The 144,179-nt window shown below is 33.7% G+C and overlaps 4 protein-coding genes, 2 long non-coding RNA genes and 1 pseudogene across 10 annotated transcripts in view; 4 read left to right on the top strand and 3 right to left on the bottom strand.

Moving 5' to 3' along the window:
- The window catches only part of LOC100267869 (protein PAT1 homolog), a 20,082-nt gene extending 13,889 nt beyond the window's left edge, over positions 1-6,193 (top strand). For all 3 annotated transcript variants that reach the window (XM_010646704.3, XM_010646706.3, XM_010646705.3), the window contains exon 5: positions 3,338-6,193. In XM_010646704.3, the coding sequence (XP_010645006.1) occupies positions 3,338-5,481 (2,144 nt within the window). In that variant the 3' untranslated portion in view covers positions 5,482-6,193. The remainder of the gene's footprint in view (positions 1-3,337) is intronic.
- Positions 6,194-80,510: 74,317 nt separating this feature from the next.
- On the bottom strand, positions 80,511-94,120 carry LOC100257623 (uncharacterized). Of its 3 annotated transcripts, none has more exons than XM_010646708.3 (4): positions 93,557-94,117; positions 89,011-89,175; positions 84,587-84,639; positions 80,511-80,830 (listed from the first exon to the last, which is right to left on the bottom strand). In XM_010646708.3, the coding sequence occupies exons 1-3, from the start codon at positions 93,819-93,821 to the stop codon at positions 84,605-84,607; spliced, it is 465 nt and encodes a 154-aa protein (XP_010645010.1). In that variant the 5' UTR covers positions 93,822-94,117; the 3' UTR covers positions 80,511-80,830; positions 84,587-84,604. The 3 variants fall into 3 exon arrangements, with proteins under 3 accessions (XP_010645010.1, XP_002269358.1, XP_059591545.1); XM_002269322.4 differs by lacking the exon at positions 80,511-80,830 and adding an exon at positions 82,314-82,706 and having other exon boundaries at positions 93,557-94,120; XM_059735562.1 differs by lacking the exon at positions 80,511-80,830 and adding an exon at positions 82,314-83,044.
- Positions 94,121-99,871: 5,751 nt separating this feature from the next.
- On the top strand, positions 99,872-100,252 carry LOC132253469 (uncharacterized). Its single transcript, XR_009465322.1, has 2 exons — positions 99,872-99,902; positions 99,988-100,252. It is a non-coding gene; the product is annotated as an uncharacterized LOC132253469 (long non-coding RNA).
- Positions 100,253-101,532: 1,280 nt separating this feature from the next.
- On the bottom strand, positions 101,533-103,629 carry LOC132253368 (uncharacterized). Its single transcript, XM_059735141.1, has one exon. It carries the CDS (start codon positions 103,627-103,629, stop codon positions 101,533-101,535), a length of 2,097 nt encoding a protein of 698 aa, XP_059591124.1.
- An 8,482-nt stretch (positions 103,630-112,111) lies between these two features.
- Positions 112,112-118,149, top strand: LOC100255974 (butanoate--CoA ligase AAE1-like; annotated as a pseudogene).
- Positions 118,150-130,624: 12,475 nt separating this feature from the next.
- LOC100252492 (probable glutathione S-transferase) lies at positions 130,625-131,898 on the bottom strand. Its single transcript, XM_002269669.5, has 2 exons — positions 131,359-131,898; positions 130,625-131,126 (listed from the first exon to the last, which is right to left on the bottom strand). The coding sequence occupies exons 1-2, from the start codon at positions 131,671-131,673 to the stop codon at positions 130,770-130,772; spliced, it is 672 nt and encodes a 223-aa protein (XP_002269705.1). The 5' UTR covers positions 131,674-131,898; the 3' UTR covers positions 130,625-130,769.
- A 7,745-nt stretch (positions 131,899-139,643) lies between these two features.
- Positions 139,644-142,609, top strand: LOC100854119 (uncharacterized). The gene is made up of 2 exons (XR_784745.3): positions 139,644-139,835; positions 142,210-142,609. It is a non-coding gene; the product is annotated as an uncharacterized LOC100854119 (long non-coding RNA).
- Positions 142,610-144,179: the final 1,570 nt, after the last annotated feature.

The following is a 144,179-nucleotide window of genomic DNA, read 5'->3' as shown; positions in this document are numbered from 1 at the left end:
GCATCCTGTTAGGAGTTTTTTTACCTAGCTTGTTGCAAGTGGTAGTGGGCAACTCCAGCTTCTCCTTACAACTGTGGTGGGAAGCTTCGCCAGGTTTTTTGTTTGTGGAGCCTAGAAGAAGAGACTGTGTGCCCAGTGAGCAAGAAGTTGGGGCAGGAGTGGGAGTTTTCTCATGCGCCGATGATGGGAGGGGACTGCAACCCTTGGGTCCTACAGCAGCTGTCGAGTTGCTCTGCTGCAGGTCTAAGGTGGCGGGTGAGGGTGCTGCAGGTTTTGACGCAAAAGCAGCTGCTGTAGGTTTGACTTGTTGCAGGCCAAAGTTGGTACGAGAGGGAACAGTGGACTCTATAGCAGTATCTGTTAAGGGAAAAGGAAGAGAGGAGGGGGGATTTCCTAGGACGTGAAAAGAGGGTTACAGCTGTTATGGGAGGTGGTGGGGTAGTTGGGCCTGATGTCATTGTGAAGGCTGGTGGGGAGGTTCTTGGGTCTTCTTCTTTGGGCCGACAAGGGTTGGGAGAGGCTTGCAGTGTTGAAAATGGGGATGCCTTTGTGTTTTCGGATATAAGAGTGAAGGGTCCACTAAGATTGGGCCTGGCCCAAGTTTGTACTAACAGAATTGTGGGAAGGGCCTCAGAGGAGGTTGGGCCTTTAAGTGGAGCTTTAAAGGTGATGAGGGCTTGTTAGGGCTTGCTCCTTCTGCAGAGAAGGTGCAGGAGGGGTGTGTTCTTTGCGTGCTTGAGAGTAGAAGAGGAGAAAGCTTTGGCGGATCTGTCAGGAGAAGAGGGCAGAGTATAGCCTCTGCCGAGGAGGCACCTAGAGTCGAGCCGCCCTGTGGTCTTGATGTCCTCTTGTGTGAGGGGGGTAGCGAGCCTTTTTCTGTGGATTCGTTAACTTCTTGAGCTGCGATTACAGATGAGGCACTCGTGGCGGAGGCGAATGGGCAATCTGGGCCTTCCCCCCTTTCCTTGGGTCCTCGAAGTCCTCGATGTCAGCCGCTAATGATGGTGCTGCAGGATGACAGCATGCTGGATCTCTCGGGGAAGACTATGAAGGAGCCCTCTGGTATGGAGATGGTTGCTAGGGCCGAGGAGTTGGAGTGTTAAAGGGATGTGGACTTCGGTGCCTTGGAGGGAGAGGATTTTAATAGCCTTCCTAGTGGTTTTGTTGAGTTCAGTAATTGTTTGGGGATGCCAGTTGCGGGCTTTGAGAAGGAAATTTGTGCTATTGTCAGAAAATTGGAGTAAAGAAGAGGTTGTGGGGGTAAGAAAAGGTCTTCTTCCCGTTTCAAGAGGGAAATGCGAAAGTTAAGAGTGCTTGATTAACTACAATAGCTCTCCGTTCACTGCTAGAGGAAAGGGGAGTGGTGCTGGGGATTGAGGAAAGAGGGTGCTTCCAGTTGTAGGGTTTTTCTATTGTTTAGCCTTGTTGTTTGGGTTGTTTCTGCTTTTCTTTCTGTTGGTTAGGGCTGCTTGTTGTTAGGGTGGTGGGTTTTTCTCTTCTTTTCCTTTTTTGGTTTGCTTTTGGGCCCAATTTGTTTACTCCGTGCATACTTTTTAGCACCTTTTTTCAAGTGCTTCAATATATCTTTTCTTATAAAAATAAAGTTGTATATGTATATGTTACGAGTTCGATTGTCTTCATGCTAGCCTTCAAATTGTCCTTTTATCTTTTGTTATGGTCATAGCTACAAATCCTGTGACAACCATTCCATGACTAGATTAGCTCTTGAAGACCTATGTTACATGGAGCAGGTTCAAAATGATGCTATCAAACTCCTGTATCTCAGTATACTTGCTGAAAGAAACATGAGAGCCCCAACTTGTTATCATTAATTATTATGACCACACCCATCAACTTTAATCTTGCTCAGATAATTCATCTTCTGTAGGCTTTTTGGCAATTCATTGAAAAAAGTTTGGTGTTCCAATTAGCTTCCTTATCCCACGTGGCTCTAGATTTTCACCCCCAACTTGCTTCCTTATAATCTGCTAGTGGCTGCATTCCTCAAAGGCCAAGTTTCTAGGCCTTAAGTCCTTAGAGGTCCTTCTCTTTCCCATAGTTTTAAAAGTCTCAAAGCGCACCAAGGCGCAAAGTAGTCCTGGAGCCTGAGGCGCAAGACGTGCTTAAGGCGCAGGCTTTAGTGAAGTGAGGCGTACCTTAATTTACATATATATTTTTATATAATATAATCAAATTTAACAATAATTTATTTGTCCTAAATACATAAATCATCAAATATCATCCACAACTTCAATTTAATCAACAAAAAAAATAAAATAAAGAACTCCAAGCATAAAAACAAATCCAAATCCATATTGCAAATCATAGTTGTGAAAGGCGCACCTAATGGAAGGTACGTGACTATTTTCCCTCTATTTTTCTCCTATTTTTCCTCTTCTTCTTCTTCTTCTTCTTCACTTCTCCATTGCACAACTGAGGCTAGGGCACGATTGGGAGTGGTGTCGAGTTGAAAAATACCAGAAAAGGGGGTTGGAAAGGAAAACAGGGCCAAGACGGTGTCGTTTTGGCCTGTTCCTTTTAAAATTAAAAGGGCCAAAACGACGTCATTTTGGACCCATAAAGTAAAAAAGAAATTAGGGCTCAGCCCCAACCCTCTGCAACCTGACGGACTGAAGGAGAAGGAGGGGTCGGAGGGCGTACTTGGCCGGAGGCGAGTTAGATGACCGCATATCGCCTTGTCGGAGGTGAGCGCCTTGCGGCTTAAGCAGCGCTTTCGTGAAGGGGTGTCGCGCCGCCCCGAGCCTAGGAGCGCCTTTCACAACTATGCTCTTTTCTTTGGATCCCACTGCATAAAGGAACACCCACAAAATTATCACTACCCCTCTAGCGCCTAGTCATAACTTCAAACTGATCCTCCTTTTTCATATGTTCTCAAATCTAAAAGGGGATTCCTGAAGCCTCAGGCAAGCCTAGTAAGTAGTGTTTTAGTGTGATATAAGAATGGGGGTATAAATTGGCTAATTTGCTTATTTACTTGGTTGTTTTGCAAGTGATATATTGTCCACTCATTTTATGGTATTTCCATGGAGATGTTAAATGTGTGCCTGATGGCATTGCATATCTTCTAGTTGGTCTCCCACTCTTCAGAATGGGTTTTCTTGCTGTATGTGAGGTAAAATGTGGGTTAGGGTCCTCAGGGAGATCCTCTGAGTGGGACCTGTCAAATGTATACCACTATATCTGCCTCTATCTTCTGCAATTGTATCATATTGACATTCAGCGAATAATTCTTGGAGCCTGATGATATGCTTCCTTTTTTTTTTTTCCTGGGTGTCATATTGCAACTGATCAAAGTTTCCTGAAATGTTCTTTTCAGGTTCTTCAGCTGCTGAATGGGCACAGGAAGAGGATCTACATTACTGGTTTGATCAACATATGTTTGAGACTGAAAGCCTTCAGGATGGCAAAAGATGGTCATCACAGCCCCATGCTTCTTCTGCCCATCTCTCAGAATTGAAGCCTCTGTACAGAACTTCATCATATCCTGAACAGCAGCAGCCACAGCAGCTCCAGCAGCATCAGCAGCAGCAGCATCACTACTCTAGCGAACCAATTCTAGTGCCAAAATCTTCTTTTACTTCTTATCCTCCCACAGGGGGCAGATCCCTGGAGGGTTCACCAAATCATCATTCACGCCACATCTCTCATCTTTCCGGCGGACCCCAGATTGCATTATCTCCATCAAACCTCCCTCCCTTTTCCAACCCTCAGCTTCAATTGCCCAGCTTGCATCATGGGTCCCAATTTGGTGGAAATTTACCTCAGTTTGCTCCTGGTCTCTCTGTTAATAGCCGACCACCAAGCCAATGGGTCAACCAAACCAACATATTTCCTGGAGATCATCCCAGTATCTTGAACAATTTGTTACAACAACAATTACCTCATCAAAATGGGCTAATGCCTCCACAGTTAATGCTGCAACAGCAGCCACAGCAGCATAGACTGCATCATCCAGTTCAGCCTTCATTTGGTCATTTATCAGGGCTGCAGTCCCAACTATTTAATCCCCATCTTTCCCCAGCTCCACCCATCATGAACAAATATGAAGCAATGCTTGGGATAGGTGATCTGAGGGATCAAAGACCCAAGTCAATGCAAAAAGGTAGACCGAATCATCGGTTTTCTCAACAGGGCTTTGATACTAGCAGTCAGAAGAGTGATGTTGGGTGGCCACAGTTCAGATCCAAGTATATGACAGCTGATGAAATCGAAAGTATCCTTAGAATGCAGCTTGCTGCAACACACAGTAATGATCCATATGTGGATGATTATTACCATCAGGCTTGTCTTGCAAAAAAATCTGCTGGAGCAAGATTGAAGCACCATTTCTGCCCAACTCACCTGAGGGAACTCCCTCCCCGAGCCCGTGCAAACAGTGAGCCACATGCTTTTCTCCAGGTTGATGCTCTTGGAAGGGTTCCATTCTCATCCATCCGCAGACCCCGTCCTCTTCTTGAAGTTGACCCTCCAAATTCATCTGTTGCTGGCAGCACTGAACAGAAAGTTTCTGAGAAGCCTCTGGAACAGGAACCGATGCTTGCAGCAAGAGTCACTATTGAGGATGGTCTTTGTCTTCTCCTTGATGTGGATGACATAGATCGGTTTTTACAATTCAATCAGCTCCAGGATGGTGGGACTCAGTTGAGGCGGAGACGGCAGAACCTGCTGGAAGGGCTCGCAGCATCACTTCAGTTGGTTGACCCACTTGGGAAACCTGGTCACACCGTTGGGCTGGCTCCCAAGGATGATCTTGTGTTCCTACGGTTAGTTTCACTTCCCAAAGGTAGGAAGCTTCTCTCAAAGTATCTCCAGCTACTCTTTCCAGCCGTTGAGCTCATCCGAATAGTCTGCATGGCCATTTTCCGCCATTTAAGGTTTTTATTTGGGGGCCTACCCTCTGATTCTGGAGCGGCTGAAACGACCACTAACCTCTCAAGGGTCGTTTCCTCATGTGTTCGTGGAATGGATCTCGGTGCTCTAAGTGCTTGTTTTGCAGCAGTGGTTTGTTCATCAGAGCAGCCTCCCCTTCGTCCTCTTGGAAGCTCTGCTGGTGATGGAGCTTCTGTAATACTAAAATCTGTGCTTGAACGGGCAACTGAAATTTTAACCGATCCTCATGTTGCTGGCAACTGCAATATGAATAATCGAGCCCTGTGGCAGGCCTCTTTTGACGAATTCTTTGGCCTTCTTACCAAGTACTGCTTGAACAAATATGATAGTATAATGCAGTCATTGCTCATGCAGGCCTCTTCAAACATGACAGCTGTGGGGGCAGATGCAGCTAGAGCCATCAGTAGAGAGATGCCAGTCGAGCTCTTGCGTGCAAGTCTTCCACATACCAATGAGCACCAGAAAAAGCTGTTACTGGATTTTGCACACCGCTCCATGCCTGTAATGGGATTTAATAGTCAGGGTGGCGGCAGTGGCAGTCATGTGAATTCTGAATCTGTTCTGAGTTGATGCAGAATCATGGTGAAATTTGACAGAGCTAGAGAAAAAGGATTTCTTAAAAAGCAAGTGTCAGGAACTAGTGATACTGGTGGATGTGTTGCCTGCATGCTTCCACACTCAATCGAATTAGGAGCAGCCTTGTGCAGTGAAGAAAAGCTTAAAGGGCAAGGGCATGTTGTGATCGGAGTCAGTTTAGAGAGTTAAGATTTTCTTGTTCATTCTGTCTCTTCCCTCAGAACTTTTGAACTGCTTCATGGGGAGAATATCTGTATTATGTTGAAACACCCATCTTTTTTTTTTCTTCGTCCCTTTTCCCTTTTCTTTTTTTCAAATGGGGGAGCTTATTATAATGCTCTGTCATGGAACTCCAGATAAAAAACTGGAGGCTTAGGAGGTGTAGATGTACAGGGTTCATTACAGATTACTTGCCATGTTCCTCCACTATTAGTTTCCAGGACATGGGAAGGATTTTGAGCACGTCCATCTGAAAGTGGTGTATTTGATTTGCTACTCTACTGGAATTGGCCTGGGTTCTGTGAGAACGTCGTTTGCCGTGTTTTTAGACGGTTTGATGGAAGTGTTCTTTCTTTGAACCTTCCTTTCAGTTTTCGTTTTCAGTATCTTGTTCTCTCTTCCATGTATTATCTACTGTAGACAGTCTCTATTTGGTCTCTTTAATGTTCAAATGGTGCATCCGTCCGGGGGGGTTCTTGCTCTGCAACTTCTGAAATTGAATGCTTGAAAACCTCATTGACAGCTTGTAGCTGATCAAGGCTTATACAGGATCATCGCCTGTCACTTCCATTTGATAATAGTTCTAAGGTTGAATATTTGTTGGATTGAATGTATACACTAGTGCTGGAATGTCTGTGATTTTGTAAAACCTTAGGAAATATAATAATCTGCTCTTTTCAATTCATATTTTATTTGAAGAAACTAATCACGTATGAAATGAGATCGTAACTTGTATTAAAAGCTAAGGAGGAGTGGTGTCAAAATCGCTTTGATTTAGTTTAGATGATCAGTTGGACTTGATCCCTTGAGCTGATATGTAATAGAAAAACAAGTTTCCATTAGGCAAACCCCCTTAAATAATTGTCTTATCTTTTCCCCTCTAGCCTGCATCTTGGCTTCGCCACTGCACATGATACAAACTTTCTTTTCTTATTTTGGTAGTGCATATATCCTTTATTTTAATTAGTTGCCTTTTCTTAGTTTTGGTAGTTTTAGTTGGACTACATACAAGGACAAGTATATATCATACATCAACTTCATTAGTGAAAGCCAAAGACCATTTCATAATTTCTTCCTCTTCTTGTATTTGCTTTATGGTATCAGAGCATCTCTAAGCTCTCAGAGGCAGAATTCCTCAAATGGCTGAAACCACACAAAATCAATCTTTCTCTCCCACCTCTTCAAACACTTCCCTTTCTCCTCAAATACGTCCCTTCATTCTCTAGCTCTAAGGATATTCAACATATGTCAAATTCCACTAAATGAATTACTGTGGTCACAGATTTCATGGTCACATGTCCTCCTGGGTGACTTAATGCTCCGAGACTCGGCTTTCTCTTTTAAGAAAAACTTAAAAAATTTCAGTCTAGCATATTTGGCTCAACAATTCAGATCCTGAAAGGTTGACAAACTTCATCAAAATCTTGGAAGGTTGGCAACTATTTTACTAACCCAGGTTGAAAGGTAATTACAGGAGCATTTTCAGGAAAGATAATGCATGAGGGAGAACTTGTCCTAATAGGGTTCAACTAGTCTTTCATGGTTCGGTTTTCATCTTCATAGCCTATGTCATCACCTATATCGTTCCCATGGTGACTTTCATGACCAACAACCTTGTAGTGCAAATGTTATGACCTATGCATATGACCAGCGCCACTAGAATGGTTTTCACCCCTTTGGTTAATCCAAATGCTTTTAAGGAGACTTGGGTATAGATATCAAAAGGCTCATTATCCCAAATATTACTCCACCATCGACCACCCACTCAGGACATTCTCAAGCAGTGATGGCATGTAGTGACAAAAAGAGAAAATTTTCTTTCCCTAGCTAATCTAAAGTCAACCTAAAAAATTGTGGCTTTGTATCTTAGACTCATTGAAGAAGAAAAATTACTCTTCTCACTTATTTCCCTCATTTACTCAACTGGTAGCAAACTTAAGTAGATAAACACTTTCAATTGGAAGTGAACTAGACATGAAAAGAATAACAACCATGCATCAACTAAAAATTTAAATCCAAATACTCCAAACATTGACTGAAAATGAAAACGACTTTTCATTGAATTGGGAAAATAAATTTAAAACATGAAAATTGCATTTTTACATACAAAAGCTAAGTGGCCATCTTAGTCAATAAAATGATTATGCCTTATTGCTCAAGAAAAAAAAATAAAAAATTCTAACTAAACTTCCTTACTTTCTCTTCGCTACTCTCTGCCCCTATGTGTCTTGCTCTCTTCATGCTTATTATTTATAGAAGAAAATGCTAATATGGGAAGGTAATCATCTGATAGTGTGAATGGAATGTCCCTTCACATTGCCAACAATCTTGAACAACTAGACAATGAGGTGACCTTCCATGCTTGTCAGGAGCTATGTATGCCATGATAGTTGGGGCTTCTGCAAAAGCTTTGATTCAACCCCCAAGGAGTTGACAATAGTCCTAGCGAGCTTTGATTGAAGAGGAATGAGAGATGAAGGGTAAGAATAGGAAAAAGTGAGTGAGATTTGGTGAATTAAAGCTCGAATCTCCGCTAAAGAGAAGAAATGGAGAGTGAGAAATGAAAAGAGAGAGGGATTTAGGAAGGTTGTGGGGTTGCTTGGGCTTGAAAAAGCGTGCAAAAACTTAGAATTGCAAAGAAGGGTCTGGTTGCTAGACTCTTATCCTAGTGAACTTAGTGTTTGCTAGGCTAGCCAAGCGTGTAACTTAATGGGTAGCCTATCAGTCATTCTAGTGGACAAGCATTTCTTGCATTTTCTTGGTTGTTTTTGAAGGGAAATCAAGGGGTCATTAGTACATCTTCCTTTTAGTTTATTAACCCTTCCAAAGTGCCTCGTTTCAAACACCTTTTACCCATTTTTTCCTGCGAAACTCATAAAATAGTCAAGTCATCTTTTTATTGATAAAACATGGAAAATGAGATACCCTTATGCATGAAATGTTGTGAGTTTGTATGGTTTACCATGCTAATTAGTGAACAATTTTATGCTTGTCAGTGGGGCCATGGGTCTCAAATCTATGGCTTGCTTTCAAAATTTATACATTCAAAACTAAAAAGATAACATTCTAGCACCAACTATGAAGAAATTTATATTTAAACTTCAATTCATGAAATCCTACAAATACACCAAAATTCCAAAAAAAAAAAGAAAAAAAAAAGGAAAAATCTTTTAGAGATGCAAGAGGCATATATATATATATATATATTAGTTTTAACTTTTAACTCTAATAAAAAAAAAAAAAGATTTCCAAAACACTACATGTGAACAAAAGAATCATAGCATCCTTACATTAGATGTTAGACCAAGATTTGTTTAATATCACCTTTGATAATAAAAAATTAAACATTAAAGACACTAATGATTTTATTGTCTAAGTGTGAAGTCAATTGATTTTGATAGCACAACTTAGCTTACATGCAAAAAAATCAAAAGAAAATTTAACTAAGGTCTTCATGATGATCATAAAGTCTTTTGATATATAGCTTCTCGAGTCTTACATAATTTTTTACTCCTTAAAAGAGACAATTGATTTTGATATATAAAATTATGTGAAATATAAAAGTGTTAATCACTAGCCAAGCATCCTTACACTAATGATTTTACTAGTTGCTAGACACTAATGATTAACACTTAGAAATCATATTTATCACTATCTAGCTATCTTGAATTATAAAAGCGTTATGGATTCAAACTTGTCCATCCTCATTAAAGAGTGCTTGTACTTATGTTATTTCACTTATAAATTCACTCTTTGAGAAAGTTTTCATTATTCGTTTCTACTTGTACTTAGGAGGGTTATCCAGGGAGGAGTTGTGAGATACTTTGTAGTAAATGTGAAGGTCCATTGGAACTTTAAAATCCAAGTATAAAAATGAACATTAAGAGCTTTGGTTGAGGAAGGTCTTAGAGTAGTGAAATACCTTAATCTTGAGATTAAAGTTAGAGAAAAGTGAATATAGGCTGGGTTGTTTTTAACCATTATAAATTGAATTTGTATTTCTCTATCATTTCTCTATTTAGATTTCATTGTCTAAATTAATTATTACTTTATTATTTCTTGAGTTGTCACATTTATTTTATTAAAGTTTGTTAAAATGGATTAACATTCAATTCACCCCTCTCTTTTGGATGTTTACATAGGTTGAATTAGTATAAACCTAACATTAGATAATACAAACCCTTAACAAAAAATAAAATAAAATACAAAAATAAAAAAATCCACTAGTAACCCTATATATTTGCCAACTTGCAAACAAGCCTCATATATTTATCTACTTGGAAACAAAACAATAACCATATACTATTGTTTTGTATAACTAAATTAAATAACTAAGGCACAATTGTGGTTTGGGGTGGTAGAGATGGAGAATTTGTCCAAAATATATTATTATTTTAAAATTGGTGTGAAATGCATAAGATGTATATGTACAAAATTATCCTTTGTGAAACCATGTACTTTGTTCATCTATTATTGATCCCACCACATTTTGCATGATTAGCTGCTAATAAAGGGGGCACATGCTCCAACCCATTTTTGTTTTGTTTTGTTTTTTTTTTTTAAAGAATCGGACAATTTATAATTTATAAAAAATAAAAAATAATAAAAATTCTATCTCTGCTAAATTTTCAAAAGGCTAAAAAAAAATATTTTTAACTCAATTTTTATCTAAATTTATTTTCATTAAATTATTCTCGAGTTATTTCATTTTTTAATTTTCAAAATTTAAAACCTTTTAATTTTAAAATTTAAATAAATACTAAATCTTTTTAATTTAACATACTATTTAATTTTTAATAAAAATTTAGTATTACCTAATTGATGATATTAAAAATTTTGTATTTATTTAAATTATAAGAAATAATATGGTTTAACAAAATATTTTAAATTATAAATAATGACAATCAAACTTTATTATTTATATATATTTTGCCTGAGATTTAAGTGATTGTAAGGTCTTCATCTACCATATGATAAATGATTTTTAAATAAAAGATCACTTTCAACTATCTTATATTTAGGTATTTGAAAAAAAATCAAAATTTATTAGAAAAAAAATATTGAATTCTTTGAAAAATTTTAAAAGTCATTTTTAGAAAAAAAAAAAAAAATACTAAGAGCATGATGAGATTTCCTACTATTATTTTCATTCTTTTGAAAAATTACATTAAATGTTTTTATTTTATAGATTTTTATTATAAAGTGTTAAACTTTTTTTGTCTACCAATGTTTTTCTTTTTTGTGTTTTTTTAATTTGATATGTTATATGCATTTGCAACTAATATTTGAAATTACTTAGTTTTTTCTTTTTTTCTTTTTGGAAATCACGATAATGCTTAGATACAAAGTATTTGTAATTGTTGTATAAGACAATTATGCAGATGACATGAGTTTTGTACAAGACATGCTATTGTAAATATCTTCTTATCCTTTTCTTCTTGGTGTTTGATTAGGTTTCATAATAGACCAATGGAAAATAATATTTGTGCATTTTCAGTAATGCCGCATTCAATTCATTCACATTTCCCTATTTATATATAAGACTAATTATACAAACTAGTTGTATAATTACTAGACTTGGGTGCATTAAGAGTTGCATAAAGGATACAAGTCATGGATTCCTTATAAGTAGATAAATTGTTCACAATTAGCTCAAAGATTTGGCAATTCAACAGAAACTGTAGTGCATCCCCTCATAATTAGATGAATGACTTGTCTTGGTTGTCAGGATGAGTTTTCCATGATGATCTCTAGATCTATAATTAATAATGGTGTTTATTATCATTTTGTTCCACTACAATAGATTTATAAATTCCTAGGGATAGATGCATTCACCTTATGAGATCCAAGGATAGAAAATGGAGAAATCTCAACAAAACAATGTGTGCACATTTGCACCTATGCCATAGTTAATTTATTCACATTTCTTACTTACATTCAAGATATTTGTACCAATTGTATAAGACATTTAGATCGATGGCACAAGACCTATACAAGCCACCTTATTATAAATCCCCTTCTACTCTTTCTGTCACCGAAGTTGCTTGAATTTCATACTAAATCACTAAAAAACATTGTTTTCATACTGGTCCCTATATCACTTTCACTTACATTTACATACTATATACAAGTCATTTTTATTATTTGTACAATGCACTTATATAAGGTATCTTATTGTGAATATCTTTTGATCATTTCCATTTTGGCATTTGATTAGATTTTATATAATGAATCAATGGAGAACAATGTTTACGTATGCATTTGCACCCGTATCACATTCAATTTATTCATATTTCCTACTTACAAGGTATTTGTATTAATTCCATTGTACAATGCACTTTTATAAGATACTTTCTTGTAAATATGCTTGTAGACCTCTTTTGAGGACGACCCGGGAATTGAAAATTTTTCATTTTTGAAGTGGGGGGACCTCTTTCTGGAGGGGGCGAGCTGCATGGATGTGTGGCAACCACCACCAACTTGCCATGGTGGTGGTTGAGAGAGAGACATCTTTGAGAAAGAGATGATGGATGAGATGGGAGCAGTTAAGGTAGAGATGAGGGGAACGAGAGGGGCTTCGGGAGGAAAATTTGAGAGAGCTTGAGAGGGAACCAGTTGAGGGAGCCTTAGAGTAGAAACAAGATTAGTAGGGTGATTTAGGAGCAAGGGAGAGAAGTGACAAGAGGATTTTCGCTGTGGACTTCCAGGTAAGGTCGCCTTGAGCTTGACAGTTTCTCATTTTGCTTAAGATTCTATTTTATTTCCTACTGACCTATGAGCATTGTTCTGTTGTTTACTTTGAACATCAAGAGTTTCTTTGGTTGAACCTGATCGTTTGCGTATATTACTCTGTTTTGGCTCCTTCTCATTTTTTTTTGGCTTTCCCATGCAAATAGCAACATTCATATTCGGGTTTGGGATTGGTGTTTGACAGTCATATTACTGTTCTCAACTTGTCTCACCAGTTCTTAGCCCTTTGATTAAATCATGGCCTTCACTGGTTCATTTTTTTTTTTTTTTTGGGCTTCTTTACCCATGCTCTGTTTTCTTGATTGTCTTCCTCTACTTTTCTGTTAGTATTTTGGATGCATGACATCATATGTACCGTTAGTTGGTGATGTTAGGAAATGGCTCTTAGATGTTGAAGGTAGCTAAGGAAACTATCCACGTACTCATTCTATCTATTCTTGTCTCCAAACACTCCTTTCATCTCCTTCGCCTTGTCCCTATAAATCTTGTCTTCTTCCTCCAGAACTACCAAGCTCAGTGAGTGAGCCATTGAGTTCTTGGTAAATGAACCATCTCGACCATTTCTTGGTATTAAATACTCCATCTCCTTCTCTTGTAAAAAGTTGGCGTTCAAGCCTTGGCCTGCTAGGAAAGTTATAAGGATAAGAGGTCTTGATAAATGAAGAGCCTTCACCACGGAGCTTCACTTGGAGTGACTCACGAAGCCGCCAATGGAGGCGTTGTTGAGGCCTCGCGTCCCTGCGATCCACGTAGTTGCCAAATGGATGGACGCACGATCTCAACCAATATAGATTCCTAGTTCAGTCGTTCCTGCAAAAGGCGTCCGGACGGGGTGTCTGGACACACCCTCCGATGGTTTTGTCAGCCATGGTAAAAGAGATAAATCAGTTGGTCTTTTACCAGGTATATCAAGCTTACCTTCCTCTTTTTGTGAAGGTTCATATATATAGTACCAGAAGCTCTGTTTCCTTCTTTAATGGTAGGGAGATATTTTGGCTTGTCATGATGCCACTAGGTGGTGGCAGGGCCATCATCACCCTACGAGCGGCTGACAGAGATCGTGGGAAGTGACTTGCCGTCACTTCATTCCTGTCCTTTCACTCTGCAGGTGGCAGAACGTGGGCCATGGCAGGCTGTTGTGATGACGTGCAAGACTTGCTTACTTCAGTCAATGATCCGGACAAACATATCCGAATAGTATATGTCGGTCGTCCGGATGCGATGTGGCGGTCGTCCGGATGTTATGTCTGTGAGTGTCGTGTGCCTCTCCTTGAGGGAGTCCGGATAGGAGAAGAGCGTCATGTGTAATTTGGGGAAATCTGGATGGGGGTAATCCGGATGAGAATGCGTGCCACGTGTCATCAGGAAATGTGTGCCACGTGTCATCAGGGGGAGGGGTCCCTACAGGCGTGAGTCAGCATCTTGAGTTGAAGCACCTAGGTTGTGCACACCATCCCGCGATCCTTGGTTCGTTGCTCGGACCCATTTGGGAGTTGGATCACCTCGGTGTTTGAGGAGCCACACCTCAATTTTAGCACCTAGAAGAAGGGTAACTGGGACTATTCCAATCCGGAGCTGATGCATCCATGATGCGAGCCATAGGTTCTTGAAATAAATCACTGGCTATCTTGAGGAACTGGACCTTGTTACATGGGACATCAGTTGTGGCCTCTACATTTTCTGGGAGGTTTGGCATTTGGATCATGGGGTTTAATGAAAGGTTTGAGAGTGACCTGTTATCCATCATTCGTGGAGTCATTGTCTTCCATTGCAACTATAGTTGTATCCAAAATCCAATATGATGTTGATGGTGGGGGCACATATGTAAATTCATGGATATGCATGTTGCAGGATGTTCAAACACCATTTGAAAACCTTTCTCCACCTTGGGCCCACCACTAAGTGTGGTCATTTTGGCACACGTTCCCAATGAACACTTGACTTTCTTGGTTTGTTGATATTTTAATAACTTTTCCAAACTCCATTTTTTCAAATGCCTTTCATAATTCTACTTATAAAATAATATCAAAACTTTTATTTTAAAATAGTCTTTCTTAGATCCAATTCTCAAATAATTTCAAATTTTCCATTTTTGAATAATTTTCTAAAAATTCCATTTTTCACATTTATTTATTTATTTAATTATCATTATTTTCATTATTATTATTATTATTATTATTATATTTATTTACTTATTTTTAAAATTCCATCTTTAAATAATTTTTCAAAATCCCAACTTCCGAATTTAATTTCCCATTTCAAGAATTCTAATATTCACATTCATTTCTTTAATTATTTATTTTTGTTATTATTATTCTATTTATTTATTTATTTTAAAATTCCATCTTTAAACAATTTTTCAAAATCCCGACTTCCGAATTTAATTTCCCATTTCAAAAATTCTAATAATGACGTTCATTTCTTTAACCATTTATTTTCGTTATTATTATTCTATTTATTTATTTTAAAATTCCATCTTTAAACAATTTTTTCAAAATTCCGTCTTCCAAATTTAATTTTTGATTTAAAAAATTCCACTATTCACGTTCGCTCGTTTAAGTATTATTTTCGTTATTATTATTATTATTATTATTCCATTTATTTATTTATTTTGAAATTCTATCTTTAAACAATTCTTCAAAATTCTGACTTCCAAATTTAATTTCCAATCTAAAAAATTCCATTATTCACGTTCATTTATTTAATTATTATTTTCATTATTATTATTATTCTATTTATTTATTTATTTTAAAATTCCATCTTTAAACAATTTTTCAAAATTCTGACTCCGAATTTAATTTCCCGTTTCAAAAATTCTAATATTCACGTTCACTTCTTTAAACATCTATTTTTCATTATTATTATTCTATTTATTTATTTTAAAATTCTATCTTTAAACAATTTTTTCAAAATTCCGTCTTCCAAATTTAATTTTCGATTTAAAAAATTCCACTATTCATGTTCATTCATTTAAGTATTATTTTCATTATTATTATTATTATTCCATTTATTTATTTATTTATTTATTTTGAAATTTTATCTTTAAACAATTCTTCAAAATTCTGACTTCCAAATTTAATTTCCAACCTAAAAAATTCCATTATTCACATTTATTTATTTAATTATTATTTTCATTATTATTATTATTCTATTTATTTATTTATTTTAAAATTCCATCTTTAAACAATTTTTCAAAATTCTGACTCCGAATTTAATTTCCCGTTTCAAAAATTCTAATATTCACGTTCACTTCTTTAATCATATATTTTTTTGTTATTATTATTCTATTTATTTATTCATTTATTTATGTTAAAATTCCATCTTTAAACAATTTTTTCAACATTCCGTATTTCAAATTTAATTTTCGATTTAAAAAATTCCACTATTCACGTTAATTCATTTAAGTATTATTTTCGTTATTATTATTATTATTCCATTTATTTATTTATTTTGAAATTCTATCTTTAAACATTTCTTCAAAATTCTGACTTCCAAATTTAATTTCCAATTTAAAAAATTCCATTATTCACGTTAATTTATTTAATTATTATTATTATTATTATTATTCAATTTATTTATTTATTTTAAAATTTCCAATCTTTAAACAATTTTTCAAAACTCCATCTTTCAAATTTAATTTTCAATCTCAAAAGTTCCACTATTCACATTCATTCATTTAAGTATTATTTTTTGTTATTATTATTATTATTCCATTTATTTATTTTAAAAATTCCATCTTCAAACAATTTTTCAAAATTCCATTTTCCAAATTCAATTTTCAAATTTAAAAAATTCCACTGTTAACGTTCATTCATTTAAGTATTATTTTTGTTATTATTATTATTATTCCATTTATTTATTTATTTTAAATTTCCATCTTTAAAAAATTCTCCAAAATTCTGACTTCCAAATTTAATTTCTAATTTCCAAAATTCAAATTTTCACATTTATTTATTTAATCATTATTAATTTCGTTATTATTTATTTATTTATTTTTAAATATTCCATCTTGAAAATTCCAATTTTTTAAAATTTCATTTTTAAATAATTTCCAAGTTTTCAATTTTCATAATTTAATTTTCAAAACTCCAATTCTCTAATAATTTGCTGATTTTTTTCAAATTTAATTTCCAAAGTTCCAATTCCTTAATTTAATTTTCAAAGCTCTAATTCTCAAATAATTTTAAAAATTCCAATTTCTTTCAAATTTAATTTTCAAAATTCCAATTCTTAAATTTAATTCCTAAGACTCCAATTTTCAAATAAATTTCAAAAATCCAATTTTCTCTCGAATAATTTTAATTTTGTTCCAATGCTCAAATAATCTTCTGTTCCTTTTGATTTTAATAAGTGTGAATGAATTTTTTATAATTCCAAAATAATGGAATTTGTGATATTAATTCATGCAAAACAAATTGGGCTTTGGTGGGGGTCCTACCTATGAGATTTCTCTTCTGATTGTTAATTGCTAAGCCTAATGAATATTGTTTGATTTTTGTTTAGATCTTTGACATGCATGCGATATATTTTGTATTTGTTATTTTGCACTAACTCTATTTTATGATGGTGCATTACTCGCTTGTTGCCAAGGTACGCACCCATTCTTACTCTGACCATTCTCCATGTTTTGTTTTGGCTCCCAATGTATGATCATATTTTGTTATCCACGTTTAATCAATCAATTGCCACACGTGCTTCATCTTATTAGTAGATACCCATTTTTAGGGACTTAGAGGGGTGCTACAGTATTTACCGTACCTTCTCGATAAGTAACCTGACCCCCGAACCTCGACTTGGTTTTTCGCAGACCACCTTTTCAAATTAAGGAGTCACACTTAGGGTTTCTTTCTTATTTTGTTTACCCTTTAAAAATAAAACAAAAATAAGTGGCGACTCCAAGTCATTTTCTTAATAAATAAATCATTTTTCAAATAAAAATCGAGCTCGCCATCGAGTGGAAGCGCATGAGCTGAAATGCGGGGTCTACAAAATGGCGACTCCATTGGGGAAGTATAAGAGAGTCAAGCTTGAACTTAAGATGAAGCAAATGTGACGTTTGATGGGTCGATCAGTGGGTACTCGTCTTTTGATTGCACATTGAGAGTCCCTGAGCTTTCACTTGGGACATTGACATGTTGATCATGTTGGTAGATCGTCTTGATTGGGGATTCTGATATAGGGATTCTTTTTGCGCTTCATTGATATATTTGTTTGAAATATTTGACATGTTGATTGTGATGATTGATTTGTCTTGATTGAGGATTCCGAGATAACTATTTCTTCTGTACTTCGTTGCTATATTTGTTTAGGATATTGGCATGCTGATTACATCAATTGCTTATTTTGCTTTGCTTAGCATAGTGATTCTGATTTTTGCCATGATTGTTTTAACCGCCTTACATGTATGGATTCATTGTTATATACCATTTGATTCGACATTTTGATTCACTTGCTTGTATATTATCTTGATCTTCTTCAAGCATGATGTTTGTATCACTTTTCATCTGATTGTCATAGTTTGTATGTGGACCTGAGTGATATATCCTGTACTTTGCTTGACTGCATGTTGCATGACTGCTCACCTTCTGCGTGATTGCATGTCGCTTGTCCATGTGGGCCGCACATCTATCCCATTACCTCCAACTCTCTTGGTCTCGGTCATTCCCTTCATTCCAGTTCTCACTATTGCAAGTGTGAGGCCTTCTATGTGTTTGTTATTTTGACTGAGCCAGAGATTAGGAGTAGGATCTAAAGATGGGCTGTATCGATGTTTGGGAGCATTTTGGAGGTGACCAACACTTTGATGTTGATTAGAGTCCGATCATTGAAGACCCGTATAGCCCTGAGCTAGGTTTCATGGATATTTGTACGGCCAGTGTGTTTCCTCTTTTTGTTTTAGCTTCCTAGGGTTTTTCGGATGCACCCACACCATTCACTGTGCACTCTAGTTGACCATTGAATGTTGAGAGTTCGAGAGGTTTCACCATAGGAAACCCCATTGGGATGTCGAGGTAATGCATGTGTGGAGGTGATGACCACCTTGTATGGAAGCGCCCCATCTCTTCGGAGGCATGCAGAAGGTTGCGTATCGCTGGAGAGTATGATCGCTTCTGCTAGGGATCTTTTAAAGTCCACCCATATCCATTAGATCCACCTCGACCTTATAGGTTGAGAAGTAGGTCCTTTGATTAGGGCTCCCTCCCTACACGTGGATGCATTTGAGGGCCTTCAGAGCCTCTGTAGTCACAGTTTGGATTCCGATACTTCTTCTTTAGTCTCCGGTTGAGAGTGCACAGAGATCAGTATGAGTTTGAGTATGGTCGGAGAGTTCGTCTTTGCTTGGATATCTTGCTTGTTTCCGTTCAGATCATTATTTCTTCCATGCTTTCCCCGGGCCATATCCTCATTCATTTCTTTATGCTTTACAAGATCAGATCTTTGTTCTTAGCTTGGTTTTACCTTCTTGGATCTGAGTAGAGGAAAGATTGGTTCGGTTTTCAGAGAGATCGGGTATGGATCAGCAGGTCGTTACAGTTGATCAGTTTATGGCCGCTATGGCTTTTATCCAGGAGGCTTTGGCTAGTCTCAGGCAGGAGATTGGCAGCCAGCAGAGCAGACCGCCCGTAGTTCAGGATGTGACACTTCATGATTCGTTGCCACCTCCACCGCCACCACCTGTTCCAACAGTGCCTCAGGCCTCACCTTATGTATTGCATGGACATTTTGAGGTTGCTTCACCTGCAGTCGTTCAGACCACAGTCATTGATGATGCTCATGCACGTATGGATCGTATTGAGCAGCGCATGAGGCAGTTGAGAGTGTCTGATGGATCAACTATTTGGGATGATCTTGAGGGTATGCCGGTGGCTAGTTTGCCAGCTAAGTTCAGGATGCCTGACATAGAGAGATACACGGGCATTGGTTGCCTTCGCATCCACCTCCGACTCTATAGCACGGTGATGAGAGCCCATGGTTTGGACGAGTCCCAGATGATCACTTTATTCCCACTATCTCTAAGTGGGGTAGCCCAGCGATGGTTTGCTTCTTTGGAGTCGTCGAGACGTCGGACATGGAGCGACTTGGCCCAGGAGTTTTTACGACAGTTTTCATTTAACACTATCGTAGATGTATCGAGGAGAGAGCTCGGGGCTTTGAGATAGATGATAGACGAGTCTGTTTCATCATTCATCCCCCGCTGGCGTGGGAAGATTGCTGAGATCATTGACAAGCCTTCAAAGAGGGATCAAATATAGATGGTTCTGAGGAGTTTACAACCTAGGATTGCTAGACATGTAGTCGGGGGTACCATTAACAGATTTTGGTTCTTTGGTTTTGGTTTTGTATGATGTTGAAGACGGTATTTCCAGAGGTTTATGGACAGATTCCTTCCCTAGTGATGTCAAGAGGAAGAAACCATTCAGAGGGTAGAGATCAGTTGATGTGAGTGTTATCGATTCTGCCAATCAGAGGCCTTCTAGGCATCATATGCCAGTTCCACAGCTTCTTGAGACTTATCCTTTTTATGCGCCTCATCAGTACAGGCCGCGGGCACCTCGTCCTACTTATGATCAGACTTACATACCTCGGACACTAGCTTTGCCTTACTATGCTGCCTAGGGTATAGAGAGACCACCTGTTTCATACATGGCCACAGGACAACCATGTTATGCGGCACAGTTCGCCACGAGACCTACATCTTCCCATCCCAAGCCCAGAGCTCAGCAAATCTCTGCTCTCTTTGCTTTGATGACGTAGAGACAGTTTTCACAGTTAGGTATGCCGTTGAGCCAGGCTCTTCGGAAGCTTATAGAGGCCGGGTTATTGACTGCTCTTACTCCTAGGGCACCACCTCAGCCTGTTCCACATCAGTTCAGGACAGATCTGCACTGTGCATACCATCAAGGGCCTGGACATGAGATTGATCGCTGTACCACTTTCAAACATGCCATCCAGGATCTGATCGACCAGGGTTTGGTTCACTTGGGTCAGCCAAGTGTAACCACAAACTCATTACCGGCTCACACTACTCACGCGGTTCCCTCTCCGACCGATAGCATGCACTCCATCGATTTTTTTGAGTTTGATGACCACATCCATATGCTTAGTTGAGATGATTATGAGCCAGAGCCCATAGTGTCAGATAGGATTTGTGAGATGAACGAGGTGACTTTGGGATCTCGGATGCTCGTTCCTTTCAGATTAGTTCCCGAGGCGGCATCAGTACAGACGGCCACTGTCGAGCCACTGACTTTCCCGCATTACAGTGTTTAGATGCCTTTTGTTTTGATTCCAGATGTCGATGAGGTTCAGGCTCCATATGTTGATGATGTTCACATTTCTGATGTACAGTATGTTATCCGCGGGGGTAGACTGGTACGACAACAGCACCCCACAACCGCTAGACCCTTGGAGGGGACGTTCTCCTAGGAGGAGGTTAGGAGAGATGATGTTGACATTTTGAGGTAGTTATAGAGCACTTAGGCTCGCATTTCTATATGAAGTTTTTTGGAATCTTCTAGTACTCACCGAGATGCATTGATTCGAGCCCTGAGCCAGATCAAAGTTGAGACCACTACTACTCTTAAGGGATTGATTCATATGGTGACAGTTGGCAGAGCCACATGCATCGTATTCTCTGATGAAGACTTGCTACCAGAGGGCTCGGGCCACACTTGTCCCCTTTATATATCTGTTGGTTGTTTAGGCCGCCAAGTCCCATATGTCCTTCTGGACAATAGCTCAACTTTGAACGTTTGTCCTCTAGCCACTACCATTGCCATCGGCTATGCACCTTCTGATTTTGGTCCCTCCACTTAGACCGTTCGAGCATACGACAATACACGGAGGGAGGTTATGGGCACCTTGGAGATTGAGCTATTGATAGGTCCGACTATATTCGTCACTTTGTTCCAGGTTTTGAGGATTCCTATATCCTTTAACCTGCTTTTGGGTCGACCTTGGATCTACAGAGCCGGGGCCATTCCTTATTCACTTCATCAAAAGTTGAAGTTTATTCACGATGGCCAGGTCGTCATAGTGCAGTCCATGGGAGACATGTTTATTTCTGTCGAGTTGGTACTTCAGATCAATCACAGTGATGACAACCTACTCTTAACCAGATTCACATTCAACGAGGCAGACCTTGGAGATAGAGGATTTCTGTCAAGACTTTGTGCCATGTCGTTTGATTAGCATAGTAGCACGGTGGTGCTTGACATGATGATGGGCATGTCTTATCTTCCTGGCATGGGTTTGGGGCGGCGTCAGCACGGGCCTAGTGAGTTCATGGCTTTCCCGGATCACGATGTACCATTCGGGCTCAGATTCATTCCCACTGAGGTCGATTATCAATATATGACGCGATTGCGCAAGAAGAGGGTGAGGGCTCAACTGACTCATACGCCGTTTGATTATACTGTTCACCCATACACTTTGAGCTTGATAGATTACTTCGTGAGGGCATCGGAGCCACAGACACCATTGGATGGTATCATTAGGGGACTCAGCACTACTTAGGAGGCCGAGCTTCAATGTCTCGCCCAGTAGTTACGATTGAGTGATGAAGCCCCTGACACTTCGACTTTTGCGTTGACCGCCCCTTTCTCTTCAGATCACCTGAGCTTTATGACGCTTTGTTTCTTGGATGAGATCGATGAGCACGAGATTTTTGCAGAGATCGGAGACATAGTGGACGGAGCCGTGCCACATGACGAGTACGTTAATGAGATGCTTGCGATGAGCTTGAACCAGATCGAGGAAATAGTCTCGCTTGAGCTCACTTCACCATTCGATCTCTTCGGGGTGTCTGTCATTGAGATCGCCGAGGAGATCTAGGCCGTCTCAACTTTGGAAATTGTTGAGGATGTTATAGCTGTTGATGGTTTGTTTGATGGCCCTGTTAGCCTAGTTGAGGGAGCGTCCTACTTTGTGGACCCACTTCTTTCCTTTGATGTTTTGTCGGGATTTGTCTCCCGTCATGACAACGTTTTTGACTCTTCATCTATGGATTTGAGTATCTTTGAGTATTTGTTTGTCTCTCATGTTATTGTTTTATCCACACCATCTTCATCCATATCACAGATTTTTGACATTGATGATGAGATTGCGCAGCATGACTCAGATGATGACTCATCTTCTATTTCCAATTTGAACCCCATTGATCAGAGAGTTTTGCCTACTACAAGCGACATAGAGATTGTTGATTTCGGCACCGCAAACCAGCCTAGGGAGTTGAGGATCGGGTCAGATTTATCTACAGACGAGAATGATAGTCTCATCCAGCTGCTCAGATCGTACTTGGACGTTTTTGCATGGTCCTATGAGGACATGCCAGGCCTTGATCCATCTATCATCCAACATCGTTTGCCACTTTTGCCCCATGCCAGACCGGTTAAGCAGAAGTTGAGACAATTCCACCATCGTTGGAGTTTGCAGGAGATCCAAAAGCAGCTCAGTGTAGGATTTCTATCAGTGGTCGAGTACCCGGAGTGGCTGGCCAATGTCGTCCTTGTTCCCAAAAAGACGGCAAGGTGAGAGTTTGTGTTGATTTCCGAGATCTCAACAAGGCCAGTCCTAAGGATAATTTTCCTCTCCCACATATTGATATGCTAGTTGACAGTACATCAAGTAATTCAATGTTGTCCTTTATTGATGGATTTTCCGGGTACAGTAAGATCTTGATGGCTCCAGATGACATGGAAAAGACGTCTTTCATTACTGAGTGGGGCACTTATTGTTATCGAGTCATGCCATTCGGGTTGAAGAATGCAGGAGCCACTTATCAGAGAGCAGCTACCACTCTTTTCCATGACATGATGCATCGGGATGTTGAGGTTTATGTAGACGATATGATAGTGAAATCCTGAGGTAAATCAGATCACTTAGCAGCTTTAGAGAGGTTCTTTGAGAGGATCATGCAGTTCAGATTGAGATTAAATCCCAATAAGTCACTTTCGGAGTGACTTCTGGGAAGCTCTTGGAATATATGGTCAGTGAGAGAAGCATAGAGGCAGATCCAGATAAGATTAGAGCCATCCTTGACATGCTTGGACCGAGGATAGAGGGAGCATTGTTGCAGATCACTTAGCCTCATTACCAGTTTTCGATGGTAGAGCCATTGATGATGACTTCACAGACGAGGATGTCGCTGCTGTGACTAGTCTATTGGGTTGGCGCATGTACTTTGATGGTGCAGCCAACCATTCTGGATATGAGATAGGCGTTTTGTTGATATCCCCTCATGGTGATCAAATTCCTAGATTTGTTCGTTTGGCATTCTTGGATCGACATCCTGTCACGAACAATATTGTTAAGTATGAGGCCTGTATCTTTAGATTAGAGACGACTCTCAAGCTTGGGATTAGACAGATGGAGGTGTCTGGTGACTCCAATCTGGTATTGAGATAGATTCAGGGGGAGTGGAAGACTAGAGATGCGTAGCTTAGGCCTTACCATGCATACTTGGAGCTACTGGTTGGGAGATTTGATGATTTGAGATATACGCATCTGCTTAGAGCTCATAACCAGTTTTTCGATGCCTTAGCTACTCTAGATTCCATGATTGATATTCCTACTGATGCCAATGTTCCTCCTTTATTGATCGAGTCGAGATCTGTTCTTGCCTACTGTTGTTTGATCGACGATACAGAGTTAGATGATGGTTTGAAATGGTGTCATGACGTATATCACTTTTTGAGATTTGGCGTATATCCTAAGGCTGTCACAACCAAGGATAAGAGAGGATTGAGACAGTTGGCTTCCTGATTCGTGATTTGTGGTAAGACATTGTATAGACGATTAGCTGATGGGATGTTATTATTGTGCTTAGACCGTGCTTTTGCCGATTAAGTGATAAGAGAGGTTCATGCAAGAGTCTGCGGACCACATATGGGAGGGCATATGTTGGCCCAAAGGATCATGAGGACTGGCTATTTCTGGTTGACCATGGAGACGGATTGTTGCTAGTTTGTTCAGAAATGCCCAGAGTGTCAGATACACGGGGACCTCATTCACGTGCCACCTTCTGAGTTACATGCACTGACTTCACCTTGGCCGTTTTTAGTATGGGGCATCGACATCATCGAGAAGATCTCACCGAAATATTCCAGTGGTCATGAGTTCATCTTGGTTGCTATCGATTACTTCACTAAGTGGGTGGAGGTTGCTTTGTATGTGAGATTGACATCATCCAAAGTTGCTAGTTTCATTAGATCACACATTATCTATTGCTATGGAGTCCCTCATGAGCTGATTTCGGATAGAGGGGTACATTTCCAAGTAGAGGTTGACACCTTAGTGCAGCGATATAGCATCTGACATCATAGGTCGTCTGCGGGGCAATAGAGGCCATGAATAAGAATATTAAGATGATCTTGCGAAGGATGGTTGAGACTTCTCAGGATTGGTCAAAGAAGCTCCTATTTGCATTGTGGGCTTATCGGACTTCTTTTTGCACCTCTATAGGAGCCACACCTTACTTCTTGGTGTATGACATGAAGGCAGTGCTACCAGTTGAGATCGAGATGGGTTCACTGAGGGTAGCATTAAAGCAGTAGATTCCCAAGGTAGATTGGGCTCAGGCTCGATTAGATCAGCTCAATCTCCTAGATGAGAGGAGGTTGAGAGTAGTAGACCATGTTCGTGCATATCAGGGAAAGATGGCCCGTGCTTTTAAGAAGCGGGTCAAGCCCCGACCACTACGGATAGGTGACTGTTTTGAAGGTCATCAGAGGATTGATCAGAGATCTTAGAGAGAAGTTCCGACCCAATTGGAGCGGACCTTACTTCATTAGGGAGTTGACCCCAGAGGGCGCTGCATGGTTGATGGATTTAGATGGAAACCAATTCTCAGAGCCGACCAATGTGGATTAGCTAAAGAGGTACTATGTTTGAGACCATGGTCGCAGGATGGGTGGCCATCATTTCGGTTAGCCATATACATTTTCACCCTTTTGATATATAGTTTGTTGCTAGTCCATTGAGCCTCGCATGCGCATTATAGCCTTTCTTTCTTATCGTCTTGCTCACATTTTCACACCGGGATATGGGCCCTTTAGTGTATTCATGCATTGTTTGGGAGTTTCATGAGTCTTGGACCTAGGAGCGCATTCTTCTTCTTATTTTTTTCTATCATGGCATCACTGCATTTCATTACACCTTATCGGTTATGTTATTTATCTTATCTTCTCTATTCTATCTGCTGTTCGTTTTGCACCATTTTTTTTCATCCTGAGTGGTGATCCTCCTTAATTCATTACATGACAGGTAGTCATATCATTTTCACTATCTATCCCACGGACACTGATCCAGAGATCATTAGTTTGAGAAGGTCATCTCGTCAGAGAGAGTTTTTGTTACCTTAGCACTTGAGATGGTGTTTATCCATTATTTACATCATCCTTGGGGTTCATTTGTTCATGTTCAGGGTATGTGCATCTGTATATATGTAAAAAAAAAAAAAAAAATTGATTGAAAAAAAAAGAGAAAAAAAAGAGATGACAATGAAAATGAAAAGAAAAGAAAAATAAGCACATGTGTGTATGTGCATAGTATTCTCGATCATTGAGTGCGTATATTGATATCTGAGGGTCATTTTCATCGAGTATGTTTGTTGTTGAGAGTTTGTATGTGAGCTCTTTGAGATCCTATTTTATTTGTATTCATTTTGTCATATATATTTGAGAGTGAGATGAGTGACATTCTCCTAGGTGTTCCGAGTCATTGTCATTTCCATAATTACATTCATTATTGATGTGGCTTCACTTCATGTTTGATTTGAGTTGATCACCACTTTTCTTCGTATATTTATTGTTCCATTGTCATCTTCGTCATTACTTGTGATTCATCCCATTCGCTTCACCCCCCTTGTTCTTTTCTTACATTGACCTATTCCAGATTTGATATTTCCCTTTCATCGTTCTTGCATATCTCATTATCAGTTTGATTTGCCTCATTGTCTTATTATTGATATTATGTTCGCATTGGGCACCCTCAGGTCCATGGCTCATAGACTTTTCTATACATGTTGCGTTTTATACATGAGGGCATGGGTTTTTGATCATTGGGTATTTGGGCTTAGCTTCTCTTCATTTCTATTACCCTATCACCCTAGCCTACGTTACGTCCCGTGTCTTAAGACCACTCTGAGGCCATGAGATCAGATGTCGTCTTCGACAGCCTCTACTTGGACAGGTGTTTGAGATCTGGTTGATATTTAGATATCGTCATGCTTCTTTTTTTGGGAGTCGCCTCCTTGATGTATAGGTCTGATTCAGCTGTGTTCGGATTACCGGGATCATGCGTTTGATGATAGATGATTCCATATCACTCGATTTTTGACCTATCGTACCTCCGATGCCATACTAGGGCATGTTCCATTTCATTTAGAGATTTATGGGTCCTCATGGACTTGCACAATCATCATCACTTACTGGATGCTCACTGAGACGTTGACATGTTCGTTACCTTATCATGATACCTCGGTGGATCTCCTTTGGATCCATTTAGCCAGATCCTCGTTTTTTGGCATTTGGTTGCCTTCATGCTTCATATTCCGAGATACGTTCCCTAGATGTTTGGATTTGATTTGGATCACAGAGATCACATATTCAGTGATAGATGATTCCATGTCACCTGATTTCCTATTTACCGTACATTCGATGCCATACTAGAGCATATTTCCGTCCTGGATGAGATTTACAAATCTTGATGGAGTTGTATGCTTATCCCCACTTGCTAGATGTACATCGAGACGATGATCTATTCGCTATTTTTACGATGATTCCTCGGTGGAGCCTCTTGGGAGCCACCCAGTTAGGCCCGCACTTCTCGGCACTTAGATGTCATCATGCTTCTCCTTCCGAGAGATACCTCTTGGATCTGTGGGTATGATTCAATTATGGATGTGGATGACTAGGATTGCATGTTTGATGATGGATGACTTGAGGTCACCTGTTTTTTTTCCGACCTATCACACATTTGATGCCATACTGGGGCATATTTCCATTTTCGGTTGAGATTTGTAGATCCCCACTGATTTGCATGATCATCCTCGGTTACGAGATATGTGCCAGGTTGATGATTCGATTTCATTTTGTCCTGATTCTCCATTGGAGCCTTTCTTGAGTCATTTCGTCAAGCTCATACTTTCTGATATAGTCGTGATTCTCGGGTGGAATTACTCCAGGCGCATAGGTTCCCACATTGCCATTTCAGTGGAGTATATGTCAGATCTCTTATGCATCCCCATGGAGTTATTCTTGAGTTATCAAGACAGATCGGGTACATCTAATGCCATACTGAGGCATATTCCCTCATTTAGCTATGGAGATGATCGTTTTCTGGCAGATCTGTTACAATTTTCATCACTCTACCGAGAGATATTGTATTTGCTTTACTGGTCACTATTCCTGTGATTTTCATCGGGATGAGCTTTCAGTGGAGCATGACGTTCAGGTTGTGATTGTCCCATTATACATGACCCTATAGTAGATTGTTTTGATGAGATCGTGGTAGTTACCCTAGCGGATTATTTTCTTGAGGCTCTCTATTGGATTATTCATTTGAGATGATGATGGATTCTCCCAGTAGAGCATTTCGAGTTAGAGGAGTTTGACTTATTGTGACCCTTCATCAGACCTCGTGATTTAGTCGGATGAGTTGTGAGACTATGTTTATAGTCTATTCGATCATTTAGACTCGTTAGCAGAGAATCTTTCCAGATTCATGGAGTCTCTTTTAGACCTTCTCAGAGGATGGAGAGTTGTGGCGGCATGCTACATTGGGTCATATTTCCCCTGTCATCATTTCCTTGCAGTTTGGCGTTCAGAGCCGCCATCCATTCTCAATTATGACGTTCAGAGTCGTCCATTTTCAGCCTAGCGTTCAGAGCCACCATGTCCTCTCGATTGCGACATTCAGAGTCATCTTTCTTAGTTTGACGTTCATAGTTATCAGTTTAGTTTAGCATTCAAAGCCGTTGTTCTCGCTTGGCATTCATAGCTATTGCTTTCAGTTTGGCGTTCAGAGCCACCATCTCTTCGTAGTTTGGCGTTCATAGCCATGGTTCTAGTTCGGCATTCAGGGTCATCATATCATTTTTCATTTGGCATTTAGAGTCACCACCTCTTTTCAGTTTGGTGTTCAGAGCCGTATTTTCATTTTGGCATTTGATGACACCATCTTTCTTTAGTTTGGCATTTAGAGCCGCTAATTTTATTTTAGCATTCATGGTTATTACTTTCAGTTCGACGTTCAGAGCCGCATCTTAGCGTTCAAAGCCGTTCTTTCATTTTGGTGTTCAGTCTGATATCATCATATTTTTTGTTTGGCGTTCAAAGTCGTTGTTTATTTTTCGTTTGGCGTTCAAAGCTGGTATTTCATTTAGTTCAATATTCAGAGCCACATCTTCAGTTTGGCATTCAGAGCCGCATTTTCATTTCGACATTCAGAGCCACATTTTCTTTCAGTCTGACGTTCAGAGCCACGTTTTCATTTCGACGTCCAGAGCCATCACCTTTCCCATTTGGTGTTTAGAGCCGTTGTTCATATTCAATTTGGCGTTCAGAGCCACACCTTTATTTTGGCGTTTAGAGCCATACCTTTAGTTCGGCGTTCAGAGCCGCATAGTCATCTTAGCATTCAAAGCCGAATCTTTAGTTTGGTGTACTGAGTCATTGTTGGTCTTTAGTTCAATATCTAGAGCCATTTTCCATTTGGCGTTCAGAGCCATTGATCATTCTTAGTTTGGCGTTCAGAGCCACTTTTCCATTTCGACATCCAGAGCCATCGCATTTTCAGTTTGGCGTTTAGAGCTGTTGATCATTTTTCATTTGGTGTTCAGAGCCACATGTTCATTCTGACGTTCAGAGTCGTTATTCATTTTCTGTTTGGCGTACGAAGCCGCTTTTTCATCTTAGTGTTCAAAACCGTTGTTTACCTTTAGCTCGACATCTAGATCACCTTTGCTGTTTGGCGTTCAGAGCCATCGTTTATCTTTAGCTTAGGGTTCAGAGCCTTTGTTACTCTTTGGTTTGGTGTTCGGAGTTGCATTTTCATTTTGGCGTTCAGAGCTGTTGTTTGTTTTTGGTTTGGCATTCCTAGTCATCATGTATTTCTTTTGTTTGGCGTTCAGAGCCATATCTTCAGTTTGGCGTTCAAAGCCATACTTTCAGTTTGATGTTCAGAGTTGATGTCTTCTATTTGGCATTTAGAGCAACATTTCAGTTCGATACTCAGGGTCCTCATGTCTATTTTTTCAGTTCGACATCCATATCCATCACTATTTTCCTCTATTTTTGGTGTTTAGTACCATTGGGTGTACTCCTTTAGGCCTTTTGAGTCACATTTTCATCCTTCATTTTGGTGTTCAGAGCCTTTTTTCATACCCATTCATGCATTTTGAGCCACCATCTTTCTTAGTTTCGGTGTTCAGAGCTATTTTTCATACTCATCCAGGCATTCGATACTACCATCTTTCTTTAGTTTAGCGTTTAGAGCCATTGTACATATCCGTTCAGGCACCTTGAGTCACCATATTTCCGTGTTTTGACGTTCAGAGTTATTTCTCCTCAGCTTCATTTAGAGTCACAGTCCTTGACATTCATATTCACTGGCATTACATATCTTGCCTTCATGGGTTTGCATTTATCATCATTTTCACCTTGTTACCCTGTGCTTATCGCCCATTCATCATTGCTCTTCCAGATTTCCTCCTCCCATTGCACATGAGATAGTCCTTTGAGTTCACGACAGGTCTCGGTCATGTTGTTCGGCACCACACACTTAGTGTCCCCATGTCGTTCACATAGGGCAGTCTCCTTTGGGTGCATTCTTTTATGCACTCCTAGGTGGTTCGGTCGTTACTCATATTTGACATTAATCTTCGAGTCACCTGGGGAGGCATCTTAGAAAGAGTTTGGATCCATAGCGCAGCTTTAGAGGTGCTCTGAGAGCTACCCTTCTCTTAAGTTGTTAGAACCCATTTCATTCCTTGGTTTGGGTGAGTTCGTGTTCTACTTGTGCACCTTTAGGGGTCTTTCTTTTTCTTCGTTAAAGTTCACTCCATTCCACTCACTATTCACACTTTCTTTTCACTCTAATGTTCATATTCCTTACACTTGTGAACTTTACCGAAGAGGGGCATATTTATAGACCCCTTTTGAGCACGACCTTGGAATTGAAAATTTTTCATTTTTGAAGTGGGAGGACCTCTTTCTGGAGGGGGCGAGTTGCATGGACGTGTGGCAACCACCACCAACTATCCATGGTGGTGGTTAAGAGAGAGACATCTCTGAGCAAGAGATGACGGATGAGACGAGAGTAGTTAAGGTAGAGATGAGGGGAACGAGAGGGGCTTCGGGAGGAAAATTTGAGAAAGCTTAAGAGGGAACCAGTTGAGGGAGCCTTATAGTAGAAACGAGATTAGTAGGGTGATTTAGGAGCAAAGGAGAGAAGAAATAAGAGGATTTTCGCTGTGGACTTCCAGGTAAGGTCGCCCTGAGCTTGACAGTTTCTCATTTTGCTTAAGATTCTATTTTATTTCCTGCTGACCTATGAGCATTGTTCTATTGTTTACTTTGAACATCAAGAGCTTCTTTGGTTGTTTTGGTTGAACCTGATCGTTTGCGTATATTACTCTATTTTGGATCCTTCTCATTTTTTTTGGCTTTCCCATGCAAATAGCAACATTCAATTTCTTTCAAATTTAATTTCCAAAATTCCAATTCTTAAATTTAATTCCCAAGACTCCAATTTTCAAATAAATTTCAAAAATCTAGTTTTCTCTCGAATAATTTTAATTTCACTCCGGTGCTCAAATAATCTTCTGTTCCTCTTGATTTTAATAAGTGTGAATGGATTTTTCATAATGCCAAAATAATGAAATTTGTGATATTAATTCATGCAAAACAAACTGGGCTTTGGTGGGGGCCCTACATATGAGATTTCTCTTCTGATTGTTAAGCCTAATGAATATTATTTGATTTTTGTTTTGATCTTTGACATGCATGTGATTTATTTTGTATTTGTTATTGCGCACTAACTCTGTTTTATGATGGCGCATTACTCGCTTGCTGCCAAGGTACGTACCCGTTCTCACTCTGACCATTCTCCATGTTTTGTTTTGGCTTCCAATATATGATCATATTTTGTTATCCACGTTTAATCAATCAATTGCCACACGTGCTTCATCTTATTAGTAGAGACCCATTTTTAGGGACTTAAAGGGGTGCTATGACCTTTACTGCACCTTCCCGATAAGTAACCTGACCCCCGAACCCCGACTCTGTTTTTCGCAGACCACCTTTTCCAATTAAGGAGTCACACTTAGGGTTTCTTTCTTATTTTGTTTACCCTTTAAAAATAAAACAAAAATAAGTGGCGACTCCAAGTCATTTTCTTAATAAATAAATCATTTTTCAAATAAAAATCGAGCTCGTCATTGAGTGGAAGCGCATGAGCCAAAATGCAAGGTCCACAATGCTCTACTCATTTCCTTCTTGGCATTTGATTAGATTTCATAATAAACTGATGGGAACCAACGTTTATATATTTGCGCGTACTTATATATCACATTTAATTTATTTACATTTCTTGTTTATGTATAACCTAACATTGTATGCAGAAGAAATACATTTTGGGTATTATAGGACAATAAAAATTGAAAATCGAGTAATTAGCTCTAACATGACTTCTCATTCTTTGTGTGGATTCACCTCAAGCTCTCTTTTTATCCCCATAGTTTGTTTCCCACTTAGTCAAATTGGTAATATTTAGATTATTGCTACCCCTTCAATCATGTTCTCCAATGTTGCTTTTCCTTTTCTATTTGTCCTTGTCTTTTTGAATCCAACTCAATAATGATAATGTCTCTTGAAGGGAAAACATGTTTCCAAACATATGAAGTTAATGGAGCTAATTTTTCCTCTCCACCTACCACTTCATTAATTAATAGCTAATACTAATAAAATAAAGAAGCTAGATTGTTCATCATTGTAAACTTAGGTGGTTATTTTTTTTGGCTTTATTCTAAATAAAATTAAAGAGTAAATAATGCTTAATGGTGTAAAGTATTAAGTTGTTTGTGCTTTTTAAATATTTAATTTCTATTAAGTATCAAGAAGTAAAAAAAGCCAACAAATTCATTTTAATTATGGTGGTTCACTTTTAACATTTAGAAAAAAACCAAATATTTTAACTTTTTCCATTTAGACAATTTTTTTTTTAAGAAATAAGTAATAAGCAAAAAAAAAAAAATAAATAAATAAAGGAAAAAAACAAATTATCTAAAATCTGACAGCAAGTTGTTTTTAACAAAAAGTTTAAAAAATAAACAATACCTTATTGAATAGAGAAGTTGATCATGGTTTTAAAGTAACTGTGCTCTTCTGCTTAGACATTAGTGATTGATACATTATGGGACCAATAAAAGCTTATTAAGGGATTGATGGCTACAATAATCATAATTTCCATAGAATTTTTTTTTTACTAATTTCTAATTTCTAATTTTTAAGAATCTATACAAAGAAGAAAATTCTATTATAGGGCATGTCGATGTGAGGTATTCTATAAGATATAATGAATTTCTAGTCAACCAAATATTATACGGAATGATAACTTTTATTCTTAAATGCAAATGAGAATAAAATATTGTGTCAAATAAGACCTAAATATTTCTTTAATTCATAAAGATGAACTTTTATGATCATATATTATTTATTTCTATTGTTTTGTTTGTTTGTCACCTTTTGATACAACACTAACATTATACCTATTGTACCATCTTCAAATTCAACTAATTCATGTGTCATTATTTCATCAAGTACAATAACTTGATTGATATATAAATCTATTATTTCGATAAAGTTTCAAAATATTTCATTGAATCATGTGAGGAAGAGATTCCACTTGTCTTCTCCAAGAAAAATTTAGATATTTTATTTATGGGGAAAAAAAGAACAAGAGAATGAAAACAAAATGCACAAAACATACAACAATTTATGTGGTTTGGCCTCAAGCATTTATCCACGGGTGAAGACGAAGAAGAACTTCCACTATTGTTGAAGAAAATTACAACCCTTGAGCTCTCAAATCCTAAAGTCTCAATTACACCTAAAAAAGACTTCTTATTTATGTATAAGACTAATTATATAAACTAGTTGTATAATTACTAGACTTAGGTGCATTAGGAGTTGCACAGAGGATGCAAGTTATGAGTACTTTGTAAGTAGATAAGTTGTTCATAGTTAGTTCATGAATTTGATAATTCAATAGAAATTGTAATTCATCACCTCTTAATTTGAGGGGTGACTTGTCTTGGTAATTTGGATGGGTTTCCCATAGTGACCTCTAGATTTATAGTTAATAATGGTTTTTATTGTTATTTTATTCCACTACAATAGATTTATAGATGCTTAGGGATATATGTATGCACCCTATGAGATGCAAGAACAAGGAATAGAGAAATCTAGGGTTCCCAACAAAACAATTTTTACACATTTAACATAGGATTAACACTTACAAATCATATTTATCACTATCTAGCTATCTTGAATTATAAAAGTTATGAATTCAAACTTGTCCATTCTCATTAAAGAGTGTTTGTACTTATGTCATTTCACTTATAAATTCACTCTTTGAGAGAGTTTTCATTGTTCATTTCTATTTGTACTTGAGAGAGTTATTGAGGGAGGAGTAGTTGTGAGATACTCCCTACTAAATGTGAAAGTCCATTGGAACTTTAAAATCCAAGTGTAAAAAAGAATATTAAGAGCTTTGGTTGAAGAAGGTCCTAGAATAGTACTATTGGAATACCTTAATCTTGAGATTAAAGGTAGAGAAAAGTGAATATAGGTCGGGTTGTTTTGAACCATTATAAATTGAATTTGTATCTCTCTATCTTTTCTCTCTTTAGATTTCATTCTCTAAATTACTTATTACTTTATTATTTCTTGAGTTGTCACATTTATTTTATTAAAGTTTGTTAAAATGGATTAACATCCAATTCACCCCTCTCTTTTGGATGTTTACATAAGTTGAAGTAGTATAAACCTAACATTAGATAACACAAATCCTTAACAAAAAATAAAATAAAATAAAATATAAAAAGAAAAAATTCCACTAGTAACCCTATATATTTACCAACCTACAAACAAGCCCCGTATATTTATCAACTTGGAAACAAAAAAATAACCATATACTATCGTTTTGTATAACTAATTTAAATAATTTAGGCACAATTGTGGTTTAGGGGTGGTAGAGATAGAGAATTTGTCCAAAATATATTATTATTGTAAAATTGGTGTGAAATCCACAAGATGTATATGGATAAAAATATCCTTTGTGAAACCATGTACTTTGTTCAACTATTATTGATCCCACCACACTTTGCATGATTAACTCCTAATAAAGGGGGCACATGCTCCAACTCTTTTTTTTTTTTTTAAAAAATGATTAGACAATTTATAATTTATAAAAAGTAATAATATAATAAAAATTCTACCTCTTCTAAATTTTCAAAAGGCTAAAAAATATTTTTAATTAAATGAATAATACTTATATTTAAGTACTAATAATACTTAATACATTATGATTTCAATAAAGCTAAAAAAATATAAAAATATTTCACAAAATCTATTTAATATTCATATTTTTTATTTTATTCTCTTGAATTTTTTATCTTAATTTATTTTTCATTAAATTATTCTTGAGTTATTTCATGTTTTAATTTTTAAAATTTTAAAATTTAATTAAATACTAACTCTTTTAATTTAACATACTATTTAATTTTTAATAAAATTTATTACGTAATTGCTTACATTAAAAAATTTTGTATTTTTTAATTATCAGAAATAATATAGTTTAGTAAAATATTTTAAATTCTAAATAAAAACAATCAAACTCTACTATCTATATATTTTACTTGAGATTTTAGTGATTGTATGGTCTTCATCTACCTTATGATAAATGATTTTTAAATAAAATATCATTTTCAACTATTTTATATTTAGGTATGTGAAAAAATTTCAAAATTTATTAGAAAAATTATTGAATTCTTTGAAAACATTTAAAAAGTCATTTTTTTTACAAAATAATAATAATAATAATAGGAATGAACAAATACTAAGATTGTATATACATCTGATGAGATTTCCTACTATTATTTTCATTCTTTTGAAAAATTACATTAAATGTTTTTTTTAATAATTTTTTATTATAAAGTATTAAACTTTTTTCGTTTACCAATGTTTTTTCTTTTTGTTCTTTTGTGTGTGTGTGTTTTTTAAATTTGATTTGCAACTAATATATGAAATTACTTAATTCATTAAATGAAACATGAATATTATTAACTACTTTTAAAATTTCACAATAATGCTTAAAATTTTTGTAGAGACCATTAGATGCAAAGTATTTGTACTTGTTGTATAAGACAGTTATGCCGATGGTATGAGTTTTATACAAGGCATGCTAATGTGAATATCTTCTGCTCCTTTTCTTTTCGGTGTTTGATTAGGTTTCACAATAGATCAAAGGAAAATAATATTTGTGCACTTTTAATCATGCCACATTTAATTCATTCAAAATTTCCTATTTATGTGTAAGACTAATTATACAAACTAGTTATATAATTATTAAACTTGAGTGCATTAAAAGTTATACAAAAGATACAAGTCAAGAGTTCCTTGTAAGTAGATAAGTTGTTCACAGTCAATTCATAAATTTGACAATTCAGTAGAAATTGCAATTCACCTACCTCCTAATTGGAAGGATGACTTGTCTTAGTCGTTGGGATGAGTTTCCGATAGTGATATCTAGATTTATAGTTAATAATGATTTTTATTATCATTTTGTTATGCTATGATAGATTTATAAATATTTGCTCCTATGTCACATTTAATTTTTTCACATTTCTTACTTATATTCAAAATATTTATACCAATTGTATAAGGCATTTATATCGATGGTACAAGACCTATACAAAGCACCTTATTATAAATCCCCTTATACTCTTTCTGTCATTAAAGTTGCTTGAATTTCACACTAAATTACTAAAAAAAACATTATTTACATACTTGTACTTATATCACTTTTTGTTTACTCATATTTCCATGTTATATACAAGTCATTCGTCCTATGTGCACAATGCACTTATATAAGGTACCTTATTGTGAATATCTCTTGATCATTTCCTTTTTGGTATTTGACTAGATTTTATAATGAATCAATGGAGAACAATGTTTGCGCATTTGCACCCATATTACATTCAACTTATTCACTTTCCTACTTATTTACTAGGCATTTGTATTAATTGTATTGTACAAGGCACTCGTATAAAATACTTTCTTGTAAATATGCTCCCATCATTTCTTTCTTGGCATTTGATTAGATTTCATAATAAATCAATGGAAAATAATGTTTACATATTTGAGTGTACTTATATATCTCATTTAATTTATTTACATTTCTTTTTTATGTATATGTGACATAACATTGTATATAGAGAAAATACATTTTGATATTATAGTAGGACCCATAAAAATTGAAAATTGAGTAATTAGCTCTAACATGACTTCTCATTCTCGGTGTGGATTCAACTCAAGCTCTCTTTTTATCCACACAGGTTGTTTCCCACTTAGTCAAATTGGTAATATTTAGATTATTGCTAACCCTTCAATCATGTTCTCCAATGTTGCTTTTCCTTTTCTCTTTGTCCTTGTCTTTTTGAATCTAACTCAATAATGATAATGTCTATTGAAGGTAAAACATGTTTCCAAACATATGAAGCTAATGGAGCTAATTTTTCCTCTCCAACTACCACTAATAGCTAATGAATTAATAGCTAATAATAATAAAATAAAAAAGCTAGATTGTTGATCATCGTAAATTTAGGTGGTGTTTGTTTTTTTTAATTAATTTTAAATAAAACTTAAAAGTAAATAGTGCTTAATATTAGTAAGCATTAAGTTATTTATTTATTTCTAATATTTTATTACTATTAAGTATCAAGAAGTAAAAAAAAAAAAAAAAACCCAACAAATTCATTTTAATTATGGTGGTTCACTTTTAACATTTAGAAAAAAACAAATATTCTAACCTTTTTTATTTAGACAAAAAATTTTAAAAATAAGTTATGTCAACAAAAAATAGAAAAATAAATTATTTGAAATTTGACAATAAGTTGATTTCAAAAAGAAAAGTTTAAAAAACAAACAATACTTGAGTGAATGAGAGAAAATGGTCATGGTGTTAAAGTAACTCTGCTCTTCAGTTTAAACATTAGTTATTGATAAATCATGAGACCTATAAAAGCTTATTAAGGGATTGATGGCTACTATAATCATAATTTCCATAGATTTTTTTTTTCTTTTTTTAAACTAATTTCTAATTTTTATCTTTTAAAGAATCTATACAAAGAAGAAAATTCTATTACAAGGCATGTTGATATGAGGTATTCTATAAGATATAATGAATTTTTAAGCAATCAAATATTATACCGAATAATAACTTTTATTCTTAAATGTGAATGGGAATAAAATAGTGTTAAATGAGACCTAAACATTTCTTTAAGTCATAAAGATAGACTCTTATGATCATATATTATTTATTTATGTTACTTTGTTTGTTTGTCACCTTTTAATACAATACCAATATTATACCTATTGTACCTTCTTCAAATTCTACTAATTCATATGTCATTATTTCAAGTACATTAACTTGATTGATATGTAAATTTATTAATTCAATAAAGATTCAAGATATTTCATTGAATCATGTGAGAAAGAGATTCCTCTTGTCTTCTCCACACACAAAAAAATAAAAAATAAAAAATGTAGATATTTTATTTGTTGTGAAAAATCAAGATAAATAATAATAGTAGGAAGAAAAAAAAGGAGAATAAAAATAAAATACACAAAGTACACAATGATTTATGTGGTTCACTCTCAAGCCTATATCATAGGTGAAGACAAAAAAGAACTTTCACTATTATTGAAGGATATTACAATCTTTGAGCTATCAAATCCCAAAGTCTCGATTACTCTAAAAAAAGACTTCCAAAATTTTCGTCAAACTCTCTTCCAGTATTTTTTTTTAATTAAAAAAGAAGATTCCATATAAGAAACAAACGTATAATTGTCAGATATATTTTTTTTTTTCCTAAAAAAGGATCTCACAATACGATCTTTCCTTTATAATAATTGAAACTCACCTACATGGATATTTTATATTTAAGAAACTATCAATAACTTTCCAATTGACTCAAAAGTAAAAGTTAGAGACACTTTCCAACATTATTGATCCTTTTCCACCTTTTACTTAAAAAAACATTCATTCATTTCTTTCTTCTTGGTCGACCACCATGACTGAAATGACCTGAAATATCCACACGTCGAAAGGAGGAGGGCCGGTGGTGGGGATTTAGGAAAGTCGGGCCCATGGAGTGCATTCCAACACCCCATACACGAAATTTCATGCTTTAATCCCATAATCTTCTCTAATTTTCTCTAATCTTCTCTTTGAATATTGGAGAATTCCCTTGTCACACTATAATACTGGGCATCAAATCATGAAGGCGGAACAGCAACCAATCCTGTGCACAGAAAATGTTTGTTTTTCTGTTGCCACATTGCATCCAGGTCTTCTCAATGCCCACTCTGATGTATGACCACATTATCTTTACTTGGTTTTTCTATATGGATGTCGGCCTATATAAAAACGGTGTGTGATGTATTAGCTTTCATAAAGGACGTGGCATTGGGACACTTGAAAAAGGTATTCACCACTAGATACATCCCCCATAGCTAAAAGGAAGCAAAAAGGAATAAAGAAGCAGATTTATTATCAATGTCCTCAAAAGAGACAGTTCCCACCCCCACCCCCACCCTCATCCCCAGCTGCTTGCCATCTTGCATTTGTGTAGGGTAGTCTATTAGCTAGCTAAAGTCCTCCCATAATTACGCACATCACTAAACTTTGAACTGGATTGTTTTTGGAACTTTAATAGGAGGTTACTGTATATGTTTATAATCCAAGTCTCTTCTTGCCTGCTTTAATACTGCATTTAACAATGATTTTATAAAATATTTTTAATATTTCTAATATTGAGAATAATAAAAAATTTCAAGTTTTAAAAAGGTAAAAAAGATAACACTTAGATGATGTTTGTTTTTTAACTTAATTTTAAATAGAGCCTTAATTCTTAATAGTGTTAAATAATGGATTGTTTGTTTTTACAGTATTTTATTTCTATTAAGTATTAGAAAGTAAAGAAAAATTAATATGTTATTTTTTCTATTTAAAAAAAATTATATATTTTAATTTTTTTTTAATTAATAAAAATTTTATAATAAGTCATGAAAAACTAAAAAAATAAAGAACCTAAACTCTGAAAATAAATTACTTTTAATAAAAAGTCAAAAAAATAAATACCACCTCAATCTTTTTATAAATTACTATCAAACATACTCTAGACCCTATTTATAACTGATTAATTACATCTAAATTTGCTTCAAATTTCTCCTTCAAGGTTGGTTGGAATTTGTGTCTCCTCAATCTTTTTTTTTTTTCCTCTTTTAAGTTGTGGAATCTCTGATATAATAAAGAATAGGGTGTCTAATCTTTAGCGGATAATGGTGAAGAAAGTAAGTGTGAGACAAAGATAAGACCTGTACATAGAGTTTCCAGAGATAAAGATGGGTCTGTACGAAAAGTTTTTGCATAGAAAAGTATGTCATCCAATGTCGTCATCTCATGTCATCATCTGTCACATAACAACTATACATCAAAATCCTTTACCAAAACTAAAATCAATTATTTCAATTAGTGGCCTTTGAACCGAAAATAAAATGAATTTTATTTTGATTTATTTTATTATTATTTTTTATTTCATTATTTGAAATGTATTTATTTTCATTTATCCTGGAAATATTAATGAGATACAGAGATGGATTGGATTTCTTAAGCTACGTATAGGTTTGTGGTTGATTTTATGTTTCAAGAAATTTTAAGATTTAAAAAGGTTAAAACAGTACTTTTTAAAATCATTATCAAACATATTTTTAGAATTATTGATTGTTCTCTTATTGTTTATTTGATAAAAACAAAATGACTTTCATTATTTCACCGATGCTTGTCATGTTATAACTTAGATTAACACTTCATACACACTAGGAACAATTATTAAAGTCTTTATTCTTAAGTATCTAACAATGTTGCTTTCGGGGAAAATTGATTACTATGGAATGACATTGGGATGAGTGTGTAAAGCTAAAAATGGTTAGGAAAAATTATAAGTCTCTGGATAAGTTAAGACCCCAAGATGGGTGCAATGTATAGGATGGGTTAAGCCCCACTATATACCTTCGAATGATTAAACCCTGAAATAAGTGTGAATGAGTGTGAATGAGCTTGACATTAAACCATATAAAGAGGATTAACTTGACCTTACTGACAATTGTCGGTTTATAAATGAGATGACTAAGTCTTTTATTATAATAAGTAGCACCAAAGCTTTGGTTGAAGATTTCTAGAAGAGTAAAAGAACATAGCACACATGATGATGACAAAAAAATATTTAGTTGAAGGTGAAATCAACTGTTCTCTTGTCGAGATGTGATACAAAAATATGTATTAAGGAAAGAAGATTGAATTAATTAGATTTGATTCAAGGTGGAAATTAATTTGTAAAGAATATTATATAAAATATTTTCTATATTCATATGACATTTTAATATTAAAGTTCCTTATAAAATAAGAAAATTGTTAAGAATATCTATACAAATATTTTAGGCTATGAGATTAAAAAGTCATGAAATAAAGATGAATTTGTGAATATCATAGGTAATGAATAGAGATGTAAAAAAGAATGGGAGATATCGAGGGTTCATGGTTGAGGGCATCGATACAAGGAATAAACTCTTAGGGGTTCATGGTTGAGGGCATAGATACAAGGAGTAAGCAAATATGAGATATTTTGGGATCGAATACTTGTATATGGTTTATGTCATTTGTAATACTCTTTATAGTATAGTAGAATAATCTCTCTCATCTATAAATGTAGGTATGATTGATTAAACCACATTAAAACCTTATATACTCTTATGTGTTGTTGATTTTATCTTTATATTCTTGCATTAACATGCATGTTCATATTAAAGTTTTTATTGACCTAACAATTGATATTAAAACAAAGTCATGAGTTCGAGTTATAGGAGCCCTATGTTGGAGGGAGATTATTAAGTATGCAACAATGTTACTCAGGAAAAATGCCCTTAGGATAAGTGTGCAAGGTCAAGGATGGTTAAGTATTGGTATAAGCATCGGGAAGAGTTAGGGCCTAGAGATGAGTGTGTTGTGTGGGATAAGTTAAGTCCCACTATATACCTCTAAATGGATAATCCCCAATATGAGTGTGACATTGAACCATATTCACCTCACTATAACCAATTGGTTTTGAGATGAAATGGTTGGTTAAGTTCTATATCCTAATATTTGTGAACTATAATTATCTCTCTTTAATTTAAAATATATTATACATAGCACATAATATATGCTCATTATTATTATTATTATTATTATTATTTTGGGTAGCTTGATCTAAACTCGGTAATTAACTAAAAGAAAAAACAATGGAATTTTCTCCATGTGCCCCACAAGTATGAAGTAGTTTTCACCTTTTCAAAAGACTTGAAAGAGAATCAATTTAGATTATTTTTCTCAATTTTGCAGACAACTGATTAAGAGGCAAAAAAATTGTCTTGAAGATGCATGCCAAACAAACATCATCTATAATGACATCCATCACCAAGCAGACAAGAATGAAATAACTTTACTTTTCCCTCTATTTCCAGGAGAAAAAGAGAGAAGAGAGAGACCCTCTCTCTAGTTTTGGGTCAAATGATCAGTGTAGGGCTTGAAACCATTGCCCTTAAAAGCCAACAGGGGTTGGTTGCTTCCTTCCAAGTGAAGGCCTCCTGCTCTCCTCAATCTCCATAGTTGCTTTGTAAGTACGTACAACACTGCTTAATAGCCTCTTTCTCCCTTGATATTTACTTCTCCTTTAATTAGTGTTGCTGCATATGAAATCTCCTTTGTCTCATGTTACATCTTAAAATACACCTAATAGACGTTGTTCTTGACTTCATTTGGTGATGAATATAATAAATTAATCTTCCGGGATTCACTTAGAATTGATCTTAAAATTAATGGGATATGCATTTTTTGCTTGCATGCATGCATGCTTATCTCTCTCTCTCTCTCTCTCTCTCTCTCTCTCTCCCTCTCCCTCTCCCTCTCCCTCTTCCTCTCTTTCTATACATATATATATATATACATATATATATATATATATATATATATATATATCATGAAAAACATAATCTATATAATTGCATGTGTAGTATGTTCATGATCTTGCACTAAGCTGATAAACCAATTTTCTTTATGTATATATGCATGAATTCAGCAGTGAAGGATCACAACATGGTTGCAGTCATGCATGGTCTTAAGTTTTTTCTAGATTGTTGAAATTTTTTTTTATCCAAGCTGCATTATGCTTGTAGGATGTGACTTTAAGAATCTTTCTTATCATTATCATAAGTAAGAAACAAGATACTTTCAACTTCCAAGTTCATTTAGCAGCCCTTGTTTATATATGTACATATATATGCAGGAAGTGATGTTAGATTATATATACTACTTCTTGTCGAAAATTGCCTTCATAAATAAAAAACTTGATGAGAGGTCTACTTTTGGTCGTTCTGCAGTAGGAAATCCATTTTCAATAGAAGCACTTTTCACTACGGTGGTGGTACTTGTATTTGATGCCATAATGAATTTTGATTTCACCGTTCAACAGAAATCAAATTTTGAGCCAGAGGTAATCATTCTCACCAACATGAATTTTTTTTTTTTTTTTTTTAGTTTTATATATATATTAACTCAAAAGATAAGTTTGACAAACTTACGATAAAAAATAGTTTGTGATAATTTATTTTGAAAACAAACTATTTTTGAGAACATATTTGAGCTATTTTCAATCTTTTTTTTTTGTCTAATCTTTTAAGCAATAATTGAAAAATAGAGAACATCTTTCAAACTTTTGTATTCTATATAAATGTGTGGTACATCCATTAATACATAAAGTTTTGTTGCTTAAAATAATTGAGAAGTGTTGTCAAAAATTACTTTTAGAGAATTGTTTTTGAAAAGGTTCCAAACAAGCCTTTATATTCTCTTGGTTTAATTTACTTGAAAATACTAAGATGCCAAATCGGTACCAAACAAATTCCTCATCAGGACCGTTGAAAGTGTGCAATAAAATCTAAATCGTTGGATAAAGATCCAAACAAATGAAATTAAGATATAAGAGTATAAACAAATATAATAAGATACAAACAAATGAGACTTGATGGTGTATATCTGGTGACCACACAATTGGTAATGAATTTAATTTTTTTTTTTTTCGCATGGGATGGGAGAATAGAAGCTAGGAGGAATTCATAAATTTATTGAAACTATGATGGAAAATCAAAATAAAGTAAAAAATATTTAGAAGCTTATGAATTTTTTAAAAAAAAAACCATTATTTTTTATGTAGAAAGAAAAGAAAAGAAAAAAGGAGAAATAAAATGGGAAAAGAATGTGAAATCTATATTTTATTCTTCTAAACTTTTTCTTTCCTACCGTTTACTTTATTTTTTTTTCTCATAATTTCTATCAAAATTTTCAAGACCCAAAAGGACCTTAAAGTATACTTTGGTTAGTTGCAGAATAAAGAGATTGGAGAATGTGAGGTCAATAAAGACAATGAAGGAGAAGAACATAAAGTAGAAATACATGATTTGGAAAAGACCCTTGGCGAACCATCACCAACAACCGGAGTTTTGGATATCCGCAATAATCCAAACCTGTCATTTGCAACCTTGAGCTTGAGGGACCTTCCAGCAAATGTAGCAGTAGAGGTTTGATTTTTATTTTTTTATTTTTTATCTTAATCTTTTTCTCTTGATGTGGCTCTCTCTATCAAAACACAAAAACTATTGGAAGTTTTTTTTATTTTATAGAAAAAGTATATTTTTGCATAAATCAAGGACCACCAACTATAAATGGGGAGTTGAAGTAGGCATCATTGTCATTTTATTGACCTTGAATACTTCTATTATAGCTGAGTATTTTTAGTAGATATTATCTGCTCCGAACCCATTATTTGTAAAGATATCATCTGTTCTAAACCCATTATTTGTAAAGATATCATCTGTTCTAAACCCATTATCAGTAAAGAATTTAAAATACATCTACACATTTTAGAAGAGTCACATCTAACTCAAACAACTCTAAGAGTACGTTTAACAGTGATTTTGAGAATTTTAGCATTTATAATACTTAAAAAATAAAAGTTTTTAAGTGTTAGAAAAATTAAAAATATTTATTAAAATTATTGCTAAACATACTCTAAAATTATGAAATCTGACATTTAAAAACAACCTACTTTTTGCGTAATGTACTACCTATATGGCTACGGTTACTTTTATGAAGCATAATTACAAGGCAATTCAAGTACAATGCATCATTTCATAGTGTTCTTGAAATTTGACTTTCAAGCCTCCAAAAAGTTAAGTAATTTAATGTAATAATGTGTAGGAGCACTATGTCAACTATTGAAATGTACAAGGATTTAATTAAAAAAAAGGGAAAAAACTGAAGTAGTTTGGTCATGGCCACATTGTATATTATTAGAATTTATAACTCGAATTCTTTTTTGTTCAACTCAAAAAGCTCGTGGTGCAACATATATGGTGTAATTATAATTTTGAGATTTTTTTTTGGGCGTTTATACCTGCTTTGTTGATTACTTTTGAATATATATATATATATATATATATATATATGTTGATGTATAGTTTTAGAATTATGATAATTATGTTTCTGTTTTAATTGTTCATAACTCTCTGATTTTGTACCAATATTTTGATATAATGAATTTTCTTCTCTTTTATCCATAGTTTTTCATGTTTAGGGTTTTCACATAAGTTTGTGTGTTCATATTATTAATTTTTATTATCTATTCTGGTTATTGTGTTACATATATGGAATATACTAAACATGCCTTCTCTGATAATCGGTTACATTCCATTGACTTAGAAACTATGACTCTATCATCGTGTTAAAGACCAATTGATCCAAAATTTTAAACTATTAAGTAATGAGTCAATAAAATATATCAAGTCAACCATGGTTAAAATCCAAAGTGAAAAGAAGTTCAGCCCTAACTTTTTTAGTGCATACAAATATACCGGTAAAATTAAAAATACTATACCTCTAGCTCTCTTCCTATACTATACCTAAATGGAAGATAGGAAGATGGGGAGTGACAGGATATGCATGCCTAAAGCATTTCATCAAACACAAGATAGGGAGTGATTGTCTTCAATAACGTGTTGATTGAATTTGTAAAGTGACTTCCCTATTAGATGGTTAAATGAAAATTGTACGTTTGTAGGTCAGAAGTCAGATCTCTAGCACTCAAATTATGACTGAGCAGGAGGGAACAGAAGCAGTGCATCAAAAATTAGAGTTTCAAACTCAAGATGCAGACTTAAAGATTGCAATAAAAATTGCATGCTTGGTGATCTCAGTATCTACGACGGCAATCGTTACCTTCTTGGCCGAATTTCCAAAGCAGCAAACAGCAACCATTACAAGAAGACTTCTCTTTAAAGCTGGCATACTTCTAATGTGTGCATCCTTTTTCATGGCTTTAGTCCTGTTGATAGTGTCATTGGTCCGCCTTAATTTCTCTTGCTTGATTCTAATTGCGAGAGGGATCATGTGGTTATCTGCAGGACTAATGACATTATCCATAGTTTTGTTGCTCATATCTTACTTCCAAGCAACATGATTGGTAGTGCTTTACCAGTACTCCCATATATAGCTAAATGAATATTATGTGGAAAGTGATCATCAGCTTTTCCTTTAGTGTAAGTATTGAGTAATGTCCTTTTCAACTTGTATTGCAGAGGCAAAACCAAAGTAGGTTTTGGCTTTTAATCTATTCGCTATTTATAGTTAAACCCTTTTATTGTCTTTCTATGCTCTTATCATATATTCTCTTTGGGGAGCTTTAAGCCTATTTGATAATTTTTTTTTTAAATAGTTTTAAAAAAAACAATTTTCAAAAAGTTTTTGAAAATTGTTCTTTAATGTTTTATACAATAAAAGTATATTGGTAATCTGAAATGTTTTTAACTTGTTTTTAATATTTTTAAATATGTCTTAAAAATAAGTTTTATGTCTAGTACTTTATTTTTAATTATTCTACATGTTTATATAATAATTTTTTAAAATAGCCCTAAAAAAATAAATAAAAACAACTAAAAGATATTGTCTAAAAATACTATATTTTATGTTCTTAAAAACAAAAAACAAAAAACAGTTTTATAGTTATCAAACATGTTTTCCCATTTTTTTTTGTCTAAATAAAAAAACTATTCTTGAAAAACAATTACCAAACAAGCTCTTAACTTCCATAGGTGAGCAATAGTCAATAGAAAAAAAAAAAACTAAAATAAGAAGTTATTGTTGTTTCTGAATTGTTAATTTTATCCTTGAGACTCTTTTTACATTCAAATGCCATGCATTTTTAGTCAACACATTTAGCAAGCTCTCCCAAATAAAATTGACATCAATAAAGTAGGCATGGTGAGAACTTGAAACACCATCTTAAAATTTTTATTATCATCTAAGGATAGTGAAAGAAAACAAAAAGAGCATATAGAGGAAAAACAAAAACAGTTGTAGGGGCAATACTACTACTTCTTTCCATTGTATTTAATCTATATTGAAAATTGTAAAAGTTAAATCCTAATATAAAAAATAAAGTCAGAATAGGTGTTTTTCCACGACTCAATCCATCACCAAATAAGCTTGGTTCAATTATGACTTGTGCATTGCCACACTTAAACTAAGCTTTGCAAACTTGATCATGCTCATTGTCTTCTTTGGTTTGAGGTGAGTGTTAAAATAACTATGGACTCACATATGGAGCATAGTTTATGTTTAAGCTATTCACATATACATATTTCGTTTTCTGTTTGTTTTAAAGTATGGGCCACCTCATGTGTAGAGCCTGATACCATATGTGTATCAGATGATGAGCCTAAGACACATATGACTCAATATTTAAAGGGAATGGTCCCTAAGGCATATAGGGTATATAAGGTTGGTGTCTATTCATTTTTTCAATAATCTTTTGAATAGAACAGAATGTGCTCTCTCCCGCTCCCATCGCCAGAGAGAATACAAAGATGGTGGTTTCCTCTCTACAGCCTTAGAAGATCCATACCTTGTTCAAAACTGAAAATCAAAATGGACTCAAGTTCGTTCATTTCTATAAAGATGTTTGGCATAAGTTCTTCATATGATTCAACATGCGATCCCAGTCTGTCATTGGATTTACAATGGAGTCCCCATCAATTGGTATTAGAGCCGACATGTTTAATCATTGTGAAATTGCCACATTTTAATTCTTAATGCATATTTCTTTGTAAAATACATTGCAACCCATTCCGTCAAAGCCCTTGATAGGCATGCAACTTCGCTCCTGTCATGGTGGCCCTCCTTGCAATGGCATTTTGGTGGACGATTGCAGATCGGAGAAGACGACTCTGATCCTTGGCGTTGTTGTCGGCGTCTCCGAACATTGGATCCCTACGACGCCGCCTAGAGGAGGGCTATGAGCGCTGTTGTAGTGCCGTTTCAGGCGAGCAAGACGTCGTAATGGCGTCGTTTCCAAACAATGGTGCAGTTCAGACGCCATTATGGCATCATTCCCAGTCAGGCGATGCCATCCAAGAGCCATTTTGGTGCGGCTGTTGCAGGCATTCCAAATCGGTGGAGTCCTCCGTTCAAGCGCCGGTCAGAAACGCCATTTTCAGGTGTTGTTGTAGGCCTCCTTGCAACGCTGCTCTCAGCGTTGTTGGGAATTGGAGTTGAAGACGTCGTTTTGGCGTCATCCCCAATCTTTGACGTCGTTTGCCAACGTCGCGCCGCTGCCAATGTCGTGCCACTGCCGGCGTCGTTTGAGGATTGTTCTGGCACCGTTGATGACGCGGCTACAGGGGACCTTAGGTCGTTTGGGGCTGGACTGGATAATAATATATATCAATAGTTCAAATCCTTGTAGGTGGGATTGACAATGAGGCCTTTAAATACATTACTCATCATGTCTAGGTTTATGATAGAGCTCAGAATGTGATAATATGGGCATGTTTGTATGGGTTTGTTTACGTAAAATAAAATAATATATATATATATATATATGTATGTATGTATATATACATGGGTTTATGCATCTAAAACAATGCCCTCTCTAAGCTATTGATAATAAAGGACTGGTGGTGGTTTGACAAATAAATAAATAAATAAAGGTCTTAATGAGATTGACATGTAATCCCTCCTTTATTAAGGCATTCCAAGCATGAATTATATTAACATCATCTCATTGGAAAATTTATTTACGTTTATTTATCTAAACTGATCTATGCTATGGGAAGATAGACATTTGTTATGGGTTTCTCATTCAGCTTTGGTGAGAAACATTAGGATTTGAGTTATGGATTCAGTTTTAGAGAGAAAAACTCAACTGAAACCATAATTCAGGTTATTCGCATAGAGTTTAAATAATGGATTTATCATTTTCTTGCTATATTTGTGTTTAATATTTTAAAATAAATGAATTATGTATATTTGTTGCCAAAGTCACTTATATTATATAATTTATTTATTTTATAATATGTAAACATGTTATTATTATATAAAAATAATCGGCCCAAAGGAAGATTATTTTAATATAATAATAAATAAAGTAGTCATATATGTGACATATAAAGTTTATCTTGTATGTTGTATGTCAATCTAAAGATAGGCATATTGCTTTGGTTTTATTGTCAATATTTATGAATTAACTTTGAAAATGATACCAATTACGAGTTGATATTTTTTTGTCCAAAGATTGAATATTAATGTTTGTGCTAGGTATCTTGTAATAGGCCCACATGTATATACATATATATGTTAAATTTTTATTTATTCATGTATGTATGATATTTTTGTGATTGATTGTGAGCTTTATTGTTATGAATTCAACATCTTCTATATCTGCAAATGTTAATAATATTTCTGTGCTTAATGGCACAAACTTAAAGAAATGGAAGGAACAAGTTATAATTGTGCTCGGGTGCATGGATTTGGACTATGCATTAAGAGAGGATCACCCTTCAGACCTTACTAGTGCCAGCACTGCTAAGCAAAGGTCTACTATGGAAAAATGGGAGCGATCCAATCGCATGAGTCTAATGATAATAAAACACTCAATTCCAGAAGCTATAAGGGGTGCAATACCTGAGGAGACCCGATCCAAGACATTCTTAGACCAGATAGCAAACCGATTCACTGCAAACGAAAAGGTTGAGACAAACACTATTCTTAGTAAGCTTGTCTCCATGCGGTACAAAGGGAAAGAGAATATAAGGGAGTACATAATGGAAATGTCCAATCTTGTGACTAGATTCAAGGCACTAAAGTTAGAGTTGTCAGAAGACATACTTGTGCACTTGGTTTTGATCTCTCTGCTTACACAATTTAGTCCATTCAAGATTAGTTACAACACACAAAAGGAAAAATGGACTTTGAATGAGCTTATTGCTCAATGTGTACAAGAGGAAGAGAGATTGAAACAAGAAAAATTGGAAAGTGCTCACTTGGCTTCCATATCTCAGGGATTTGGTACCAGCAAGAAAAGAAATAGGAACAATAAAGGAAAACAAACTGCAGTTTCTGGGACATCAAAGCAAAAGGTGCTGAAGAAACAAGATAAAGAGATCACTTGTTTCTTTTGCAAGAAGGTTGGTCATATAAAGAAGACATGTACCAAATACGCTGCTGGCGTGAAAAGCAAGGTACACTTCTCAATTTTGTTTGTTTATAAATTAATTTAGCTATAGTGCCTACTGACACTTGGTGGATAGATACGGGTGCAACTACTCACATAAGTGTCATGATGCAAGGTTGCCTAAGGAGTCGAATGCCAACTGATGGTGAAAGATACATCTATGTGGGAAATGGCAACAAAGTTGCAGTCAAGGCTATTGGTCTTTTTAGATTATAGTTAGGCTCTGGATGTACTTTGGATTTGGAAGAGACTTTTTTAGTACTGTTGTTTAGACGGAATTTAATTTTTGTTTCATGTCTGGACAAATGTGGATATTATTGTTCATTTAGAAATGGAATGGTTAGTCTTTATCTAAATTCAAATGTTATTGGTATAGGTAGTCTAACAGACAAATTATACAAATTGAACATAAAGGCCTCTAATGGAAATGAAACCTTGTATTCAAGTAATTATGGCATTAAGCGAAAATTAACAAATGAGAATTCATTAATGTTATGGCATAGGAGTTTGGGTCATATTTCAAATCAACGTATTTAAAGGCTTGTGTCAAAAGGAATTCTTGATCCACTTGATTTCTCAGACTTTCAAGTTTGTATAGAGTGTATTAAGGGTAAACAGACAAATATGAGGAAAAAGGATGCCAATAGGTGCGGTGACATCTTGGAATTGATACATACGGACATTTGTGGTCCATTTCTTATCCCTTCTTGGAATGGACTACAATATTTTATCACTTTCATTGACGATTACTCACGCTATGGCTATCTTTATTTGATTCATGAGAAGTCTCAGTCATTGGATGTGTTTAAGAATTTTAAAGATGAAGTTGAGAACCAACTAAGCAAGAAAATAAAGGCCGTCAAATCTGACCGTGGAAGTGAATATTGTGGTAGATATGATGGATCTGGTGAACAACGTCCAGGACGATTTGCCAAATAATTGATGGAGTGTGGTATCATTCCTCAGTACACCATGTCGGGGACTCCAAGCCAAAATGGAGTAGCAGAGAAGCAAAACCGTACTCTTAAGGATATGGTAAAAAGTATGATCAATCATTCCACCTTACCACTTTGGGGCGAAGTTGTCAAAACTGCAGTTTATATTTTGAATAGAGTCTCAAGCAAAGCAGTAGCCAAAATCCCATATGAGTTATGGACTAGCAAGAAACCTAGTATTAGGCACTTGCATGTCTAGGGTTGTTCAACTGAGGCTAGGCCTTACAAGCCAAATGAAAAGAAATTGGACTCCAGAACAGTGAACTGCTACTTTGTAGGGTATTCTGAAGGTCGAGAGGTTTCAAGTTTTATGACCCCTCAACTAGATCCTTCTTTGAAACGGGCAATGCTAAGTTTATTAAGGATGTTGAGTTAAGTGGGAGAAAGCCATTAAGAAAGGTGGTCTTTGAAGAGGAATTTGTTGGTGTTCCTATTATTACAACTGAACATGGTCATATTATGTTTGATGACACTATCTAGAATGTACAACCAATAACAGAGATTGTAGACACACCTGAGATTCCTCCTACTCAAGTTATGGAACCAGTTCAAGTTCATGAAGACGCAACTCAACAACCTTAAGAACCTCAAGTACAAGTGCCACTGAGAAGATCCATTAAAGAAAGGAGAAGTACAATTTCATATGATTATGTTGTATATCTCAAAGAACATGAGTTTGACATGGGTCTGGAAAACATCCAATTTCAGTTAGTCAAGTCAAACAAAGTTCTGACTTTGAAAAGTGGATAGAAGTCATGAAGGATGAGATGAAATCAATGAACGATAATGGTGTTTGGGACCTAGTAGAGTTGCCTGAAGGCGTAAAATGGATTGGTTGTAAATGGATTTTTTAGACCAAGCGGGATTCAAAAGGCAATATTATTAGGTATAAGGCACGCCTAGTGGCAAAAGGTTTCACTCAAAAGGAAGACATTGATTATAAGAAAACCTTTTCATCGATTTCGTCAAAGGACTCCTTTAGAATCATCATGGCACTTGTGACTCATTATAATTTAGAGTTGCATCAAATGGACGTTAAAACTGCGTTTCTTAATGGTAACATTGATGAGACAATATACATAGTGCAACAGGAGAACTTTGAGTCTAATGATTTAAAGCAACTTGTATGCAAATTAAAAAGGTCCATATATGATTTAAAGTAGGCATCCCAACAATGGTATCGAAAGTTTGATCAGGTGATTACTTCATTTGGTTTTAAGGAGAACACCGTTGATCAATGCATATATCTCAAGTTCAGTGGGAGCAAATTCATTATCTTGATGCTATATGTAGATGATATTCTACTTGCTAGTAGTGATGTAGAACTCTTGCATGAAACCAAACGATTTATATCCAGTAAATTTGGCATGAAGGATCTTGGTAATGCATATTTTGTGCTGGGTATACAAATCTATAGGGATCGTTCAAGAGGTATACTTGGGCTATCACAAAACTCCTACATCGATAAGGTGTTGAATAGATTTGGCATGAGCAATTGTGCACCGAGAGACACGCCTATGGCAAAAGGCGATAAATTTAGTTTGCACCAATGTTCGAAAAATGAACTTGAGAAGAAGGATATGGAAAGGTTTCCCTATGCCTCAGTAGTAGGAAGTCTCATGTATGCACAAGTTTGTACGCGTCTAGATATTGATTACATTGTTGGAATGTTAGGCGGATATTTGAGTAACCCAGGTATGGATCATTGGAAAAAGGCAAAACGGGTTATGCGGTATTTACAAAAAAAAACTAAAGATTATATGCTCACATATCGTAGATCCACTCATTTAGAGATCGTGGGATATTCGGACTCCAATTTCACGGGATGTCTTGACAGCACGAGATCCACTTCAGGCTACATCTCTATGTTGGCTGGAGGAGCAATTTCATGGAAAAGTGTTAAACAAACACTTATTGCTTCTTCCACCATGGAGGTAGAATTCATAGCCTGCTACGAGGGATCAAACCATGGGATATGACTGCAGAATTTTATCACTCAGTTGTGAATTGTTGATGGGATTGAGAAAGCATTGAGAATCAATTGTGATAATAAGGCTGTAAAATTGTATTCTAAGAACAACTGAAGTTCGTCAAAGTCCAAATACATTAACATCAAGTTCTTGGTTATGAAAGAAAGAGTTCAAAGTCTTTAAGTATTAATTGAACACATAAGCACAAACTCCATAATTGCGGATTTGCTCACTAAGGGTTTGCCACCCAAAGTATATCATGAGCATGTCACACATATGAGTGTTGTCCATATTAATGATGTGCTAGAATAGTGGGAGTTTGTATTTAATTTTTGTGTTTGTTTTCTTAAAGTATTGTTATGTTTGTGTTATCTGTACAGACCTTGGTTTTAAAGATTATTGTGTTTGAATACTCTGAATTAAAATGATGACTTTCAAAAGTAGTTTAGCATCAAGTGTTGAAAGTGGAATTTGACTATTTTTAGTCATAAAGTAGGACCAATTGGAAATAAAAGTATTAAAGATCACTTCTATGTAATTTCCATGCTACACATCCATACTTGATCCATGTTGCTAATTTTGTTAATGTTGTGATCATTGATGGGTCTAGTTATAATTATGATTAACAAAGGCCACTTTAATCCTGTGTTAGCATAATTAGTAGACCGGATTGTTTAAGGATATTTAGATAGAATAGCAAAGATGACCTCAATAAAGTACTATCATGAACATTGTTCTGTAATATATGTGGTCCAAGTGGGAGATTGTTAAAATAACTATGGACTCACATATGGAGCATAGTTTATGTTTAAGCTATTCACATATACATATTTCATTTTTTGTTTGTTCTAGAGTATGGGCCACCTCATATGTAGAGCCCGATACCATATGTGTCTCAGATGATGGACCTAAGACACATATGACCTAATATTTAAAGGGAATGGTCCCTAAGGCATAGAGGGTATATAAGGCTGGTGTCTATTCATTTTTTCAATAATCTTTTGAATAGAACAAAACGCGCTCTCTCACACTCCCATCGCTAGAGAGAATACAGAGATGGTGGTTTCCCCTCTACAGCTTTAGAAGATCCATACCTTCTTCAAAACTAAAAATCAAAATTGACTCAGGTTTGTTCATTTCTATAAAGATGTTTGGCATAAGTTCTTCATATGATTCAACATGCGATCCCAGTTTGTCATTGGATTTACAATGGAGTCCCCATCAATGAGTTCTTACAAAAATGTTTACCACTCGATATTGAGAAGAATAAAATCACAATATGTTTAATTGTAAAGTCTAAATCAGTTTTATTGTACTTCGCTCAGGATGCCAGGGGTTGAGCTCTCAATTGAGCTTGTGGGAAAAAATCTCATGTATTTTTTTTCTTTATTTTATGTTCTTATGTGTGCATGATTTAGTTAACACAATTTCCTTGTTTTTCACAACTCATGAATATCATGAAAATTGAAGTATATGCATTTACTTCTTCCATAAGAAACTAGATTCTTAGTGAATATGATTAATATTTATTTACTTTCACAAAATATTTTTGTAGAACATTAATCTTTTTTTAGCATGCCTAAAATTTGAAAGCATTCAATGCGACCACACAAAAGATTTTTGTAGAAACTTTTGTAGTATGTTAAAATTAGAAAACATTCAACACAACCACATGACTTGAGCAGTAGCACACTAGCAACTACAATATGCTAAACATTTTTTGTTGATAGAGTAACTATCTCTTATTTCTTAGATGATTAAGAAAAAATTGCCAAATCACTTTTTGCTTTTCTATGTCACCTACCAATCATTATCTATGTATTCAAATAAATTAAGAAGAAAGTCATCACTTTGTAATCTTTAATGTATTGTAGGATGAACTTGCTACTTGCAAATGAGACATTCGTGAAACTTCATGAATCTACTTATACGCTTAACTTCACACATAAAATCAATTTGTTGTTTGTAGAAGTCAGTTACACATGCTTCAAACAATCTTGATCCTCGGAAAATTTGTAGCATCAACAAGCTCACCTAAACTATTTATGCTCAATTTGATTCATTCTTCAACTAGAATTAGAAATGGCTTTTATATGGTGAAATTGACATTGTTTAAAGGTTCATTATAAGCTGTTTGGAGTGAGTTTTTCCCCTATAGTCCCTACTCTTGTTATATAGTGGTTAAAACTTTTATTGATCAATAGTAATCAAAATAGAATTACAACTAGAACAATGTGAACATAAACTTGTGAACAATAGAAGATGCTCCAATCTCCAAGTCAATGCAAGCTTACTTTAGTTGTTTGCCATTGATAGATTATGTGAGTTACAAAAGCTTCTTAAGGGGCAAATTGTTGTAAGATTATAATTTATAGTGATTTACTTGTTAAAAAACTTTTAAGCAAAGAAGAGATTTCTCTCTTGAAAATGTTAAACAACCAATATTCCTAGATATTTAAGCTTGGATGATGTGGCCTTGATATGCATATATGCTTCTTAACACAATAGAGAGATACCAAATAATTAGAAATTAAGGGAAGGAGATACTAAGTGGGGAAACAAACATGCAATTGCAGAGAAATGGTTTGAACTCAAGCCCTCCCATCAAACCAAGTTCTGATATCATATTGAGGAATCAATTTTCCTAAAAGCTTAAGCTTGCATGATGTGAGCTCAATTTGCATATTATGCTTTTTAACAAAAATATATCGTAAGACATAATAAATTTTAAGCAGTAAAAATCGTGGGAAATAAGAAATACAATAAAAACATCTTACATCTATATACATACATTAAAACACAATAAGAAATACAAACTAGAAGATATACAAAAACACACATGCTAAAAATCCATGCATTCTACCTCACTCAAGCTATTCTAATTTAAAAGAAAAAAGCAAGAAAATTTCTTTATGAAACCTTGAAAAAAGCAATTCACTAGAAATTATAATCGAAGAATGGCCCCTCAATATGCTTTTGCAATGCACATCATCCATGTCATAAGTATTTATGTAAGACATTCTTAGTCCCCAAAATTTCATGGAATCCTATGTCACGCCCCAAGACCCACTCCAAGAGCATGACGGTCATTTCACACTTCAAACCCGAAGGCTTACAGTTTCACCTAGCCCAAACAATTATCTTGTAATAAGAAGTTACCAATTACCAAATACCTGTTCAGAGTAGCGGAACAAAATCTAAAATCCTCAAAACTCAATTTCAAAACTAAAACATCCACTATCCAAAATCCATTGTCCAAATATTTGCAAACTTAAACAATTCAAGTACTAAAACAAATTTCAAAATCTCCAAAACTCAACTTTAAACTAACATAAAATTTAAAGGATCAATATCCAAATATCTTCCAAATACCAAAAGATCCAAATGAACATAACTAACGGTTAAACAAAATCTAACATAAAATCCTAAGTCAAATCCTAATGATGACCATTCCTCAGCCTAGCCATCACTCCTCACCCGAACTAAGGGTACCTAAAAAGTAGTCAACAAATAGGAATGAGCTCACAGCCCAATAAGGAACATTAATACAGTCCATGGATCAAATATTTCAAATTCACTTGCAAAATATGAGATATTGTAATCAATCATTTTCATAAACCTATGAGTTAATTTACTTTTTTTTTTTTTTTGCCAATACATTCAAAATTTCTAACTGTATGCATTTATTTCTAATTCAAACATCTTCATATCAAATTCAGTCAAAACATTCCAATAATTTATTTACTTTGGTCATCAAACATCAAAGGTTGCCTAGTTAGGTGGGACCTTTCAAATGGGTGGGTAGCCTCAAATTGTTCCTTTAAGGTGGGCGGAACCAAACACTACTAGTACTAGTAACCTCTAACCAAAATTCTTAGAGGCTGAGGTTCAAATCAATTACATTCCCTACCAAGAAATGTAAAGGTCAACTATTATATCCCATTGACAATAGTCAAAAGTCAAACGTCAACTATTATATCCCATTGACATGGGCCAAACAAACCAGAGTCAAATATTTATTTCATTTATTCAAATTTACAACATATAATATCTCCATATTTATTTGTCAAAAACAAAATATAAAATTCTAACATACTTTTCATGCAAAACAGGTTTGATCCATGCATAAAATGGAATATAACTCAAAAATTCTCAAATAATGTATATATATATATATATATAAAATTATTTCAAAAAAAAATTTAACAACTGCATTAATTTCCCTTACCTCAAAAGAAGTCCTCAAACACTTTGGAGAGAAAATAATCCTGAAAATCTACTCTTCACCTAACAAAATATAAGAGGAATAACTATTACTATTTATCTATAATTTAACTAATCTATTCCTTATTTAAATAAATTAATAAATTCCCAATTTGTTTCTAATAACACAAAGCCCTGCCATTATTAAATAATACAGTACTCGATACTCAAGTACCCATCAAAGTCTAACAATACGGAGTCCTGCAACTATTAAATATTACATATCCAAGTATCCATTAAAGTCTAATAATAAAGTATGTGAAAATCCACCAACTAGATTTCAATCATGAAATCCTTACAAAAAAAAAAAGTGGATGCACAGTTCCCACACACATGCAACCAATACACATGTGTTTTTTTAAAAATAAAAATAAAAATAAAAACTTAAGATCTCCCAAATTCCAACAATAAATCAAAATCTTAAATTTTCACTATTTGATATTAAAATGAATTTAAAATAATAATAAATGAACCCTAATCTAAATTGAAATCTTCATAGGAATTTTTTTTTTCTAAAAAAAAACTTTAGATCTCCCCAATTCCAATAATAAATCAAAATCTTAAATTTTCACTATTTGATATTAAAACGAATTAAAAATAATAATAAACTAACCTTAATCTAGATTTGGGTTTTCCAAAAAAAATATCTAATGTGCTTAAAAATTAACTAATTAATCTAAAATATTAATTTAGGGGTTAAAATCTTACCTATAGAGATCTGTTCTTCAAACCCTGAAATCTGACCCTAATCTTATGTTCTTAGGAACTCTCTACGAACAGGAACGTGATTTAGAAAAGAACAGGAAGAACAAAATTCTAATTTATACCTAGGGTATTTATTCGTAAAATTACCTTTTTACCCCTTTTCCTTTTTATTAAATTAATTAATTGATTAATTTAATTATTAAATTAATAATTTCCTAAATTACCCCTAAAAATAAAAACTTGGGCGTTACATCCTCCCATCCTTAACAAAAGTTTAGTCCTCTAAACTTGACATACTTGAGTCTTGAAATAATTGAGGATGCTTTTCTCTCATCTTTTCTTCTAACTCCCAAGTGGCCTCTCAGATACTATGATTGCTCCACTGGACCTTTACCAACTTGACAATAGCATGTCGTAAGACCTGATACATCACATTCACAATTTGAACGGGTACCTTCATAGGTCAAGTCCTCGGAAATTTGAATAGGCTCCAACTCCACAATATGAGAGGGATCATAAATATATTTCCTCAAGGTCGAAACATGGAATACATTATGAATCTTAGATAGACTTGGGGGCAAGGCCACTTTATAAGCCAAAGTGCCTACTCTTTCTAATACATCAAATGGTCCCACAAAACGAGGACTGAGTTTCCCTTTTCTTCCAAATCTCATTATAGACTTCATAGGTGAAACTTTCAAGAAAACATGATCACCCACCTCAAACTCCAAATCTTATCTACGATTATCAGCATAACTCTTTTGTCCACTTTGTGTTGCTTTCAATATTTCCTTAATTAAAGAGACCTTTTCAACAATCAACTACACAAGTTCAGGCCCCAAAAGTTTCTTCTCTCCAACATCATCCCAACAAACGGGAGATCGACATCTCCTACCATACAACGCCTCAAAAGGTGTCATCCCAATGTAGCTTGAAAGCTATTATTATAGGCAAACTCCACTAGGGGCAAATAATCATCCCAATTACCTTTTAGGTCCAAAGCATAAGATCTCAACAAATCTTCCAAGACCTGAATTACCCTATCTGATTGACCATCAGTCCGCGGATGAAAAGCAGTACTAAAACTCAACTTAGTACCTAATGCTTTCTATAAACTATGCCAAAATCTGGAAGTGAAACGAGGATCTCTGTCATATACTATAGAAACAGGTACACCATGCATTCTCATAATCTCCTTAATATAAAGAAAAGTCAAACGATCCATAGAAAAATTAACTTCCATAGGCAGAAAATGAGCAGACTTTGTCAATCGATCAACAATCACCCAAATTGCATTATTGCCCCCTAAGGTACTTGGTAACCCAGTCACAAAATCCATGGTAATATGTTCTCATTTCTACTTGAGAATAGAAAGTGGTTGCAAAAACCCCGCTGGTCGTTGATGTTTAGCTTTCACTTGTTGACACACCAAACACTGAACCACAAATTGTGCAATATCTCGCTTCATACCTGACCACCAATAATTCTGTCTCAAATCTTTGTACATCTTTGTCCCTCCTGGATGGATCGCAAGCCTAGAACAATGAGCTTCTTCTAGAAGCTATCTCCTTAAGTCTCCATCATTTGGGACACAAAGTCTAGTCCTAAACCTCAAAATCCCATCATTTGGTAAAACAAAGTCAATATTATTGCCCTTTTTAACCTCTTCCATAAGTTGCACTAAATTCAAATCATTCTTTTGTAGGGCCTTAATTCTCCCAACTAAGTCTGGTTGCACTCTAAAGTTTGCCACAAGAGCTCCCAAGTCCAAAACTTTCATATGGACTTGCAAACTCCTCAAATCTCCCAATAATTGCCTCTGACAACCTTTAATAGCTGCTAAAGAATCAACAGATTTCCTGCTTAAGGCGTCAGCCACAACATTCGCTTTCCTTGGGTGATAATGAATAATGTAGTCATAGTCTTTAAGTAGTTCAATCCACCTCCTCTATCTCATGTTCAACTCCTTTCGGGAAAATAAATACTTCAAGCTCTTATGATCTGTGAATATCTCACAAGTTTTACCAAAAAGAAAGTGTCTCTAGATCTTAAGTGCAAAAACCACTGCAGCTAACTCCAAATAGGATAATTTCGTTCATAAGGCTTCAACTGCCTAGAAGCATAAGCTACAACTTTCCCATGTTGCATAAGAACACAACCCAAACCCTGATAAGAGGCATCACTATACACCACAAACCCTCCTGAACCTGAAGGGATAGTCAAAATAGGAACTGTCACCAATTTGTTCTTTAACTCTTGGAAACTACGTTCACAACCATTAGACCACTCAAACTTAACCCTTTTCTGAGTCAAACTGGTTAGAGGTTGGGCAATCTTAGAGAACCCCTTAACAAACCGCCTATAATAACCAGCTAGTCCCAAGAAACTTCGAATCTTGACCATAGTAGTAGGTCTCCTCCAATTTGACACAGCATCTACCTTTCCAGGATCAACTGAGATGTCATCCTTGGTCACCACATGCCCAAGAAAAGAAACTCTGTCTAACCAAAACTCACACTTCTTGAGTTGAGCATACAATCGCTTATCTCTGAGAGTCTGTAATACAACACTCAAATGGCGCTCATGCTCTTTCCTACTTTTTTAGTACACCAAAATATCATCTATAAAAACTACCACAAACTGATCTAGATAGGGCTTGAATACCCTATTCATTAAGTCCATAAAAGCAGCAGGTGCATTAGTCAAACCAAAAGGCATAACCAAAAACTCATAATGCCCATATCTAGTCCGAAAAGCAGTCTTAGGTACATCTTCACCTCTAACCCTTAACTAATGATAACCAGACCGAAGATGAATCTTAGAGAACACACAAGCACCCTGAAGCTGATCAAACAAATCATCAATCCGAGGAAGGGGATACTTGTTCCTCACCTTCACCTTATTCAACTCTCTATAATCAATGCAGAGTCTCATAGATCCATCCTTTTTCTTTACAAATAAAACAGGAGCTCCCCAAGGTGAAACACTAGGCCTAATGAAGCCCTTATCTAACAAATCCTGGTGTTGAATCTTCAACTCATTAAGCTCCATAGGTGCCATCCTATAAGGGGCCTTAGAGATAGGAGCTATCCCTAGTGCCAAATCCATGGTGAACTCCACCTCCCTCTCTGGTGGCAAGCCAAGTAGATCCTCTAGAAAGACATTAGGATAGTCACTTACAATGGGTATGTCTTCCAACTTTAAATCATTTTCCTCATTCACAACATAAGCTAAAAAGCCTTGACAGCCTTTCCTGAGCAAAGAACTAGCTCGCAAGGCTGAGATCACATGCAGTGGTTTGTCCACATGCTCCCCCTCAAAACTAAAATCAGGCTGACCAGGAATGCTAAAAGTCACTATTTTCCCAAAACAATCAACAAAAGCATGATAAGAAGCTAACCAATCCATCCCCAAAATCACATCAAAATCTTGAAGGTCCAGAAGTACTAAGTCAACTATCATCTTTCTATACCCAATCATCACACAACAATCTCTAATTATTTTATTAACCACAACAGAATCTCCCAAAGGAGTAGCAACAAATAAATCAAAGTCCATATTATCAATCGGCATACCCAACAAACCAACAAAAGATACAGAAACAAAAGAGTGCGTTGATCCAGGATCAATTAAGGCTCTAGCAAATAAGGTGTGGATTCGAAGAGTACCTGTCACTACATCAGACGTACCCTGAGCATCTCTATGAGTCATAGCAAATACCCGCCCTTGAGCCCTAGGCTTCTGCCTATTCTCTTTATTCTCCTCTTTAGGCTTCCTAAATACAAACTTCCTACTCTCTGGACAATCCCGAACCATATGTCCCTGTTTTCCACAACCAAAGCAAGCTCCTATCTCTTTATAGCATGGCCTACCCCTATGCTTCTTGCCACAAGTAGGACAAATCCCATCTAAATTTTGTGTCGCTTTTCCTTTATTCTGATTTCTACTTGGAGCAGACCTTTTCTATACTTGGTTACCATGAGCACCATCATTTCTATTCCTCTTCCTTTGTTGTTCCCTATACTGGTGAAGCTCTTCATTATCCTTCTCTGCAATAAGGGCTCTGTCTACCACTTCTGAATAAACACTAAGATTCAGAATTGATATTTTATTCTTCAGATAAGGCTTTAGTCCATCCTGAAACTTTACTGCTTTTTCCTCCTCTATAGCAATCAACTGTAGGGCAAAACGTGATAGTTCAGTAAACTTAGCCTCATACTGGGCCACAGTCAAATTCCCCTATTCCAAATGGATAAACTCTCCCACATTTTGTCATCAAACACTGTCAGGAAAGTACTTCTTATAAAAAGCCTCCCTAAACTGACTCCAAACAATAGGCCCTTGATCCTCCAAAAGCCTCTTAGTCATGCGCCACCAATGACCTGCCTCTTTGTCTAGCATAAATGCTACATATGAGGCTTTTTGCTCATCAGAACAATTAATGACATCAAAGAATTTCTTTATCTTCATAATCAAGCCTCTGCCTCTATTCAATCTGAAGTACCAGAAAAGTAAGGGGGACCCAACTTCTTAAAGTCGTCAAAGGAGCTACCCCTAATAGACGAGGATTGTCCTTGACCATTATTTCCAGTAGCTTTAGCCTGACACTCAACCAAGCCAGCCAAAGTCCCTAAATATCTATAAAGCCCTTCAGTACTCATAGGGGGCAAAGCCTCAGGTGGAGGAGGTATATCATCATTAACCTGACTGTTTTGGGAAGATGCATGTCTCCTTGGTGGCATGGTGTCCTATAAAGCAACAGGTATAACTAAATTAGTCACTAAGAAGTCAAATAAGCAAATCAGAATTGTAAGGAATAAAAGGAATTAGACTAGATGAAGTTGAAACTTAAACTAATGTGTCACTCATCTATTCCCAAAGGTAAACTAAACAAGTTCCCTTCAAGATCACAACCTAGTGCTCTAATACCACTCTGTCACGCCCCAAGACCCACTCCAAGGGCATGACGATCATTTCACACTTCAAACCCGAAGGCTTACAGTTTCACCTAGCCCAAACAATTATCTTGTAATAAGAAGTTACCAATTACCAAATACTTGTTTAGAGTAGCGGAACAAAATCTAAAATCCTCAAAACTCAATTTCAAAACTAAAACATCCACTATCCAAAATCCATTGTCCAAATATTTGCAAACTTAAACAATTCAAGTACTAAAACAAATTTCAAAATCTCCAAAACTCAACTTTAAACTAACATAAAATTTAAAGGATCAATATCCAAATATATTCCAAATACCAAAAGATCTAAATGAACATAACTAACAGTTAAACAAAATCTAACATAAAATCCTAAGTCAAATCCTAATGATGACCATTCCTCAGCCTAGCCATCACTCCTCACCCGAACTAAGGGTACCTGAAAAGTAGTCAACAAATAGGAATGAACTCACAGCCCAATAAGGAACATTAATGCAGTCCATGGATCAAATATTTCAAATTCACTTGCAAAATAGGAGATATTGTAATCAATCATTTTCATAAACTTGTGAGTTAATTTACTTTTTTTTTTCTTTTTTTTTCCAATACATTCAAAATTTCTAACTGTATGCATTTATTTATGATTCAAACATCTTCATATCAAATTCAGCCAAAACATTCCAATAATTTATTTACTTTGGTCATCAAACATCAAAGGGTGCCTAGTTAGGTGAGACCTTTCAAATGGGTGGCTAGCCTCAAATTGTTCCTTTAAGGTGGACGGAACCAAACACTACTAGTACTAGTAACCTTTAACCGAAACCCCTAGAGGTTGGGGTTCAAATCAATTACATTCCCCACCAAGAAATGTAAAGGTCAACTATTATATCCCATTGACAAAGGCCAAAAATCAAAAGTCAACTATTATATCCCGTTGACAAGGGTCAAACAAACCAGAGTCAAATATTTATTTCATTTATTCAAATTTACAACATATAATATCTCTACATTTATTTGTCAAAAACAAAATATAAAATTCTAACATACTTTTCATGCAAAACAGGTTTGATCCATGCATAAAACAGAATATAACTCAAACGTTCTCAAATAATGTATATATATATAAAAAAAAATTATTTCAAAAAAAATTTAACAACTGCATTAATTTCCCTTACCTCAAAAGAAGTCCTCAAAAACTTTGGAGAGAAAATAATCCTGAAAATCTACTCTTTCACCTAACAAAATATAAGAGGAATAACTATTACTATTTATCTATAATTTAACTAATCTATTCCTTATTTAAATAAATTAATAAATTCCCAATTTGTTTCTAATAACACAAAGTCCTGCCATTATTAAATAATACAGTACTCGGTACTCAAGTATCCATCAAAGTCTAATAATACGGAGTCCTACAACTATTAAATATTACATACCCAAGTATCCATCAAAGTCTAATAATAGAGTATGTGAAAATCCACCAACTAGATTTCAACCATGAAATCCTTACAAAAAAAAATTGGATGCACAGTTCCCACACACATGCAACCAGTGCACACGTGTTTTTTTTTTAAAAAAAAAAAACTTAAAATCTCCCAAATTCCAATAATAAATCAAAATCTTAATTTTTCACTATTTGATATTAAAACAAATTAAAAAATAATAATAAACTAACCCTAATCTAAATCGAAATCTTCACAGGAATCTTTTTTTTTTTTTTTCTAAAAAAAAACTTTAGATCTCCCCAATTCCAACAATAAATCAAAATCTTAAATTTCACTATTTGATATTAAAACGAATTAAAAATAATAATAAACTAACCCTAATCTAAATCGAAATCTTCAGAGGAATCTTTTTTTTTTTTTTTTTCAAAAAAAAAACTTTAGATCTCCCCAATTCCAACAATAAATCAAAATCTTAAATTTTCACTATTTGATATTAAAACGAATTAAAAATAATAATAAATTAACCCTAATCTAGATTTGGGTTTTCCAAAAAAAATATCTAATGTGCTTAAAAATTAACTAATGAATCTAAAATATTAATTTAGGGGTCAGAATCTTACCTATAGAGATCTATTCTTCAAACCTTGAAATCCGACCCCAGTCTTACGTTCTTAGGAACTCTCTATGAACAGGAACGTGATTCAGAAAAGAACAGGAAGAACATAATTCTAATTTATACCTAGGGTATTTATTCGTAAAATTACTTTTTCACCCATTTTCCTTTTTATTAAATTAATTAATTAATTAATTTAATTATTAAATTAATAATTTCCTAAATTACCCCTAAAAATAAAAACTTGGGTGTTACATCCTACGTATCTATAACACTCGCATATGCTTTTCTCTTATGGTGGTCCATCCATAGTCACTTCTTAATGCCAACTCTAATGTATGATCATATACCTTTGCTTGGTTTTTCTGTAGAATTTGGAGGTATAATGTCTGCCTATAAAAAGGGTGTGTGTCATATTAGCATTAGTAGAGGACACAGCATGTGGACAAAGTACTTCCCGTATCAAGAAAATAGAGAGCAAGATATATACATGACCCCATGCGTGCCAAAAGGGTCAGACCAGTGTGAACTCCATCTTGTCTTTGTAGTGCATGTGGACTATGATCTATTGTTTGTATTCCATGTGTCCTCATATATAATCTTAAGTCATGCATAATTCTTTTTATTGAAATATTTCTCAAGTTCCTTTGTTCAAAGTTTATTAAAGTTCCGTAGAATTTTTTTGTAAAAGAATCCACTTTTCCTTTTTAAGTCTAGGATTTTTCTATGGCAAGAATCTAGCTAGTTTTGAATCCGCATGTAATGAGTAAAGATGGGTCATCTCATTTCATCATCTATGACCTAGCCTTGGCGTATATCGCAATTCCTCGACAAAATTAAATATATTTCAATAACAAAATTCAATAGATAGTATTTAGATTATTTGATAATTAATTGTCAAATATAGTGAAAATATGTTTGACAATGATTCTTCGAAGTGTTTCTAACATTTTTATTACTTGAAAATTTTTTTAATATTAGAAAATGTATAAACACTTCTTAAAATCATTGTCAAATGTACTTTTAGATCACTGCATATATTTATAAATCATTGTTTTGTTAATCATACCCTAAACCATATATACAATTAATTGATTACATTCAAATTAGTCTAAAATTCTTTTTTCAAATTAAATTTATTTTATGAATTCTTGTGAAACAATATTATTATTATTATTTATTTCTTCCTTAAAAAAATTGAGTTTAGAATCCTTAGGTTATGGTCATGAAGAAAAGCCTTACGAGGTACTGATAGGTTTGAGTATAGGGATTTCACAGGGGAAAGTAGGCATAAGATGCATCATCTCATGTCATAATTTATGGCATAGCACTTATCATGCACCTGAGGGTATATCAAAACTATTCAACAAAATTAAATATATTTTAATAATAAAATTATTTAAATTGACATAAATACTTGGCTTTATGATAATTTGATAAAAAAAAAAATGCATGTACACGGGACAAAGAAGATAGTTCATTAAAGCTATGTTTGGTTCTTAAGATGTTTGAGGGAAAACACAATTAGAGAAAAAAAAAAAAAGGATTTAAAATTAAGAAATTATTTTTATACATTTACTTTAAACTTATTTCACTTGTTTTAAGAAAAAAGTGACATTCTTAATTATATTCAAAATAAATTGGATTTTGTTTTAATATTTTTTTACCAATTCTTGTTTACTTATTTCATTATTTTAAATGTATTCATCAATAATTTTGTTTATTGGTTCAATAAAAAAATTGTGCAATTGAATCGAAGAATATTAACAAGATATAGAAGATTTAGATTCAGTTTGTATATACTTTTTCAATATCTATTCCATTAAAAATGTGGTATTATTGATTGCTCCTATCCAAGGATGATGTTAGTATCAGTTTTCACGGATGCGCTAATAGTTCAGCAAATTTTTTTTGACAAAAACTGTTAAAATGATTTATAAAAATATTAGTTTTTTTTTTAAAAAAAGTGATATAAAAGCAATAATTATTTAGTATATATATATAAATGATAATGTATTTAGTTTGCATATATTAAAATAAGCTATTATTTTCAAAATAAAATGATTTATATTGTACCATTATTTTCATCATTTCTTGCTAAATGATATTCAAAGAAGTTTTACCTTTCCTTGACTCTTAGTGAAGTATAACTTGTAGTTTAAATGATAAATCACATATGCCATGCTATTAGTATGGGTCCTTTTACACTATTGAATCAATGCCTACCAAAAAATTGTTGGATCAATTATAACATGTCACATGTAAAATTTGAGCTAGTACTTTGTATCTCACTTGCACCTCATTTATTTATTTGTAACTTAATATTTTTCTTTTGTACTTTAATATCATTTATTCGTACTTGGTTCCAATGGTTTATACCTAATCTTATTTGTTTATACTATGATCTTTTATATATTTCTACTTTCATCTTTAGATTTCACCATATACTTTGAATAATTGAGATTGCAAGTTTGTTAGGTATCAAATTTATGCCCTAGCATTTTTCTATTATTTATATTATTTCACCATTTCTTGTCAAACGATACAAACTAAATATAGTTGGTGCTAAAAGAAGCATTACCTAGGGGTGCAACTTGAACAGGTTAACCCAATCCAATACGATGCTTGGGTGGGTTTCGACAACTATTTTCAATACTCAGGTTGGGATTGGGTTGGGTTAGGTTTTTTCAACCCAAACTCAATTTGGGTTAGGCTTGGGCTAAGATTCAAATAACTTGAGCCTAACTTGAACCAGATTTAATGTTACTATAATATTTATAATGCATCTTATCCTATAAAATAATATTTATTTTCTTTTTTATTTTAAAAAATATATCAAATTATATTATATCATATGTTTTTCATTATTTTTTGAAAATATATAAATTTGTGTTTATTCTTTTGTTGTTATCTTAAAATTTTTGACCTATTTGTTATTTAAACTTTCACATAAATACAGTAAAATAATATCATAGATAGATTTTCAATTATACAACCTAACTAGCCCAAGCCTAACCTCATCAACCTGAATCTAATTTGAACAACTTGAACTTAACCCAAGCTTAAAAAAATGAGGTTTGATTGAGCTTGGGTTGAGTACCTTGAGTTAAAGTTCAGATTCGATTGAGTTCGGATTGATTATTTCTTAATTCAGGTTGTGTTCAGGTTAGTCATCAATATAACCAATCCACCCAAGTTACAACCTTAGTGTTACCTTTCTTGAACTTTATATGAACTGTAACTTCCTTGTAGTTTAAATAATAAATCACATATAACATGTAATTATTATTATTATTATTATTATTATTATTATTAGAAAGAAAATTGGAAATTTTCATCAAGTATCTCATAATGGAGTATAATTCACATTTTGGGTCCAACAAACAAATAGATTGGGAAAGCCTTAAACTCTAATTAACATGAGCTTTGATACAACATTGAACTATTAATTTTTCTAAAAATTAACTTATTATGATTTGAACGCATAATAGATATCATGCTCCGACATCCCACATACATGCTTGAAGTAATTATCACCTTTGCAAAATAGCTTAAAGCAACTCTCAAGTTGTCATATGTCATATATTTTATGACATTGCATTCAATGCACTGAGGGTACATAAAAAATACTCAACAAATTAAATGTATTTTAACAACAAAATTAAATTGAGATAAATTTCGCTTTGATAATTTGTAAAATACATATATTTATGTCAAGGAAGATAATACATATGCTTTTAAAGCAACATTCTCATATTCAAAATGAAATGAATTTTACACTGATTTTTTAGCGATTCTTGTTTATTTATTTTGTTATTTTAAATGTAATTATCAATTATTTTGCTTATACTAAAAAATTGTGCATGAACCTCACAAATATTAAGGTTATGTTTGGTTTTTGAAAATTTTGAAAGAAAATACAAGTAAATTAAAGAAAATACAAAGGAAAAATAGAAAAAAATAAAGAATTATTTGCTACTTTAATAAATTATTTTTAATTACTACTTCAAACTCAATTTACTTATATTCACTATACAAATTAAATAACTTTAAAATGCATAAGTTTTTAACTAGTTTTTATTATATTTGAATTTATTTTCTATTTTTTTATGGAATAATTAAATACGAGAAAATCATTTTACTTAACATTTTTTTTCTTTTCTTAATATTTTTCAGGAACCAAACATACCTTAAAAGATCTAGAAGATTTGAATTTCTTAAGCTACTAGGTTTATACATACTTTCAATATATATTCCATTAAAAATGTAATATTATTGATTGTTCATATTCAATTTGCATCTCTCAATCATTTTATCTTTGTTAGACCTATATTGATATCCTCTCTCTCAATTAAGATGGGTTCCCTATATCATGAAATTTCACTCTAAAATTTACGTACCTTTTCATCAAGAGTAGTACCATGAAAATAGTTGGGCTATAAAGTTCAGAACAAAATGATTTGGATTATACCTTTCTATGTTTGCACCGTATGTTATTGTTATGGGTTTGATTATAATACCGAATAAGTATTTATTAAAAAAAAAAAAAAAAAAGATCAATCACAACATGTTACAAATAAAATTTAGATTAATTATTTTGTACTCTGCTTGCATCATGTCCTTTTATTACCTTGGTTTATTTCTTTTGTATTTTGGTCTCATATACTTGTACGTTGCTCTCATATATTTTTACTTTTTATCCAATAATTTAGACTTAATCATATAGTTTCAATGACCAAGATTACAAACTTGATAGAAAGTGAATCAATACCTTAACATTTTCTTTTTGTTGTTATTTTGACTCGATCGATATACCATTATTTTCACAATTTCTTGCCAAATGATACAAACTAAATATAATTGGTGAAGGGGATAGTCTTAGAATTTGTTATCAAGAGAACACAAACAACACGAACCTCATACCGTCTCCAGGGCAAATTCCCGTGTTAACTCTAGCATGATGTACTCGTGTTGAATGCAACATGAGATGGTCGTGTCAATGCTAACATCGGGAAATTTGTTTCTAATAAGGAATCTTTTTTTGTTAAAACAACCTATACAAGGGCAACATGTGTAAAAATTGTGAACTATATATCTTATGGAAACCAAGAGAGAACATCATCTTTTTCACTCCACAACAATTGGTATTGAAACCTTTATTCAACTCTTTGTAAACTATAACTTACTTATAAAGCACATGTAACATGTTGTTGTTATTATAATAATAGAGAAGAAACCTGGGAATTTGCACCAAGTATATCATGTATGTTGTAGTATATATTATAGACATTGTGGACGTAGAATCTAAATAGATGGGGAAGGCCACAATTAAGACTCCAATTAACATGGGCTTTGATACTATTCGATTAATTGTAAACTATATATTAAGATTTTAGCCCATAATATGTAACATGTTCCAACATCGCACATGTATGAAGTACTTGTCACCTTTGCAAAACAGCTGAAAGCGACTCTCAAGTTCAATCGACATATATTGTTAATTTGCAGACAACTAATTCATTCAAAGACAAGTAACAAATTCTATGTCTTGCGTGTGGGCATCAAACAAACACCTTCTATAATGATGATCGGTCAACAAGCAGACAAGGAAAAAGGATAAGCTAGCTTTACTTTTCCCTGGGTTTCCGGGGGAAAAGGAGAGAAGTGGGAGGCGGCCCCCCTCCCTCTTTAATTTTCAATCAAATGAGTGGTGTAGCACTAGATAACCATTATCGTTAAAAGCCAACAGGGCCTGTCCTGGTTGCTTCCGAGTGAAATCCACTTGGTCTCCTTAATCGCCACTGCTACTTTTCTTAACCAAACATGTTTTCAAGAAAAAACCGCTTTTAAAAAATGAAAATAAAAATAAAAATTATTAAGCTTTTTACAAATCAACTGCACTCTAAGTGTTTCAATTATTTTTAATATATTTTGATTTTTCACTATCAAATGAGCATTGATTTGTTTCGTTCTACAAGCTTAAGTTATGGTTTTCTCTAAAAGAAATATAAACTATACATTGGAAGAGTTTTTTGGTTTTCTTAGCAATCTTTTTAACACTTGAAATTTTTTATCATTTACATGTTAGAAAGGTCAAAAACATTTTTCAAAATTATTATCAAATGTATTCTTGATTATTCTTGAAATGTGACATATATTACCTTGCCTCGTGTGCAACCTTCTAGATGTCTCAAGAAGCTTTCTTTTGATTTATGTATCATATTGAACTACTAAATGAATTTAAAATTTTAAGCTATTAAGTAATCACCTAACAATATATGTATATTAAGCCAGTTAATTGAGTTTGTAACAAAAACTATCTTAGCCTTGACTTAGCAAGTGACACACAACCCAAAAAATTTGAGAGAAAATGTAAAGGGAAAAAAAAATAAAGAGGAAAAATTAAATGAAAGAAAAAGTAAAAAAAATAAAAAATAAATTTAATATAAATAAATTATTTTTATATACTATTTCAAACTTATTTCCCTTATTTTAACTTTTCAATATAAAAGTTAAATAATTTGAAAATATAATTTTTAAAATTTTATTTTAATTATATTTTATTTTCTTTCATATTTTCTGTATTATAATTAAATACTAAAAAATTAATTTTTTTAACATTTTTTTCTCCTCTTAATCCTTTCCGTAAACCAAATATAGCCTTAAAGTTTGACTAGGTTTAATTGCCTTTGGAAAACATTGTAATAACTTCAATTACTGTTTCTTGTAGGGAGATAATCTAGTTGATCAGTAACCTATACCAAGGAAATGTAAAAACATTAGGCCTCTAGCTCTCTTCTCATTAAGTTTATTAACTTGGATATGTAATCTATGTTTGATTTTAGAAAAAATTGAAGAAAAATGTTACAAAAGAAAATAGAGAGAGAAATTTAAAGGAAAGAAAAGGTAATGAAAAATAAAAAATAGATTTAATATTAATAAATTATTAATTTAATATGCTAAATTTAAACCCATTTGACCTATTTTAATTCTTCTACATAATTAATGATTAAATAATTTATACAATTTAAATTTAATTTAAATTAACTTTAATTATGTTTTATTTTCATTCATATTTTACATGATAAGACTAAACATGAAAAAAATTATTTTTCTTAATATTTTTTTTTTAAATACCTTTGAAGAACCAAACATAGCCCCATAACAACGGATATTCTGGATACCCACAACAACTGCAATGTTTTCAGAGTTTTTATCAAATACATTATCACTTTCAAGCATGACTATTGCTTTACTCTGTACAATTCTAATGAGAATGAGTAGCAAATTAGTTAATTAATAAAAGATTATTATTATTTTGAAAACTCTACACTTTCTGAAATCAACAAGAAGTAGTACTATATACCACCTTCCCTGCAGTTCAATATGATGTTGCCTTCTCTAAATATATTGTTGAAAATGGGTTGATTTTCTGTATGGTGCAAGGCAGACCACTAGCAGTACTGAAATTATGACCGGGCACAGAATCGCAATTGTGAGAGGCTTCATGTGGGTTTCTGCAGGACTAATGACTTTGTCAACAGTTCTATTGCTTGTATTTTACTTCCAAACCACATAATTATCAATAGTTTCAAGTTTGGTGACACCCCTGCTCTCATAATTTTATGAAATATAATGCAATGACATCTATGGAACAGGTGGGAGTAGGGATTGTATGGAAGAGTTTTGTCTGGCAGGCCAAAAGGTAAGCTTGTTGAAGTCTAAAATTTTTTGCTCCGCGAATGTGTCAACTAGACTAGCAAACACAATCAATAGAAAGGCGGGAATACCTCTCACAAAAAATCTTGGGAAAAATCTTGGGGTAAATATCCTACATGAGAGGGTAAACAAGAAAACTTGTAAAGAGGTAACTGATAAGGGGTGTAGCACAGGTTGGCAGGGTGGAAATTGAAGCTTCTCTCCATGGCAGGGAGGATTACTTTAACGCAATTGAAAGTGCAGGCTATTCCTTTATACACCATGCAAAGCTTGAAGATGCCAATGAATTTTTCTATATATGGTTGTAGTAAAAGGAAGTATTAAATAATGTACTTTTCAACTTAGCTATATTGTTGAAGAAAAATAAAAAATATTCTAGTGGTAAATAAAACCCTTTTGTGATATGTACTATCTTCTTCAAATGTTGTTATTATATACCCTTTTGGAAGAGCTTAACCTTCTAAACTATCACTACAAGAAAATTGACTTTTAGCGACAAAATATTTTGTCACTGAAAGTCTAAATTTCGTCTACAAAAACATTCCCCAACGAAAATTCTTTCGTGCCTTGTTCGTCGCCCTAGACCCGTCGCTAAAAGTTTCGTGACAAAAATCTTATTTCGTCGCCCAAAGTTTTCCTTGATGAAATAAAATTTTGTCACTGAAGGTGTTTTCCAACGAAATATTTCATCGACAAAAGTAAGAATTTTTGTCACGAAAAAAATAAAATTTGTCCCAAAAGTCGTCAATATTTAATGCCGACGAATTTTATTTTTATTGCCAAATATTTTTGGTAACAAATTAATTTCGTCGGTGATAGTCTACCGTCTTTGTTAGTTGTCTTGGCCATGCCCTAGGCCTTCGCCATTCACCCACAGTGCTAGCTCACCCGTCAAACATGTGACCAAGCTCTGATACCACTTGTAGATCGAGGTGCTCCGTACTTCCCAGTGGGTCACTCATCCTAAGATTTCTTTGACTGCAGCACGCTTAACCACAGAGTATTTTATGACAAGGCCCCCATTTGTCCTGAAAACCAATTGGTGATCAGAATTGGGACCTTATATTATTTAAGGTCACTCTCCATAGTCGACATGAATTTGACTTGAACTCAATTATACTCAACCCAAAATCATGAAAGGGTGTTAGATTCAAGTCATATTGACAAGTCATATCAAATTTTGTCACCTCTAAACAAACCTAATGTTGAATGAGAACAAATTAGAGGACTATAGTTTATTAATAGCTAGAATAAATTCAATTCCAGACTTATGGATTAAAGTGATAAATTTGAAATATAAAATAAAAGTATAATTGAAAGACAATGTTAGGAGAATGCCAAAGTGTAATACTCATATTGACATTAATAAAATAATGATCAAAATGAAATTAGGATTCTACATCAATTTTTTTTCTTTCCCTTTCTCATCTATTCCAAACAAAAATATCAAACATAATGAAACACTATAAATATAAATCATATAATAATTTATGATATATTTCAATTATTTTTATAACTACATTTGTTTTAAATATTTGATTAAAAATGCATACAAGTATAAAAACTCCTTTACAAGTTAGTAGCCATAGAAGTTACTATTTTGCGGTATAATTTAAGATTTTATTCTTAATAACTAATCAATTTTGATAAATTAGTAATTAATAATTAGAAATAATAAATATATAATTGATCAATAAAAAATAAAATAACCAATTATTAATAAAGATGTGGTTGAAAACTTTTAAAAAAACTTTATATTTATATAGAATTTCATATGTGCTATATATATCAGACATTTTTTATTTTGTAAATATGAAAATAGAGCTAGGCATATAGTACTTACAATATATTATAGCATATAATATTTAACTTATACTTATTTATTTATTAATAATATATGATATCTTCGTACACATAAATAATATTTGGAATTTTATGTAGGTAGAATGTTTTTATAGATACTAGACAATTTATTTGAGAAAGTTAATTCTGACCAATTATTTAAAAACCAAGTAATAATTAAAAAAAAAATCTATAATTTAAACTAGGTAACTAAATGTTGGTATAAATTTACTTCTTGAGTGGATAAGGTATGATTTTGAATAAATTTACTTATTCATAGCTAACATAAATTTAATACTACATTGGACTTGTATGGATAACTTTTACCTAATATAATAAAAATCATTTAGTAGTATTTATGTATGTGTAGCACCATATAATAATATTGAAATTTAAATAAATTTATATCATAGGATGTAATCTTACATATCTTGGATTATCTATTGTTATTATTTATATATATATATATATATATAAATAACATATTACACTATAAATATTAATTGCTTAAATAATTTACATTTTTGTTATTTCATAACAATACTATTATTACATAATAGAACATTTAAATTTAAATAAATCTACGTTCTAGTATTTAATTTTGTGGATCCTTAATTTTTATTATTATTTATATAAATAAAATATTATAGTATAAATATTAAGTGTCAACAAATATATATTGTATTATTTCATAGTATAAATAATCTACTTATTTATTAATATTCTTTATTAGTATCACAATTTAATAACATTATTTGGTGACAAAATTACTCAATTTGTCAGGAAATAATATAATTACCGACGAAACCATTTTGTAAGCAAAAATAGATAAAAGGTTGTAACTTTTAGTGAGGAAATTATTTTCATCACCAAAAATTATAATTAGTGATAAATATTTTCGTAGGGAAATAGTTTATTTTTGTCACAAAAGTGTTTGCGCCAAAAAAAAAGCGCCAAATTTTCCCGCCACATCTTTTAGTGATAAAAATTTCAAATTCGTTAGGAAAAGTTTGTAGAAAATTGGCATTATTGACAACATCTAAAATTTCATCGGTAAAAGTTACTTTTAGCGACAAAATTAGAATTCGCCCCTAAATTTTTGTCACGAAAAGTACATTTTCTTGTAGTGTATTATGGATTAGTTTTATTGAATTATGCTTAAGTTCTTTATCCAAAGTTTATTTTTGTTATCTTAATGAAAGCTTTTAATGTAAACAATCTTAGTTCAAGAACATAAAGATCAAATAATCTACACAAAGATACACGGGGTTTTAATGTCATTCGGTCAATCATACCTATATCTACGGAAGAGGGAGAATCTCTTCACTATACCATTAAGAATATTATAGAGGACTGAACTAAATATAACTATTAGGTTCTCGAAATATCTCATGTTTCCTCACTCATTGTATCAACATCGTGAACCACGATATCCACATTGTGTAGTCTTTTACAAGCTCATCTTCATCTCATAACATTTTTCCCTCATGGCCTAAAATATTTACAAAGATACTTTTAACAAAAAACTGAATTTTTACCAATTAGGAATTTATGACACTTTCCGACAATTTTATTTGAATTTGTGTAAAAAATTTTGTAAAAAGAATATTATTCTTAAAATATAGGATTTATCCTCTAACAAAGAATTGATGAGTTTACAATCAATAGGAGATGACCATGGAGAAAATAGTTACAAGATAAAGATGAGTTTGTATATGGAGTACAAAGTCATGAGATGAAAGTAGTTTACAATCCATAGGAGATGGCCATGGAGAAAATAGTTGCAAGATAAAGATGAATTTGTATATGGAGTATAAATTCATGAGATGAAAGTAGACATGAGTTGAATCTGAACAAAACTAATATATGTCAATAAGAAAATTAAATTTACAAAATAAATATGCTTATGACAAGAAAGACAAGGTATTTCCAAAGTTCTCACATTCCTAATCCAAAATTTATTCTATTAGAATTTACATAGGAAATCTCTTAAAACAATACCCTTTCTTTCTTCTTTAAAATATAGGATTTTGAATCTAGTTAATAAAGAATTGGGTTTATAATATTCCTTAGGTGATGATCATAAAATAAAGACCTATGAGATAAAGAAGCATCTCTATATAGAGGTTTTGTAGAGGAAATTAAGCATTAGATGCATCATCTCCTATCATCATCTAAGGCATAGTTTTTAACCAAATCACGCACATATACGAACAAAAAATAAGGAAGAACATGAGATTTTTAACATGGTTTCGATAATCAATGTGATCTCTACATCCACGGAGTGCATACCAATACTCAATAATCTATTAATCAAAAGAAAATGAGTACAATGATGAAGCTCTAAAAAAAACCTCTTAATTGTGACCACACTCTCTAAAACAAAAGGTTTAAAATATATAATAGGAGTTAAACTCCTCCGAGCTAACTGGATAGCTTGACCCATGCCATCCCGAATGAAGCACAACAAAACTGATTCAAACTTCACAATCTAATAATAGCACCTAATGCACCAAGTGTAAACGAAACTCCTCAACAAATTAAATATATTTCAATATCAAAATTAGGTGCACAAGGCTTAGTGTTTATGTTTAATGTTAGTTAGTCCCAAACACAAATATATAGAGGTTTTGTAAAGGAAAGAATTGAGATGCATTATTTCATGTTCATCATCTATGATCTACCCCTTGATGCACCAAGTTAGTGTCGATATTGAAAGTTATAAATCTTGTTGTAAACCTATCCAAAGAGGGGTGAATATATAGTTCTTTTTTTTTTTTAATCCAAATTTTTATTTTTAAAATTTTTCTTTAAGAATTAGAGATGAAGTAGAAAAATTAAGCCATATCACATAGATATTATGTGAAAAATTACTCACAAGTTTTCCACTTTATGGATGTCAAAATCATGAGATCTAGAAACCATAATACAAAAATCCACTATCGAAATAAAAGTATATACTTAACAAATGTTATCCTTAAATCTTACACCCCAATATCTATACTAGTCTTCATATCCTCAATGTAATACCATACGCATACCTCAATGCCTTGAGGAGATGCAAATCTCTCTCATAAATACAAGGGAAAGATTCACAAACTATTTGAAAGTATTGAGATAAGAGAAAGGCTAACAACTCTTTTTCCAAAAATTGGCATCAAAAGAAAAAGATTTTTGAGACATAATATTTATAGGGATGAAACCTTAGCGAACTGGAATCCAAAAGTTTCCAAAGACCGCTTTCAAAAAATAGAAAGCATTATAAATTATAATTTATTTATTACTATTATTATATTTTTTTGAACACTTGAGTGCTAGTTATGGGCATTTGAGCGCTCGTTGCCATTGCTTGAGCGAAGCACTTGAGCACTCTCAAGTACTAGTTAAACGCTAGATTCGAGTGTTTGAGCACTCAATCAGATTTTTTTTTTTTCAAAATAAAAATCTTGTGCTCAATTAAAATACCCTGAAGACCTCATTATGTCATAGGTTAGAATTATTAGCCTTTCTAAATCCTCCTATATTTATCAATGTCATTTATAGTGTTAACCCTGAATCTTCAATGGAATATAAGATATAATAAATATAAAAAGTCCTAACTCTGAATAAATGGAATAAAATATGAAATTCTTGTGTGCTCAGTATTGTATGTCAAGTGTAATCAGTTTCAAGAGGTATAAAGATTTTAAATTTATAGAACTCAAGAAATATTAGGTGTCGAACCTTTGGGGAATGAGGTTAGTGGTTAATAGGGTGAAGATAGGATAAAAGAATGAGAAATATGCTAGTTGATAAAAATGATTTCCTAGATTCTGTAATAACAACTAACAAGAAGTCAATATGAAGTTCATCTAAACAAAATCCATTCCCCAAAATCTCTACCTCAGCCAACAAATGGAAGGTTTCCCAAAAAGGGAAAATTCCGTAATTCAACAACCATGTAAAATTACTCTCTTTCCTATAAATTCATCCAAATGGGTTTCAATAAGAGATTTCAAGTACGTAGAATAAGTGTAAGAAAATTAAGGTTTGTTTGATAAATGTTTTCAAAAAACAGTTTTTAGTTCTTAAAAAAACAAAAAAAAAAAACAAATTTGATAATCAAAAAATAGAAAATTGTTATCTATTCTCAAATATAGAAAATATGATGTTTTTTATACAATATTTTTTAGTTATTTTACATTGCTTTTAAGTATTTTCTAAAGGGTGTTTTAAAAAATAATTATACAAATTTGAATAATGATTAAAAATAAAATGTTACATATAAAACTTATTTTTAAAACATTTTTAAAAACATAGAAAATAGGTTAAAAATATTTTAAGCCCTCATATTGACATTTGTTTTACAAAATATCAAAGAACAGTTTTTAAAAATTGTTCTAAAAAATTGTTTTTCTAGAATTGTTTTGAAAATAGTTATTAATCAAGGTCTAGGCTTTTACTCCATTTGATGATATATTTAAAAGGTGCTTCCAACTTAAAAAGTACTTTTGAAAAAAATCAACCTGATAAAATTTAGAAAGCATTTTTATAAAGTAAAGAATTACTTATGGTGTTTCCTGGAGAAACACTTGATAAAAGATTCTCTTACAATTAAGAGTGTGTTTGACAATAATTCTAGGAATTGTTTCTACTACTTGTAATAGTTGAAAAATTTTATACTTAGAAAAATTAAAAACACTTCCTAAAATCACTACCAAACGTACTCTTATTTTTAGAGAAAATACTTCCACTAAAAACACTTGAAAAAACACTATCATCAATGTATATTATTGAAATAAACTCAGCTCTGAAACAATACAAAATACTTATTGGGTTTACACTAATCTGAAATTCAATTAGGTGCATAAACCATATGGCTTAATGGGCTGCCTATTCTCCCAAATTTTCCTCAACTTCCTGTCTATTTGTTGATATGGATAAACCCTCTTAACCTCTCCATTAATTAGATGTCATCACCATCCACCCGGGCCGCCCAACCAAATATTTATCACTTCACATGGTATCCCATAAATGATTCCTAGATTTTCTCCCAACTATTCCTCAGGCCACCTGCCACTTTTTATAGATGACATGGCTTAATTGCAATTTTAATTTGACTAATTTTCCTCACGTTGTGCTATTGTGGCATGCTAGTATAGTGTGCTGTCTTTCGTATTTTATCCACATGTACCCTCCTAAGCATGCCACATGGAGCTGCCTAATTAGCACCCAAACAAAAGGAAAAGAACTTTTAATGCTTAGGAAACTATTTCCAAAATAATCTTAAGCTTTCCTAAAAGCAGCACCAGGAAAAACCCTACAAAGTAGAAATATTGTGCATTCCATTTTGGGGTTTCCATGACATTGAAAACAGTCTTAATGATCATAATGAATGGAAGAAATTATGTTGTCCTCTCCCAATTCCCTTTCCCTTTTGAAATGGTCTAAATCTGTCAGAATTTTCATTGACAGGCCAAGGGAAGTTGCATCATCTCACCGGACTTGAAGAGAGCAAGGATGATCCCATGTTTATTTCTTGGAATGTTAGAGACTATGGTAGTGTCTTGGCTTTGGAATTCAATGTAACCTAACCTAAGCTGAGATTACCATTCCATTGGAGATTTAAGACCCTTTCACAAACTTATTCAAAGGTGGATATAATAGCTCACATTAATGAAGATCAAATGCAAGAGTTGAGCTACCCAGCAAGGTAACTTATTTGTAATTTGAGTAGTTATAACACAGAGGGATTTGGGTCAAAGTTTAATATGGAATGTCGCAAGGATATTACAGCAAAGTTACAAAAGCTTGTTGAAAGGGAAAGAATTTTTTAATCTCACTTGTCTTGATATAGAGCTGACTCAGGAGTTGAAGTTCTTGGGAGAGTCTTTTCCTTCTTTAAGAAAGACGTAGAATGGTGATGTTGTAGAATAGCTCTCAAGAAGTATATACAATTGCAGCCTATAAACCCAACAATAATGATAAGAGGCATAGAGCAATGAGATGAAAATCAGGAGATAAAAGATGCAGAGTGGCATAGCTATAGGCTATCGCAATAAACTTAGAGACACGAGAAACAAACTTTAGGGAAAGATGTTTACTTTGTGTTTTTGGAAAATCAAGATAATCTTGGCTTTCATGGTGAAGTCTGTAAACTTCTCAAACACCATCACAAGACTTTTCCTTTAGGTAAAGAACTTCAAACCCCTTCAATTTAATTCATATTGATGTCTTACGTCCCCTTCAAACCTTTGTGCAAAGTGGTTTGTTACTTTTATTGATGACTGTATTAGTCACCTTGATTTATTTTTTGAAATAAAAATAGAAAATTAACATAGTTTTTCCTATATTCATAAATTGATCTATACCCAGTTTAATGCAAAGATTCAAACATTGAGATCTAATAATGGGAAAGAATACTTCAATCAAACTTTTCACCTTATTTTCGAAAAGAGGTTTTCGTTCATCAATTTCTTTGTTCCAAAACACCACAACAATTTAAAGTTGATCTTAGCATGCCACTTGCACAACAAATCTTTGCCACCAAACCAGCATACACATCTTGAACTTGAAATTGAGCCTGAAATTGAACCTAAAATTGAGCCCTTGCCAAATAGAATACAAGAGAAGGGGAGGATCACACTTTCTCACTCAAGGTCTATTCAAAGTGGAATCTACTGGTCCAAGAAGCCCTACATGATCAAGCTGTTGACCCATAGTGGGTACTGAGTTTTTCATCAGGTAGCAAAGCCAAACTGATTCAAGTCCTAACGTTCTTTTTGAACTCCATTTACCCACAGCTCTTAGAAATGGTAAAAGACAACGCACACAGTATCTCATTTGCAACTTTGTTATCCTTACATCAAGCCTTTGTTACTCAATTGAAACCCCATTGTTTTACATGGTAATCTAGAGGAAGTCCAAAGGAGGTACTACCTATCCTAGATGAAATGAATCAGACTAAACATGATGAAATGAATCGACATTTCGTCAAGAAAAAACTGAATACTAGAGTTATGTTCACTCCCTATGTTTCCACAAGGAGGAGGTACCACCTAGGAACTTGCTTGTCACTTGGACAATTATAGGCAAGTTGGGGATAAAAAATATCTATGAATATTGAAAAAGAATTTCACTAAATCCCCTCGTAAAGGAAATTTGACCAAAATCTCTCATAATAAGAAAATTCTCATTATATTAGTTCATGTAGAGACTTCCTATATGTTAGTTATTTTCTATATTTTGTGTATTTAACCCATGATTTCCTAGGGTTACTTGATTTTATAGGATTTCTTTTTCAATTACTTTCTTTGTAAAGCTATACAAATTGTATTCCTTTGTTGATGAATGAGAGAAATTATTATCCTTCTTCACTAACATTTCACCCAATTCTACCAGGGGAAAAGTCACCTGCCTTAAAAGAAACATAGCTAAAACATAATCATACAAAACCTCACCAATAAAACATCAATTGAATTGAAAGAGAACAAATCAATCATACAAGATCTGGGAATAAAAATATTTCCTCCAGGGTTTTGATATCTGGGCCCTTCCTTTAGACAATAAGAAACCCAAATCAAATCAAACAACTAAATCAAGCGAAGCCAAATAGAATTGTTCAGGTTATAAAGCCGCTTTTGCTATCATGTCAGCTGATTAAGGTCCATTTCCAAGCTGTTGAAATGGAAACCAATTCTTTGTTGTCAGAGTTCACATTTATAACCAGACTGCCTGATCACGTCTTGGAACATTATCTTCCCATTCTTCTTAGTACTTGGTCCTTGCAGGTTGGAAACATTGAATTGACAAACAAGTTGCATCTCATATTACAAGAAACCTGAAAGTTTATTTGTGTACAAATATCACAAATCTTCCAATCGATACATTTGCATCTACAAGAAACTATAGTGCACACCGGAGGGTAAATTTGAGGCAGGTCTATTCAAGAGTTTAAGATTTTGGGCTAAATAAATCTCACGAGGTATCACAGTTGTGATTCCCTGTAAGTCTTGGCTCAGACCATTTCTAGAACCCCAAGCCCTCAGTCAGCTTAAGCTTTTGGAGCAAGTGGTAGTCAAAAGATATTTTATAACAAGCTCAACTGAGAAGGCAAAACATATTACATGCCAACAAATAGAGCAGTCCTGATTGAACTTGAAACTGGCTTTTCTACCACTGTTGTCAATAAATTCCGGCATCAGAAACCTTCTATATCTTTATTTACATTCGATGCTATTTCATAGCAGGAATATCCTTGAACATATATATATATATATATATATATGCACATATTGTGGAAGGTGCTACTATATATCCAAGGTGTCAGCAAAAAACCTAGAGCCTGTTTAGGAACGTTTTCAAAAACAGTTTTTGACAACAATTCTAAAAAATAATTCTCACTAGTTTTTAAGAATAAAATTCTGTTTAGAAATGTAACTATGAAAAATGGTTTTCTCTGCTTATTCTCCATGAAGGTATTGTACAGTTATATATAATGTAAAAGTTCTTAAAGTATTCTCCGAATTTTCATTTGTTGCTCAAAACATTGTACACGCACACACACATGAAAGTTGGAAACACCTCAAAAATTTTCTCCAAAACAATTTGTTTTCAAAACAAATTCTTGAAATATTGTTTTTTGTCAGAAGTTTGCCAAACTTGTTTTGTAATTTAAAAAGCTATCTTTTAAAACAGAAAATTATTTTCAAGAACAATTTTCAAATAGAGCCCTATATTGTTGTTTTTCCATCTCTCATTCTTCGTTCTTCTGCTTTCCTTTAAACCATCAATGATATCATTTCAAGGCAACCATTTTTCTTTGCTGCCTCATTTCATTTTATTTCTTCGAATAGGTAAACCTATAGCCATAATTTAACCTGCATATTAGGATTTGAGCTCAGCTTAAATAATTTTGGATCTTCTTATTCCATATGCATTCTTTATTATGGTTTTGCCTCTACTTTCCAAAATTCCAAATTTTTATGATTAAAACAGTAATGCAATTTTTTAAAATCATATAATAAGTTTGGAGCATTAGAGTCATGAATACCACCAAAACTTGTTAAATACAAAATACAAGGCTCAACATGGATCTCCCAATTCTCCATAATACCCCTAAGGTCTACAAGGTGAAGAAACATAGTGTTGGTTTGGCCTAGCTTTTAACTTCTACTTTTGAGCAATAGGAGAAGTAGAAGCACAAGTATTATTGTCGTGTGTAGGAGTCTCCCCTACTTTTTCCCAAAACATAGATAAATCAACCTACAAAGTGGGGTCCAGTTTGGGAGGTCTATCCAAGCATCCTTGGAACCTGTGTTTAACCTTAAAATGTTGATTTTACCATTTAAAAAACTCTCCTACACACAAAGCTTAGACTTTTAATCCATGGATTTTTATTCTCCATGAAGCTGGGCCATTAAAGGGGAAGTTTGGTCAAATAATACCATCTGAAGATGTGGGATGTATTGAAGCCAAAAAAATGTAAAGAAATAAACAAATAATGTAAGTGAATAAATTCATCAAAATAAAAAGGGTTAGCTCAAATAATGGATCAAGCACATAACGAAGATTCATTCATGAATTTGAATTTAGATAACAAAATTCAAACTACTATTTGACATGAAAATTTTTCAAGGAACATCTAGCTTCATTGTATAGTGCATTATAATTAAAAAAATTTCAAAGGATGAAGAGATGAAAAATATGATTGAGAAATACCTCTCATAGATATGAATGTTAATAATGTCCAGAACTTGCTGTGATTGTTTTCTCTGCAAAGAACATCAAATTTATAGTTTTCCAGAATATGAATCACCAACAAGAAAATCATGGGATGACAATGATCCAGACTATTGCATTGAACATAATATCGTGAGCAACAGTACAAAATTCAGAGAACATACACATGTCTATAATTTTCAGGAAAGAGAATGGAACACCCTTTATAACAGAAGGCAAGATGCGGGGTGTGTGTGTGTGTGTGTGTGTGTGAGAGAGAGAGAGAGAGAGACTTAAACACAACATTTGCATCCAAGGTCAACATAATTTTCAGTTCTTCATTATCCTTGACAATAAAATATTAACGCAGGCACAGGTGCAGCACTGTACTAGGTTTGTTAATAAATTAAAAGTTTGTGGACATCACTATATACCTCTACTAGTATGGTAATGTACAGCTAAATTATAAATTTTTTATTTTAGAACACATGCCTAACATCCATGTTAGGGAGAAAAGGCAGACATTCATCCATGAAGCACATACAACAATTGGATTTGAAAGGGTCATCTCGAAAACAGTGGAGTATTAACAGCATATGAATTAATAGTTCCAGTCACAATTAATGTGAGGTCAAAAACAATTCATGTAGAAGCATCCATTTTACCTTCTATGCCTTCTTCCATTAAATGCCTACAACCTCCAGTGGAACCATAGCCCAGGTGTTACCTAAACCTCAATCCACCATCTTTGGTAGCTGATTTAGGTTTGAAAATTTATTCAGCACCACCATTTCAGTTTTCTTAGAAGATAACCTAACATAATTGCTTGCTTAGATTTGGTACTAATTCAATGAACAAGGAAAATTTAAGGTTCCAAAGAAAAACTGATATTTACAAAGCTCTGCTCCCCAGTTAGATCCTAAATGAACTAAATCATCTGATGAGTTTGAAGTTAAAAATGCCTTGAATTTATCTTGTACCTAAAAATCAGAACTCAAGCACTAAGCTAATGGATAATAAAGCTTGCAGTTTAATCCAAATATTCACAAAATCATGAAATAAAAATAAAAGAATTAAAGAACTAATGGAAGGGAAATTTTCTTTGCCTCATCATTGCCTACTGATCTTCAATTTTTTTTTTTTTTTTTTTTATAGGTCTCATTGCCTACCAATCATCAATGAAAGAATTAGAACAGACATGGTTCTGGTGTTTTTTTTTTTTTTTTTTTTTGATAGGGAAGAGAATGTATTAATAAGCACTAAAAGCACACAAGAGTACACAGGATATATAAAAAGTGCACTTGGCAAAAAAATAGGAAAGAGGGAACATACAAAAAATACTCCCCCCCTCATCCAAGCCCCAACCAATCTATGCAATCGACTATATATGTATACCCATCGTCTATATACACCCTAACCCACATAGAGAAATCGTTAAAGAAAATATTTTTTTAGCCTTTAATCAAACAATTCCTTACAATCAAAGAATCTCTTATTTCGTTCCTTCCAACTCCTCTTTACACAAAGCACACCTATTAGCCAACTTCCACCCTCTTCTTTGAAGCTGATTCATTGTCAAAACCTTTCCTCAACAAACCTCCCAAGTAAAAAAAACTCACCTTCAAAGGAATCCCCGAGTTTCAAATTATCTTTTTAGGGAAAAGAGTAGTATAATTTGTCTCCAACAATGAGTAAAGCACTCTTACAAAGAAGACCTCTTTGCTATCTTCCTTCCACACTACTTTATCCTCCTTCTCCCTCTTCACTGTTTGTCCTTAGAGCTTAGAAAGAAACCTCTCCATGATACCCAACTCCTAATTGTTCAAATTCCTAACAAAATGAAAGTTCCAATTTCTTTTTTCCCCACTTTGCTCCCAAAAATCAGCTACTCATGCCTCCTTTAAGTTAGAAAGGGCAAACAATGGGAAAATCTCACATAAAAGTTGCTCACTACACCACCTATCTTTTCAAAACTTCACTCTACTCCTATTACCCATCTCAAAGGAAATCTTCGCATTAAAAAAATCTCATTGCTTCCCAATCTCTTTCCAAACCCCTACCATAGGGCTCTCTCACCACTCCTGACCTCCAACCCCCTTCTTTCTCCCTAAACTTTCCCTTTATGATTTTCTTCCACAACCAATATCTTTCACTAGAGAAGCGCCAACACCATTTTCAAAGAAGGGTCTTATTAAGCAAAGAAAGATAGTGAACACCTAGTCCTTCTTTCGATTTTTCTTTACAAATGGAAAACCACTTGACTAAGTGCATTTTGTTCTCTACGGCCCCTCCTCCCACAAAAAATCCCTTTCAATCTTCTCTAATCTCAATCTTGCAATTCTTAGGACGGAGAATAAAGACATAAAATAGATTGGTAAACTGGCTAGGGTATTGCAAGGTAAAGTGAGTCTTCCCCCTTTTGAGAGGTGTTATCTTTTCCAAAACGAAAGCCTCTTCAAAGAATTATGAATTACTGATAAAGAGGAGAATATTCGCCACAAATGGATGGGGTTCTTAACCTATTCTCACAGTAAAATCCAAGATAATTTGCAAGGGCTTCTAGCGGTGAGATGAGGTTACATCACATTGGAATGATAAGGAACCCTCTTGGGATGAAAAAACTAATTTTGAAGTTTCTTTGAAATGAAGCAAAAAAACCAAGTTTTATTCAGTTCATAATCCTGTAAAATTTATAATAAATATAAAAAAATTGTAAATTTTTTTCTTTTTTTTTAAATCTCATTTCTAGATAGAATGAACTCTTTTTCTAAAAACATTGAGTGAAATTCCAGTTTTTTGCACAATCTTTATACCCAAAAATGGATATTAGGCCTTCACAATCAAAGGGAATCCCAAAAATGTGACGTAACCATTTATGTTGATTGGAAGTGTCTCAAGATCAGATGATTCATTTATGTTGGTCACTTATGTGGTTTGAAGTCATCCTAGAGCCGAAAATAAACTTAGATTAGAGTGAGTTAATTCCAATTAAAAGAGTGGATAACATGGAGGAATTGGCCTCTAAGATAGGTTGCAAGGTGGGATAGCTTCCATCTACTTACTTAGGTACACCTTTGGATGTCCTTTTAAATCAGGGGCAGCATGGGATAAACTGGAAGAGTGGTTTTGTAAAAGACAAGCAATGTGGAAAAGATAAAACATCTCCAAAGGGGGAAGGCTTAATTTGATATGGAGCACATAATCCATCTTGCCCATACATTTTATGTCATTGTTCAACATTTCAAGGAAAGTCAAATTAGGGCTAGAGAAGATTCAAAGAGATTTTCTCTAAGAAAGTTTGGCTCCAGAGAAAAAATCATATTTAGTGAAGTGGATGATTGTTTGCACTGATAAGAGGAAAGGGGGCTTTTGTGTTAGATGTTTCTATTCGCCTAACAAGGCCCTTCTTTAAAAGTGGAGTTGGTGATATGCATAAAAAATAGAAGGCTTTTGGAAGCAAGTTATAAATGAAAAACATGGGCAAGAAAAAGGAGGGTGACATTCATGCGAAGTGAGAGATAGGATGGAGTTAGGCTATGGAAAGTCATTAAGAAGGATTGGGATCTCTTTAATGATAGAGGCTCCTTTTTTGTAGGTAATGGAAGGAGGGTAAAATTTTAAAAGGACAAAGATTATGGAGATAAACCATATGAATGAGCCATATCAAAATAGGGGTGGGTGATAGACTTAAGCGACTAGACAACTGAAAAGGGTCACTGGAAAGGGTAGTCATTAGTAAACGGTTGTTCTCTTTGTTTGGAATAGCTTGTGTGCCATATTCCATGGTCAAAGAGACTCTTTAGTTTAACATGACTCTTTTGTGCGAAATAGACAAAAAAAATGCACGTAGAGTTGCTCCTTTGTGCATTTGTTTTTTAAGCAAAAGAATCAAAAGATCATTTGAAAACAAGGAGCAATTTGACCAAAGACTGAAAAACACTTTCCCTAGTAATTTTTTACTATGATTATGTTTTACATCGATAAAGGTTCAAGATCTTTAATTGATTTTGTTGATTGATTAAGTTCTCACCAAGGGAGGGAGTAGTTTTTGTGTTCCCACTTTTTTGGGTATGTCTTTTGGCACCCATTGTATATGTTCTATGTACTTTGGTACACTATTTCTTTTGATGCCTTCTACATTATATACTCACTTTATTTGCCTTTCAAAAAAAAAATATCTATCTTCATTGATCGCTATAACCAGCACCAATATTTTACACAAGATTGAGAACTACTTATTGAAATGCTCATAGTAATATAAAAGAACTTCAATTGCACACTGCACCATAGCACCAATACATCATATTGCAGTGATAACTATATATATATCATTCAAGAGGAAGCAGATAATGAATAGAAACTCAGCAAATATCATAGCATGAGACAAAAACCAGAACAACAAATATGTAGGGAATGATAGATACCATGTGCCAATCCCATGGATAGCATTCCATCGATATTATCAACACGACGCTGTATAGATTTTAGAAGTGAATTCAATGATGAAACTCTCTTTCTAACACCAGAAATCTTGGCAGCATGTTGCATGATGAATGGCAAGGGTGCATCTTCTAATAATTTATCAAGCTCTGCAGAAATAATAGAAGATATCAAAGTTAATAGATTTCAACAAATTTTAGCAAGGAGGATTTTCAGATATAAGAAAGGGAAAAAGGTAATACTAAAGAATCTTGACTCTCAATAGAATATGTGACTTGATCCATGACATTGCTACTTAGAATTTTATACATCTATGCCACTTAGCAAGTTCCTGCACATTGCAATGATTCAGCATCCAATTGTTTAGATTCTAATTATTTTTTTTTTTTTTTTGATAAGTAAAGCAAGATATAATAATGAAGAGGCGGAAAGTTACAAGTATACAGGGGGTATACAAAGCAACAACCCCCTCTCAAAGCAAAAAATAAGATCAACAAGGCTCACCACCCCTTAGTTGGACGCCAACCATTCCAAGAACCCTATAAGGGACACATGCTCCTCACCAATATACAATCTAGCCCAGCTCCACAAACTACAAACAAAAGAATTCTTAAGCTTTTGGATATCTAACACTCCCCCCCTAAAAGCTAGCCTATTTCTTTCCTTCCAAACCGTCCAAAAAATACACAACGGTATGGATTTCCATATCTTTTTCCTTTTCTTTCCCACAAAAGGGCCCCTCCAGCTAGTTAAGACCTCCTTTACAGTTTCTGGAAAGACCCACTGCACACCTGATAACCCAAGAACAATATCCCACAGAACTCTGACCACTATACAATGAATAAGAATATGATTTACAGTTTCTTCTTCACAACCACATAGAAAACAACAATTAGGAAGCTACCATCCTCTTTTCTGAAGTCTATCAAGAGTGAGCACCCTCCCCCATGTAGCCTCCCAAGCATAGAATGCAACCTTGGTTGGTACTGAATCCACCCAAAATCATTGGGTCTGGCCACCAATCTATAAGCTTCTTTGACCCTAAATTTGCCATTCCTTCCTCCCTTCCAACAGACTGAATCTTCCTCCATAAAGGGCTTGTAATCCCTCAGAACATGTAGCAAGTTCCCTATCATATCCATCTCCCAATCATTAAAGTCCCTCAAAAATCTTAGATTCCACCCCCCTTGACCAAAATTCTGATCCCACATCTCCTCCACCGTCGCATTCCTATGAGAAGCCATAGCAAATAGGTGGGGGAAATTTTGGGACAGCCTTGTACCATTACACCAAACATCAGTCCAAAAATTGATTTTGCTTCCCTTCCCAACTATGAACCCCATGTTATCCTAGCACCAATCAGTTTCCTTCCAAATTTCCTTCCACACCCCCACGCCGAACGCCCCATGAGCCCTCTTTGCTCTCCAACCATGACCTTCTTGCCCATATTTCACTGTTATCACTTGCTTCCAAAGATTATCTTTATCATAAGCAAATCTCCAGATCCATTTACCAAGCAAAGCTTTGTTCAAGAGCACTAGCTTCCTTAAGCCTAGTCCTCCCTTGCTCTTATCCTCACAAATCGCCTCCCATTTGATTAGATGAGCTTTCCTTTCCACACTTCCCCCTCCCCAAAGGAAATCTCTTTGAACTTTATCTAATCTCCTAGCCACTGACTTAGGCATCCGGAACAAAGACATGTGATAGATTGGCATGCTAGCCAAAGTGCTTCTTATGAGAGTGATTCTCCCCCCTTTTGAGATATATTGTCGTTTCCAATGCGCTAGTCTCCTCCTCACTTTCTCTTCCACCCCATCCCAAACTGAAGGGGCTTTGTTAGGAGCCCCTAATGGCAAGCCCAAGTATTGAGAAGGCAGTGAGCCCACCCTACATCCTAACTCCACTACCATCTCCTCAATCTCCTCCACCACACCAACTGGGATAATTTCACTTTTGTCCAAGTTAATCCTTAGGCCTGAAGCTACTTCAAACCACAAAAGAATCCAGCTCAAATGTGTTAGGTGCTCTTTGTTAGCCTCACAGAACACGATTGTATCATCAACAAAGAAGAGATGGGAGATTTTTAGATTGTGTCTCCTATCACCCTGAATACTGCAACCTGAGAGGTAGCCCCCCGCAACCGCCCTCCTAATTAGGGCATCTAGAACTTCCATTCCCAAGACGAAGAGGTAAGGAGATAATGGATCCCCTTGACGAAGCCCTTTAGAACTCGGGAAGAATCCGGCTGGAACCCCATTAACTAGAACTGAAAACTTGGCTGAAGATATACAACTCCACATCCACCCCAACCACTTTGAGCCAAATCCCATTTTGTGTAGTGTCTTCAACAAGAACTACTAGTTGATGCTATCATACGCTTTCTCAATATCCAACTTACAAATGAGCCCTTTCTCTTTTCTTTTCTGCCACGAGTCTATCACCTCATTCGCAATTAAAGAAGCATCAAGGATTTGTCTTCCCATCACAAATGCATTCTGAGTTGGGGCTACCACTTTGTTTAACACTCTCATGAGTCTATTAGCTAACACTTTAGCCATCAATTTGTATAGCGCGCCCCCCCCCCCCCCCCCCCCCCCCCAAGAGACTAATGGGTCTAAAATCTCCCAAATCAGCCGCTCCCCCTTTCTTAGGAATCAGAACCAGAAAAGTGTTATTGAGACTTTTGAGAAAGGAGCTTTGCTCATAAAACTCCTTAAACATCTCCAAGATCTCCCCTTTCACAAAATCCCAACAACTTTGCCAAAACGCCATAGTAAAGCCATCCGGCCCAGGGGCTTTATCCCCACTCATCTCCATTAAAGCTGAATGAATCTCATTTTCAGAGAATGGAATCTCAAGATTCTCTGCTTCTAATTATATCAATGACTTAGAGGCTAGCATCAAGAAAAGCCTATCTAGTTCCTTGTGTTACAGAACCATTTTGGCTCCCTAACCCCACTCAGGCTACTATGTGAACATCAAACAACTTTCATTCCATAAGTAAAGGCTGATATCAGATCCAGCAGCGTCTTCTGGCCATATTTTTTAACTTTATATGTTTTTTCTCAAAGATCTCATTATTAGCTTTTTGAAATGTTGAGTTAAATGCCACCATCCTCATTTCTCCACAATTTGAACTAGATGTGTGACAAATAAGAAACTAAACATGACAAAGCTGATTTGAACTATAGCCGATCCAAATCCCAATCTTTAATAAACCCTCAAACTTCCCCTTTTCAAAGACCATAGATATTATATATTAGAAAGCATGTCCCATTAGCTGACCATAAAAAACCTTTCCAACATTTCAATTTAAAATGTTGAAAAAATACGCAAGAATAAAATAAATATGTAGGGATTTGTAGGATGAAGATGAACCAACAATAAGAATTGTAAATGAGCAACTGTTATTTCAGAGTTCCAGAATGTGCTCCAGTGTTGTTATGAAAGCATTTTCTCATGAATGGAATTTTAGACCTTCAAAAACATAAAAACTCCATTTCTTACCCAATTACAATTATAATAATTAATCAGGAACAGAGGCTTTCCAGTTTGAAGGACTTCTAATCATTTATAAAATGGGGCATAAAAAAATTCAGTCAAATTTAGCAATTGCATCACTTATTTTTAAATTCCACATCTCCAAACCCTAAATTATTCTTCTTAACCAAAAGGAAAACAATCTTTGACCCAAATTTTGAAAAAGAAAAAAAAAGCCATCATAGTCTATTAACAAACCCTACATAACAGTTACTAACAACTACAACCAAGGCATGAAATGAAGAAGATAGAAGTCCATTTTCATGAACCCCATAACAAAACCCTAAAAATAAACCAAATAAAACAGAAAGCTACCCCTCCATTCCTCTGGCGCCACCACCACCAGAAAAAAGCCCAAGGAAATGAAATAAAGAAAATTGAGTCTCATTCTTTATAAGAACCTTGTGTCATTAGAATTCAATCCTAGTTTCTGTTCATTGGCACAAAAGGAATTCAAATTCTAATTCTAATTTTATAAGGAAGCATAATGTTTGCTTCCTTATATACAAGGAAAAGTTCAAAGGAAATCTCTGGAAGGTTAAATAAAAATACAAGGAAAAAAAATACAATTTAAAGGGAAAAAACAAAAATTCATGAAACTGCAAAGCAAACCCTGCAGATCAGATCCTGGAGAATAAACCAAATAAAATGGGAAAAATTGACGGAAACTGGAATTCAGGAAGCAAATTCCCAATATCTGTTGATTGGAAACCCAAATTCATATTATAAAAACAAGCATAATCCATGTAACAAAAGTTGAAATTTGGGGTTGAATTTCAAGGGAGGAGTGAAATGTGGAGATTTTACAATCAAAATCAAATAAACCAAATAAAACGAAGATTTAGACAAAAGCAGAAACCCAAAAAACAACAATCAAGATGCGAGAAAAAGGAAATAGGATTTGATTCCATATAACCTTAGTATTAAAACCCCAATTCCGATAATTGTATAAGCAAGTATAACTCAAGTAAAAAGAGTTGAGATATGGACCTCCGGTGAGACGATCAATGACGAGAGAGAGGTGATCCTGGCTTCGAATAACGGCGTCAGCTCTGGAATCGAAGTCCCTAATTACAGAGCCCAGCATGGAGGATATTGCTGTGCCCAAGGACTCGCAAGTGTTGATGCTATTGTTGTTCTCATCGTCGTTGGAAATGTCAGGGTTGGGGTTAGGGCTAGGGTTAGGGTTAGGGTTAGGGATAGGGTTTGGTCGAGGTTCATACGGAGATTTACAAGGTATGTCTTCCTCGGACATGGCAGAGAAGAAAGTCTTGTTTCACATATCACAGCCTATTTCTTTACTTCTCAATGAAAGGGAGGTGCAGACACGTCTGGGTTATTTGGACATGAGACTCAAAATGAAGGTCAAATTGGAAAATTAATCCAACCTTCTAATTCTTTCATGTTATAACCATATTTAGACATTTCTATCCTTATTTATTTTTCTCCAAAAAGACATCACATTCCTCAAAAGCTCTAATACTTCATCTCTCTCACCACCAATGGTCTCTATAGATCGTAATTGAACCCACCATTAAAAATGAGCTAAGAGAAGGAACGAAAAGTTAAGAGAAACATTTGACACATATTAATTTAGATTAAATGGTGTTAATTTTTATAATTTAAATTGTTTTTATTTTAAATGTTTATTTAGATTAAACATTTGACACAATGAGAACGTTGTGTCTGCATAGGAGGGTTGTTTGTGACATCCCACATCGGATAAAAGGAAAAGTTCATAACACTATATAAGTATGAACTTCTCTTAACCCTATAGAATCGTTTTAAAGTCATGAAAGCTCATTTGAGTCCAAAGTGGATAATATTTATACGGTTGAGAGCGGGTCATTACAAATGGTATCAAAGCCGATCCCCGACCTCGGTGTGGGGTTTGTTTGGGCTCATAAGAGTGTTTGTCTGTTTGGCCCCATAATCCCGTGCGACACAATGAGGACATTGTACCTATATGTGGGGTGTTTGTGACATCCTACATCAGATAGGGGAAAGTTCTTAGCATTATATAAGTATGGACTCCTCGTAACCCTGACCTATTTTCATTACAGAATAGATACAGAATCATGTATGACCTATTTTCATTTTCATTTTCATTTTAATGACTTTTTAACATTCCAACTACCTTAGTTTTAAGGGATAACCGATTAAAAGGGACAAAAATCCCTCAATATTGCAAAACTAACCCTTTACTTATTTAGGTCTCAAAAATGACCCAATTCGGACAAAAATACCCCCTCACCCCCTCAGTTATCTTTTTCAGCCCTTTTTCCCTCCAACTCCAATTTTCTCTTGTATTGTGTCTCTTCGTTACCCTTTTTCCCTTCAACTCCAATTTTCTCTTGTATTGTGTCTCTTCGTTACCCTGCAAACCCATTTGTTCCATCTGTTAACCTGCGAGAAAGAAATCACGAAGGATTTTTCCGTTTATTGCAAGAGAACAAAAAGGCAACACAATACAAAGAAAAAACAGAAAGTAAGTTTCACTGTTTCATTCTTTGATTTTGGTTTTTTGAACTGTATATATGAATCTTCATCCATGAAATGAGAAGAAACCCTAAGTGTCTTATTTTGGTTCTTATTTTTTTCTTTTAATCAAACCCGATTTTTCATCTTTCTGATATTGTGTGTTGATTCAGTTCATGAAAATGGAGGAAGAAAAAAATTCTGTGATGAAAAATACGAAACAGAAGAGGTATAAAATTTTGGGAAAAAAGAGAAGTGAAAGAAAGCCAGGTTTTGAAACCTCTTCATCGTCATCAGAAAATGAGAAGAAATCAACTGATTCAGTAAGCATTAATTGTCTACTTGAAATTTTGATTTTTAATTTTTTTTTTAATTTTATCATTTTTAATAGATTTTTTTTTGTGAATTTATTTTTCATGAATTGATAATCTAATTGTTGGAAATTTTCTCAGTGAGGTTATAGTCCAAGGTTTAAAGCAATATTTGAATTATTAGAAAAAACTAAACTTAACTACTATCAAGTTTACCATCAAAAGGTTTTGAAATTTTGTGTAATGAAGTTATTTGTTATGAATTTATAACGTATTTGAATATAATTTTTGTGAAATTATTTTATCCAAATATTTAGAATTTTGATTTAAATATATATGTTAAGAAGAAACTGAACTTAACTGCTATCAAGTTCATTGTCAGGTTGCAATTTCAAAATGGTTTTGTTTTGTTTCAAATTTCAATAAACACTAGAATAATGTCTCCAATTTTTTGTAGCTGCAACTTACTAAAATATAATAGCTTCAATTGCATTAGTAAAATAATATCTTTAGAATATTAGCATTTGACACGACATCCTTAAATAATAGGAAAATAAAGTCTATGTTAAGAAGTAATACAAAATGATGGATTTAACATAGTTGGATAAGTTTGGTAATATAATTTTGCTCAATTTATATTGATATTTTTACAATTTGTTATTATTTTGCAGATTGACATTCCTCCTCCTCTCCTATCTTTTATATCTAAAATATCTAAAGAGGAGTACTTTCCTGGAAAAATTGCATGTTTGTCTCACTTGGTAGCCATTGAAAATATTAAGAAGAAATTGACTGAACCACAATTGGAGATGTTTAGAAAATCATGTTTTGGTCATTTTTTACTCCTTCCCGAACTTAGATTTTCAGCCCAAATTGTTCATCAATTGTTGTTACGTCAATGTGAAACCAAAAAAGACAATGAAATATGGATTTTATTAAAGTCAAAGGGCTTAAGATTTAGTAAAGAAGAGTTTGCATTGATTACGGGCTTGAGTTTTGGTCCTATTACAAAATGTGATAAAAAATCATTACGAATAAGGGACACATACTTTAAAGGAGAAAACAAGGTGCGTAATGATGAGTTGGAGAAAGTTTTTCTTTCTTTAGGAGAGGAAAAGAAAAAGAAAAAGAATAAGAAAAATAAAAAAAAAGGATTTGAAGATGAAGAGGTGATAAAGTTGGCACTTTTGTATTTTTTAGAGCATGTTTTATTTGGGAAAGAAGGAAAAAATTTGATAGATATGGAATGGGTTGCTTTGGTTGATAATTTGGAGGCTTTTAACAAGTATCCATGGGGGGGATTTGTTATGAGAGGACACTATTTGGTTTGCAAAGAGCTTTGGAGAACCGGATATCCAAATACCAAGATAAAAAGAAAACAAAGGGAGAAGCTGCAGTTGAAGCATATAGTCTTGTTGGATTTCCATATGCATTCCAGGTTTGGGCATACGAGGCTATTCCACTTATTGGATTGAAATATGCCACTCGTGTATCTGAGAGGTATCCTCGAATATTAAATTGGAGTGCAACAAGTGCTCCAAGGTCTACTGAGGTTGAAAATGTATTTCTAGAGCCTCATGTAAGTAATTCTTTACCTTTACATTTTAAGAATGCAATTATAAATATTATTGTATTGTTGTTTATTAATAATTATATTTGATTTGGACTTTGTAGTTAACTTTTCATTCGCTTCTAACACCCACTTTAGAGGAGCAACAACAAGACTATTACAAGCATGTAGATAAACAAGGAGCTTCAGCAGAAATGTTGCACCAATCAAATGCCTCACAAGATGCCAAGAATGATGACTTAAGGCATGAAAAAAGCTCATCTGACACTGCTGCATATGTTGCTGCTGCTACTGCTGCAATGGCAGAAGAAACAACAAATGATGCAATCACCCCATCAATAGAGGTAACTTAAACTAAACTTAGCCATCATAAATAATGCATGCATGTTTTTTTTTTTCGGTACTTTATTTAATATAAGATGTTCATTCCATAATTAACATGTGGAACCTGACCTTAACTATAAATAAACAAGAGCTATTACAAAAGCAACCTATTCATTGGTTGATTACAAGGGTAAAATAGGTATTTACAAAGCTAAAAATCAAGCAAAATATCTTGGAGAACCGGTAGTGGAATAACATCAACAATGTCTCAAAACAGGGGATTCAAAGGAATTTCGCAATGTGCCTAATCCTCCTTGCGAAATTTTCGCAATGTGTTTCTTCATGGTGCGAAATGGCAAAATTTCGCACCATGAAGAAAATCCCCTTGCGAAATTTTCGCAATGTGGCTCTTCATGGTGCGAAATGGCAAAATTTCGCACCATGAAGAAAATCCCATTGCGAAATTTTCGCAATGTGAAATTCACCTTGCGAAATTGGCCATTTGACATGATGCAGTTGTCTTCCGAAGGCCATATCTTCCTCATTTCAGCTCCAAATCATACACAGTTTGAAGCGTTGGATTCTTGACTTCCTAAGCTTTCAAATGGTATATAACATGCAAAAATTGGACTTTGGGAAGTGCCTCAAAAGTTCGAAAGAAGACTGCAGCTGTTTTCTTCACTCTGTTTTCCTCTTCTCCATTGCTTGTGCTCGTGTTTCCACTTGAAATTCAAGCCTATAAACGTACAAAATCCTTGCTTAACTCGCCCAAGTAGCTCCTCCAACAATTGGCATGCTTGAATTGGTTCATAAACTGATAAAAACATGTAAACTTGCCACAAAATGGTTAAAACCAATTACTAAGGACCTTAATGAATTAATTGGGTTAAATGAATATGATTACTACTCAAAGGTGCTTAAAACCATTATAATTAGGTCTACAAAATAGCACTTTTTGGTAGTAATCACAAAGTGAACAAACTTGTCATAATATATATATAAATATTGTAAGTGTTAAATTTTTATTTCATTTATGTGCAATATGTGCAGAAATTATGGATGGAGTTTGTGAAATTCAGACAAAGCTCAGAGTTAAATTTCAATCATCTAAAGAAAGAAATTGAAGGACTCAACTTGAAGATGGATGAATTGAAACAACTTTTATTAGAAGTTAGTGACATGTTTACTTGTTTAAATTTTCTAATACTTCAATGTTTTGACATTTGTGTTTTCTCATATTTATTATTATTGGGTGGTGTATGCAATTTTAGGTTAAGAGTTCGAATGAGGAACACGGTATGCATGACACTAGATTCAGAAAATCTAGTACAAAAGAAAATGATAACAATATGGGCTTTGATTTCCAGACTGGAATTTTTTAGGATGTTACAGATGATGAAGTGGAGAGAAATGACATTCCCATGGATGTGAACATTGATATGGAAGCTTCTAGAAACCTTCAGCTTGCAGAAAAACACATGACTAAAGAGTTGAAAGATGACTACTCTATTGATGATCCAGTTATTGATATTGCCAAGTTGTTTGGTACCCCAACTATGTCGGGCGAGTTTTCAGTATATGTCATACCTCACCATCTATCTCCTGCCATTTTTAAGCGAAGGCGTGAGATTAAAAAGTCTCATATCTTACAGCACCCTTTTACAGATCCCACCAAGAGAAAGAAACTAAGAAAAGAGATTGAGAAACCATTAACTTCATTTGATCCTTTGCATCCAATCTCTGAAGAAGCATTAGAGTCCTTTCAAAAGTGGATGAGTGATGACCAAGGGTAAGTTGTATACATCCATACTTGTAAATTTGTGTTCTTCACAAGTTATAAAATTACTAATGTTTTTATTTTTATTTTTTATGTCAAAGGTCCACAATTGACATTGACTACATGCATATAGATAAAAAATGGTTTCAATCACTGTCTAATCATGGTTCATGGCTTGCTGACACGGTTTGTAAATGATGCATTTTGTTTTTGTTTTTATTTATTATTATGTTCAGCTTACAACCAAATAATATAACTAATTTACTTTATTGTAATTGTTAGCACATTGATGTTGCCTTCTTCTTTTTCCGGAAGCGGCGAATAGAAAATCCTCATCTTTTTTCCCAAAAGTTTACCACAGTGGATACTATGTTTTGGGTATGTGTAGTTTGAATTTTAGTTAACATTTTTAATTTTTTTGTAATAATGAATCTTATGATCTTGGTTATTTATTTATGTATATTAACTTTATTCTATGTAGCAAAATGCTCAAGCAAGATGGATTAAGCATGGCAAGAAGTGGAACCAATTCAAATTACTAGAGAATGACATCCTTATTGATTATGCCAATGGTTTGCAGCCTCTTTATTCTGTCAAATGGCCTGATGTTGACATTGTGTATGTCCCTATCAATGTTCGGGCTAGTCACTGGGTATTAGGAGTTGTCCACCTTCATCGAAGGATTATATACGTATATGACTCATTGATGGGCATCAATAATAATGCAAGATTGCAAGTTGCCATTAAACCATTAGCCAAATTGTTGCCGCATATATTGAATGCAATAGCATATTATGGTTTTCATGGTGACACAAAAGTTAACTACCAAGAATGGGAAATTGAATGGCTGCAAGATATTCCTCAACAGGAAAATGAGTAAGTGATCTTAAATTTACTTTCATAACTTATACACTTAATCTTTAATAATAGCCCTAACATTGATTATTTGTGTACCATGCAGTGGTGATTGTGGCATGTTTGTTATCAAATATGCTGAATACTTAATGCACAACCATCCATTGAAGTCATTAACAAGTGCACGAATGGACTGGTTTCGGGAAAAGATGGTAGCAGAGTTATTTTATATGAAATACTTGCCTATGTAATGAATTCATGTTGATATTTCACATTTTGATAATGTAGTTGGATGGTTTGTTATATGTAATTGGATAGCTTCATATATGTAGTTAGGCATTTTGATAAATGTAGTTGGACAGGTTGATATATCTACTTGGATATTTTGATGAATGTTGTTCGATAGTTATGCATACAATTGACATTTTAAACTAAACTTCAATGTTGTCAAGTTGTTATGGGTACAAACTTGAAGGTAATTAAGTCCACAGTCTTAATAGAACACATGAACTTAACTACTATCAAGTTAACTGTGAACAAACTTGACAGATATTAAGTCGAAATCTATTCCAGAATAACATATTTAATCTGGACTTAACAGGTATCAAGTTGATCTTCTATAGACTCATAAGAAGTTGTGTCTACAATTGTCATTTTTACCTGAACTTAACTATTGTTAAGTTATTTTATGAACAAACTTGAAGGTAGTTAAGTTCACAGTCTTCAGACAAAAACTGAACTTAACTATTGTCAAGTTATTTTATGAACAAACTTGAAGGTAGTTAAGTTCACAGTCTTCAGACAAAAACTGAACTTAACTATTGTCAAGTTATTTTATGAACAAACTTGAAGGTAGTTAAGTCCACAGTCTTCAGACAAAACCTGAACTTAACTATTGTCAAGTTGTTTTATGAACAAACTTGAAGGTAGTTAAGTTCACAGTCTTCAGACAAAACCTGAACTTAACTATTGTCAAGTTGTTTTATGTACAAACTTGAAGGTAGTTAAGTCCACAGTCTTCAGACAAAACCTGAACTTAACTATTGTCAAGTTGTTTTATGAACAAACTTGAAGGTAGTTAAGTTCACAGTCTTCAGACAAAACCTGAACTTAACTATTGTCAAGTTGTTTTATGTACAAACTTGAAGGTAGTTAAGTCCACAGTCTTCAGACAAAACCTGAACTTAACTATTGTCAAGTTGTTTTATGAACAAACTTGAAGGTAGTTAAGTTCACAGTCTTCAGACAAAACCTGAACTTAACTATTGTCAAGTTGTTTTATGTACAAACTTGAAGGTAGTTAAGTCCACAGTCTTCAGACAAAACTTGAACTTAACTATTGTCAAGTTCCTTATCAATAAACGTGAGAACAGTTGAGTCCATAGTTTGAGAATAAACATGTAATTTTCATTTATACTTTATACATAACTCATCATAACATATATGTACAAAAGTAACAAATATCTCCATTTCTATGGTTATGCAAAAAAAGGGGATCATTATTACAATATTCATCTATGTGCTTATCCTATCACCTTATACAAAAAAGTAACTTACATTTCTGTTCACATGGGTACCAAAAAAACAAAAAAGCTCACTATTACAATTTTCATTCCATGTAAGTTCATAGAGTGCCAAAGCTATCATGATATCAAGGGATTGGTCGTTTGCATGTTTTCCGATTATGCCCATATTGACCACATCGACTACAACGAGATGTGCGCTTGCCCTCTCCACCAGAAGGAATTCTTACTTTCCTTGGTCTTCCTGTTGGGCGTCTTGTTTTAGGTGGTAACACAACTTTATCACGAATATGATTAGGTACTACCCAATCTATTTCATTTCCAGTTGGATAAATACACTCTGAATATGAAGATAACAATGCTTTAGTAGTAAAATACTTGGAGCACAAAGTGTAACATGAAATGTTGTAAAATCTACAAGCAGCAATAACATGTGCACATGGAATATGATCAAGATCAAATTGTCGACATGTGCATGAACGAGTGTCTAAATTCACTTGAGCACTAATGCCAGCATAGTTAACATTACACTCCTTGGAGTTGATAGGTTCCACTAGATATGTTGCTGACATATTATACCTAGAACGAAGTTCTCCATCAGCCCACATGGTAAGTTCAGTTGACATTGACATTGCTTGTTGTTGATGAGTCACAAACCATTTTTGAAGTAAGTTTCTCAATTCTTCAACCAATTGCAAAACCGGAAGATCTCTAGCATTTTTCAACACAGCATTAAGGCTTTCAACGATCCCTGTCGTCATGATATTATATCTTTTTTCGGTAGAATATGAACGTGCCCATCGATCAACACCTATATCCATCAAATATCTTGCTGCTCTTGGGTCAATCATCTCTAGTTGCCCAAATATAAAATTAAACTCTGAAACACGATAAGCATGGGCAGCATCATGGAACAACTTATGAATTGCAGGATTCTTGAACTTTGTCTTCAAATTTTGTCCAACGTGATAAGTGCAGACACCATGCCTCGCATGGGGAAATACTTTATGTACTGCTTTCTCAATGCTACCATGTCGATCTGATATCACAAACAAATCATCAATGTGTCCAAGTGCATCATGTAGTTTTTGTAAAAACCACTCCCATGAGGCATCATTTTTTGAATCACCAATCCCAAAGGCTAAAGGGTATATCTGATTGTTGCCATCTTTACACGCTGCAATAAATAAAGTCCCTAAGTACTTTGCTTTCAAAAATGTCCCATCAACTGCAACCACAAGCCTTATTGATGTGTGAAACCCAGCAAGAGATGCACTAATCGACATAAAAAAGTATTTGAATTGATTATCACAATCAGTAACTATATCAGTAATGGTACCAGGATTTTTTTGCTCTAAAACATAGCAATAGGATGGTAAAGTGTTATAAGACTCCTCAGGTGATCCCCTAATAGAACCTAGAGCAAGTTCTTTGGCTCTCCACGCCTTATCATAACTGATTTGAATGCCATACTGCTTTCGAATGTCTGCTACAATGTCTTTTGGTCGAAATTCACAACCAATCCCTTGATATGTTTCTCTTATACTCTCACCAATCAACCAACTACTTGCATGTCGATTGTCACGAGACATCATATCTAACCGACAAGTGTGTGTTGAATAGAATTTCATTATTTGAAACATATTGGAAATCCCCAACTTGGTAGCACGAACTCGCCACTTGCATTCTTTATCAAAACATTCAACAAGCAATAACTTAGTAGTGGATTTAGTTGTTTTGAACTCAAACTTCCTTTTCAGAGCCATCATATACAACTTCCTTTGTAATTCTTTCTTACTTGAGTAAATTTGGTGTTCTTCTAGATGGTCATCACTAATTCCACTAACTATAGGTTGTTGCATCATGTTTTGTCTTTCATTTGCTACATCTTCGATTATAGTGGGATTGTCATGTATGAACCCATCACTTGTATCAATCATGGTCAAGATTTCTGCACTCTGAGCTGAACCAGTTCTGAATGAGCCAATTTGGGTCACTTGCTTATCACTAGTAGGGTTAGTATTCATTCTATAATCCTCCTCATTAATTGCAGTCTCATTCATGTTCCAATCATGAACTTTATACTCTTCATGTGACTCATTTTGAAATCTTGGTCCATTTTCACCATCAACAGTAAGAGTTTCAACTGAATCACAATGAATGTGTCTACTTTTATGCATCAACATTGAGTCCTCATTCAATTCTTTATCAATCTCAGAAGACATATGACATTCGAAATAAGAATTGCAAATTGATTTCTGATTGTGATTATCAATTCTCTTTTCAACTGTGATGCATAATGGAACAGGCAGCTTACCATTTGTACAATTTAAACCAATAAAGAATTTCACATCCCCATCATCAGTTAGTTGTATAGGACTTGTGGGTATGTTGGCATTGAATACATACTTCATTGAAAGAAAACAATTTGTTGGATCTAGCTTCAAAATATGATGGACAACCCCTAATAACTCTTTATATGATATAGTTTTCGGGATCTCAATGCCTTTACCTTTACTTCCTTCGAAATAGAAAACATTTCCATCTCGTACCCATTCTCCTTCATATAAAAGCATTATTCCTACTTCATCAACCACTGAAATAACAGAATAATTCAATTAGTGGCATCAACAAACAATATTAGAATATTTTTTAGTTACATCATAGCATTAGCACCAATAAGTAGGTATTAATTTTAAAAAACTCATTCATTATTAAATACATATTATTTCATTACACATATTTATTTTTTTAATAAACAACAAATAAATAACATTATTAATCATCTTTACTACCTCAAATAATACCAATAATGATATAGAAATACAATGTATATAGTTATTAAATAAATTCAGACATTGTAACTCTAAACTATTTTAAACAATAAAAATATATTTGTTTACTAAAAGATTGGTTATGTTGTAATTTATTTAATGTCAAGGCTAATTTGCAAATGATTCAACTCAAATTGAGTATAATTAAATACAATAACAAAAATATAATGTTACTATAAAATAACTATATACAATCTTAACTTACTTCAAGTTCAACTTAACACACGTCAAGTTCAACTTAATATCCGTAAGGTTTTGATATATAACTAAAAAAGATAACTTTATATATTATGTCAAAACCCTATTAACACATATATTTACATCTATATAAAGCACAAATGTGCAAACAATACCAAAACCATCATAAAATTCCATAAGTTTTATTACTTACCATCATTTGATTTTTCCATATAGACAATGTTTCTCCACGCTACACTTTTTAAGCTGATTGTTTCCTTCTTTTAATCCCTTTTTTCATGGTTGTAAATGATATTAAAAAAATTATAACAATTTCAAACTTATTTAAATATTTACTACATCTCATTAAATGTTTGAAAATATTCAATAAATAAAACATGAAAGAAAAAAATATGGAAAAATAAAAATAAACGTACACTGTTTATCCAACCACAACTTAAAGCGCTTTAAGTTGAAGAAATCTGAAGAGAAACTGTGTGAGACTTGAAGAAATGCACTGAAAAGAGAGAAACGGAATAACAGGAGAAAATGAAAAAAATGAGAAAGTGGAAGAAATAATAAAAAGGAGGTGAATGGAGGGAAATAAAATTAGAATGGGAGGGAAAAAGGAGTTGATGTAGCTGAGGGGTATTTTTGTCCAGATCGGACCATTTTAGAGGCTATTAAAAGTGGAGGGTTAGTTTTACAATATTGAGGGATTTTTGTCCCTTCTGATCAGCTTTCCCTAGTTTTAATTGACGAAAAATGAAGGATATTGTCGTACTTTGTTAAAGTGATAATAAAAACAATTAAATCAATAAAAAATAGATAGATAAGAGTAATTTAACATAATTAGAACTTACCAGTATGTTATAAATTGGGATATATTAATACTTAATTAAGACAACATTTTAGTACATGGGATTTTTTTTCTCTCCTATGTGTCAATGGACTAAAATATCAATCAAATTTAATTCATTGTATAAAAAAAATTGTTCATTTCATGTTTATATTTCTACTTTTCTTTTAACCTACTAGGGTAGTCCAATTGATCAAGACGAACACTGAAAAGTGTGGTTTCAATAAGTGACACATGGTTCTGGGTTCTAATCCTATCATTGATGATACCTTGAATTTACCCAATGTTGATTGTTGTGCAATAGTCAACACCTTGATGTTTAGGCCCCCATGGAGAGTCCTAAAAACTTGGTCATGGAAGGTTTCTCAATTATAATAATAAAAATACAAAATAAAAAATAAAATAAAAATTCTACTTTTCTTTTAGTGTACATATAATTTGTGTTTAGGTTGCTTTGTTTTTTGTTTTATTTTTGAACACATAGACTATATTCTAGTACAAATCATAGTTGGGTGTTACTTGTTTGCAATTAGGTACAAACTTGTAGAGTGTAATTATGATTTTTCTCTTAAATTATGTTTGTTTCTTGGAAAATAGTAAAGAAAGAAAAAAAAATCAAGAAAATTGGTTTTACTTCATTTGGTTTCATTGTGAAAAAAAAAAATCAAATATAATTAAAATTAGTTATAAGTATATGCATTTTAAAATCATTTAATCTTTATATAATCAAGAAAAATAAGAAAAATATGTTTAAAGAAGTATATAAAAATAATTTATTGACTTTAAATCTATTTTTTATTTTCCTTCACTTTTTCTTTCCTTTCACTTTTCGTCCTTATTTTTTTTCCTTTACATTTTTCCTCAAATTTTCCGAGAACCAAACATAACATTATATTTTATAATCATCTCTAAGAAGATATGTTCTGAAGTGGCCTATAATTGTATGAAAGAAGGGCTATTGCCAAAGGTGTTTTGGCTACTGCCAGACATTTAATGGAGTTTGTTAAAGTTCTCTTGAAAACCATAGAAATAGTTGTATATCCTTAGCAACCCATTTTGACATTTTTTTTTTAATATTTTCATTTATATTTAAATTCTTAGAGGTGCTTTGATAGAAATTTTTTTCTGTAAATTCATTTCCCATAAGTTTTATGACAAGTGTATCAAGAGTTGTTGAGTTCTTTCAAAGATGTTTATGTACTTCAAATGTTTCCCAAAAGTTACCCCTATGAGATCATATTCTGTTCTCAATATTCATGATTAAAAAAAATGAAAATTTATTTTCTTAATCTTCCTTTAACAAGTTCGCATATCATGAATTGACTAAATTTGGCTTATTGCCAAAAGGCCTATGTTCTAAATTTTCAGCCATGAATGAATTCTACTATGCTTCCTTTTGTATTTTCATTTTTTTTTTTTTTGGTTTGAGGAGTAAAATGGATTTGCATGTGACTATTTTTTATGGAGTTGAAAAAATATATATGGTCTAAAAAGCTCACTAATGGAAATTAGTGATTTGGCAAAAGTTAAAAGCAATATATGTTTCAATTTTGGAGAAACACTTAAGTTCTTTTTACAGAAATTCTCACAAAATAAAATGACAAAAAAAAAGAAGGAAATATGTCTATTCAACTTAAAGGTTCTTATCACCGAGAATAGTCCTATTCTTCTCTCTAAAACTCATTTTCTCGATTTCTCCAAAAATATAATAAATGTATTTAAAAATTTTTAACTCCTCATATTACATTCAAACATCTCATAAACTAATTCTTAATTCTTTGAATCAGGTACTTAATTGAATATAATGCACATCTTTTTGTTTTTGTCTTCATTTATTTGGGGTGTGTGTGTGTTTTGTTATCATGTCCATTTTAACACTTGAAGCTTTAGCAAAATTTTTTGTTTTAGAATGAACATGTATTTATATATCCTTTTCCTTTAGAAATAAATTTTGGTACACATTCAATCATGAACTAAATATCATTTTTTTTTCATATAATATAATGATATTAAACTTATTATTGTTAAGACTACTCAAGAGTAGTTGATGCATAGATTAGCCCCTTATACATGTCATTTGTCTTATGTTGAGATTACTATGAAACCATAATATCAAATTTTTAAAAAAAAATTGTATATAAGTGTCAAAATCTCACACATATTTTACTTTTAGCATTACATTTGGTTACTAGGATTTTCTTAATATATCTTGCATAATTCCATCAAGATTTCTTCTAATTTTTTTTTCATCAAAGATCAATGCCGATGTTTGAAATTGATTTATGGCAACATGATCACACAAGACACGAGTTTCTTCAAAAAGATGGGTTCGTTATCCAATGTTGCACTTACCATATAGTTCAAAAACTAGATAATCCTTTGGACTATACTATCATCAATACATCCCATAAATTAATACATGTCAACATGACTTTGGTTCTATGTGAAGAAGTTGTCCGCATCATCTTGGATGATATTTTGTATGATGAAGTGCTTGTTGAATATCAGGAGTTCATGGTAGAAAAGATCTTATCATTTGGAATGTAGATGGCAAATAGCCTTACCAGTGACAATAGACACCGGAATTGTGAAACTCTATAATTATAGAGATATTGATGATGTGGTAGGTTATTGGGATTCCATGACAGATGACATTTTTGTTTAAATCATTCAATCTAAGCACAAAAGAAGATGAAGCTTGAAGGTCCTTAAATTATCAAGAATAATAGCTTTTATTCATTGTATTGCTTCATGAAAATGTAATTTAGTTGTTAATTTGAATTTTTCATATTTTAATTTTAATTTTGTAATTAATTTTTTAAGGATGCATGAGTTATTTTATAGTTAAAGTTCAAATTTTTTTGAACTATTACACCATTTATTTATGTAACAAAAAGAAGCAGAAAGAAAACTGAGAGAATGAATGGATTTTTTTATATTACTGTAATTCAACAAGTTTACATCCTAGCCTATTTATAGTAGAAGTAAGGAAGTAAGGGTAAGGAATTAGGCTACAGTTAAGGATACAATTAAGGAATTAGACTATAGTTAAGGATATAGTTAAGGGCTAACATCCCCCCTCAAACTCAAGATGGTAATGTATCAGCCATGTGGAGTTTACCACCAAGAGTACGAAGGCGAAAGAGTAAATGAGCATTGGTGAAGATATCCGCATATTGATCCGAGGAGGAAACAAGAACGCGATGAATGGTACCCTAAAACACATGATGACGAATAAGGTGACAATTAGTCTTTATATGTTTAGTGCGCTCATGAAAGACATCATTGTGAGCAATCTGAATGGCACTACGATTATCACAATAAAAATAAGTAGTAGAGGAATGATTGATCCCCATATCATGAAATAGCCATCGTAACCATATAAGCTTAGAAGTAGTGTCAGCAAAGGCTCAATATTCAGCTTTAGTACTGGAATGAGAGACAACTGTTTGCTTCTTACTGCACTAAGATATAAGAGAATCACCAAGAAAGAAACAATTACCAGTCGTGGAGAATCGATCAGTGAGATCCCCAGCCCAATCAGCATTAGAATATGCTATCAAACTAAGAGAGGAAGAACTAGAGTAGTGAAGGCCTTGAAACAATGAACCCTTGAAATAATGAATGATGCAAAGCACAACAACATAGTGAGTAGTACGAGGAGCAAACATGAATTGACTCACAATATGAACATAAGCAATATCAGGACGAGTAATAGTAAGATATACAAGACTACCAACCAACTGGCAATAAAGAGTATAATCACTCAATGGAGTACCATTAGTGGCTGAATAATGAGCATTAGGCTCAATGGGAGTGCTAACAGTCTTAGTATTAGTGAGTCCTACACGAGAAATAAGATTAGTGGCATACTTGGCTTGAGATAGGTAATATTTAGATTGATCTTATGAGACCTCAAGGCCTAAAAAATAATTTAGTTTGCCAAGATCTTATCTGCTAAGAAAAGACATAAGATCTTAAATGCCCTACAGATTATCACCAACAATAATCATGTCATCCACATAGGGCAAAAGAAGAACACAACCTTAGGACGTCTTGCGAATGAACAAGGCGTGATCATAAGCGCTAGATTGAAAACCAAATTGACAAATAGTATAACTAAATTTGGAAAACCATGCTCAAGGTGCCTGTTAAAGTCCATATAAAGCCTTGCGGAGATGACAAACTTGATTAGGAGGATGATCATAACCCAGAGGAGGTTGCATATTAACTTCTTTAGAAAAATCGCCATTGAGAAAAGCATTTTTAACATTCATTTGAAATAGTTGCCATTGCTTAGCAGCAACAATGGCAATGAGACTGAGAACAGAGGTAAGACGAGCTACTGGAGCAAATATCTCCTCATAATCAATGCCATATTTCTATGTGAACCCTTTTGCTACTAGTCTAGCCTTATATTTTCAATTGAACCGTCTGCCCGAGTCTTGATTTTATAAACCCATTTGCAACCAACCACATATTTATTTGGTGGTAGATTAACTAAATCCTAAGTATGTTTACTTATGAGAGCTTGATTTTCTTCTACCATTGTTTTCTGCCATAGAGGGTCAATATTGGCCTTACGATAGGTGCGAGGTTCATATAGAGACATAATGGTAGAATAACAGTAAAAATCATGAAAAAGTACAGAAAGTTTAGCTACCTGACCAGAGTGACGTAATTAAAGGTTAGAAGGATTAGAATCAGATTCATCAGAATGAGCTAGAGACTCAGAAGAAGGTAAAAGTGAAGGATCTAAAACCAAAGTAAATGTCTCAAGAGAGATTGCAGGTTGCGCAATACTGTGAGAGCTATCAGATGACTGATGAATAGAAGAATCTATGATATAATCATTGGGAAAAAGAAAAACAAATGGATCAATGAAAAATGTGAAGATGATATGTTAAGCTGAAATGGAGAAAGGCTTGAGAACATTTTATGTTCCTAAAAAGTAACATGACGGAAAATACAAAGACGTTTGGAAAGAGAATCTCAACATTAATACCCTTTGTGTTCAATACCATATCCTAGAGAACAACATAAACGTGCCTTTGGTTCCAATTTAGTGTATTCATGAGGTTATGGAAGAACAAAGCAAGCACTGCCAAAAACACGAAGAGACCGATAATTAGGACAATGACCATGTAAGCCCTCATAAGGAGAAATGTTACCAATAACAAGAGAAGGAATTCTGTTGATGAGTCGCTTCCCCCTAAAAGATTTCAGGACAAAAGAAAGAGATCAAAAAGGCTCTAGTAGTATTAAGAATGTGTCTATGTTTCCGTTCTGCACGCCCATTTTGTTGGGAAGTACCTGGACAAGATCTATGAATAATGGTTCCATTTTGTGAAAAAAATTGAGTAAGAACAGAATCTCTATATTCCATGGCATTGTCAGTGCTAAAAAATTTTAATTGTAGAAGAAAACTGAGTTTTAATCATAATGGCAAATTACATATAAATATTAAGTAACTCAAATTTATTCGGCATAATATAAATCCATGTATATTAAGAGAAATCATCAACAAAAATCACAAAATAACAAGAACCACCCATAGTATTATGAGGGGAAGAACCCCAAATATCATAATGAACAAGATCAAAAGGTGTAGAAGAAACATAGTCACTTATATGAAAAGGCAAAGCATGATGCTTGGAAAGACAACATGAGATACGATCAAAATTTTCTGTTTTAACAGGACCTAAACGCCCGATTGAGATTAAAGATCCTAATCTAGAATTGGAAAGATGACCAAGACGAGAATGCCAAACACTGGATGTGATAGCAGCAACAAAACTTTAAGATGGTAGTTGAAAAGATGATAGCTCAAACAGTCGCCTAACCTTACACCCTGTCCCAATGATCCTGCCGGTTTGTGGATCCTACATAGTATAACCATGACTCGAAAAATGTAAGTCAACACCAAGTTCACACAATTGTCCAACTGATATAAGATTTAAGGATAGTTTAGGAACTAGAAGAAAAAAAAGATTCAAAAAGGTCCTAGTAGAAAACCGTCTACTCTAAGCAACGATAAAAAAAATCACCAAGCCTTCATAGGAGGCTCTAATACCAAGTTACAAAAATAAGTATAAAAGAAAACTGAGAGAATGAATGCATTTTTTATATTATTGTAATTCAACAACTTTACATCCTAGACTATTTATAGTAGAACTAAGGAAATAAGGGTAAGGAATTAGGCTACAATTAAGGATACAATTAAGGAATTAGGCTATAGTTAAGAATACAATTAAGGAACAAATGGTGGAGCTAATAATGCTAACAATATATATAATAGACACGTCTTATTTTACCTCCTATAATATTTTAACATTATATATATATATATATATATAATTGATGTTAATGACATGCCAATGACACGTCTTATTTTATTAGTAATATATAAATATATAAAATAACATAAATAACTCTCAACACAATTATCTTCATATAAATTTTTTTTAAAAAATGCTTTTTCTTATTGATATTAATCCGACTTCCTCCTAAAATTTTTTAAAAGATAATTTTTTTTTCTCATTGATATATATATTAATTTAATTTATATTGTGTCCTTGTTTTATAATTATTGATAAATATTTTAAAATTAATTTAAAAATGACATATTTATTAAATAATACAAATTCCAATACAAAAGCATATAATTTGAACCCTTAACAATTGCATAATCACAATAGAGGAAAAATAGAGAATTACGAGAGGAAATAAAAAAAATTCTAACATAGGTTTAGATTTGGCCTTAATGTGGAAAGTGAATGAATGAAGTAGCTAACAATGCATCTTCGCAAACTAAGAAATATGAGATCACCTCTTCCAGCAATGAATGAGCTACATTTTGGGGTTCCAATGGCTAGGGCTGCTCTTTGTACCTTAAATATACATCATGATTCAGCAATGGTGTCGACATTACTGAAACATTCAAAGGCCGAAATGGTTTTTGTAGACTGCTAACTTCTTGATTCTACTCAGGTAACACTAGAAATTCTATCCAAGACAAGAACCAAGATGTCCCATCTAGTGCTAATGCGGTAGTGTGATAAACTCCAACCCACTATAAGAAACTTTAGGGAAAATTGATTTTGATATTAGATGGCCAAATGATAAATGAGATCCTATCACAATGAATTACCTTTCAGGCATTACATCAGATGAAAGAGGTGATGAAACAGAGGGAAATAGAGAGAGATGGGAGGAAAAGATGTTGATATTATTTATCTCAATGGTCTTCTATAATAACAAAGTAAGCATTCTATACAAACAGAAGATACACATCCTAACCAACTGTACACGTGGAGCTAAAAGACTAGAGAGAGAGCGTTGAAAAACACGTTCCTGAATAAAGTGGTAGTCGATTTCCACATGTTTGGTTCAGGCATGCAAAAAAGATTGGCAGCTAAGTATGTTGCACTGTTATTGTCACAGAGAATGAGGGGAGATTGAGTGGGAGTAATGAAAAGTTCATGAAGAAAAGATTCAATCCAAGCAATTTTAGCAGCCCTATTTGCTACCCCTCGGTACTTTGATTTGGTGTTGGATCAGGATACCACTTTTTGTTTGGAAGATGACCAAGAAACCAGATTGGAGCCAAGAAAGAGGCAGTATCCACTGGTGCTACACCTGTCATCGGGGCAAGAGGCCTAGTCGGCATCTGTATAGCAAGTGATGTTGAAGTCCAGGGAAGGCTGTAGGAAAAGACCAAAATGAGATGTGCCCTTTAGGTACCGAAGAATGCATTTAACAGCCTACCAGTGAACATCAGAGGGTGGTGCATGAATTGACACATTTTATTTTCTGTAAAACCTATATCTGGGCGTGTCATGGTACAATACTTAAGGACACCAACAAAACTTCGATAATTTGAACCATTTTCAAGAGTCATACCATCATGAAGAGAGAAATTTGTGTTGAAGGACATAGGAGTGGGACATGGCTTGGCATCCAACATAGCAGCTCGGGTAAAGAGATTAGTGATATACTTTGCTTGGCTGAGGTGGATACCAGTAGGGGTGCAATGAACCTCCAAGCCTAAAAAATAGTGTAGAGGACCAAGACCCTTTAAAGAAAACTGATGATGCAATTGTTAGATAAGGTGAGTAACTTGAGTAGAGTGGCTCCCAATGACTATTATATCATCCACATATACAAGAACAAGAAGTAACCCATGAGAAGAATGACAAATAAATAAAGAAATGTCATATTTAGAAGTAATAAATCCCAAGTGTAGCAGAAAATTATTAAACTTAGTATACCAAGCCGGGGGTGGTTATTTAAGGTCGTAGAGAGACTTATCCAACTTGCATACATGAGTAGGATAAAAAGGATCAACAAATCCAGGTGGTTGTTCCATGAAAACATCTTTAGCCAAGTTGCTATGTAAAAAGGCATTATGAACATCCAGTTATCTAACACACCAATTCTGTGAAAGAGCAAGGCTAAGCACAATACGGATAGTAGAAGACTTGACAATAGGGATGAATGTGTCGAAGTAGTCAATACATGCGTTTGATGATAACCCTTAGCTACTAAATGGGCCTTGTATCTCTGAATTTAGTCATCAGGCTAAAGCTTTAGCTTATAGACTCATTTACAATCGATTATCTTGCATGAGGAAGGTGAAGAAATAAGATGCCAGGTCTTGTTGTGCTGAAAGGCAACAAATTCCAATTCCATGGCCTGCTTCCATGAATGATCTTTAATAGCTTGGAGAAATGAAGTAGGCTCGATAAGAAAACTTGTGGAGACACTCAACAACAGTTTAGGCTTATAGATACCAGCCTTAGACCTGGTCACCATAAGATGATATTGTGAGTGCGATAAGAAACAAGTAAATCTGTATTCATACTAGGTACAAGCAGGTCCACTACCGAGAAAGGAGGAAGAGGAGAAGAAGGTGGAACAAATGGAAACACATAGTGTGAAAAAAAAAATGAGATAAGGGCAACGAGACGTGAACAAGTACTAGAGGTAGAAGAAAAAAAGGAAAAAGAATGAGGTATAGATGGAGAAGTAGGAAGAGATAGGGAGCTGAGAGACAAGGGAATGGATAGAGGAACTGATAAGGAAGAGGAAAAAGAAATAGACGGAGAATGAGAAGATGACAAATTCTGGAATGGAAAAAAATCCTCATTAAAAATCACATGGCAAGAAATAAACACCCTATCGGAATGAATGTCAAGACATAAATAACCTTTGTGGTGTGAACTGTAACCAAGAAAAGCACACTCTAGAGGTGTATTAGAGTTTATGGGTAGTATAAGGGCGCATATATGGAAAACAAGAGGAACCAAAAACCTTAAGATGAGTATAAACTGGGAGTTTGCGATAGATGCGAAGTAAGGGGATTGATGGTGCAGCACAGGGGTAGGGAGACGATCAATAAAGTAAGTGGCAGTTTAAAAGGCATAAGGCCAATAAGATAGGAGCATACTCGAGTGAGTAAGAAAGGATAATCCCATTTCAACCACATGAAGATTTTTTCTCTCAACCCGCTCATTCTGTTGTGTTGTGTATATGGACAAGATAAACGATGGACAATGCCCATATTAGAAAACATCATGGAGAGAGATCGAAACTCACCTCCCTAATCAGATTGGACAACCCTAATCTTGCTATTAAATTGATTTTCAATGAGAACTTGAAACTTGAGAAAAGTAGGATATGCTTCATCTTTTGTTTTGAGCAAATAAAACCAAGTAAAACGAGTATGATCATCAATAAAAAGTAAAAAATAACGAGCACCAGAAATAGAGCGAACAGGAGAAGGACCCCATAGGTCTGTATGAATTAACTCAAAAGGTTTTGCTGTAATAGATGGAAATAGAGGAAAAAGAAGCATGTGGCTATTTGCTAATTGACAAGAATTACAAAAATTAAGACGAATTTTATGTGTTCAAGCAATATTACAAGAATCCAAGATTTGATTAACAACATATAAAGCTGGGTAGCCTAGTCTCTAGTGCCATAGATTTGGATCCTTGATGTTGGCTATGAAAACTCGAGGAGAAAATGAAACACTAGAAGGAAAGAATGAGGATTGAACTTTGTATAAGGCATTATCAAGCTGACCCTGAAGGAGAACCCTCTTCGAACCTGATCCTTGACAAGAAAATGAGTGGCATAAAATTCAATAAAAACTTTATTATCATAACACAATTTTGTAACACTAATAAGATTATTTGAAATTTTTAGAGTGTGATAGACTTGATGTAGAACAAGAGGAGAATACGAGGATGGTATTTTTGAAGTACGAGGATGGTATTTTTGAAGTACCAAGATGTGAGATACAGAGTTACTTACCGTTCCCAATTGTCACCTGATCTGAAACACTAAATGGTGTCACAGTGTCAAGCATGTTGATTTCCGGAGTAAATTAATGTGTAGCACCTGAGTCCATGTACCAATTTGTATCGGGAACAGTCTTATGCGTAACAGAAGAATGAGCCATTGTAGAGAAAGAAAATTCTAGAGGATTAGAGAGTTGGGAATTTATGGTGAGAACAACATTGAAAGATTTAGGAGAAAGTTGGGATGGATAGTTCAAATTTGTGTGATGGAAGCAAATAAGAGTAGCGTGTCCAAAGTTACCACAAATTTGGCACTGAGACTTTTGATTCTGGATTGAAAAATGTGGTTTCCATTGAGATTGAGGTTGTCGTGGTTGTGGTTTGCCCAAAATGTTGGGTTGATATTGACTAGTGGTTGGCTTAAAAGTTGGAGGAGAGTATCTAGGTTGAATGTGAATGTGATTGAATGTAAGTTGAGGAGTTGATTTATAAGGTTTCTTGTTTAGATGAGCCATATGGACTTGGGCAGAATTGAGAGAAATAGAGTTTTGTTGTTCAAGACGAAAGTAATAGCTAAGCAATAGGCTATGGATTTGCTCAAGAGTTGGTTGGTCAGATCGATTTTGAATGGATGTAACAAAAGGATTATACTCACGTTCTAATCCATTGAACAAATAGATGAGATGCTCTTTCTCATAAACTGGTTTTCCTATTGCTGCAAGACTATTGCAAATGGATTTGAGCTTTTGAATATATTCACTAGTTGAGAGTTCATCTTTCCTAAGCGTTTGAAGTTTGGTGTGAAGCTCGGTAACTAGTGCCATAGAAAAGGTAAAGTAAATCTGATTAAGGGTGTTCCAAATCTCCACTACTGTTGAATACACAACAATCTGAGCCATTATATCTTTGGACAAGGATGCATATAGCCCAACTCATCAAAAGTCGATTGTATCTTTGCCAGACCGAGTACTCTGGATTGATGATTTGTTGTTGCAGATTGAGGAATCGAGGAGGGCAATGTCGAGATCCGTCAATGAAATCATCGAGTTCGTTAGTGATGATGACATTCAGAAGCTGATTATTCCAGATGAGGTAGTTCCTATTATCCAACTTTACTATGAGAGGTTGATTCATAGACGGGAAAGAAAAAGAGGGTGTGTTTACTGGTGGATGAAGGTTGTTTGACTGAGATAATGGGTTTTGTACATTCACAGTGCTAGCAGAAGGTGATTCGGAGGTCTTATTGAAAGAAGCCATGGAGGCTCTGATACTAAGATGAAAGAAGTGATGAAACAGAGGGAAATAGAAAGAGATGAGAGGAAAAGATGTTGATATTATTTATCTTAGTGGTCTTCTACAATAACAGAGCAAACATTATATACAAGTAAAAGATACACATCCTAACCAACTATAGAGGTGCCTAACTATGGAGCTAAAAGACTAGAAATAAAATAATATCCTAACTAATTACATCTTTAAGCTTAAAAACATCTAGTCCAACAGGTGTTTATTTATAGCCATAGAGGTGCCTACCTCAATTCCCTAGCAGTTATTCTCCTTAATGAAATGGGCCCAATGTCTGTTAATTTGTGGGCTGCTTCCATGTTTCACTGCAATGGGTGGCGCCTCACTTGGGGTGTGGCAGCCTAGGGTGCATCAATGTCTTCTTAAGAAATGTGACAGTAAAGGGAATATTTGAAAGTATTGCTCAACACAAGGCCACCCATATGGGTGCTACACCCACTATTTTAAACATGATCATTAACACTCCAGTCAGTGGTCAAAGGCTAGTTCCAATCAAGGTGGCTGCAATGACAAGTCGTGCCCCTTCACCCCTCCACTTCCATGAGTACTTTTCAAAATGAAAGAACTAGGATTTGGGATAAGTCACTCATATGGCTTGATAGTAACCTATGGTCCTGGAAGCGTTTGCACTTGGAAACCTGAGTAGGATCTTTTGCCTCCTAAGAAGCAAGCAAAGATCAAAGCCTGGCAAGGGTTGCATCATCTTGGCATGGAGGAGATTGACATAAAAGACCTTATTACTATGAAGAGCGTACCACCTGACGCCAAAGCCGTAGGTGAGGTTATGTTCAGAGACAACACTGTGATGAATGGATACTTAAAAAAATGTGTTTCCATACACTCATATGACAAAAAAAAAAAAAAAAAAAAAACCACAAAATAGGAATAATAAATATTAAAGCAACATAGGAAGCCTTAGAAAACGGGTGGTTTCGTAGCAAGGACTTGGGAGTGAAACATCATGATGGCTACATAGAGTTAAAGGATCATTCAAAGGATATCATCATTTCTAGGGGAGAGAATATAAGCACAATTAAGGTAGACGCTTTGTTTTTTAGTCACCCAACAATCTTTGAGGCAGTTGTGGTAGGAAAGCCTGATGACTACTGAGTAGAGACACCATGTGCATTTGTGAAGTCGAAGGAAGGGTGTAATGCAAATGCCAATGAGATTATTAAGTTTTTTCGTGATAAGTTGCCCCATTATATGCCAGTGAGATTAAAAAGGGTGGCATGCTTTGCTTATTTTTGTCCTCCAACCAACTGAATTCAGATACACCTTTTCAATTGTCATTGATATTACAAGGACTTCATGACAGAGTCAGCTAAACCACTGATATCTGAACAATAGTGATTTTAAAGCTCCCTTAGATTTCTCAATGCAATCCCCAGTTTTGGACACAAATGGATAAGCGAATTGCCATCGTTGGTGTTGGAATCAGTGGCCTACTTGCATGCAAATATGCAATAGAGAAGGGCTTCAATCCCATTGTCTTTGAATCCAAAAGCAGTATAAGAGGGGTTTGGTCTCAAACAATTGAATCCACCAAGCTACAAACTCCAATATCCTATCACTGTTTCTCGGATTTTGCAGGACCAAGACTTTCCCTTACTACAACCAAGTGATGGCGTATCTTAAAGCCTATGCCCTTCACTTCAACATCCTCCCTTAGATAAGATTCAGCTCCAGAGTCATCAATATAGACTATTTTAAACCCTGCAATGAAGATTTTCCTTCTCGAGATCTCTAGGGTGGCACTTATGGGCCCTTTTAACCTACTGGAAAATGGAACATCACTGTGAAGGTCACTAGGCATCCACTAGTGGTGACTCAGGTAAGTACAGAACCTTATATGATGTTTCATTTACTGATCTGTTTATTTTAGTGGAATTATAGCTAAATATATTTGTTATGGGTTTATTGCACAATGTGAAGAATGGAGTGTACAAAAATGGTTGAAACAGATAGAAATAGAGACAACCCTTTTGTCTTGCACATTGATTTCAACTTTATGAAGTGGATTTTGTTATTCTTTGCATTGGAAAGTACAATGATCTACCAAACATTCCTGATTTTTCGATCAACAAGGGGCCAAATATCTTTAATGGGAAGGTCATACACTCCATGGATCATGTTGCCTTGGGTGGTAATCTAGCCACTAAATTCATCAATGAAAAGCGAGTCACAATAATTGGGCTTCAGAAATCTGTAGTGGATGTTGTGGCAAAAGTGGCTACAAAAAACGGTAAGAAACATTTGCATATATTAGACCTATTCATTTTTTTTTTCTTGTGCTTGATCCTTAAGATGAAGAATTATGAGGTATGTTCTTATTTTCAGGGGTTGAGCACCCTTGCACTTTGTTTATTTAGGAGGGTAAGCTAATTTTCCACTGGCACATTATCCTTTTTCCTAAAAAACTAAGCTAATTTCATCTGGGATTAAGCCTAAAACCGATTTCTATCCCATTTTATTGCTCCAACCCTTATATTTGTCAATCATGAAGTATGCAATTGATTCCTAGGATGTGGAAATACAACATGGTCCTAGAATGTCCCTTCCTTAAATAGATAGTTTTGTGTATGTCTATGGTTCTCCCATCTAATTTCTATGACAGAGTAAGAGAAGGACGTCTCATCCTAAAGAAATCACAGAGCTTCAGTTTCTGCAGAAATAGATTGGCTTTACATGGTGAGGATGCATTTTAATGTAGTGCACATGTAGGATCCCCTTTCTACTTTGATGTTCATCAAGTTCCTTGGTGGTTTGCTTGTTACACGGTTTGGTATTGACTCTTAGGCCATTTTTAAAGACCTTTTAGAAGGAGTTTTTGGATTCATAGTATGATATGATGTAATAAACTTTGGATTTTATTATTTATTAATAAATTCTAAGTTCACTTTTATCTATCATAATTCCATGCATTATACCTTATAAAACATTTTGACATTCATTTTTTCCATTGTACGTGACTTTGGTGCATTAGGAATTGCACAGAAGATTCAAGTCATGAGTTCCTTGCAAGTAGATGACATATTCACAGTCAATTCATGGGCTTAGACAACCCATTTAGAGGTTGTAGTGATATCTCCTAATTGGAATGACGATTGGTCTTAGCCATCGATTGCCCATAGTAAGTACACTAGTGTGTATAGTTATACATTGGACAAAACTTACAATGAGTTATGACATAAGGCTATTAAGTAGTTATGACTTCACCACGTTGCTTTATTGTGTTGCCTCTCAACCTTAAGAGAATATTGAGCTTATGCTAAAGTTAGTGGTGGTTTTGACCTACGAGTGAGATCATAAGTTGATCATATATTCTTTCTAGATTTGGTCACTATTGACGAAAGCCAATAGCAATAGGCATTTTCAATAAAGGCACCATGATATCTCATGAGATTAAGATAGAATGTCCCCTTGGGTGATCCTAAAGAGGTGTGCTCATGTAAACTATGGTCATAGTAGTTCCTTAAGTGAAACTTGACATAGGCTCTTTGAAAGCTAAGACATGTCAATTGAACACACAATAGGAGGATTTGTAATTCAAGGATAGTAAAAGTAATCTTGAAAGGATAATATTTTTCACTTTATTAGATTACAAACACCAGTTCATGGGGATACTTAACACAGTGGATAATAGTTCACAAACCTAATCACTTAGTGTCTCGTTGTTATTTATATAGGGTATTAGAGTGCGGTTGATTATCTGTAATGGGATGTTAAATCAACTTCAAAAGTGAATTTTAAGGAAGCCAACACTGTCCTATAGGTCTTAGTGGTCCCTACTCGAGCTCATATACCTCAATGACATAGTTTATTAAGGTTGGATTGGCTTTAGGTTCACTTTTGTGTATAAGGGTATTTTGATAATTACATAAGATTGTACAAGGCTTAGTAAACAAAGTCTTTAGATTTGACTAATTGATTAATTAGTAAGCCTTATTAGGTTAATTAAACAATTAGGACACATTTTGCACTAAATTAAGTGACCCAAGCCTTTAGTGGTACCTGACCGAACTTCTATGTTGTACCAAAATACTTAACCTTTTTACATAGCAACTCTGGTCAAGAAAAACTAGAGAAAGAGTTACTACGGATTTTGTAGTACTTCAGGTATCGTTCTCAAGGATTGGCTTATGGAAATTGTCAATACTAGAATAAATGAATTGCTTTTGTTTAAATCCTAAAGTGAAAAACAATATGTGAATAATGTGAAACTAAATAAATTAAATTAAATTAATAACTAAATGAATATTGATTTTAAATTCGATTTATTCAAGTTTGGGGTTTTCCACAATCCAACCTAGGGTATAGAAATTAAAGAAAACAAAGGTCTTTTAAGTAATACGATCTTAGGGTTTTGTGATCCTTGGCCGTTCGCGATCAAGTTGAGTTCTATAACTCAAAATTGCATCTGAAACCTAATTTTTCCTTTTTAAAACAAATTCCTTAAACCATCAAATGAATGAGATTGATTACTAGTTTAAGATTTGGCTTTTTAACCTTCATACTCCTTATAGCTTTGTTTTGGGGCAAATAACGATAGGGAAGACGAGGATAACTAATGATCAAGAATTACCAAGAATCACTAGTATCGGATAATAACCTACTATATCATTCCCTAAACTAACTCACAAGGAAATGATAAAAAAAATTAATAAATTGTCACCCAACCAATAATTAATCTTATTGTTATAATAATTTACCCATTGTCTCTATAGGTTTCCTACCCCTTAGGTTTTCATGCTTCAAGCCCCAAGTTGGCTTCTTAGCCTCTTAAAGGGGTGATGTCACATTCACAATTCATAATAGGGTAAAAATCCATAATTTGAATAAAAAAAAACTAAAAACAATATATTTAATAAAGAAGAACAAGAAAACAAACCAAAGTTCTCATCTTCTTCCACCCTCAATGTCCAAGTCTTTGGAAAAATATCCAAGATCCCTAAAACCTAGAACTAAGAGAGTTTATATAATATCATCAATTACCTAACATGTGGCACACTCTCATTGGCTGCTTATTACAAAATAATTACCTAAAAATGATTAAAAATAATAAAATGGTGATTTCTAGTCATGTAGGGTCCACTTAGGGCGGATAGAGTGCCCTAGATGCAATTCCCGAGGTAGAAGAAGTGAAACATCAAAGTGATAGTGGGTGAATTCGAAATTGGGGTCATTTCGAAGTGAATTTCGAAATCATTGCGAAATGACCATTCAGTTTTGTGCATTTGTCTTCAAATGGTCTAACTTCTTCATTTCAGCTTCAATTAGAATACCCTTTGAATCGTTGGACTCTTGACTTCCAAGCTTCGAAACAATATATAGTATGTATAAAATGGACTCTGAGAAGTGCTCCAAATTTGTCCTCAAATTTAGAATATATGTTGCCATTAGATTTTAGAGTTCTAAATTTTCATTCAGCTAAATCTTGCTTCATGCCTCATTTCCCTTGTTTTCTTGTCTTCTTTCTTACTCCATAATGGTCATTTCTCATCCTCCAAACTCATGATATCCTCGTCTTACCTTTCCTCATGGTCCATGAGTCTTGACTCACTTATTTCCTCATTTAACCCTTTCTTGATCTTTCAAAATCTAAAGTGATTCAACTTGCACCTTTTCTTCCCTTAAACCTGAGATAAATCTCTAAAATACAAGTTAAACTCATGGAAAGGGTCTTAGCTTCTATTTAGGTTAAGTGTCCTTTGGTACACAAATCATATCGAATATGTGCCATTATAGCACATATTTTGGCTCCAATAAGTGTCAAGTCACTTAAGCCCACTAAGAGGACCCTATAAATACCCCTTATGGGTTAGGGTTTCCATCACTTTTGACATGAGTTGTCTTTCATCCAAAGAGAGAGAAACCAAAGCCTTCACCCTCCCTTCTTCTCCATCAATTGGGTTTCAAGACCAAAGAAAAGCCAGCAATCGAAAGATTTTAGGTATTTGATATCTCTTATGACAACGGTCTTCATCTTCACCACATGAAATAGATTTGGGAACCTCCAAATCTCAAGTATTGTTTTCTCTAGCACTTTTTAAATCTTATTTATCTTTAAAAATGCAATTTTTTTTCCACTATGCATAAGATTTAGAAAATCCTAGGAAGTTTTGCATGCACCTAACCTAATTCTGGAATAAGGAACAAAAAAATTCATATGTTCCTACATTAGGCTATCCCAAAGTTTTTATGCAATCAGAACTCATTTAGGTACTTTTTGGTGGTTCAAAACTTATTTTGGCCTATTTTAGCTTGTACTAGAGGTTCAGTCGATTACTCAACCAATTGAGGTGACCGATAGACCGATTCAACCAATTCAACCGATTGCTTGATCGATTAATCAGGTTTTGTCATTTTCTCCCTTGTTTCAGACTATTTTTTACTCTTTTTTTTCTTCTTTAGGAGTTCCCAAGGTTGTTTTTGGTGAGTTTTTGAGAGTTTTTAACCTTGGGTTAATGTCTCTTTGGGTTTGAGTTTAGTTTAAGAGAGTTTTAAGGAGAATTGAACTTTGGAGGAAATAAGGACAAGTGTCCAAACCTCCACCATTCCTTAATCCAGAAAAAAAAAAAAAAAAAAAAAAAAAAAAAAAACCTTAGGATCTAACTGTTTTTGGAAATGGAGACTTTACCAATTTTTAGATAGAGAGAGAGAGCTTGGAAGAAGGCTTTACTTAGAAAAGAATTTGGATTTCTTGAAGGCAAACACTTACTTGTGAGGAAAACTTTAAGTAAGTCCCTTTGATTCCGTTTTCTTCACCTCATTCTAGGTTCATTTTCATTTTCTTTTGTTTCTTAGGTTAATTTGCATGTTGGTGTGGATATTGGAGGCCACATACTTGATTGTTAGTTTCGTTCATTATCTATGATTATTTATCTTTTTTCTTCTCTTAATTCATCTTAACTGCTTGGGGATGGATTGTCTAATTTTTTTTATCTAGTTTATTGCATAATGGTTTTGAGGTTTGGTTTTATTTGATTTTGATCTCTTTTGGACATTTTTACCAATTTTCAAGCCCATTGATCAACTCATGAGATGAGGATTTGTAGGATTTGAAATTCTTGTTTTCTTTTTATTTTCTCTTTTGGGGATTTTGGATTTCCTCTTGATTTTAATGATTTTTGAAATTTTTTTTGATTAATTTTGAAATAAATTTTGAAAGCCACGAGTGTTTGTTTATTTGCTTCAAAATAATTTTCCATAGAAAGTACATTTTGATGCCTCTTTGACCTTTATATATATATATATATATATATATATATATATATATATATATATATATATATATATATATATATATATATATATATATATATATATATATATATATATTCTTCCCAAATCTAGTTGTAATTTTTTTTTTAAACCTTCTTTGGTTAAAATTCCAGGCATCTTTAATGGGTTTTTTTTTCATGGCCAAGGTTAAGCCTCCTTCCATATGCTTTGATTCACTATTATACTAAAGAAAATTGTAGTTGCTTTCATGATTTTTTTTTTTTTTAAAAAAAGCTTTTTCAAACTAATTTTTAATGGACCATTCTCAGTCCTTTTGAATCTCTTTTCATGGTCAATTAAGACTAAAGATTTTGATCATTTTGTGGTCATTAATGGTTATCATGTTCAGTTGTACATAATGTGTGTTTTCACATGAAAACATCCTTATTTGTGGGTAGTTCTTTGTGAATTTCAGCCCTCTTTTCATGCATGATTGTTAATTTGGCCTTTAATGCCTCTTATGAGTTCAATTTCATACTGATTTGATGACTGAAAAGGAGTAAATGCCCTATGGATTGGTCTATGGCTCATTCCTTTGGCTTACATCACTCATTTTTCAAACTTATAATTTTCAGATTTTCTTGATTTTGGAAACATGGATAAATCTTGAAAATCTAAATTTAATTGGATTATCTCTAGTTCTCATGAGCTTCTTACCATGATCATTGCAGAGTTGGGATATGGATTAGTCCATGGAAATTAATTTAGGCTCTTAGCAAAGCCTATGTTCTTTGATTTTCTAATTTCACTCATTTGCTAACTTATTTTTTACTCCTAAAATGTTCTTCTAAATCTAGACTTTTTTTTTTCTTGTTCTAAAATATTTTTAAGGAATGGGTTGTGTTTTATACTTATTAAATGTATCAAAGAATTTTTGTTTGGTTAACAAAGTCTTCTCTAAGCTCATTCAATATATTGGTTTTTCAAGTGCCTAGACTATGTCCTGTTTGTAATACCCTAAATTTTTTTGCACATCAACCCTAGCTCATGAGATTTTAATTATTTTTTTATAGAATTGAACCAGTGACTGACAGGGAAGACCTCATTTCGTATATAACAAATAAATGAATCAAGAAAGTAATAGCTTTTGCCCGCATTCATTCAGTCTTAGTGGCGGTGCCCACGCCATTTCCTATTGCTTGCTCCATTATTCCCTCACTCGCACATGCTCCGAAAGGCTCTTTGAGTGAAGAGGCACTAGTACTCTTTCATTAGCCCTCTTCCCCCCGGCATTCACATTCCATTTTCTTCTTCATCTCACCTATGGACTTGGAAGGAAAAGATAGCCCTTTTTCCTTATTTGCTTATTTGTTTTACGAGTGTGGCCCTAATAGCTGTTTTAGTATCCGATGAGTTGGGTGAGGGAGAGGACGACTATTGATGCCTTGAACTCGACTCCTTTAGAGAGTTCTCCTTCCAAGGGGCTATGCTCTGTCCTAACCATTCCTTGCAAAAAGCCCTTAAAAGCAGTAAGTAATAGCGGATTTTTTCAAATGCCGGAATAAGAGTGAAATACCTTTGCTTGAATTCCTGTTTCAAAAATAGATAATTTTGTATCTAACTGTATAAAGGCGGGCGCAGATCTATGAATAGGAGATGTTGTGCGAGTATCTACAGGACCTAAATTATCAACAGGCTCTCCAAGCACATTGAAAATTCGTCCGAGAGTCGCTCCACCGACTGGAACACTTAGAGGAGCTCCCGTTTAAGCAAATCCTGATAATTACAAACTTGCGTCAAATCATTATTCGATAAGTAAGAATTCCTCAATAGCTCGACGGCCCTGTTGATATTCAATGACCCTAGCCTAGCTTCGATCCCTTACCTTAAGCCAAGAAATCCTCCTTTGCAAAGAAATCCCGCCCTACCGACAGATGGACTGGTGCAGCTAGCTTAGCAGCGCAGCCGCTTCTTTATAGTGTTCTGAAGCTTATGGGCAACCCTTATAATTCAGGATCCAAGAAAGGCCTAATTGACTCATCCATCTCGAAATATCCAATCCACTCCTTTTGCTTATCCCGCCTCTTCCTTCTGCGCTTACCTCTTTGCCACCGAACGATCCCACTACATCAGGACCCTTTCGACATTGTACAAAAGCCATTACTTTACGTTCAGCTAGCACTAAAAAGCAGACGAAATTGCAGACTCATTCTCGTATGGGGTTCGTGTTGAGCCGGTTAGTGTAAGCTTCTATTTATTAGATTCAATTTATCCTCCCAGGTCATGTTATTGTTTTAGGGAGCTGAGCCTGAGGATAAATGCTGAGAAAGCGCATCCATAACGATGATATCAGTCTTGTTGGGCTGGGTAATGGCTCTCCACCCCTATTCCCTCTAAAGCTCTCCCAGTGGGAAACAACATCAGTCCGTCGTCTAACTCCTCGAGAATCATGTCATTCGCCTGTCACGTGTTGCCACCAGTTTTTGTTGATAAAAATCCCCTGATGGTATGCTTAAGTAATTGCCACGCATATCGGATAAAGATGAAGGTATTATATCATCTCTTATGGGTTTCCATTGAACAAACTTGGTTGACGAACATGGTTTATGCGCCGCTAATGTAGCGGCTTGTCGAGCATTTGACAAACTCACTCCCTGGCTTCCTTCCTCCACAGAAGACTTGCTAGAATAGCTTGTGTCACTTCCTTGCATGGACTGATCATAGTACGAGCGGATGACTGACCCTTTCTATACGGAACTGCATCAATCAGTTGTCTTCAGAAGAGGCGCCCCTTTTGAAGCCAGAATGGATTTTCCTTGATACCTAACATAATGCATGAAAGGATTCTTGAACAACCATAAGATTGTCTGAAAATCATTAGCAAAGACTTCGACAAAATGCTCTATTTTTCCATAGAAAAATATTTATACATAGTATTGATTCTATATGTTTTCATGCGAGTTGATAAATGTGTTGAACATAAGCTGTATTCTCAAGACATAATGAAGAGCTCACGAACTCAATTCATTATTTCGGGATAGGAATAAAAGAAAAAGAGGTCTTTGGGATGAAAAAAAATTGCAGGTTTCTTTTTTTGATTTTGGACAAACAATATTTCTTTTTTTTTCCTTCGTTCTTTTATTCAAAAATTATTTCCTAAGATTTTTTTATTCAAAAATTATTTCCTAAGATTGAGAATTAATTTCATCTTTCAATGCTTATTATGCTGACCTGAATATGGAACTATGAATTGTTTTTCAAAATTTTGGATAATTGGTGCATGTTTGAGCTTCATGGAAAATTTTCATACGTTTTAGACACTTCAAATATGCTATAGAATTTTTATTTTTTTAGAATTTTATGTTACCTATAAGCTTGTCAAATAATTCCATTTTGCATGACTTGTTGTTCCATTTTATTTCTAAGCAATAAAATGTCTAGTGAAATCTGGGATAATTAGTGCATTTTTTAGGATTTTTGGGCTTTTAGGTTGTATTTTTTTTAGACACTTTGAAGATATTGTATAATTTTTTTTGGATTTTATCTCATCTTTAACTATTTTATTTGGATTTATTTTATAAGTACCTACTTCTTGTCTAGGTTCTGTATATCTTGTATAAACTTGCTAATCCAGTCTCCTTTTTGAATTTTTTTGACCTTTTTTAACCCTTGATTTGTATTATAGACATCCTATACATGTTATAAAAACTTCCCCTTGTATTATAACTCCCATTTAGCTATTTTATTTGAATTTATTTTGTGATTACATACTTGTTATCCTATTCTGATCCTCCTATATGATTAATGTTTATTAGTCTACCTTGATGTTAGTTTAACCATATTTTGACTCTTGATTTGATTTGTGTACATCTTGTATATATATTTTTTTGGCTCATAGTTTGATGTTGGATTCTTATATGCTTGTGAACTAACCCTATTTTCCTTATGTAAGCACACGGACCTACTTTGGACATCACTAAGGTACACTTCCTTCCATCTTTGTTTATTTGATTCTTTTGATAGGCATGCCTTGCTTTGGATGTTCTATGCTCTTGTTTGTTATCACCATTGTCTTGTTGTATATTCTTGTTGTTATATCTTGATATTCATTGGTCTATTAGTCAATTGTCTTAGTTTTTTCCACTTGTTTAATAGAGACCTCTTTACGACTTAGAGGAGTGTCACCTTATAATACCTTCTCAATAAGTAACCTGACCCTTAGACTTGAACTCAGTTTTCGTAGATATGTTTTTCCTTTAAAAAATGAGTCACTTAGGGTTTCAATTTTTTTTTGTTTTCCCTTTTAAAAATAAACAAAAATAAGTGGCGACTCTAACTCTTTCAAAAATAAGTTTTTCATAATAAAAAACAAGTCTCGGCATCGAGTGATGACGCATGTGAAAAATGTAGGTCCATAGGTAACCCACCCTTTGTGATTAGAGATACCATGAAAAAAGTTCAACTAACAAGAAAACCTAACTCAATTTTACACTCTTTTCTTTTTTAACACACTTGAAGTCCATACTAAACTTGATCCCAATCTCTTCTTGAATTCGAGCAAGAAGAAAATGGGTTTCATTCAAAACCAAGTAAATGAGAAAATGAGAGATGAATGAATGATATGAATCAACCTATTTTTGAAGAAAATCTAATTGAAAAACAATTTGTAAATCAAGTTAAGAAGGATTTTCTCGGAAACCAAATACTCTCAATTTGACTTGAAGAGAGGGAACTTAAAGAGAGTGAAAGATATTGCTAGTATTCTCCAATGTTCCTTTTCCTAAATTGGAAACATTTTTGTTAAATAAGAAAGACATACCTTGATCTAATGACTAAAAAAGATCTAGTAATAGATAAATCAATCTTACTTAAATCTGGATCGATCCTGAAACTAAATACATAAACATTCAATTTAAAAACTATTGCTCGTTTTCTCAACTCTTTAAAAAGTATTTCAAGAAAAACAAGATATTGAAAATTTTGGTTGATTTAATTTCATCCATTTACAACCTCATATACATACCTTACCCTCAAATACATACCTGTGCTACCTGATTATATATAAAATTAATTTTAAAAATTAATCTAATTTAATTTGTATTTCCTATTTTTAATACACCGATAATAATAATAATAATAATAATAATACTTTTCAATAAAATCCTATATAAAAATTATAATAATATAATTATTTATAAAATATATTTATTTTAATGTAATTAAAAAAATTAAAAATTTTCAAATAAAAAAAAGAAAAAAAAAAGGTTAAACAAGGCGGGTGGGTATGTGAATTGTTCATACATGCCCTTCCTCGTTTAATTTTTTTAATGTGACGAAGATGAAAATTATTTTAAATAAATGGGATGGTGTTGGGATGAAGGTGACTCATCTCAAACCTGGCCCATTGTCATATACCAATTACCATATTATTTTACTGCTACTTACACATCAAACATTTATATTTGATACAAATTAATTACTTTTTAATATATTTAATCAACACCAATGTTTTCAGAACCGGACCGATCATTGAACCAGAAAAATTACCGGTTCACGGTTTACTGGTTGGATCGGCGGTCAAACCGTGGTTGAACCGACGATGTAATAAATAATTAAATATATAATTTATATATTATATAAAATTAAAAATAATTATAAAAATTAAAAATATATAAAATTACAAATTTTAATAATGTTTGATTTTTATATTTGGTATATTAAATTAAATGATAAAGTTTAATATTTTAAATTTTATTAAATAGAAATATGTAATATTTAAGAATGAAGATATATTTAAGATGAAAAAATTTATAATATTTAATTTTATCCTTTTGTCTTTGTATTTTATTGTTTTAAAATTATTATATTAATTAATTTATATTATTTTTTATAATTATTATTATAAAAATAAACAGGAATTTAAATAATTACATTTTTTTTAAAGATTTTATATGATAAAAATTTGAAATAAAAACATTAATCTTAGATTCTTATTATATATATATATATTTTAACAACATTATGGTGCAATGCTCATGGTTCAAAGTTCAAAGACTTCAAAGTTCTGTGCGCCAAGAGGCAATCCTCTAATCAGTCTCATTCCCAATCCCACATCGGAAGCACATGAATTTTATGTGCTCTATGTGCTCTATAAATACCTTCCAACATAACTTTAACCCAAACAAGCCAGCAAATTGGGCTTGAAAGCATGACCCAAATAAAAGTGTTATATTTAAGCCAAACATGTTATAAGCTTTCTTGTCATTGGATTGGGCCTAGTGGCTTGGGCCAAAGATGACTTATAATTAGTTTTAGTTTTGTAAGTATTGGGCATGGAATGGGCCTGGTGGATAATGGGCCTCTTAAATAGTAAACAAATATTTGTAAAATTAAGGTGTGGCCGGTTTGCAAAAAACCAAATGGTTTGTCTTTGAATGGTTTAATGTTGGTTTGATCACAAAACGGTTCATTGAGATGGATCGAACTAGAAAGTTCATTGTCGTTCTCCAGTCGACGGTTTAACTAGTTGGATCGGCTGGTGCGGTCTTCTTATATAAATATATTATCAATAAACAAAGTATAGAAATAACATTACAGAAAAAGGCAAAAAAAAAAAAAAAATCATGGATCATCTACTAAACTTGCTCATAAATGTTTCATCTCTAATCTATACCGAGCCTCTTTCTCATCTCCATGACAAAGCCATGGACCTTGTGTGGGTCTGCAAGAGAAGACGACACGCTCTCCTTTTGCCCGCACCTCTTGGCCCAAGCCATCAAATTGGGGCACTCATCTTCCACGCTGAAGTTGCCAAAGCTCTCGTATGTATAAAACCAGCAAGATAAGGGCACTAGAGCCACATCCTCAAACCCAAAATTTTCACCGCCAAAGTAGGGTTTCTCTCCAAGCTCTCCTTCAAAAAACTTGAGGCACTCTATGAATTCCTTCTTGCCTGCCTCATGCTCTTCTCCTTTGGTGTACCATATCTTCTTTCCAAGCTCATGATACAGCTGTGGAACCTAATGGAGTCGAAGAAAGAATAGTTTCAGAAACAGTCAATTAAACCCTATCAGTTTGCAGAGAACCACCCTTATCATCTCCACAACAAAGAAATGAAAACCCATATCAGAGATGCGAAGTGGACACTTGTTGAACACACCTCAAAGCCTAAGAATAAGCCATCAAATCTGTCTGATCCAATCGCAATGAATCAACGGAAAATAAGTCTTTAAATCAACAGCAAAAACGTACCTTCTTGTCTACATAGTCCGCCCAGAACCTGGCCTGAGCTCTCTGGTAAGGGTCACTTGGCAACAATGGAGATTTATCCTTCCAAACCTCATCGATATACTGCACAATCATGAGAGACTCACAAATGGGTTTTCCGTTGTGGATCAGGACAGGGACTTTCTTGTGAACTGGGTTCATCTCAAGAAGCAGAGGGCTTTTGTTCCACAAGTTCTCCTCCCTATATTCATACATGAGACCCTTCTCTGCCAGGGCAATTCTGACCCTCATTCCAAAATGGCTAGCCCAGAAATCCAACAAGATAATCTCGTCTGCCATTGCTACTACTGTGAGTGATGCGATTGAGACTCTAGACGAAGAGCACAAGAATGAATTTTTTGAGCATTTAAGCAAACTTCACCAAGTGGCTTAAAACTTAGGATATTTCTAAGAGGCGTGTGAATGTTGAACTAATGAACACATAATAGGTCTGAGAGAAATAGTATATATTTCTTGATAAGAGGCAGAGAAAGGATAAGCCGCCACGCCAACCAAATAATGTGAGTATCACACTATCTTGAGGTCCAACTCTAAATGAAATGGGCCTTCGCCAAGTTGATAAAAGTCAAAGAAAAAAAAGATAAAAAGCACTAACTCTTTCTTTGTATTATTCTCACTCCCTAAAGGGGTTTTATAAAGTCCCTTTCAACTTTAAATGAAAGGGGCTTGTATGGTGAAAGTTGGGTTTGAAAAGTTAAAGTTGTATTGATACGCAACAACTGATGTATAGAATTTAAGGTGGCAACCAAATCCAAGGGAGGATTTTACCATTGCAATTTGTGAGTTACTCAAACAACTATGTTATGGTAAATAGGGAAAAGTATGTTATAATACCTAAATTTGAAAATAAATAATATCATTTCAAAATATTTTAATGTTTCATGCACTAAGAGCTGACATGTTTTTAGGCTCCAATAATACCCTCCCTCCTGCCAAGCATCATCTTGCTAAGTTGATAAAGCACAAAAAGATAAAAAGTTAATCTTCTTCCTCAAAGATACAATCTCTTATATCTCTGTAATTTTCGTTCAAGCTAATCTTCTTCCTCAAAGGTACAATCTCTTATCTCCCTTTGTCTCTATTTTGCGACCGATCATGAAATTTAATTTGTGAACAAAGTGAACTTCTTGTTCAAGTGCATCCCAAAATAAACATAGTGGGATTTCTTTTTGTAAACATGAAACTGTCTCAACACTGTCTTTAAACAAGAATCTCAAAATAAACCCAATGTTTCTCATGCTTTTCAACAGTGGATTGGGCAATTACCAAGCTATCTCAAGTATTTAGGTAAAAGATATGTACCATTTCCTACCAATCACAAGCCTTATCCCCAATTTAGGTGAGGAATTTGCTCTCTCTTCTATTAATGCCTTATAAAAGAAAGAAAAACAAAAAACATAATTTAACCTATGAAATACTTAGAGCTTGTTTGACAATGATTTTAGAAAGCGCTTCTAACCTTTCTAACACTTAAAAAAATTTATTATTCAAGTGTTAAAAAGACTAAAAACGTTTTCTAGAGTCACTACCAAATACACTTTTAGAGTGCGTTTGACAATGATTTTGAGAAGTGATTCTAGCATTTCTAAAACTTAAAAAATGAAAAATTTTAAGTGTTAGAAAGACAAAAAACACTTTACAGAATCACCGCTAAATGCACTCTAAGAGTTGGTTTTGACAGTGATTCTAAGAAATGCTTTTAGCCTTGAAAATGCTTCTGAAAAAAAAATGGTATTTGAAAAAATTTAGAAAACACTTTTAAAAAATATGAAAAATCATTTATAGCATTTTCTAGAAAAACACTTCATAGGTGATTCTTATAAAAACACTTTCAAATAAAACACATCTATTAAAAATGCTTCGAGTAAAAACATTACGAATCACAGACTATATCTTTGAGATAATAAGGAAAGGACTTCCAATAATTTCACAACCTTGCTCAGCTTGACTAAGGTCTTCTCCTCAAGCACTTTCAATTAGGATGTTAAAATCATCTCAATTGATGTTTGTCTTTAGAAACAATAATCTCAATTGATAATAAATGCATTCAAAATCAATAAATAATTTTTATATGTTTTTTTAGATTTATTTAACTTATTTTCATTATATAAAAATTAAATAATTTTAAAATGTCTAAATTTCTAATTATATTTGATTTTCCAAGTGCCCAAATTTTGTCATGTTTTTAATACCTTAAATGTTTTTTCACATAAACCCTATCTCATGAGGTTTTAATTATTTTTTATATTTTTTTCTATGTTCTAGACTTCTTAAATAAGGTTTTGGGCTTTTTTTTATTCAAAAATTATTTTTTAAGGTTGAGAATTAATTTCATCTTTCAATGCTTACTATGCTAACCTAAATCTAGAACTGTGAATTGTTCTTCAAAATCTAGGATAATTGATGCATGTTTGAGCTTTATAGAAATTTATCATACATTTTCAACACTTCAAATATGCTGTAGAATTTTATTTTATTTTATCTTACTTATAAGCTTGTCAAATAATTCAATTTTGTATGTCTTGTTATTCTACCCTGTTTCTGAGCAATAAGATGTTTAGTGAAATCTAAGATAACTAGTGCATTTTTAGAATCTTTGAGCCTTAGGGTTGTATTTTAAACACTTTGAGGATGTTGTATAATTTTATTTTATTTTTTTGGATTTTATCTCACCTCTAACTATTTTATTTAGATTTATTTTATAAGTACCTACTTATTATCTAGGTTTTGTATTTCTTGTATAAACTTACTAATCCAATCTCTTTTTGAATGCTTTTGACCTTTTTTAACCCTTGATTTGTATTATTGACATCTTATACATGTTAAAAAAGCTTCCCTTTGTTATAACTCCCCTTTAGCTATTTTATTTGAATTTTTTTTGTGATTGCATACTTGTTGTCCTATTATGATCCTTTTGCATGATTAGTGTATATTAGTTTACCTTGATGTTAGTTCAACCATCTTTTAACTCTTAGATTTTATTTGTGTACACGTTGTATATATTTTTTGGCTCTTAGTTTGATATTTGATCTCTTATATGCTTGTAAACTTACCCTCTTTTTCCTCATGTAAGCACATAGACCTACTTTGGACATCATTGAGGTACACTTCCTTCCATCTTCATTTATTTGATTCTTTTGATAGGCATGCCTTGCTTTAGATGTTCTATGCTCTTGTTTGTTATCACCATTGTCTTCTTGTATATTCTTGTCGTTATATCTTGATATCCATTGGTCTATTAGTCAATTGTCTTAGTTCTTTCCACTTGTTTAGTAGAGGCTTTCTTTTACGGCTTAGAGGGGTGTCACCCTATGATACCTTCTCAGTAAGTAACCTGACCCTGGACTTGGACTTAGTTTTCACAAACATGTTTTTCCAATTTTTAAAATGAGTCACACAACGTTTTTTTTTTCTTATTTTATTTTTCTTTTTAAAAATAAATAAAAATAAGTGGCGACTCCAAATTTTTCAAAAATAATTTTTTCATAATAAAAATGTGTCTTGCCATCGAGTAGGAATGCATGTGAAAAATTTAGGTCTATGGGTAACCCAACCTTTATGATTAGAGATACCATGAAAAAGATTTAATTGACAAAAAAATATATACTCTGCTTGACTTAATAGCACTATTTTTTAGGACCGAGTCTACTCCTCATCTCTTTGATGATAATTCTTTTAATTTGATGTGAGGAAATGTATCTCCTTGAATGAGCCTAAGACATGAAATCCTATGAGGTACATATCACAAGTACGCTTGGATAACACCTAAATGAGAGTCTTCATAAGGTTGTGATTATGGGAATAGGTCGGGTTGTTCCCTAGTAACCCTCATGAGAATCAAGACACTAGTATATAAACATAAATAGAACTAACCAGCTTGGAATCAAGTCTCATATCAATACTTTGGGTGTGACATGTTAAAGTCAAACAACAAGCATACTTTCACTCTGTAAAATGTTTCCTTTATTTTGGAAATATATAATAAAAATATTAAAGAGATCATCTTCTTCTTCTTTTGAATCTTCATATTTTTTTTTAACAACTAGATTGTGAATAGGTTTTTTGTAGTCTTCCTATGCACATGCCTATAAAGAAGACATTACTATGAGCCAACATTAGGATTGTATCTTGGAACAACTATTGTTCATTAACAATGTATATAAGGAGACATTAATAGTATTAGGGCAATTTGTGACCAAGTGACTCATCAAATCATATCAACTCTTCCTAACTTTGTTTCAATTATTATCTTACATTTTTTTAGGATGAATTTCAATGATTGACTACACCTAGGGGGTTGAATAGATGTTTTTTTACAAATTCAAAAATGATTCCCCAACATATATAATTTTTTCTTGGAATTTCTCATAACTTATATTCCTTTATTCCAATACTTTTCAACAATGAATAAAAATCACATACAAATATGAATGCAACAACATTCTCCTGACATTTTATAAATTCAATTCACATGAAAAATGAATCAACACTCCCCAACCTAAATTCATGAGAACAATTAACTCCTCAACACATTTCTAATTACTACTTGTTATTTTAATCAAATTGAATAGAAAATTATTCAAGATTTCCAAAGGATCCGAACTCATTTCAACTCAATTTTTTCATCCATCCAATATACATGCCCAAGTATGAAATTAAGATCAATAAATGGAAATGAACAAAAGAGAAGAATGAGAGAGAGATGATACCACAAAATTTTTACATAGAAAATCTCCTAAGATATCAAAAACCATGAGCCTATAAAAGATAAAAAAACTTCCATTGAACCAATTGAGTACAAAGTTTTACCTAACTCAAGTCTACTTGTCCTTCTCGAACTACTTGATTAACACCTTTCAACTTTAGTTTTATACCCTTTTCTTTTTTAACACACTTAAAAGTTCACACTAAACTCAATATCAGTCTCTTCTTGAATTGGCATAAGAAGAAAATGGGTTTCATCTAAAACCAAATAAATGAGAAAATGAGAGATGAATGAATTATATGAATCAACCTATTTTTGAAGAAAATCTAATTGAAAAACAATATGGAAATCAAGGTAAGAAGGATTTTCTCAAAAACTAAATACTCCCAATTCGGAATGAGGAGAGGGAGCTTCAAGGGAATGAAAGACAATTGCTAGGATTCTCTAATTTTCCTCTTCCTAAATTGGAAACATTTTGATTAAATAAGAAAGAGATACCTTGATCTAACGACCAAAAAAGATCTAGCAATAAATAAATCAATCTTACTTAAATTTGGATCAATCTTAAAACTAAATACATAATACTCAGTTAAAAAACTATTTCTCTTGTACCCTCAACTCTTTAAAAAATATTTCAAGAAAAATAACAAATTGAAAGTTTTAATTGATTCAATTTCCTCTATATATAAAACACATCCTTTAAGTTCTCCAATTGTTGTCTGATCACTTGATGTGAAAAAAGATACATTTCCTCTTTGCAAAAAAAAAAAAAAATCAAGAATTACTTGGTCCTAAAGTACCATATCTTTGTGTTATTAATTCACTTATGTATCTTGCCAATTGTACATGTCTAGACATTGCTTTTTCTGTCAATTTATTAGTAAGATACAGTTCCGCTTCAACTCAAAGACATTGGAATTGTATCAAACATATACTGCATTATCTTCGCGAAAATACTGATATGAGTCTATTTTACTTAAGGGAATTAAAACAATAATTGTTTGGATATGCAAATGCAGGATATCTTTCGGATCCACATAAAGGTAGGTCACAAATAGGGTATGTGTTTAATTGCAATAGTAATATTATTTCATGGAGATCTGTCAAACAAACAATGGTGACTACATCATCAAACCATTAAGAAATACTAGCAATTCATGAAGCAAGTCGTGAATGTATATGGTTGAGATCTATGATCCAACATATTCAGGAAGCATGTGGACTCTCTTCTATCAAAGGTGACTCGACAATATTATTTGAAGATAATGTTACGTGCATTGCATAGATAAAATGGGGTTATGTTAAAGGAGATAGAACTAAACGCATTTCACCAAAAATCTTTTATACACATGAACTCCAAAAGAGTGGTGAAATTGATGTGCAACAAATACACTTAAGTGAAAATCTAGCAGATTTATTCACAAAGTCATTGTCAACCTTAACATTCAAGAAGTTAATATTGAAGATTGGAATGCGTCAACTCAAGGATATCAACATGAAAAGGAGTATGCTTGTAAAAGAGTGTTAGTGTATTGTACTCTTTTTCTCTTGTCCAGGTTTTGTCCCATTGGATTTTACTGACAAGGTTTTTAATGAGGCAATCTTAACATACTAAAAGCAACTTAAAGAATTATAAAATATTATACTTTTTTTCCTTCGCTAAGTTTTCCCCATAGGGTTTTTTACTAGCAAGGTTTTAATGAAGCATATTCTTTTATTGTGATGGACATCCAAAGGAGAGTGTTATAATTAAAGTGATGAATGTCAACACATTAATTATAATAAATGTTAACTAAATATTATTTATGACTTCTATTAATACTCATTAATGGAAACCATTAATGTTATTTATGAATTTCATTAATATTCATTAATGGGAATATTAATGGAAGCAATTTGGAAAGTCTATGACCGGGCTTCCCATTCCCTATAATATGTACCTCCAAGCAAGAAAGAAATTTCTCCCTTTATCTCATTCTCTCAACTCTCTTCTCTAATTCCTTCCTTCCATATATATATATTGTTAAAGTAATATATATTTTATCTCCACTATGAATTGCATTGCATTTATCCTCATTTTACAACACTTTGATTTATTTAAGAATTTTAAAAATGAAAAATACAAGTTTGTCCCTCCTAAAAAACTAATTTTATGTGAAAAAAAAAATTTACATAAGTATGGACACTAAAATGAATTTTATAATTTTTTTTGTATTTATTTATAAAAAAAAATTGTTTATTTCAAATTTTGTTTATTGTTTATGAAATTAACTTTTTTTAGATACTAATATACATTACAAAATAAATGTTAATACTTTTTAAAATAATTTTATAATAAATGTTAATACTTTTTTCAATAACTTCATTTTATTAAAACATTCTCACCCCATTTTTCAACACCAATTTCACTTTTATAAAAATTCTTGCTTATTTTGACCTAATCTTTTGCACAAAAAATAACTTAATTTTTTCTATTTTATGTGTTATTTTAATAAATATATTCTTGAATTTATAATTTTTTATTTGTTTTTTGGGATATTTTTTATTTATTTGATGAGAATATTGAGAAATTAAATTAAATATGAAATCTTATTCTTTCATAATTGTATTGATGAGAAAGATAAAAAGGAAGAGTGGATATTGTAATTTGTAACACTAAATCCAAGATAGTATGATAAATTATTGAGACAATTTGTAAAGAAAGGATCTAAAAAAATGTTTTATCAAATGTGTAATAAGAATATTGAATAAAATCATATCGTTATTTACATGGTAATAGTAACATATATGGTATATAATATAAATTCTAATGACATTATATGATTTGAATAAGGTTTGGTAATATTTTATTTTATTTGGTAATGAAGTATTATTTTATATGTTAACAGTAAAATATTACTAAATAATATGGATTTAGATTTAATAATATGATATAAATTTAATGATTTAAACATATTTATTTATAAATATATTTTAATAATTTTTATCATTTTTTGAACTTTTCAATTATCAAATTTTAAGTTGTGGTGACATAAAAACTTATATAACTCAAAACCCTTTGACTTATTGATCAAGACCACAATTTTAAAATAATTTGTCACACCTTAAAAATGTCCCCACCACATCTCTATCAGGCATTGAATGTATTTCCATCATTTATAATTATTTAAAAATTAAAAAATGATAGAATTGTTTTAAATTTGAATGAAGTCTAAATCTAAAAATTATTTATATTTATAAAATCAAATTAATTGAAAAAAAACACTCAATTTAAAAAAAAAAAACTTACAAACAAGTTTTTTGTTTTACTTATTCTAATAACTCAATCCAACATTTTTTTTGGAATTCAACATCCAAAAGCAATTTTATTTCTAAAAACATTAAAGACTATTTTTAAAAACTACTCTTAAAAAATTATTTTTTCTTAGATTTAAGCAAAAAATATATATATATTTTTCTATGAAGAATTTACATACCTTTTAATTTGTATGGGTTTTAACATTTGATCCGGTTCAACCGGAGAGTCCGGTTTAAGATTTGAACCGCTTCCATGGGGGAGGGTTCGTTGCTGTCGAAAATATAGTAAATGACTAAAATGCCCTTAGGATTAGGGTTTTGAGACTCTGGAGCCCTAGCCCTATAAATATCAAAGAAGGGGCGTCTGGTAGCTATATTCAGAGCTGGGGATTTGTAATCGGCCTGCTGAGTCAAAGAGCGAGTCGCCATGAGAGCTAAGGTAAACAACCTCTCCTTTTTTCTTTTGTGGTTTTTTCAGTAACTGTATTTCTTCGCTCTCAAATAGCGAGAAGCTTTTTGTGCTTATTGTAATCCTTGTATTATCTTCTTTAAAATGAATCATTTGGGTTAGATCTGGAGGCTCATATGAGGTTTCGTAACAATGGCTGTGGGCGTTTCAGTTGTGCTTGAAATTTTCTAGCCTTTAGACCTGCTTGGATACTGAGAAAATTAAGCGGAAAAGGGGTTTTTGGATATTGTTAATTTTTAATGAAAATAGGCTGAAATCTTTTTTCTTTCGCGTTATTTTCTCTGTAACCAAACAGAGTATTAAGGTCTTGTATTTTTGGAGCAACCAAATGCCGATGGCTTTGCTGCCAGCTCCGGTGCTCGGATGCCGGAACTTTGAGCTCCAACTATTTGAACCATTTGGTTTAGATCTGAAGCCCCTTTTTAGGTTTTCTGATTGTGATTTTATTTTTTAGTATTATAGCATCCTAGGATTACTGAAGAAAAAGTAGAAGCTGGGAGTGTCAATTGTTTGGGTTTTCCAGCCTTTGGACCCAGTTTAGGTTCTGAAGAAACCGAAAACAAATTGATTTTTGGGCGCTATCTTTTATCTTTTAGTTTTTTCAGTCACCTAGGTGGTCGGAGCTATTTGTATGGTGAAAATTTGATATCATAGTCGCCCTCCTTGGACTGGAGGTCTATTTTAGGTTATTAAATGGTGATTGTTTTTAGTATTATGTTAGTCTGGTATTTCTCAAGAAGAAGCTGGTATCTTGGCTTCTCTTGGCTTGAGATTTCCCAGGATCTGGAGCACTGTTTGGTTGCTGGGAAAATTGAAAGAACAAAACATTTTGTATGTAGTCTTTTGTCTTTTACTTTTGTGAGGCTCACTTGTGTAGTGGGATATTATTTATTTCAAAATGTAATCTAAGATTGAAAATGTTGGATTCCTTTTTTCCTCCTTCCTTTCCCAGTAACCAAGCAGAGAATTAAGATTTATATTGAATGATATTGGAAAACCAAGAAAAAATGATATTGATTTTTTTTTTCAATGGTTTTATTTTTGAAGATTGTGTTATGTATAATATTGATCAGATAATCAATATCCTTTTTAAAGGATTTGCGCCTTGGTTGTGATTTCGGTTAAACTTTGTATGGGTATCATTGATCGAATCAAGAGCATTTTTTCTTCAATTTCCTAATTCTTTCTTTCAGTACTTCCTATTGAAAAGATGATTGAATTGGGTTGCTTCTAGACACCTTACTGAAGTGATTTCTCAACACCTACTAAAAGCCCATTTGGCAGTGATTCTAGGAAACTCTTCTAACATTTCTAGCACTTGAAAATTTTTATCCTTTCAAGCCTTAGAAAAGGCCGGAAACATTTTCTAGAATCATTGCAAAACAGGCTCTAACTTCACAATCCAGATTTTGCATTATGAATTAAGTGATTACTGACTTTGCACTCATGTCTAGGAGATAACATGCAAAAGAAGTAAAAGGGGATTAGCATTTCATCTTAAGAGTTTAATGTTTTGCTTGGCTCCTAGTGAATAGTGTTGAATGGGAATCCATTCTTGTGTCCTTTGAACTTAATTTGGTTGTTCAGAAACTTGTTCAGGAATTCAGAATCTCGGAAAAATGAGATCAAGTAAGATGGGAAAAAAATTATGTAAGCAAAAGCATCTTTTGGAAGCTGCTTAATTTATGGTAAAATTTGTAAGAGATGAAATTCCAACTTCTCCATGACCCACTGTAGCATAAAAGATTGAGGAAGTCCTAGGTTGTCATTTCTAGCTGGAAAATGGATATCAAATAAGTGGTTCTGCACCTTCCTCTGATATCCACACTTCCTTTTACTTTTCCTGTTGATCAACCAAGCTTTGGGGAAATCTGAGTGTTGGATTTTCTGAATTTGGTTGATCAATTAGTTGGGTCCTATTCAAATGAAACGCATAGAACTGCCATTGGTATTTGCCAGGATTTTACTGAAATTGTTTCATGCTAAACTCTTCCCTGACCATCATGGTGTCCCCTCTTTGTTGCTTAATTTGTTCTTGTTAGATTGAATCCTTTCTTCAGAACTCAACTGAGTGACCGATGACACCATTGATGTTGTTATTGTAAAACTATTTCAGCCGTTTGTGAAAGCTTTAAATAAGAAGTTGCTCTAGGGAATCTTTATATATTTATTTTCTAAAAACGCACTGTTATTTTTTGCCTGAAGTTTTTCGATTAATGTTAACTTGGAAGTAATGTTTATCGCCTATCTTCATTCAAAGAATTCCTTGGTGAGCAATGTACTTGAATTTATTGATTTTATTTGATGAAAACTAAGGCAATTGCATATTTGCTTGCCATTACAGTGGAAGAAGAAGCGCATGAGGAGGCTGAAGAGGAAGCGCCGAAAGATGAGGCAGAGATCAAAGTAGAGGTTTACAAGGACAAGAAGATAGACCTTCCCTGATATGCCTTTTTGTCTTCATAACCTGCATTCGTGACCATGCGGGCTTGTGAGGATCGGAAGATTGATGGAGATGGATTGTTCTTTTTCTATCTTATTGGAAACCTTGTTCTATGAGATGCCAATGGAGTTTTGGCTTTTAGGCTTTAGAGTATTATTGATGCTTCGGATGATAACGTTGAGACAGTCATTTAGTTTTGTTTATTCTAATATGCTTTCAAAAGGTTTATGAAACTTGAAGAAGATTGAACTCTTGGATGGATCATTAAAAATGAATCTCTGATCTGAACATCTTAGAAATATCTTTTATGTGCTGCAAATGGTGCAAGGATTTTTCATTAAATCTTAACAAGGGGGTGGATGATTGATGCTTGTGAGCTTTCGGGAAAATGATTTGACTGTTGATAAGGTGCAGTGCTGATTTCTGCTTAAAGTGGAGATAAGTTTTTTATTAAAAGGCATTTTGCATAATTAATTTACTTCAATCAAGATCCATAGATGAGTTGGATTCTCCCTCTTGTTTTCAAAAGCAAAATTATATCCAGTTCTGAAGAGAATTTGATATGAAGGGGAACATTCATCCATCTGGGAAATGTTCAGAGTTTGGGTTAATAAATGTTTGAGACAATATACAAAATTTGGCCCCATGCCCTGGAATAGGTGTCACACGCAAGTCTGGGTCTCAAGTTTTGGCGCCGCACACGGTTTGAGGGGCTGACAGTAGGCCTCTCAAAGGTATGCATGGGAACAGGTTCTATCTTGAGAGTGTACTTCTAAAGCTAATTTGATTAGCAACTGGCCGAGTCATCCGTACCCAAATTTGCAGGGAAGCACCACCCTGCAAATTCAAATTTGAGCTCATTTACCAAGGGCATTTGGCCATATACAAGCTAAGGTCACACTTCAAAGGATATAGAAAGTAGAAACTGAAAAGGTGTATTTGCTTGAAGTTGAGGTTTGCAAAAGTTTAAAAGAGCAATTTTAATGATAGAGGTTACAAACACATGGATTAAGATACAAATCTCAATTATATATCAAAATGATAGATCTTGCTTGCTTGCATACACGAGGTTAGCTTTATTTATGATGTACCATCGGGTACCATGGCCATATCTCCTTAGGATATTATAAAACCAAAAATAAAATTGTCATTGTTTCAATCTTTCTTTCTTTACCTAAAATTACTACACAGGGTCATAAACATATAAAGTTTGTTTGACTATTGTTTTTTAAAACAGTTTTATATACTCCAAAACAAAATAATAAAAAAAACCCGTATGCAAACCTAAAAACAGAAAACATTTTTTTATTATGAAAAATAGAAAATATGATGTTTTGACTTGTTTTCTAAGGATATTTTTTTTAAATAGCTACATAAATATGGAAAATGATTAAAAATAAAATACTATATATATAAGTTATTTGTAAAACATATTTAAAAACATAAAAAACAGGCTTAAAAAATTTTAAATTTTTAAATAGATTTTTGTTGTGTAAAACATTAAAAAACAGTTTTAAAAAATTGTTCTTAAAAACTACTTTAAAAAACACATTCCAAACAAAGGCATAACTTTCAACCTCAGAAAAAATCAATTCAAATAGACTCTTAAATTTATAAAAAAAAAAAACATGAGCCATGAACTCCAAAGAATGAATTCAGTTGATTAACAAACTTGGCACCAAGCTCAAGCAATGTAAAGTGTGTCTGTCTTCATTCACTATCCAAAATGAGTGAGACTATTGTTATTAAAAGTTTTGGATGTCTACTTCAACATAAAATCAAAGTTCAAGACATAAAGAACATGTAAATATGAGCTTGAAACAAGGCTTCTCAAGGATATTGAAGTTTACAAGTCACTAATCCCATCTATA

This window comes from Vitis vinifera, chromosome 19 (genome assembly GCF_030704535.1).
Source record: "Vitis vinifera cultivar Pinot Noir 40024 chromosome 19, ASM3070453v1".
Classification (NCBI taxonomy): domain Eukaryota; kingdom Viridiplantae; phylum Streptophyta; class Magnoliopsida; order Vitales; family Vitaceae; genus Vitis; species Vitis vinifera.
Note: the sequence above shows the minus strand (reverse complement) of the source record. Positions and strands in the feature narration are given on the sequence as shown.

Excerpts from the sequence above, each read along its gene's own strand:
- LOC100257623 (XM_002269322.4), bottom strand. The coding sequence starts at position 93,821 with ATGTCCGAGGAAGACATACCTTGTAAATCTCCGTATGAACCTCGACCA. Across the intron at positions 89,176-93,556 it reads CATTGATCGTCTCACCGGAG|AGCTTGATAAATTATTAGAA; the intron begins GTCCATATCTCA and ends TTATTTCTGCAG. Across the intron at positions 84,640-89,010 it reads ATCCATGGGATTGGCACATG|AGAAAACAATCACAGCAAGT; the intron begins GTATCTATCATT and ends TGTTCTTTGCAG.
- LOC132253368 (XM_059735141.1), bottom strand. The coding sequence starts at position 103,629 with ATGTCTTCTGAGATTGATAAAGAATTGAATGAGGACTCAATGTTGATG.
- LOC100252492 (XM_002269669.5), bottom strand. The coding sequence starts at position 131,673 with ATGGCAGACGAGATTATCTTGTTGGATTTCTGGGCTAGCCATTTTGGA. Across the intron at positions 131,127-131,358 it reads CGGACTATGTAGACAAGAAG|GTTCCACAGCTGTATCATGA; the intron begins GTACGTTTTTGC and ends CGACTCCATTAG.